General features: G+C 43.8%; 1 protein-coding gene across 4 annotated transcripts; it reads right to left on the reverse strand.

Moving 5' to 3' along the window:
- Positions 1–11,227: 11,227 nt before the first annotated feature.
- On the reverse strand, positions 11,228–90,228 carry NEDD1 (NEDD1 gamma-tubulin ring complex targeting factor). 4 transcript variants are annotated; one of them, XM_068276896.1, is made up of 15 exons: positions 90,085–90,161; positions 78,154–78,350; positions 75,724–75,867; positions 61,788–61,882; positions 58,363–58,479; positions 56,734–56,874; positions 56,393–56,622; positions 49,005–49,203; positions 48,164–48,302; positions 47,627–47,758; positions 41,368–41,570; positions 37,643–37,790; positions 34,514–34,670; positions 25,217–25,283; positions 11,228–12,871 (listed from the first exon to the last, which is right to left on the reverse strand). In XM_068276896.1, exons 3-15 carry the CDS (start codon positions 75,857–75,859, stop codon positions 12,767–12,769), a joined length of 1,869 nt encoding a protein of 622 aa, XP_068132997.1. In that variant the 5' UTR covers positions 75,860–75,867; positions 78,154–78,350; positions 90,085–90,161; the 3' UTR covers positions 11,228–12,766. The 4 variants fall into 4 exon arrangements, with proteins under 4 accessions (XP_068132997.1, XP_068132998.1, XP_068132996.1 ...); XM_068276897.1 differs by having other exon boundaries at positions 78,154–78,353; positions 90,085–90,139; XM_068276895.1 differs by lacking the exon at positions 78,154–78,350 and having other exon boundaries at positions 90,085–90,227.
- Between the last annotated feature and the right edge of the window lie 53,951 nt (positions 90,229–144,179).

Below are 144,179 nucleotides of genomic sequence, written 5' to 3' on the forward strand. Positions count from 1 at the left end.
TTCCGATCGCCGCCGCTCGCCGCCGATCCGCCGCTACCCGCCGTTCCGCGCAGCCCCCCCCCTCCCCAACCCCTTGCGCAGCCTGGCCAATCAGTGCCAGGCAGCGCTGAGGGGTGGATCGGAACTCCCTATGACGTCATGACGTCCATGACGTCGGTGACGTCATCCCGCCCCGTCGCCATGGCGACCAGGGAAGCCCAGCAGGAAATCCCGTTCTGAACGGGATTTCCTGCTTACTCTGATCGCCGAAGGCGATCGGAGTGGGTGGGGGGATGCCGCTGCGCTGCGGCTATCATGTAGCGAGCCCTGGGCTCGCTACATGATTTAAAAAATTAAAAAATAGTGCTGCGCCACCTCTGGGGCGATATAATTGTATCGCCCAGAGGGTTAAAGTTGTTAATTATTTGCCATTTACGTAGAAAGGTTAATGGGACTGTGATCGGGAGATATCTTAACCATTTCAGCCCGCGGGGATTTTTCACCTTATGCATCAGAGCAATTTTCACCTCCCATTCATTCGCTAATAACTTTATCACTACTTATCACAATTTATTGATCTATATATTGTTTTTTCCGCCACTAATTAGGCTTTCTTTGGATGGTACATTTTGCTAAGAATTATTTTTTTATAAATGCATTTTAACAGGAATATTAAGAAAAAATATATCTTTATTTCTCAGTTTTCAGCCATTATAGCTTTAAAACAACACATGCTACCATAATTAAAACCTATGTATTTTATTTGCCCTTTTGTCTCGGTTATTACATAATTTAAATTTTGTCCCTATCACAATGTATGGCGCCAACATTTTATTTGGAAATAAAAGGTGCATTTTTTTTAGTTTTGCGTCCATCACTATTTAAAAGCTTATAATTAAAAAAATGTTCGTAGTATACACCCTGCATATGCATATTTAAAAAGTTCAGACCCTTAGGCAACCATTTTTTTTTTAATTGTCTTTTTTTTTTTTTTTAAATGTTATTTGGGTAATTTTTTGGTGAAATAAACAGTTAATTTTTAATGTTATAATGTGTGTAAATTGGCATGAAAAATGTTTGTAGATGTAGCTTTACTATTTGGCCACAAGATGGCCACGTTGAGTTTTTTTCTCCTTGTGCTTCTCGCTTACTGGAAGCACAAGGACGACAGGGAATTTTTTTTTCTTTTTTTTTTAGAAAAACTGCGGTCTCTGATTAGAAACAGTCGGTTTTTCTGCTGGCAACTTAGATCGGTGAATGGGAACCATGTTCCCGTTCACTGATCCCAGGGCTACCGGGGGACAGCACGGGGACACGGGGGCGCGCCCGCGATCGCGCGCCTCTGCAGCAGAGCAGCCGCAGGGCGGCTGAAATCGTTAACAGATGTAGAAAATGAGATAAGACAAACATTTCTATTTCAGCTGTTCTGCCTATCCAGGAGAATTCTTGTTTCATTAATGTCTGTAGTAAAGGGGAGAGCTTAGTTAGCCATGGGGTGTAGTTAGCTGAGAAGAGTTGAGAGATGAAAGGGGTTAATTCAATTCCTAAATAACGTATAAGGTGGTCATTTCAGGAAAAGGATGATAATGGTTTGCATTTAGTAGCATATAAAGAATCTAGATTGATGGATTCCAGCCAGGTCAACATCTGCAAGGAGTTTGTATGTTCTCCCCATGTCTGTGCGGGTTTTCTCCATGCATTCCGGTTTCCTCCCACATCCCAAAAACATACAGATAAGTTAATTGGCTTCCCATAAAAAAAAAAAAATTGTCCCTAGACTATGATACATACACTACACAATACGAACATAGACATATGACTAAGGTAGGGGACTAGATTGTGAGCTCCTCCGAGGGACAGTTAGTTAAAAGCAATATATATACTCTGTACAACGCTGCAGAAAATGTTGGCGCTATATAAATACTAAACAATAATAATGGGCATAATTACTGGTTTAGACTTATTGAGCTTATAAAAGGATACACGAGAGTAGAGGTGTCAATATTTCCCTAACTCTCGGTAAGGAGTTAGAGGGATTGGTTAAAGTTAAAATAATATCGTCTGCGAAAAGGCAGATTTTGTATTGATACGTCGTCGGTTTTTAACAGTTCCACTATAGTGGGACTAAACAGTCCCGCTTCTCAGTAGTGGTGAGCATCATATTGACACATGGTGCATCAACCAAAAATCTATTCTTGGCTAGACATGCGAGTGAAGAACTGCATGCGAATCAAAGCATCAAAAGCAAAAAAAAGAAATAAAAAAAAAAAAGAAGGATATTGGAACCTGCAGGGCACAAAATAATTTGTTGGTAAGGTTACTTTTTTTTGGTAAGTATATAGGACACTCTTTTGAAGGGACATGATGCTACACACTGTGATGGGCCAAAATTGTTAGCTGAATTTAAAGAGAAACCATGACCAAGAATTAAACTTCATCCCAATCAGTAGCTGATACCCCCTTTCCCATGAGAAATCTATTCCTTTTCTCAACCGGATCATCAGGGGGCCCTGTATGGGTGATATGGTGGTGAAACCCTCCCACAGTGTGATGTCAGGACCATGGTTCTGACATCACACGGTGGGAGTCTTGCTGCTTTGTGGGAAATAACAGCTGTTTCCAACTGCCAAAAAAGCAAGCAGCATCCCCTTCCACTGACATCACCTTCCAGTAGTAATAATGTCACTGTGATAAATGTCAGAATGTAAATCAGGTAGAGGAAAGATTTTACAATGGGCAAACACTAACTAAATCATTTATACATAATTATTGTTAAAAAAAAAAAATTAAGCACTTTTTTATTACATTATTTTCACTGGAGTTCCTCTTTGATGATAAAAATTGAATATACTGAAAGTCTTCCTATGCAGCAGTTACAAAAGCCATTGAACATCACAGGAAACCACTGGTAGCAACAGAAAATTTGATCCATCAGAAGTAGGTTATATACATACACACACAAAAAATATAATAAATACTGTATATATTGTAACACTGGGCAATAGGTCGCAACTGCTTTTGCATACTGGGACATGCAGAGGCTTACATCAGATCTATGCATGTCGAATATGTCATGACGCTCAGTCCCGATCCTCCCTATAGAGGATACCAGAGCCGTGCGGGCAGTATGCAGCGATCGCAGGGCAGAGGCATGATAAGTAAAGCGCCTGGATCGAGGAGTGGGGGGCACCTATACCAGCTCCCCTATTGCTAACTTTTACTGGAGCCCTTACAACTAGCTTACCTATACTGGGGGACACGGTTACCTTTTATAAAACCTCTTGAGCAGCATGCCAGACACTGTGTCAGGCATACCACCTTCAGCAAAAACTTCTTGACTGACACAGTGTCGGACATACGCTCAGGAGGCTAATTAACCTGGCTAACGTCAGATCCATGCATAATTAAGAATGGGAGAAAAACTGTCCGCTTTCATAGCTAATGAGTTGGCTGCAATTTAGGAAGAGTATATAAGAGATACCAGACGAGTTGCTATAGCAACAAAATGTGTATGGCAGAGCTACAGGTGACTGAATCCCTGGCGGTGCATTTCTGTCTGGAATTATGTGTCAAAAGCGGTATATTTTAAGTCATAACTCACCAAAATATGTCAGAATAAAAGCCTGGTAGACATCCTGCATATAAATAAAAGACTAGAACACAAATTTGTTTAATTTATGAATAAACTTTAAAAATTGTAAAACGGTCCTAATAAGGTAGGCAGAAAGTAGTCAAAATCCAGGAAAAGGTCGGTGCAGGCGGCAGGCAGAGAGTAGTCAAAATCCAGGCAGAGGTCGGTGCGGGCGGCAGGCAGAGAGTAGTCAAAATCCAGGCAAAAATCAGTAACAGTAAGGCAGAAGCATCTAGCTTAGCAACAGTATCACAAACACTTGTCATAGACTACAATCAGAGGCAGGCGGTGACAACAGCAGAGGTGGGATGGAACACAACAATCATGCCAACTTGGGTCTACGAAAGTGGAGAGTCTCCCATTTGGGGAGTCACACATGAAGATTATATAAATACCTGCATTGTACATCTTAAAATTTCTCTCTTATTCACCTGGTAGGGAATGGAGGTCACTAAGCTCACTTCATGACCAATGTGTCTCTAAAAGGGTGTACACACCTGTAACTTATGTTGTCCGTCAGGGATTGGGACCCAATATCCTTGGGCAACACTGCTGGGTCGGGGAGAACAGACGTAAAGTCAGCTGTCTAGCCAAGGATGCGTTCTGTTGCTATGCACAGAGGTAGAGGTGGAGGGATGACTGAGCGTCGCATGCGTGACATCCCATGGTGGGCAGGTTGATCTGCTTGGCGGATTGCTTGCGGGGCGGCGGTTAGGGGGCCACTGTACATATACCCGTCTAATGGCTGAGGCGGACATTATTGGCCAACTTCAATCAAGCGTGTATGTGGGGCTTAAAAGGGATACTGTAGGGGGGTTGGAGGAAAATGAGTTGAACATGGCTTCTAATGGTCCCCCACAGACATCCTGTACTCGCACAGCCATTCACCGATGCTCCTGCCCCGCCTCCGGTTCACTTCTGGAATTTCAGACTTTAAAGTCTGAAAACCACTGCTCCTGCGTTGCCGTGTCCTCGATCCCGCTGATGTCACCAGGAGCATACTGCGCAGGCCCAGTATGGTCTGTGTCTGCGCAAACACTCCTGGGGACATCAGCGAGATTGAGGACATGGCAACACAGGCGCAGTGGTTTACAGACTTTAAAGTCTGAAATTCCAGAAGAGAACCGGAGGGGGGGCTGGAGCATCGGTGAGTGGCTGCGGGGGCGCAGGATGTCTGCGGGGGACCATTAGAAGCCCCGGGTAAGTCCAACTCATTTTCCCCCAACCCCCCTACAGTATCCCTTTAAGCTTCAGTAAGGCTTGGTGATTACTGTTGCCCACCATTCTCAGCATATGATTAGTGGCTGCTTAGTTGATACTGTCTTTTCATTGGTTTATTGTGTTTATATGGTCATCTGAGCAAAGCAACTGGCAGGAACTGCGATACTTTATATTTTTAATATATTCAATATATGACTTCTGAACTGGTTCAAAAGGTGGTTTTACCTTAAAGCACTGCATTCAAAAGCCACAATTGAAGAGGTTTTACTCTTATCAGTCCACTTCTTTCCACCAGATTTGAAAAATCTTATAGGTTCCTTATAGGATCATTATGAAGGATCCAAAGCTCACTGCTTTTCCAAAAGGAAAACGGAGAGGTTAGTTACTTGAACATTCATGGTACTTCTAGCCAAGCCCTTCTCTACACTGTTGTGCAAAATGTGGGTGATTGTAGCAATATTCATAATTTATAAAAGAGAAATTATAGCATTACTGTCAATTCCCCATCATTTAAAACAAAAATAATAATAATAGTCCCATGTTGGTGGGATGGCCACTGCATAGGATTTTAGAGAAGTCATTACTTTTCCTCTATTTATACCCATGGTTTCTAGGATTAGACCAACATGCCTTGGAGTTGAATGCATACATTTTTTTCCATGCAGCTGCATTGTTTCGGTATATTCGGTGTACTTTATGATGAGCTATGCAGTTTACTTATTCAGCAAAACTTAGTAATATTTTCTTTAAAGCAAACCTGAACTGAAAATTATAAGTTAAAATAATCAAACGTCATACTTCACTCATGTGTAATGTGCTGATCAATCTCTTTCTCCTTTCCCACTTTCTGTTTGTCCACTGTGATCAATGGAATTCTCCATCCATTTTGAAAAATGATTAAGCCAATTGCTGCTCATTTCATTCTGTAGCCAGCTATGAATTTCCAGTATGAACAGTAAGCCCAAGCTGCATTTATTTTCTAGCCTGAATTATCACAATTATATTCAGCAGTGATGCACTGGGAGACATCTCAGAGCTCACTCCCAACCTGAATTATCACAAATTCTTTCTGTTTTAAGAAAGCAAACCTTTGTTTTTCTAGCCTGAAAACTGTACATTATATTGCACTAGTTTTCAGTACAGACAGTCCAGTTTAGCATTCACTTACTGCAGGAGTAAAAAGTTTCACAGACCAGGAGCAATTGTATAGTTTGCCACATCTTTACTTAGCAAGGATGGCATGGAGGTGCTTCAGCTCATCAGCCTCGCAAACCAGAAATTACATCAATTACTGGTGGAATTAGCTTCCACCTGAGGCAATTCTGAAATGTCCTTCTAACTCTACTATGTACGAGCTGGTGCACTCCTGAAAGGGCTAGCGTAATTACAAACGTTCAGCGTTTTTAGAATTGATTTGTCGAAGTGATTCTAGGCATGAGTCTAGCGATTTTCTAAAAAATAACATTGCTCTGGTGTGATCCATCCCATTCAAATACATTAGACAAGCGCTTTCCAAAGTGTTAGGTGGCCATACACTCGTTAGATTAGCAGCAGATAGATCATCAGTTAGATTTCTTATCTATCTGATGTGTTTTTAGAACATTTTTTACTAGGATAGAATTCCAATAGATTTCAGTATGAAATCTATTGAAAATCGATCTGATAGCATTTTTTTGCCATCAGATTTCCATTAGGTCCAATGCAAAATGATAAGCAATCTGAACAGATCGACCTAGATTTTCCAGCATGTCAGCTAGATTGAAATCGATCGAAATTAGCCGCAAATCGATTGATAAATCGATTTGCGATCGATCGCTGATCGGCTCAGTGTATGGGCCCCTTAAGTATCCTGAAAAGTGCTTGGGAGTGCGCTAGGTGTGCACCAGCCCTAGAAAGCAGTGTCAGGTCCTTCCAGCATGACTCTTGGCCTGAACTGCCACAGTATTCGTCAACCTTAGGGAAGGGTAGAAGCCCTCAAACTCCATAGAACACTGCTACAACCTTTTTTAAATGAAAAAATATTCACCCTTATTAGTTGCATGCAGCTTTATTGACAACTAGATCTGTTGGCCCAGGCAATCTAACTAGTGAACACTGTGAGAGATTGCATACTAAGATAGGAGACAACAATAGTACAGGACTAAAGGTATGTACACTCAACCAATCTTGATTCACCAATTTTATAACTTCCAAGTACAGTAGTATGAGGCCAAAATATTTCGAATGCTTTGAACAGACTGTCTGGTAAGATATCATAGTTCTATGTGATAGTTCCAGTTCCTGGGAGAAGCAAAGTCTCACAGTACCTCTGGTGTACCTGTCCATGAAAGTTACTAGGAAAATATAATTTTTCATAAATCTGAGATATCAGGGGACTCCTCTCTATATGGATAAGGAACTTGGTAAGAATATGTTAGCTTCCATTTAATTTTAAAGTGTTTTTTTCTTTTTTTATCCAGAAGATATAAACTATTGATGGTTATAGAGAACAGGTTTGGAAAACAAAACTAGTTTAGAAATGCATGGACCACTACAAGCTATTTTACTGATAAAACAAAAAAAAGGAAAACAATTATGAATTGTGGAAATAAGCCAGTGGACCTACTTTTATGAAATATTATACTAATAAAATAGCTGCTAACCTACCACTGTCATATGCACTATTATTTTATGGGGTAGTCCAGTAAAACATCTGTATTTCATTACAATAAAACATATTTGTTAACAAAACAATCTCTCCCACACAGAATATAGCATTGTGTGACTATTACTGTGCACAAAACACACGGACCTCCATAACCTGCTCTTCTAAAAGAGTGGAAAATAGACCATAGTAACACAAAGTACTGCGCTTCAAAATGCTCCAAAATCACTGTGATTGAATATAAAAGCAATTTATTAAAATTCAAGGTCATTAAATCATCCAATGATTTAATATCAGTATAAAGGCACTGTGATTCTCTAGGTACACCTTTTAATTTTTGTTATCATGCTTGACTAGACATCAATCAGACTTAGCCACAGTACCATTTCTTCTTTTATTACATAATATTGATGTAGTGCTGAAGAGGATTAAAATGGCATTTATATTTATGATTTAAATAAAATGACTTTCCATATCAGATCTGAAAAAAAGTTTTTTTGGTTAATTGGAACAAACTCCGCAACAAGAAGCAGATTTACTTCGTAAGCATATTTTAGTCACCTGGTCAAAAAAAAAATAAAAAGAGAAAAAAGAAAAAGAAAGAAAAGAAAATAGAAAAGAAAAGAGCAGACAGATATTGACAATACATAATACAAATATTAACCACTTAAGCCCGAAGGGTTGAAATTTTTTTACATCCGAGCAACTTTCACCCCCCATTCATTTGCCAATAACTTTATCACTACTCATCACAATTAATTGATCTATATCTTGTTTTTTCCGCCACCAATTAGGCTTTCTGTGGGTGGTATATTTTGCCAAGAGCCACTTTACTGTAAATGCATTTTAACAGGAAGAATAAGAAAAAAATGGAAAAAATTCATTATTTCTCAGTTTTCAGCCATTATAGTTTTAAAATAATACATGCCTCCATAATTAAAACTCACGTATTGTATTTGCCCATATGCCCCGGGTATTTCACCGTTAAAATTATGTCCCTATCACAATGTATGGCGACAATATTTTATTTGGAAATAAAGGTGCATTTTTTCCGTTTTGCGTCCATCACTGTTTAGAAGCCCATAATTTATTAAATCATATTGATATACTCCTTTGACATGAATATTTAAAAAGTTCAGACCCTTAGGTAACTATTTATGTTTTTTTTTATTATTGTAATTTTTTATTTTTTTTATTTAAACTTGTATGTGGGTATTTTTTGGTGTGGGAGGTAAACAGGGTTTTTTTTAATATATTTATAGGTTTATTCTTCAAAAAAAAATTTTTGGGGTATAATTTGCTATTTGGCCACAAGATGGCCAGATTCAAAAAGTCCTGGGAGCGATCGATCTGGCTCCCAGGCAGAAGAAAGGAGACCAGAGCTCAGAAAAGCCGCAGCGTCTGAAGAGACGCTGTCGGCTTTTCTCCGGGGGGGTCCGATCAGCGAAAGGGATTTATAATCCCTTTCACTGATTGGTGGGCTAGCGGGCAGTAGCGGGGGCGCGCACGGGGGGGGGGGGGCCCGCGGGCGCGCGCGCGACCCGCGGGAGTGCGCGAAGCCCAACTGGACGAGAAATCTCGTCCAGTTGGGCTTAAGTGGTTAAGTTTACAGAATTATTAAGTTACAAAAACAAATCTGTTAAAAATACTCATGATACTCAAACATATGAATAAACACTTTTATTACCTACATATAGACAAATTATTGGTAAAATGTTGCGTTTCCAAAACATTCTTCCAAGAAATTTAAGAGCTCTGGTAATATTCTTAAAAGGGAACCAGAGAGGATGAACTATACATACCTGGGGCTTCCTCCAGCCCCATACGCACGGATCGCTCCCACGCCGCCGTCCCCCGCTGCCTGGATCCGCCGCCACCGAGTCCCGTCATTGCCGCGAGTCGGCAAGTCGGCCGGCGGACGCGGCCAATTCTCCGCATCACAGGGTGCTCTCCCCATACAGATACGCATGTGACTGCTTACTGCGCAGCCGCATGCGTACATGTATGGAGGGAGCCCCTGTGATGCGGACAATTGGCCGCGTCCGCCGGAAGTGACGGGCCCGGTACCGGCGGATCCAGGAAGCTGAGGACGGCGGCGTGGGAGCGATTCAGGCTTTCGGGGCTGGAAGAAGCCACAGGTATGTATAAAATCTTTGCCTTTTTTCACCCCTCGTTCCTCTCTGGTTCCCTTTAAGAATATTAAGGCTAACATCAGTTAAGGGAGAACTACATTTTTAAGCCTTTCTTTACAGTAAGTTTTATAACTAGTCCCTGATCAGCAATGTAGATATATTGTACTTTATTATTATTACTTATTTTACTCCAATAAGGAGATCTGAGAAAAGCACAGAACCAGAGTCATGTTGAGGATGTCGTTTGAAGTTCCACCTGCAGGTTTGATCGTCTTCCTGGGCCAGGTAGTCAAAAAATCCCCCCCCCCCCCTTCCCCTATTGGGACAATAATATGTGCCTGTTTGGGCACCTTCCATACATATGGTTATTTATTTAGTAGGGTGGGAGGTTTGATCCCCGGTTCTGCTGCCCTGTTCATTGTAAAAATAGACAGCCAATGCTGTCAGTCTTTGTAGCTGTCCCTTCTGTTGCTAGGGACGCTAATTTTTTCTTATAGGAGGGCGTGTTTCTACGTGTAGTTGCGTCCCAGCACACGTATGGGTGTTGGGTGTGGTTATGTCTCTTCCAGGGTGACCAGGGGTGGGACTCTATTGGCTAGATTGCCCACATATTTGTGAGAGCGTAGCGCTGGCGGCGCTCGCTCCCCATTGGCTCAGGAGATTGGTGACAACTTCCGGTCCGCGCCTTCCGGCTTGTGGAACACAGTTGGCGTCCCGGAAGTGCAGTCTGCGGCGATGGTGGGTCCTCCTTCCTCCGCTGGTCCATCAGAGAATAAGGTATTAAAGGGGTGATAACTGGGGGGCTCATTTGTCCTGAGGAAGCGCTCGTTAGAGGAGTGCGTAACAGCTGTCGACTTTCTTGTGCATGCTTGTCCCCCTCTCGCTCTCCTAGCAACTGTGGCTGTTGTATTTTTTGTACACAATTTTTAAACTTTTTCCAATAAAGGCTTTTTTATGCTGGATGTGCCCACCGCTTTCAACTTTTAAGTATTTGGCTGAGTGGAATTATCAATTGGTCTGAAGCACTCCGGAGAGGCCCAGTGAAGCAGCCCTGTGCACCTGATCTTCTCTATATATTCAGAGTCAAACTTTATTTATAAGAGAGCTTACCTGTTGTGAGGACAAACAGTTGGGACATTTCTGATATGGAAAATTGGGCTCTTTGATGATCTTAGTAGCACAAACATTAATGTAATATATGTCCATTATAGATCATCTTCTGCTTTCCTACATTCTAAGTACATTTACAAGTACAGTTAACCTTGTACAAAGTGTAAAGAAGATTAAAAAAAACGCTTTTAAAAATATTAAATGATGTTCACCTCGGATATAAAATCAGGCACTTGAATCTAGTAAACCATTTCCACAGCATATCCTGGAGTGATAGCATACTTTGCTTTAAGAAAGAAGTTATTGCTTTACATACAATTTTGGGGTGAAGAACAGGCAATAGAATAGGATATTCATTAAGATCTTGGATAACCAAACAAACAAGTCAACTGTGGAGTGGACAATTTAACAGTTCTCACATACTAAATGATTATCAAGCAACAAAGGTCAAGACTTGTTCCACTGATAAAGTGAGAAAAGAAAGTAGACAACTTGCAGGACCAGCAAAGATTTTCAGATATTAAATATCTTTATTAGTAAAATAAAAATATTAATAGAGTGCTTATCTTCTATAGATGTTAGTATTCCATTTTCAGCTGAGCTTTGTCTCACCATACATCTGCATACTCCACTTGTTTGGTACCGAAGTTCCAACTGACATGACACTCAAGGCAAAGTTTCATCTTTTCTTTTTTCATATATAGAGTAGAGAATGCTTAGAACATTTGTGAACATCTTGCTTTTCTATCATCATTAAAGAGATTTCCTTTTTTTCCTTTCTATACAACATAACAATTTGTTTGAGGAAATCTCAGAGATCGGACCTCAAATTTTATTGCAATAACTAAGTATAGAAAACATGTAAAGAGAGCTCGTGGTGGGCTCAAAAAGTGGAAAAAAGAAGTGGGCTACCTCATCTGTGGGGCTGAGCGGATCAGGTAGCCGCAAAAAACGCCACTCCCATGGGCCGCAATGGCCCACTTTCCCTTTCGTGACCTCTGGGTCACGACGCTGCACTGAGAGACTCTCTCATAGCGTGCAGGGAGGCGTGGGAGCGGCAGGAGGCACGACCAGGGAGAGTACTGCCCAATGGCAGCTAAGGGAACCCTGTAGGAATGCCCCTGGCGGGTGTTTTGAAAGGGAATTCCTCTCCCCTGTGTTTACCTCCGAGTTAACGACAAATCTTGTTGCCAAACTTGGCGGGCTATAGCACGGCAGAGGGGGGGGGGGGCAGCGAGCGGCAGTTGGGAGACACAGAGTTATGTCATTAGGCAGAGGACATGACTATGTCCCATCTGCCCCACGAAGATCCACCTCAGGTTCTCTTTAATCTTTTCTGATAAAAGGTTAGAGGAAACACTTATAATAAGATCACATACAAAGCTTGTAACTAGGGATGATCAATGAGATGCAAATAATTTCTTCTTGCATTAAAATACATACAATTTACATTAAATTTGTATGTAAGGAGAAATTATTTGCATATATCAAAGCATTCATTGATCATTCCTACATGTACCAAAACACTTTCCAAGACCTATAGATAAAGAAAAAACTAAACAACTTAAAGCCCATTGTGTAGATCAATCTAAACAAACAGAATATTTCATTAAAAGGCAACGGGCAGAATCCTGCATCTGCTTTATACAGTTTAGGAACAAACATACTGCAATGATATTGCCATTTCAAGAAACTCATCCACTTTTTTTGAATTGTTCAGGGGCATAAGGTAAGATAAAAATAAAATACTACAGTAGAAGAAAGTTTAAGATGTTATTGTTAAGCAGGAGAGACACCCAAAACTACTATTTTTTTGTGCTCATTATGTAGGGTGCCAATATAGTGTGACTGTTTTTCCAGACTCATTGCATTTGATATTCTTCTTTCGACCAGTCCGTCCAAAAGTCTCCAGTACTACTTGTACAAGTGAACACTACCAGAAACCCATTTTTTCTTGCAGTTTTATCAGTCTTAAGCACAGAAGATAGAAAAACCTAATTTTTGTGTCTTGTAGTTTGCAAAGAAAAAAAAAAAGTCTTTGATGCTGCTTCAAAAGTTAGCTTTTAATCTTTTATTTTCTTCACGTAGCTTTTCTATCTCTGTAACTAAGTTTTCATTTACAGAGTATCGTTCAAGAAGCATTTGCATTTCAACCTAAATGAGAAAAAAAAAAAAAAAAAGATTGGTAAGCAAAAGTTAGGAGATACAATAAAGTAGCAACCATTTAAAACTGGGATAAATAGATTTGGTAGGAAGTGCATCTGTCTGTCCCAATTTTAAGCTGCACACAATTAGTGTGAGCTCTGCATGCAAGCCAGAATTATATCATAGACCCTTCACTACGTGGGACAGCAGACTTCTTAAGTGTGAGGCATTTTGGATATATAAATTAAAGGCATTTCGAATTCCTAGCCACAATAATGGCATTGATTTTGCTCCTCTACTACTAGACCTCATGATGTTGGAGTCCATTTGCCTGTCTGGGGGTGTGCTGTCCGTCGGTCTTCTGCCCTTGGGCCCCTGTCTGGGGAGCATCACCCTATTTGGCCAGTGGTACGGTGTGGGGTGGTAAGTACACACACCCTCAGACTTTGCCCTCCTCTGAGGATGTGGCCGGTTTTCTCCTTCCCAGAATGATCAGGCACCATTATTTCTTCCTGCTTAATTATAGATCCATTCTACTGATATCTTCACATGCTTTTGTTTATTTTTTGATTACAAATAAGATATTCTGTTGCTAATTATGGGAATGTGAAGGTGTTGACCTGGGTCCTCGTGGCCAAGTTCTCCTGGTATAAAATGTATATCTTTAGTATTTATACACACACTTATAAGGATTTTGTGTTGGTTTTTCTTTTTGGTTTTGTATGGACTTATCTAGATTATTGAGCTTCCACACATTCGCCCATTAAGGCCTCTTATGTGGTCGTTACCCGGGATGCTTCTCTCCCCTTCCTCTCCTGTTGACGTGCACGGTCACTTCTCAAGGCCCAATCCTTTTATGTTTGGTTACCACTTGGGTTGGTGTGATTTGACCAGCACCTCTATGGGGGCCCCTGCCATATGGGGTTGATTGTGGCCTGGGCCGACCTTTGACCATGGTTAAAGTTCTGTGTGGGTGGCCAGTATATACCCTTGTGAGGAATACTCTTATTTCACCACTAGACTTTGCTGCAGCGGCGCCCCGTCTCAAGGGTCCAGTTGCCAGGCAACTTTGGAGTGTTTGGACTGACCGCACTTCCAGGTTTCTGTGCGTCACCACACATGGCACTCGGGACATTGTGCTCCGCCCATCCAATATAGCATGAATTCTGCCTTTGGCTAGCGAGGGGGTGCGGCCGCATGTGCACCTGGTACTCCGGGTTGCCTAGCAACTTCCCACCTGCATCCCTCCCCCCCAGCTTCTGTATGCTTACATTTTTAGGCAGGTGTGCAAAGGTCTGGAAGCAATAACTGGTCTGCCCTGAAGATGCTGGTAACCTTACAAACAAAACCAGTTGACATTATGCAGCCTGACCGGACTGGACAGCCTGTACCAGCATAAGAGATCCACTTTGCAGCATGATAATAGCTTATACAGCAGAATGGCAGATGAGTTTATGACAAACACCATTGTCCTGTCATTAGACTATTACATTTTTATGCACCAAACTTTTGATATCAAGAGTTTTCTTATTAAAAGGAAAATGCCTCATATGATACGGTTGATCTGCTCTAGGAGGCTCCACCTGAAGTGGACATATACTTGGTGGACACTGCCCTTTGTTATATATCATATACAAGTTTCCTGACATTGATGTCTTGGGGCTTGATTCAATAAGCTGCGCTGCTAAAGCAGTGCAGATTAATGTGGAGAAGTACGAACTATGCACGTCTTACTAAGCAGCGCTCGCTGCCATGTAAGGAAAGTGCCTTCCCTTAGTTACACGAGTTGCTTCAATAGCAATGCGTGTAACTTTAAATGCGGGCGGTCGTGTAAAGTATCGTTACCGCAATACTTCACTAGTGGCCGCTTCTATGACAATTAACATGTTCATTTACATAGTAGCGGCTGCTATTGACAATTAACATGTTAATTGACATAGTAGCGGCCACTAGTGAAGTACTGCGACAGTGATACATCACAGGACCGCTCGCATTTAAAGTTACGCTCGTTACTATGGAAGGAGCTTGCATAACTAAGGGAAGGCACGCTCCTTACATGGCAGCAAGCACTGCTAAGTAATGCTTGCATAGCGCGCGCTCCTGCACATTAAGCAGCGCAGCTTGATGAATCAAACCCTTGATGCTCAATGGATATTTGTTAGCATGCTCTCCCACAAGAAGGTAAGCAGCTACTCCCCTGGCTGACTATCATCTTCTTGTAACCATTATTAAATGCATAGCGACTTATATTGAAACATGTTCCTTAATATTGGTGCATAATACAATCTGGATTTGTGACCTCATCCATTCTATGGAACTAAATCTAACACTACATGCCTGATAGAAAAATTATCAAAATTATCCTGCAATAAATTTCCACCTGATGCCCATTTTTGCTAGCTCCCTAGGCTAATCTGTTTTTTTTTTTTGGGGGGGGGGGGGGGGGGGAGGAAGAGGATGCCCACAATTATGTCTGGCCAGTCATCTAATAATATGATGTCATTGTATTAAGTTTGCTGTAGCAGTGTTGATCTCTTGGCTGGCTTTTTGTATCCTTGTCCTTTTGATAAACCTTTTAATATTTGTGAGAAGTAAAAATTGACTATTTTAAATAAACGTACAGTTTTTGATTTTTTTTTTTTTAATTTAGAAACTGATTGTTGTGGTTTATTAATTTACCTTTTAACCCAGCTGTATCCCTACCATCGGCCTTCGCTGGCAGGTTACACTTAAAGACTCAAGCCAAGTCTGTTGTAACAATGAAACTACACATATGCATAACACACCCTCCAGTTTTGATTTGCCAATCTTGACACATCCATGTAGTATCAGAGTTAGGCATCATTCACAAAGCTTTTTCACCATTTTTCCTGTTTTCAACTTATCTATCTTACATTTTTTAGGGCTCCCAAAGAGCAAAAATATAATATAATTAAAGGGACTCCGAGGAGTGCCCGAATTTAAAAGAATATCTTTACCTTCGGCTTCTTCCAGCTCACCGTAGACGGGGAGGTCCCGCGGCATCCTCCTGGCGCTCCTCTCCTTCAGCCTCCGCCGGACCCCATTACCAGCGTCACACGGGCCGGGTGTCAGGCCAGCTTTTCCTGGTTAATGACACAATGCGTCATCACGTCGGTCGCTTCATGTCATCACGGTGGCCGGCGTGACAGGTCTGCGCATGCGCGGCTTTTCCGCGCATGTGCAGACCTGTCACGCCGGCCGCTGTGATGACGCCATGCGGCCGGCGTGATGACGCATTGTGTCATTAACCAGGAAGAGCTGGCCCGATACCCGGCCCGTGTGACGCTGGTAACAGAGGCCGGCGGAGGCTGAAGGAGAGGAGCCAGGAGGACGCTGCGGGACCTTGCCGCCTACAGTTAGCTGGAAGAAGCCCCAGGTAAGTGTATTCTTTTAAATTCGGGCACTCCTCGGAGTCCCTTTATGGCAAGAAAACTAATATTGAAATGAAGTTAATCAGGAACATCTTATTTTGCTTGTAAATGTGCTGTAAGGTTATTTTTATCAATTAGGTGATAGTCATTTATGAGAAGTTTTGTGACTAGAGCCCAATCTGTTCATAGTATTCAAATTCTGTAGTGAAAATACTGGCCAATCAAAACGGGATGTGTATAAGCACCCAAAAGACATTTTTCACACTACAAAAAACAGGTACTTATGTGGTTATACCCAACGTTACTTGTATCACACCTATTATGACACTACAATAAACGTACCCCAGAGAGAATAATTTCTGGGCTGTCCTTCAAGCTGATGTTTATTCCATGTTTCTTATTTTAAACGTTTATAGTGCTGACATCTTCCACATATTTTTAAGTTACATAACTAATAGTTGCACAAACTAGAACACACTCACAAACTACCTAACAGTCATAATCTAATGTTTGTACAATGCTCCATTGCTACTTTTGAGGGAAACCAATTAACCTATCTGTATTCCAAGAGGAACCCCATACACATATGACCAGAATAGACACATTTCATGCAGATAGTGTCCTGGCTCAGATTTGAACCTGGAACTTTAATGATACAAAGCAAGTGTGCTGTCCACTCAGGGCTGGATTTCTGGTAAGCCCACAAACAGATGGGCCTTCAGTGACTCTTGTCCAAGGGGACACCTGGACATGGAAGAGAGAGGATGTTACACATGGACAAGGGGGCTGCACAAGGAATTGGAGAGTTGCTGGTAGTGCCTGCTGCACATGGAAAGGGGATCCCCAACATATCTGGCCTAGGGGCAGTAAAAATCCGGCCTTGTATTCACTACATGTGTAGTGGGTAGTCTTATTAAATTTACTCAAACTCAAAGATATCTGAAGGTGAAAAAAAAAATAAAAACGCACAGATCCAGGAGCACCAATATTGGCTTCAAGCTAAGGTGTGCCTCGGTTACACCCCAGTACCAAGGGGCCACAGCAATGAGTATCCTCAGAAACCGGCACCACACGAAGTATTATAGCTCAATCACTTTATTCTGCCATCCAATCGCAACGACAGACTGCTGTTTCGGCCATAACAAGGCCTTTGTCAAGTTGCAGACAAAATACAATAAAACACAGTGCATATGCCAAATATATAGGAAATAGACACACCCCTCACAATCCCATAACCAATCCCAGCAGCACACAAAAACGGACCTGATGGAGAACATATAAAATGTCTAAAACACCAATCAGAATGCAGGATTTTAAATGGCAGCTCACCTATGGGGGCACAGCGCAAAAACCGCCGCTACCATGGCCGCATCACAGGCTCCAGGACGCTCATGTCCCCGCTGACATCCTCCGTGTATCCCGGAAGTGATGTCATAGTCACATGACCCAAAGCAGGCCAATCACCGCTCCCTGTTGCCAACCAATGCGGCCAGAGCGGTATAACAGCGTAGGGACGGTGGGTGGAGCGGCAGAAGAAACGTAGCCATAGCTACCATAACAAATATAAACAATAAAACGCCGCTATCATACTCACACCCATCTCCGTACGCTGCATTCGGAATCCCGCCGCACCACCACAGTGTGAGCTGTCAGATATTGTAAGCTGCCAGGAGCACCTATAAAAACAAAGATAAAACATGATAAGAAAAAAGAAAAGAGCATAAAACTTCAAATACATAGACATGAACAGGCTTATTAAATGACACCACCTAGATACAAAAGCATAGATCATATTCTCTGTTTAAACCTGCCCTCCCCATGGCATCCAGTCTCCTGATCCATCCAGCCTCCCTGCGTAAGAGCTCCTTGACACGATCTCCTCCCCTCCATGTATTGGGAACCCCATCTATTGCCATCACTTTTAACTGAGCAACACTATGGCCACACATAGTAAAATGTTCAGATACTGCCTGCCCAACCGTATGATTTCTTATTGCAGATTTATGTGCAGAAATACGGAGTTTTAAATTCTGTGTGGTCATGCCCACATATATATAACTGCAGGGGCATTTAATGAGGTATACAATGTGAGTTGAGTCACATGTATATCTTTCTTTAATGAAATAAGTAGTACCCATGGTAGGATGTTGGAACCTATTACCCCGCATGATGTTACCACACATGTGGCATGACATGCAGGGAAACATGCCAGATTTGGCCGATGGGGCGCAAGCACCCGATGTGCTCTTAACCCGCAATTTGTCTCTAACCGTTGGAGCCCGCCGGAATGACATTATAGGTGGATAGCGGAACTCCGGAACCCGAGGCAAACCATCTCTCAAAATGTACCAGTGTCTGCGCAGGCTCCTTGCCAACACATCACTACATACATTGTATGTCGATACAAACGGAATGCAGCCAAAAGGTCTCGGTTTCGATCTGTGCACTGTCGTACAGGTATTCAAACATCCAACCGGGTACCCTCGTGACTTGAATTTTTTGGCCAATTCTGATTTACGTTCTTCACAAATCCCAGGTTCACTCACTATCTTCTCTACCCTGGTAAATTGACTTCGTGGAATGCTGGTCTTAGTACCATCAGGGTGAAAACTAAGATAATGCAACGTGGAATTTCTATCTGTATTCTTTACATACAGATCCGTCGAGATTGCATTATCTTTACGACAGACTAGTACATCAAGAAAGGGTATGCGTTCATGGTCCCAATTTACAGTAAGCTTGATCGGTGGGCATTGATGGTGAACTTGTTGGACGAAATCGTCCAAAGTGGAACGTGGCCCCCTCCAAATGCAAAACACATCATCTATGTACCTCCACCAGCACACTGAGTGCCGGCGGAACAAGGGATTAAGGTACACAAAGGTCTCTTCAAATAACCCCATAAGCAGGTTTGCATAGGAGGGGGCCACGTTCGAACCCATCGCTGTGCCACGCTTTTGACCATAGAAACGCCCCTTATATTCAAAATAGTTATGTTTCAAAACTATTTCCAACAATGTGGTCAAAAATTTCCGTTGGTCATTAGTGCAATCGGAACAAATCATCAGGTACCAATCAATAGCCTCCACACCTCCATCATGAGGGATGGAGGTGTAGAGGCTCTCCACATCTAGGGTAGCAAAAGACATCTCATCATCAAGAATTGGTATTGTTCGTAATTTAGTCAAAAACATCCCCGTGTCCTTCAAATATGAATCAACAGACTGTACTATTGGTTGTAATAATTTGTCTAAATATCTGGCCAGGGGAACAAACACAGAACCCACACCAGCCACAATAGGCCGCCCCGGAGGGCTTATTAACGTCTTATGAATTTTTGGCAAAATGTATAAATGTGGCATGGTGGGGTTCTGTTTCAAAAAATTGCACAACTCCTCATCAATTATTCCCCTAGCAATTGCTGACTGTAGGACCCCACAAATAAGTTGTTGTATCTGTGGCAAAGGATCGGATTCCAACAAAGTATAAACTTCACTATCTGCCAATTGTCTCTCTATCTCACCCTCATACTGTGACCGATCTAATACTACAATGGCCCCACCCTTATCCGCTGGAACAACAATGATGTTATTATTGTCTTGTAGATTTTTTAGGGCCTGACTTTCCAATTTGGTGAGATTATGGGAAATTCTAAAGGAACCTGCTTTAAATTCTAATTCCAACTGCTTCAGATCATCATTAACTTTAGCAATATAGGAATCAATCAATGCATGACTTGGAGGTCTAAAAGAACTACTGTTTCTAAGACCAGAGTCCTTCAGATGTAGCTGACCATCACTATCATAATGATGATCACTAGAGGTCCCCATTGGTGGAACATTACAAAAAAAGTTCTTTAACTTAATGTTCCGAAAAAAACGATAGAGGTCCTGCTCCAATTGGAAAAAGTCTGGCAAATTAGTCAAGCTAAAAGACAAACCATAATTCAATACTTGCTCCTCAATTTTGCTCAAAGTGTATGAGGAGATATTTACCACAAGAGATTGTTCCGTTAGTGACCCCTCCTGGGTCGAAGGTTCATCACCCTCACAGGAGGTTTCCCTTTTGGTCCTCCTCCTGCGCCCCCCCCTCCGTTTCCTCCTCCTTGGGGGCAGACCGGAGTTGGTTTCCCAGGGGTACCAGCCTCATCAGAAGAACCTGTCCCAGAGGTCTCTCCCGCTGGGTGTCTCCTAGATGGAAGACGTTTTGGATGACGTTGTGGTTTCTTATGTGTAGGTGAAACAACCTTCTGCCAAGGATACACATAACCTGTTGTATATTCAGTGATGTCACGGTTAAACTTAGATCTTTTTCCCTCTTCAAGGGTTTTAGTAAACTGCTCCATCCTTTTTCCCAAGGCCTCCATGTATGCTTTATAATCTTCCTTGGGGAGATGCTCTTCAATGTGTAGTTTCGCTTCACTGATCTTAGCCTCAGAAACCGGCACCACACGAAGTATTATAGCTCAATCACTTTATTCTGCCAGCAGTCTGTCGTTGCGATTGGATGGCAGAATAAAGTGATTGAGCTATAATACTTCGTGTGGTGCCGGTTTCTGAGGATACTCATTGCTGTGGCCCCTTGGTACTGGGGTGTAACCGAGGCACACCTTAGCTTGAAGCCAATATTGGTGCTCCTGGATCTGTGCGTTTTTACTCTAAGGGTACCAAAACCCAGTGAAGCACAATGGCGGACACTGACGGACAGGTTGAAGACACCTTTTACTATTCTGACACACAAGCTGCATCTATCCTGGCGTCAGTTGGAACTGGGACACCATTCCTTGCTAAACCTGATGTTAAACCTATACAATTTGAGCTGGAATCCTATACCAAGTCTCTAATCAATCTTGACCTGCATGCCAAAACTTTGGCGGATTACTGCAGGGCCAGGAGAATCCCTCGAGGTGTCCGGGCACACGTGGCCCCTCTGATTTTTCCGAAAGATACAGAGTTTTGTGGTACATGGGAAAAGATCTGGAACAAGGCATCATACGACGCCATGTTGTTAACTATCGTCCGTATACAGAAAGAGATACCTGTCTTGGAGGCTAAGATCAGTGAAGCGAAACTACACATTGAAGAGCATCTCCCCAAGGAAGATTATAAAGCATACATGGAGGCCTTGGGAAAAAGGATGGAGCAGTTTACTAAAACCCTTGAAGAGGGAAAAAGATCTAAGTTTAACCGTGACATCACTGATTATACAACAGGTTATGTGTATCCTTGGCAGAAGGTTGTTTCACCTACACATAAGAAACCACAACGTCATCCAAAACGTCTTCCATCTAGGAGACACCCAGCGGGAGAGACCTCTGGGACAGGTTCTTCTGATGAGGCTGGTACCCCTGGGAAACCAACTCCGGTCTGCCCCCAAGGAGAAGGAAACGGAGGGGGGGGCGCAGGAGGAGGACCAAAAGGGAAACCTCCTGTGAGGGTGATGAACCTTCGACCCAGGAGGGGTCACTAACGGAACAATCTCTTGTGGTAAATATCTCCTCATACACTTTGAGCAAAATTGAGGAGCAAGTATTGAATTATGGTTTGTCTTTTAGCTTGACTAATTTGCCAGACTTTTTCCAATTGGAGCAGGACCTCTATCGTTTTTTTCGGAACATTAAGTTAAAGAACTTTTTTTGTAATGTTCCACCAATGGGGACCTCTAGTGATCATCATTATGATAGTGATGGTCAGCTACATCTGAAGGACTCTGGTCTTAGAAACAGTAGTTCTTTTAGACCTCCAAGTCATGCATTGATTGATTCCTATATTGCTAAAGTTAATGATGATCTGAAGCAGTTGGAATTAGAATTTAAAGCAGGTTCCTTTAGAATTTCCCATAATCTCACCAAATTGGAAAGTCAGGCCCTAAAAAATCTACAAGACAATAATAACATCATTGTTGTTCCAGCGGATAAGGGTGGGGCCATTGTAGTATTAGATCGGTCACAGTATGAGGGTGAGATAGAGAGACAATTGGCAGATAGTGAAGTTTATACTTTGTTGGAATCCGATTCTTTGCCACAGATACAACAACTTATTTGTGGGGTCCTACAGTCAGCAATTGCTAGGGGAATAATTGATGAGGAGTTGTGCAATTTTTTGAAACAACAGAACCCCACCACGCCACATTTATACATTTTGCCAAAAATTCATAAGACGTTAATAAGCCCTCCGGGGCGGCCTATTGTGGCTGGTGTGGGTTCTGTGTTTGTTCCCCTGGCCAGATATTTAGACAAATTATTACAACCAATAGTACAGTCTGTTGATTCATATTTGAAGGACACGGGGATGTTTTTGACTAAATTACGAACAATACCAATTCTTGATGATGAGATGTCTTTTGCTACCCTAGATGTGGAGAGCCTCTACACCTCCATCCCTCATGATGGAGGTGTGGAGGCTATTGATTGGTACCTGATGATTTGTTCCGATTGCACTAATGACCAACGGAAATTTTTGACCACATTGTTGGAAATAGTTTTGAAACATAACTATTTTGAATATAAGGGGCGTTTCTATGGTCAAAAGCGTGGCACAGCGATGGGTTCGAACGTGGCCCCCTCCTATGCAAACCTGTTTATGGGGTTATTTGAAGAGACCTTTGTGTACCTTAATCCCTTGTTCCGCCGGCACTCAGTGTGCTGGTGGAGGTACATAGATGATGTGTTTTGCATTTGGAGGGGGCCACGTTCCACTTTGGACGATTTCGTCCAACAAGTTCACCATCAATGCCCACCGATCAAGCTTACTGTAAATTGGGACCATGAACGCATACCCTTTCTTGATGTACTAGTCTGTCGTAAAGATAATGCAATCTCGACGGATCTGTATGTAAAGAATACAGATAGAAATTCCACGTTGCATTATCTTAGTTTTCACCCTGATGGTACTAAGACCAGCATTCCACGAAGTCAATTTACCAGGGTAGAGAAGATAGTGAGTGAACCTGGGATTTGTGAAGAACGTAAATCAGAATTGGCCAAAAAATTCAAGTCACGAGGGTACCCGGTTGGATGTTTGAATACCTGTACGACAGTGCACAGATCGAAACCGAGACCTTTTGGCCGCATTCCGTTTGTATCGACATACAATGTATGTAGTGATGTGTTGGCAAGGAGCCTGCGCAGACACTGGTACATTTTGAGAGATGGTTTGCCTCGGGTTCCGGAGTTCCGCTATCCACCTATAATGTCATTCCGGAGGGCTCCAACGGTTAGAGACAAATTGCGGGTTAAGAGCACATCGGGTGCTTGCGCCCCATCGGCCAAATCTGGCATGTTTCCCTGCATGTCATGCCACATGTGTGGTAACATCATGCGGGGTAATAGGTTCCAACATCCTACCATGGGTACTACTTATTTCATTAAAGAAAGATATACATGTGACTCAACTCACGTTGTATACCTCATTAAATGCCCCTGCAGTTATATATATGTGGGCATGACCACACAGAATTTAAAACTCCGTATTTCTGCACATAAATCTGCAATAAGAAATCATACGGTTGGGCAGGCAGTATCTGAACATTTTACTATGTGTGGCCATAGTGTTGCTCAGTTAAAAGTGATGGCAATAGATGGGGTTCCCAATACATGGAGGGGAGGAGATCGTGTCAAGGAGCTCTTACGCAGGGAGGCTGGATGGATCAGGAGACTGGATGCCATGGGGAGGGCAGGTTTAAACAGAGAATATGATCTATGCTTTTGTATCTAGGTGGTGTCATTTAATAAGCCTGTTCATGTCTATGTATTTGAAGTTTTATGCTCTTTTCTTTTTTCTTATCATGTTTTATCTTTGTTTTTATAGGTGCTCCTGGCAGCTTACAATATCTGACAGCTCACACTGTGGTGGTGCGGCGGGATTCCGAATGCAGCGTACGGAGATGGGTGTGAGTATGATAGCGGCGTTTTATTGTTTATATTTGTTATGGTAGCTATGGCTACGTTTCTTCTGCCGCTCCACCCACCGTCCCTACGCTGTTATACCGCTCTGGCCGCATTGGTTGGCAACAGGGAGCGGTGATTGGCCTGCTTTGGGTCATGTGACTATGACATCACTTCCGGGATACACGGAGGATGTCAGCGGGGACATGAGCGTCCTGGAGCCTGTGATGCGGCCATGGTAGCGGCGGTTTTTGCGCTGTGCCCCCATAGGTGAGCTGCCATTTAAAATCCTGCATTCTGATTGGTGTTTTAGACATTTTATATGTTCTCCATCAGGTCCGTTTTTGTGTGCTGCTGGGATTGGTTATGGGATTGTGAGGGGTGTGTCTATTTCCTATATATTTGGCATATGCACTGTGTTTTATTGTATTTTGTCTGCAACTTGACAAAGGCCTTGTTATGGCCGAAACAGCAGTCTGTCGTTGCGATTGGATGGCAGAATAAAGTGATTGAGCTATAATACTTCGTGTGGTGCCGGTTTCTGAGGTGAAAAAAAAATAAAATAAAATACTTTAAACTCCTAAGGAACTAGCAAAGTATTATTGATGTACTGATCTATACAACACTTCCTACTAACATACAAAAATTCTGTTTATGCAAAGCTTGCATTCTGTGGTTTCCTAGCATGACCTTGTTTCTTTACATGCTGTGAAATGAACCGTTTGTAGCAGCATAAGGCATTAAAAATATTAAGTGAACTGCCTACAAGTTGCCCAGAAAGCAATACTACACCATTTCTTAATAACAGGTTATTTTTTTCTCCCAGCTGCTTATATTAAGCTTTATTACGATAATACTTCTCCTCAACAAGTGCTGAAAAAGCAAATCTTTATACGCTTTAGCATTCACTAGCATATTTAAAGTTGAAATATATTTTGCAATTTCCTAACATAACTAAAGTGATGGTAACGTCTAAATCAAAATAAAGAAAGTTCTGAAATTTTAAATTTAGATTTAGGTGATAAACATTTTATCCAGAACTATTATTTTCTATGAACCACATCTCCTTAAACATACCGACTGCATGTGAAACTGTTTTATCATCTCCACTTGTAAATTGACAATATCCCTGTGGCAGGCTTCCCTAAATAAAACAGAAATAACAGATAAAAAGGTAATTAACAGAGCCATTCTCACTAACCAAGGCATTTAAATCATCAGTAAATGCTGCCTTTCACAGAGCTGTAGGTAAAAGCTTGAACATTTGTAGGAAAACTTAGAAGTCTGTATTATGGTGTCCATACATGGTACATTTTTTTTCATCCAATCTTACCATTTCCATGTAATAGAAGGGGACTGCCTAAATTATCCATTCAGTATATTCACCTAATTTACCCTTATACTACATAGAAATGGTAAGATTGGATGAACAATATTATACCGTGTATGGCCACCATTAGGATGAGTTTGTACATTCAAACAAGACGTAAAATACATCACCCTGCAATAATTATCATCTTGTGTGAGCAATCCATCTAATTGCAACCAGATGCCATTATTTAAACGTCAACATATGTAAAATATTAAGAATCAAATTGTAGTCACTATTAACCACTTCAGCACCACAGGGTTTTTTGCTTAAAAACCAGAGCAATTTTCACATTTCAGCGCTCCTCCCATTCATTCACCAATAACTTTATTGCTACTCATCAGATGTAAATGATCTATATCTTGTTTTTTTTGCCACAAATTATGCTTTGTGAGGGTGATATTTGCTTTTAGTAATTATGTTATTATCTGTGCATTTTAAAGGGAAAATGAGAAAAAAAAGAAAAAATACACTATTTCTCCATTTCCCTCCACTATAGTTTTCAAATAAACAATGTTACCATAGGTAAAACACACACATTCTATTTGCTAATTTGTCCTGGTTATCTCAACATTTAAATAATGTTCCTAGTACAATGTATGGCGAAAATATATTAGTTTCTGGTTTGTTTTTTTGTTTTCTCATTGTACTCTATCAGTAATTAAAAGCCCTTTTCTTCATGATTAACAGTAATACACTCTCATGGCATACATATTTTAAAAGCTAAGTCCCTAGGGTAACTATGTATTCTCTTTTCAATGCTGTCACTTTTGTTGTTTTTACAAGTATTTATTTGGGGGTATAGAGTACATGAAAATAACAGTTTTATTGCTTTTCATTCAGTTTTCCGGTAAAAAAAATCACATGACTTATCCCTCAGTTGTCAAACACCACAAAATCTATTCTCTCACTTGTCACGGTTAAAATGATACCCTATATACATAATCAGATAGCTTATTGGGCATACAGCACACTGTTTACCACAAGTACGCCTATCTACTCCCCTGAGCCCCAGGTAAAGTTCTGTGGGGAGTAGATAAGCGTAGCAAGGGTTTCAAAGTGGTTAAAAATGCTGGAAAAAAAGATTCTATGCAAGATTCTATTTGCATTGCAGGCAGGCGTGGTTACCACTTGTTGCAAAACTGTACCTGTTGGGCAAGTTTTTGCAAGCTCCGCACCAGATATGCATCCTATTGTTATATGGAGCCAGACAAGGCACACACGCGGCCAGGTGGAGCATGCGCAGCAGAACATCACTGGCCCCAACTGAAGAAACAGTTACACTTTAAACTGACAATTCCATCCTACAGTAAGAAAATAGTGTGGGCCTGATTTATCAAGAAAACAGAAATATCAAAATAAGTACAGTTACCTGGAGAATCCAGTCAGAACCTAGCTTAATTTAACAGAAGCAAGTAGATTAGGATGACTTGGACAGATTACCTGACTAGCCCAAGGCAGGTCATTTGGCTGTTTCTTCGATAAAATGAGCACAAAAGCACCTAATTAATTGCAGCTTAAGCAGTGCCCAGTGGGTCATTAGGGCGTCCAATAAATATCGTAATTAGGCGGTATAGATATTAGTGGGGGGTGAATTCAGCAGCGGATATTGTGGGGGACGGTTAGGGCTGATTCCCACTACAAGAGCTTTTTAAACACTAGAGATTTTAAAAGCTCTTGCTAGTGCAATGTTATGGGAGATTTTTGCAAAATCACATCACTCCAGTGAGAACACACACATAGAACAACATTAGCAAGAGTTACCTCGCCGCATCACTTCCGCTTGCATTCAAGTCACTTCCATATCTCCCGATGCGGAAGTGAATTGAGGAGAGGGGACGCGGGTGCGGGCGGATGCGGCTGTGCGAGAATTTGAAGCATGCTGCAGATTCTCAGATCACTCCACATAACCAGCACGCAATGGAAACTGTTCCATTGCCATGCATTGGTTACAGTTCGCCTGCGGTGCGATGCAGCTATGTAGCCACATCGCACCATGTAGTGGAAACAGGCCCTTAGAAAAGTTCTTGCAGTGTGAACAAGCCCTTAGGGTTAGGTTTTGATAAAGGGAGAGTTCAAGCTTAGGGATAGTAAAATACTGGTAAAAATTACTTATATTTTATTATAAGAATTACCACCCACCAGTAGTAAAATACTACTATATTACCCAATGCCCAATAGAACTATATTGATAATTATACCGCTATTCTGCTAACAGCTTATCACGGCACCCACATTACAGTAGCACCCTTTGTAGATGTATGCATCTAGTCCATACATGTACTGCTGCTCTGGTGAAACTAACAAAAAGTCAAAATCAATAATGATTGATGATCACCTTATTGATATTTCAATGTGCAGTCGATAGATTTTTGTTGTTAGACTTGAATTTTATACTGAATTTCTCATCTACTCCATTCAGACAAACACTAATCAAATAAGGTTATTGGAATATAGTCTCTTTTAATCACACTAAATATACAGCAAACAGTCATAGAGTTTGCCAAGTTGTATGTAGGTGAAGAATCTCGTGTCACCAAGAATCTAAAATGAGCTCAACCACAAACAAACAATAATATAATATCAGTTAAAATACTGACAAAATGATTTTACATTGAAAAGTGTGTTTGAGTATGGATCAGGTCTACAGATCTACATGTGGTTCACAGTCTTTTACTTTCAACAGCTGGTTAGAATTCTGTCTGTTCAGAACAGTCCCCCCTGAGCCCCATCAAAGTTCATAACGCTAGAGAGGGTCACAGACTGCCACTGTCAGTTGCATTTCCTCTCAAGAACTTTCAGACATAAGCCCATCTGCTACACTGCCTTTATATACAGAACAACCATGAACGGCTTTCCAAGATGCTGTCAGCAGCATAATACAATAGAATTCGAGACAAAAAGTTGTTTAATAGTTTACAACTAGATATGAGCGTCCAGAAACAGATAAAAAAAAACTAAGGACAATTAATAATTCAATATCAATGCCTTAACTGTATTTCCTCTTCAGGCATACGATAAAGCAAACATCATGTATACATGGCATACACTGGTCGATTTATTACTTTGATCAATTATTATAACCAATAAATAAATCGAATGGATCAAACATGTAGTTGTCATTTTGATGCAGAATAGATTCTTATCGGCCGATATTCGTTCAAATCCTTAAAAGGAATCGATCGAGTATGTCGGGTTAATTCAATGGAACAAGAATTGAGAGCTTTTCATTATGTATTTGAACTACTTTTTTTTACTATTTTGTGATTGAAAATTATTTCTGATTGATTAAGGGTTAAAAAAATAAATTAATTGACCCTAGTGTATGGGTCAAAAAAAAATCGATTCATGTTCGATCAAATCATTTATTTTGAATCAATTCTAAGAACCAATAGGCCAATCGATCGTCAAATCAACCAGTATATGGCCAGCATTACATTCAACATATGCATACACAACGAGGTTGATTCACAAAACTTGCCTAATATCTTCTATATCTTAATATAAATAATCTCTCCTTACTTATTCATACTTAGTCATTTTACCTAGAAATCACATTTTCATAATTTTCCAAGCAACAAAATTAGAAAAAAAATTTTTTGACTTGTTCCTGGTTAATTTAGCGGCTATATTATTTTTCCTGCCTTGCTTTTGGTGTTTAAATACGCTGATGGATGCTTAAAAGGTTTTAAATAGAAGAGATAAAAAACAGATGGGGCCCTTAGCCAATTCACTTTTTCGCCTACACGTCCTCAATAAAATGCCTCTTAAGCCACCAGCAAGCAAAAAAAAAAAAAAATACTCAGAATAATTACCTTTTCACCTACCTGTGGGTATTTTTTTTTTATTGCAGAGTGCTGAGTGCAAAACAAAAGATAAAAAATAATTATCTCCCAATAGAAATCTAAAGGTGGCCCATACACATCAATTTTCTCTTTAAGGTCCTTGCAGATTTAATTCATCTGCTGGGAATAGATGCCCCAAAATGTCAGATTAATCGATTTCATTAAAATTATCGATTTTGAGGAAAAATACATCAAAAGTATCGGATTATACAGCGTATATCAGACAGGATGGAAAATTGGGGCCTGGGCAAGAGTATTGGCAGATCGATGGCGTACATCTTAGCAGCGAACAGTGCATCTCTGCAGTTCAATTGATTTTCAATAGATCCCATGCTGGAATCTATTGGAAATTGATGTGCAGTGTATGATAGGAATCGATTCCTTCTGAATTGATTCATTTCAGAAAGGAATCAATTGTTTTGGAAAATTAGGTGGAAATCTATAAGTGTATGGCCAGCTTTAGGAGAAAAAATGAATTGAATAAGGGCCAAGGAGAAAATTCTTTATTTTTTTTTTCAGCTTTGATTTCTTGCAAATTATTTACTATGAAAAAAAAAAAAATACACAGCAGGTTATAGAACAAAAGATATTGTGTCTCCAGGCTGCCACAGATTACTCACAACTGAGCCAAGCTGCATAATGGTACCAGTTCAGAATTTCTACATTAATTGGAATTAAGGTATAAATTTCCCATCTTCAGCAGCACATTTGCCACATTAGTAGAATTACTAAGCAAAGATTATTTTTATTTTAAATAAATAAAAAAGGTACATCAAATGGTTAATAAGATTTAAGCTTTGTACACACGCTAGACTGAACTCTGCATAGGAAGCCATGAATGTAATTTATCGTGTACGGGTATTGCCTAAGGTCGCTTAAAACTCCAGTAGACCATATCTTTAAAAATCAGAAACAGATGTGCCCTTGGGCCACATTGTTCCCCTCCTTATCCCACACTCCATTGTGCACCTGTACAACGCTAGTTCCACGTAGAGTTGTCCAAGGGATTTACCTAGGTCCTGATAGGTAACACTTATTGAGGGTGTATACACAACTTTCAATAGGCTGTCATCTTAATTACATTTTCTTGTGTGGGGGAAAAAAAGAGGGTCTTTACACTTTGGAAATAAATGAATGTCAAAGACCATCTACAAGCAAAAAATGAAAAATCAATGGATGAATTTTATGTCCAAATACAGTGCTTTTACCTTTAGCTTATTAACTGATACTTTGACACAGACCTTTGATATGTCTGCTAATCCTGGATTTCCAGTTATACACATCTCACAGAGGTGACGTGGTCCAGAATAGAGATGTCAATGAGATATTACTACTTTGAACTCTTCCAAATTATTTGTTAATTTTCTGATATTATACGAAGTCTGGAATCAGCCCATTCAAATGCAGTAGCCAAGAGTTAGTACAACTGTCTTTTCTGAACTGACCCTCAAAACAATCTCCAGCACTTTTTGGGGCAAGAAATATAGCACAGTGTGTACATAGTTTACAACAGGAACTGGAAAGCATTCTGCCATTTTATCATTAAGTCATGTTAAGTGACATTAAGCAACGTTAAGTCACAGATTCTGGGCTTCCAACAATGGGCATGATTCACAAAGCTTTTTCACCTTATCTATGTTAAATTTTTAAGCTCCAAAATATAATATAATTAAGGTAAGAAAAGTAATATTAAAATAAATTATGTTAATCAAGAACAACTTACTTTGAGTGATTAATTTGCTTGAAAATCTGTTGAAAGGTTATTTTTATCAGTTGTGTAATAAGTAATTAATGAGAAGTTTTGTGAATAGAGCCCAAAGTTTCTTAAAGAGAACAAGAGACGAAGCACCCTCATGTATTTTATTACATTTATCAGTGGGAACATGACAGTAAACACCTAGCCTGCTTTTAGTTTCATTCTTATCTGCTTAATTAGTCTATTAGCAGCTGTGATAAGAATCCCTGACTGGCTCAGTCTAGGTTTGACCTGGAATAATCATAGCTGAGTCACTCTTCTGTGGAGTCTTTTCAAGCCCAAGCCTGCCACCTCCTGGCTCAGATTCCCTGCTTTGCATACTGAGAACTGTGATGACATGGGAGGAACTGCTCCTGCTGAGAGAGAATCTCTGAAACAGACAAGTGTGGCTTGCAATATAATCTGTGTGCTCTGTGTGCCTCTGCATAGACACTGATGATGACTGCAGTTTCATTCCTATGAGAGACACTTCCTACAGGCAGCTGCACATCATACCAAAATGAAAGCACACAGATGAAAGGCTGTAGCAGCCTTTCTCATATAGCCTAGATAGCAGCCTAGTCTTATATAGCCTAGACAGCACATCCAGAACAAATCATAACTCGGAAGCAGAAGGGATATGAGCCGGCGGCCATATTTGATTTTTCCTGGAGCAATAATGGATAAAAAAACACTACAAAAAGGCACACCAGAGCGGCGAAATTATCAGGTAGAGCATTTATTCTTTACAAGCTATCGACTGATATGTTTATTTTGTGTGAAACGTTCATCTCTGGTTCCCTTTAACTCTTGTTCCTCAACCTTCAATCAAAAAAAAACAAGTTCTTGAATAGCACTGGATTACTGAGTATTACTTCTTTATTCACCAATCAAAAGTGAACAAACAGGCACTAATGTGTAAGCCCAAAGGCTACAAGGAAATATAGCTCAGGTGTAATTATATAGTTCAATGTAATGATCCGCTCAGCTGCCAGCGCAGGCAGGCAGCTAGCTTTTTGACCACTGTTCAGGTCAGCATTCTGCAGGTCTCTGAAAGAGAGACCTTTTGTCAGTTTTGCAGCTTGCTGCTGCTGCTGGGGAATTTGCATACGTTGGTCATGCAAATTTCCTAGCCACATCCTCTGGAGGTTTGTACTATAAATACCATGTGATATCACAGACCTGGCCTGGTCATAAGGGTTTGTCCTGTGAAACACTCCTGGAGTATCAGCCTTGCTCATTGTTTAAAGATTAGCTTAGAGTAATTCTTGGGACTGCACTAGGCAGGTTCCCTAGTGCAGTTAGGATTGCATACCTGTTTGTCTGTTACGATTGTCCTGTCCCAGCGGTGGTCGACAGGAAATCATTCTGTGTGTCTGGGTGCTAACCGGAACAGCGGTTGTTACTGGTAGCCCCTTCTGATCTGTCTTGCCTGGATCGCACTCGCCTTGCGCTAGTGCTGTGGATCCTTCTGGTCTGCAACTCTCTTGCTGTACTTGGATCGCACTTGCTCTGGCGGAAAGAGCAGTGGATCCAGCTCGCTCTGTTTCTATACTTGGATCGCACTCGCTCTGGCGGAAAGAGCAGTGGATCATATCTCTCACTTATTCCTGTTTTCGTGTATCTGTCTTGTCTGCTACGAACGCTTGCTGGAGGCTCGGTGAGGTAACCGTTAAGCAAGCGCTCCCGTTTTCTGTTTCATGTTTGTCTGTCGGTGGTTAGTTAGGCGTGCTTGTCTCGGTTGTGCTTAACACGCGGAGACCGCGCAGAAAACGCGTTCGCTGTTGCGAATGAGTGCGGTGTTCGCGTTTAGTTAGCGTTTGCTATTTTCCTTATCTTCTCATTGTATTATTTGCTGTGCCTTTGCTACTCTCGTGCTCTGCCTTGCTGTAGCCTTGTGTCACCTCTGGCAATCGCCTCTTTCACGATTGCGTTCCTACTTTATATTTGCTGTTGTGTATGCACCGTCGCGGGTTGGCGACTAGTTTGGTGCACACACATACAATCTGTCCCTTTGCTCAATCTTATTCGCAATCGCTTCTCAGGCGATTGCGTTCTCACTCAGTTTCCTTTGTTGTGTGTCCACCGTCGCAGGTTGGCGACTAGATTGGTGCACACACATACATTCCTCCTCTGTGCTTATTCTGTCTTGTGTCGCTGTTAGCAATCGCCATCTCCTGCGATTGCTTTCTCACCTTATCTTCATGGTTGTGTGTTCATCGTCGCAGGGTGGCGACTAGATTGGTGGACACGCATACCCTCTGTCGCTTTGCTCTCTCTCTTTCAGGGCCATCTTGCCCTGCGTTTCTTCCCTTCTTACAATTCCTGTCTGGCGTCTGTGGCAGGGCAGAGGAGCTGTTCCTCTGCACTCCACAGCTCCACCTGCCGACAGGAATTTCCCTCTACAGGTGCGTTGCACCTTTTGCTGGGTTCCCTCAAATTATACACTTGTGGAGGATTTCCGCAGTGTCGGGGCACGTCTTGTGCGCTGATCACGGAGAGAATTCCACAATCGTTACATTCACGCTATGAAAAATGGATGAGCATTCCTGCAGGACAGATGATCTTGCTACATCACAGCAAGTTAGTATGCAAAGGACTAATGCCTTTTCGACCAGAGAAATGTCTCCTTTTTGAAACTCAATGTCCTTTGCACACTAACTTGCTGTGATGTGATGTAGCAGGTTCATTGGTGTAGCAGGACCTCACATAAATGTTTACAGCTTGAGTTATATAATTACAACCAAGCTATATTTACTTGTAGCCTTCGGGCTTACACATTACTGCCCATTTGTACACTTATGACTGGCGAACAAATACTCACTAGTCCAGTGCTAAACAAGAACTTGTTCTTTCAATTGAAGATTAACCGATTGGTTTCCGATCGATATCCAATAGGCTGGACCGTTGCATGGACAATTCTTGCCAGAGGGAGTGCCATCCACAATCGTACATTACTTGTTCTACAACCTGGATTATACAGCGTATATTGAGATTTACCTCTTACTCATGCAGCATTCAATTCAGGTTTCTCTCAGCCTACAGCAAATATTTTTGCAATACTACAAAATGAAGATCTCGACAAAACCTTCTGCCTTCTTCAAACATATTTTAATTGCATACTTTAAGTTCTTCCAGAAGTAGTTTGTTTATTACAGTTTTTATGGCTTCGTATTGAAATACAGTGGTTCACAACATTTTGTTATAATCCACAGTGTTGAAATAATCAATGCAATTAAAAGTATAAGTATATTTATATAAAAGTAGGCACCCGTCACATAAGATCCATAAAGTGCACCATAGCAAATGTGCTAACACACAGGTATTTATCAAATTTAATAAAATTGCCTCGCATGCATCTTATTTTGATCACACAGTAAGCAAAAATTATTTTACTGCATTTTAAGAAAAAAGTAAAAAAATACCTGAAGTCATCCAGAGTTTCCTCAATCATATTTCTTATAAAATCAATTTGCACAGATGTTAATGGGGCTCCACTTCTGTCACTGGCCAATGTGTCAGCTATTTTCTCTGATAATGAGCAAGCAACATCGGAACTGATTGATGTGGATAACTTTGGGCCTGTAAAATGTAGAGCATATTATTTTTTGCAAAGAAAACGGTGCATTCTCTTATGTGTTCTTGCAGGATTCTCGCTGTTTAAGCTTCTTTCAATGCTGTATTCAGCTACAGGTGCATGTCACAACAAGGGAGTAGTTACTGAAATTTAAGGTGCAGGTATAATACACAGAACGGGCACCCTCCATAAAGGCTTATCTTTACTCTGCTGCTTCCAACTTCAAAGCCCTTCATAGTTAATGTCCATAGAAGCAAGATTTAAAATATGGAATGTATACATCTGTTATTATTAATATGGTTAAACTGGCTTTTGGCTTAAGAAGTTCTAAACCGTAATTTCATCAAGGTTTCTCCAATGTCTCAACTATTATCTGGTGCAAAACTGCAGACTTCTGACATCAATAATTACAGTAATAGCGTAGCGGTTGGATTTACTACAGTGGTGTACATGAAAAGCAGTGGGATGGCTGTTCCTTACCTCAACAACTTCAGAGTTTTAAAGGGAACACAAACTGAGAAGGATATGGCTTTTTCCTTTTAAAATAATACCAGTTGCCTGACTCTCCTGCTGATCCTGTGTCTCTAATGCTACGTACACACATGCGACAACGATCGTTCGTTAAGAACGACGAACGAACTTTTAATTGATGAAAGAACGACCTAAGTAAAGGTAGTTTTAAAATGTGTGTAACGATCTGATCGTTAGAACGAACGTTACATCACAGAAAGCAACTATTGCGCCTGCGCATAAAAATGAGAAGTTCCATGGAGAAATAGTGAAATGCGCATGTCAAGCCTAGTACGAACGATCGTTTCCAACGATGTACTACTTTTGCAAACGATCGTCGTTGGTTAAAATCCGCCGAGACAGAACTTTCTTTTGTAGCGATTTGGCTCGTTCGTCGTTCGCCTTAATAGTCGGTGGTTCGTTTTTTGTAACGATCGTCGTTGGTAAAGATCGGGGAACGATCGTTACAAACGACTATAGTCGCATGTGTGTACGCACCTTAATACTTTTAGCCACAGCCCCTCAACAAGCATGCAGATCAGGTGCTGTGACTGAAGTCAGACTGGATTAGCTACATGCTTGTTTCAGGTGTGTGATTCAGCCACTACTGCAGCAAGAGTTCAGCAGGACTGCTAAGCAGCTGGTACTGTTTAAAAGAAAACATCCATATCCCTCTCAGTTAAGGCTCCCTTCAAATAAAGAATGCTGGGACTGCTCGTGAGAGTTTACTCCATTGCTCAAGTATTGAACAGGTTTGCACTGCCGTGTCCTTGAATGCAGACAAGAGGTGGCGAGCATCACTCAGCACCATCTTTGGAGTGACGGGGCCCTTACAACCGAGATGTTGCAATCGATAAAAGAACTGAATAGCTTGTCCTTACCTGACTAGACTTTGGCTTTAACCCTTTTGCTGCCTAGGGTTTCCGCTATTTTTTAGACTTGCATAACTAAAATTATACACATGAAACTAAACAGAACATCTCAGTCCAAATTCTAACAAGTTAATAAATAGCAACTTTGCTACAGTTAAAAATGGCAAAGTAGCAAACAATTGCAATACTTTAAGTGAGCAGTGTAAGTGTCCAAGTATAAACATACTATAAGAAAAGGGGGCCATCATGATATAGGAGTTGGGTGAAACAGCAAATGTATGTAGGTAGAAAAAAAACAAAGTCTTGTAAAAGTAATACCCTTGAAACAGCAAGAAAATGACAGTGACGTTACTATGATGCAACAATGCAGCCTTGATGTTCACGGAGAAGGAATAGGATGAACTGCTATGATGAGGATAACTACATCAGTAGCAATCAAAGTGTTAAAATCCATCCAAAACAAATCCAACAAATTCTAAAAGCAATTGGGATTATAAGAACATAAACAGTGTATAAAAGCAAAGAGCAGGAAAAAAGATTTGTGTCATGGTTCAAATGTGCTCAGAAGTGCACCACAACATGCCGTCTTCTCTCTCTGGATTTAACCAATGCATGGGTCCAGAAGGTGTGAAGCACAAAATAGGAACAATAGAGGTTAGGTTTAATTTTTCAGCGATCCTGCAGTGCATATGGAACTTTATGTCTTTATAAGGAGGTGGGACTTATAATTCACAGGAAGTAACTAAGACCTCAGTGTGCTAACAACAAAAAAACTGCCAAGCATTAGATGTCTTCACAGATAGGTGCACGGCAGCAGGCAAGCAGAGTTTTTGGATTTCAAAAGTTCAGCTCAACAGGAAAAATAGTTACAGTTTATACTATTCAAAATGAGTGTATTAAAAAATTAGAACAAAGAATAAACTGAGGCACTCACAATAGTATAAAACGCCTAAAATCCATTTTAAAAAGCGAGGCAAGGGTTGGCTAACCTTCAGGTATAGAAACTGATTTTTTTTTCAAGGCTACGTTCACAGTGGGCATGTTAAAGCAGGAACAGGAAAAGTCACACAGCTCCAAGTTCCAGTGCATCTTTTGCGTCGCAGCACACCACCACACTGTGAATGGGGCCTAAGTGTATATCAGGTAGTTTTATTCTGCTAGGATCTTGTTGCCATAATTGAAGATAGTCAATGAGATGCAATTAAAGAGAAACTGAACTAAAAAGCTTGGAACATTGCACCCACAGCATTATAGATATAAAATACAACAGTACTACCTAGCTACTACTCCACCGTTGTGTAATTTTTTTGATAAGTGGATTGCTGCATCACATTCAAGCTGCCACTATCACTAAAAATGCAAAAGCAAAGTGCAAAACACAAAGGCACTTTTTCTGCAACTGCAATTCTGGGAGCTTGTGTAGTAGTGTCAGCATAAAGGTTTCACCATGGTCGTAAAAAGTGTAACAATATACTGTATACAAATACAACGAATTCTTCAGATTTGTAGCATAAAAAACTGAGAAACAAAGCAAAATGTTTTGGTTCAAATGCTCCTTCCAGGCAGCAAAATTACAGATTGCATAACTTACGTACTTGCTGCTTTTGTGCCATTTATAGGCAAGTCCTGTTTGAATTGGGAGAACAGCTGTTTTCCTGCTTTGTCAAGTGCTTCTGGAGTCCTTGAAACTGGCGCAGGTGAAGTACTGAGGTTAATTTGCTCACTGCCTGATGATTTTAACATCTTTGAAAGGCAAAAAAAAGCAATAAAGTTCTGTGAAACAAACTATGAAGTAAATCTGTTTACACAACTATGATAGTGATTGCACACATTACTGTGAAACATACTCTTCTTAACAATGCAAAGAGAGCATGCAGGTAAGAATGTTATACTTTTTTTTAAATACTTTTAGCAGTTTAATAATGGTAATTTAATGAAATGGCATGGTTAAAAGTGTATTGTTTGTGCAAGATGTTTTATGCACACCAGTTCTTGTATTTTTGAGCATAGGAAAGTCAATTGGCCTTGATTTCAAACGTCTGCTTTTCAGTTGCAGGTCCTCCATAAAGACCATCTCTGACCAGTGTTCTATGGACTGTAAATGGATGTACCAGGAACCCACTAGCTTCTGCTATGTCTAAGCTGACTGTGCTACCGGAAACCAAATAATCAAGATAAATAAGCATGATGTGTCTCATCTGCTACACAGAATTCTTGACCAAACACTGTTTTCAGCCCTCAACACTGCCCACTTCTTTGGGCTTCAACAGAAGTGCTTTGACAGTACACCTGAAAAACACATGCCTTTCCTTAAAGTGTGCCCGAGGCGACATGTGACATGATGAGATGAACATGTGTATGTACAATACAAAACATTAAAAGCCAGGCTGTTTTACTTGTCTTATCTTGCTGCCTGAAAGTAAAATTTTAGGCATAGAAGATGCTTCTGTCTTGTCAGTACCTTCACAGGAATATAGTAATCATCACTGATGAGCAAATTACAGCCAAAAGGACTCATTCACAGTGAGTTGCAGTGAGTTTTACAATACTGCATATAGTGTGCGTTTAACATGGTAACATGAAAGTCCATAGGTTTTCATGAGTGAGTTGCTGTGCAGTGTATTTCAACTCGTCAGGAGTGATTAAAACTCATAGAAATGAGTGGAAATGTATGAAAATGCACAACAACTCAAACTAATTCATGCATTGTAATGCATTTCAACTTACTAACTAATGTGAATGAGCCCTTAAAGTTTTCCTGGCAGAATACAACTTCTAAGAGCAGAGGGAGATAGGAAAAAGTCAACAGTTCATGTATTTTCATTTATGAACACTAAATAGGCTGCCACTGAGCAGAGACAACAAAAGATTAATTTTACTTTGTAAAAGTTTCAAACCATGGGATATCTAAAAAAAAAAAGGATAAATAAAATAGTTTCTCTCATCAGTTTATTTTTTTCCTCGGGTTCACTTTAAATATGTGCCTACGACAAAACCTGATTAATCCAGTAAGATCACTTTGTCTCTTGCAGTAAAAGGACACTTGAAATAATTTAAACAATACCAGCCGCCTGGCTATCCTGCTGATCCTCTCTCTGCCTCTAATACTTTTAGCCAAACACCCTGAAACAAACATGAAGAACAGGAGTTTTTTACTGATGTCTGACTGGATTAGCTGCCTGCTTGTTTTAGGTGTGTGATCCAGATACTACTGCAGCCAAAGATATCATCAGGATGCTGGGCAACTAATATTATAGCTGTCTCAATATCCCTCTTAGTTCAGGTGTCCTTTATGGCCGGTGTTTCCACTGTGCATGTTGTTCTCTTACCCTCTACGCAGGTAATGATATATTAAAACATGTAAATGTGGAGCAGTAGATGAATGAGTTGGGAAGATATTCGGGCCTGGGACTCACAGGGAATCACTGCTGCGCTTGCAATTGCTGAAGTGCTTTGTGCAGCAATCCCTATGGCCATTTGGGAAGCGTTTGGAAGTGCTGTACAATAACTGTACAGCCCTTCCGATTTGCTTTTTTAGGTTTTTTTTAGCCTGTTTAAATAAAGTTTAATATATTTACGGGGTGCCCTGATGTCCGCCCCACCCTCTAGCACAAGAGGCCATAGGCCCTTAGCTATATCCAATTAGAGAATGGTAGATTACCTTTTCTGCTAGGTGGCGAGGCTAGGCGACGGAAATCAGGAATTTCATTGGCAGGTCACTTTTTGAAATCGCTGGCAATTGTCAGTGATCTAAAAGTGCTGCTAAAAACGCTTACAGTGGATCCGAGATGAACTTTTACTCATTGCATATTTGTGTTCCTTTCCTATTGTTTATAGGGCATTCCTCAAGCCAAATACTTTTTTGCTTTTGTTTTAATACTCTAATTCCCTATAAACTAAACAAGCCACGCCCACAGGTTTTCAGAGAGCCAAGGCACTTTCAGACAGTAGCAAGGGCTCATGGGAGCTCAGTCTGGGCAGGTGGAGGGGGAGATATTACTGGCCAGAGATTTCAGAGGCAGAGGGGAGGAGGGAGGAGGAGGGGATTAGGTTTTTTTGCTCAAGATGCAGATAAGCCTGCCTCTGTGTAATGTTTACAAACAACATGGCTGCTGTCATTGTATCACAGGAAGAAATAATCATATTATTTTAAAGCTGTTTGCAGTTAGATTTGCTGTGTAAACTATCTAAACTTAAGATAAGATGTATAGTCAAGTTACTTGTTATAGTTAGTTTTTCATCTCGGATGCGCTTTAAGTGTGTTCCAGGCCTTACTGATCCTACAATGTGGATTAACCTACCTGGTGTTCAGTTTCTGCTGGATATCTGTGCAAAAGGTGATCCAATTTATTAATGTTCACAGCATGATTTGTATTGACGTGTATAACTGTCAATACCGATAGGGAGGTTTAACCAGTTCACCCCCAAGGGTTTTTACCCTAACGGACCAGAGCAATTTTCATCTGTCAGTGCTCCTGCCATTTATTCCCTAATAACTTTATTACTACTTATCACAACAAAAATGATCTATAACTAGTTTTTTTTCGCCACCAATTAGGCTTTCTGTGGGAAGTACATTTTGCTAAGAATTTTTTTATTCTAAATGTGTTTTAACTAGAAAAATAAGAAAATAATGGAAAAAATCATTTTTTCTCAGTTTTCGGCCATTATAGTTTTAAAACAAAACGTTATCCTGTGGATAAAACGGATACTTTATTTGCCCAGTCGTCCCGATTATTAAACCGTTTAAATTATGTCCCTATCACAATCTATGGTGACAAAATATAGGTGTTATTTTTCTGTTTTAGGTCTTTTTTTTTTTTTTTTTTGGTCCATTCCATAATTACATTATGTAGTAAAGTAAAAGTAATTTCCCCTCATAAAATATAGATTAAGAAAGCTGAGTCCCTAAGGCAACTATTTTTTTTATGGATTTTGTTTGGGGGGGGGGTCATGTTCACATGTTCATCCATTCCAGGCATTGCGATTGGGTAGAGGACCCGAAGTAAACGGCGGCAGGAGCGAGCGACTTATTAAAATGTCCTGTTGCCGTTAACAGGCTCAAACAGGACGTTTTAATACGTCAGATTGTGGTTAACTGGTTAAAGACAAAAAGGTAGTCACACAAAATACTGAATGGAGTTAGATTTCTTTATTCAGTGCACTTTATAGACTGCTCTTTGAGAATTAAAAGGCCTGAATCACGGAATTATCCAGCATTTTATTTTATACATGCCTAAAACTTTTGTACAGTATTTTACAAACACTACTTATCAACCAGTTTTAGCAGTAAACCATAATTTCAAAATAAATAAAATACCCATTTAGTGCTCTCTGTTACATCTGGCTTCATAGTATGAGGCTTCTTTGCTTTAAGGTCTGTCTCTTGTGGTTCATTTTCTTCTTTAATTGGACTCCCAATAATTAAGTGCAAAGGTGAAGAGTGCATTCCTTGTGAACTGGCACCAACAGGATTTCGCCTTGTTGGCGGTACGGAAGTAAGCTGAGTCGGGTAATCAAAATCTAAGAGCAAAACAATAAACCAACATGCCAAACTAATGATAAATATTACCTGCATTGTAACATCTACCTTTAGTGATCACAACTCAAAAACGCAGCAGAGCAACATGCAATATACAGGTAAAAGAAATACTTGAAAGTGTCTAGGTTTCCAGATTCTCTGAATGTTTTCTTAAGGTGCTCTCACACTTTTAAACACAGTATGGAAAACTACTGTAACATCCTTGCTCAGAGATCTAGCAGTACACCAACTGGCACTACTGCAGTTTATCCTAAATGCAGCTGCTCAAAACAACCATCTTTCATCTCAGTCCCTGAATGTTTCCACTTTTCTAGCTCCTCCACTGATTACCGATCACCCAAGGGATACAATTCAGGCTTCTAACTCTATACTAGAGCTATGGATTCAGACAGAGAAATTTTGGGTACCTGGAGTCAGTGGTTTCATAAAGTGAGGAGTCAGAGTTGGAGTCAGATGATTTTTGTATCGACTCCACAGCCCTACTCTATACACAAACATTTGCCAGCCTGGTATCAGCATACATTACTGCAGTGAATGTCAGACACCATTATAAACATCCTATACTATGCTAAAAATGTTGATCTTTCATTCCCTCTAGATATGCCTTTCTTGACCACAAAGGAATTTTCTCCTATTCTCTGGACCTTCCTTTCACAATTTGTTTACCAATTGCCCACTCTTAACCACTTCCGGATTCCGGGTGGTTTGGCTGATCTGTGCTGCGGGGGCTCTTCAGCCCGCAGCACAGATCAGAAATCAGGCAGGGCGATCAGACCTCCCCCCTTTTTTCCCCACTAGGGGGATGTCCTGCTGGGGGGGTCTGATCGCCGCCGCGCTGCTGTGCCTAGCGGGGGGGGCTCCTCAAAGCCCCCCTCCGCAGCACTAGTCCTCCCTCTGCCTCCTTCCCTCCCTCTCCCGTCCCCTGTGTGCGGCGCAGGACGGAAAGCCGTCCTGCGCCGGATAGGATAGGCTTTAGCCTATCAGATGCCCGCGATCCCCGGCCAATCAGAGGCCGGGGATCGCCGATCTCCTCTACGGCGCTGCTGCTGCGCAGTGCCGTATATATGTAAACACCGGGGAAGATCTTCCCCGCGTGTTTACATTTACCCTGCGAGCTGCGATCGGCGGCTCGCAGGGTGTTCACGGAGACACCCTCCGTGAACTGACATGGAACGGCCGCTCATACGAGCGGCCGTTTCCATGGAAACCACTTCAGGATTCAGGGGCGTAGTTAAGCGTACGCAGAATCCTGAAGTGGTTAAAAACGTCAAGAGCAACCTAAAGAAAATACTAATAGTTAAATAGCTAAAACAATAAAAACAAAATTTTGTTTAAAAAAAACCTTCTAATTTGCTAAGGTATTCCAAAAAGAGGTCAGCGCTCACAGCTAACTCAAACCCCCATCACCCGTTCGCCTCCTCTAAATTTTGTAAATTTTGCCACAAGAGGTAGCGCTCACGGTGTTCAGTTATCTCACCAAGCAAAACATATTAAAACATATTCAGCCAATTAAATAAAATAACCACACAATGTGATAAAAACATTTGAGCAAGAAACACCATTAAAATCAAATGCAGATGACCTAGTGCAAATAACCAAGGTTAATGATTATAGGACCCACTGTATGCATTGAGCATCCAGTAATAGTTCTTTACAAGACTGGATTCTAGTCCATAAACATAGATGACTTAGGTTAACCTATTCAGTTGAAAGTCCAGGTTCAAGAGACCTAAAAACTACTTTACATAAAATACATGTCAAAACCTGACTAATGGCAAAATATAAAACATGAAAACAATTTCTTCATATATGGTTTTTCTCAAAGGCAGCATCTATCCACTTCTGTCGATTTAAGACAGGTCACTTCCACCAGCACCCTTTGTGTGCCACTCACCCCTGTCCTAGACCAACCAATGGTCTATATGAGCCTTGGGACCGTTCATATAGACCATTGGTTGGTCTAGGACAGGGGTGAGTGGCACACAAAGGGTGCTGGTGGAGGTGACCTGTCTTAAATCGACAGAAGTGGATAGATGCTGCCTTTGAGAAAAAACATATATGAAAAAATTGTTTTCATGTTTTATATTTTGCCATTAGTCAGGTTTTGACATGTATTTTATGTAAAGTAGTTTTTCGGTCTCTTGAACCTGGACTTTCAACTGAATAGGTTAACCTAAGTCATCTATGTTTATGGACTAGAATCCAGTCTTGTAAAGAACTATTACTGGATGCTCAATGCATACAGTGGGTCCTATAATCATTAACCTTGGTTATTTGCACTAGGTCATCTGCATTTGATTTTAATGGTGTTTCTTGCTCAAATGTTTTTATCACATTGTGTGGTTATTTTATTTAATTGGCTGAATATGTTTTAATATGTTTTGCTTGGTGAGATAACTGAACACCGTGAGCGCTACCTCTTGTGGCTAATTTGCTAAGGCATAGACTTCACAAGACCTATCTGCAGAACAATAGCAACAGATCCTTTAAAGGATAGATTCCAAATATGTACAAAAAAAAAAAAAAAAAGTGAATTTACATAACATTATGAGTGGAAAATCTGAATAGCCCAGAGGCTTTTAAGATCCTCTTACAGCCCACCATTCTAGCCTAGGGTCCATTTAAATTTAACAAGAGCTTTTGTTTCTTGTGGCCATGTTCCTGCTAAGGACAAGCGCATCCGAATAAGGCATGCGCGAGTACTAGGTATAATCAATTATACGCAAATATTTCTGAGTTTATGCTAATGTATGCAGCTTGAAAATGGACCAATCAAGTCCCAGCCAGGTTTAAATTAATTGGTCCAATTTCATGCTGCATATATTTGTATTAAAATGTACATACATTTGCATACACTCAGAAGTATTTGTACATCAATGATCATCCCTAGTGAGTACAGTCCACGCATGCACTGTACGATGAAGTGCACAAGCAGCTTTGCTATACTTGGCATGCGTGAACCTTATTCGCACATGCTCAAGGATGCCTTCATCAACGGCTGAGAGCGTGTCCAGAAGATAAGGAAGGTCTTGTCCAAAAAAAAAAGGTGGTCTCGAAAAAAATCCTGGAAGCCTCTGGATCATCTGAAGGCTTCCAACTACTGAGAAAACTTACAAATTTTACTCCTGATTCACATCAAGATAAAGCATATATAAATTAGACTTGCTTTCAAGCACATCCCAAAGATGCTCAATCAGACGGAGATCTAGGCCCTAGGTTCTCAACGTGTGGTACGCGTACCCCAGGGGGTACTTCTGTTGGTTCCAGGGGGTACTCAGCCTTGATATACTTCACCAAGAATAACAAATTTAAAGTTTTAGACAACTATAAATCTTATTTAAACAACACCAAATCTGTGTTTTAGCTAATTAAAATAAATAGTAAATGCTTGGAAATTGTTTAGAAGCAATTATGTACTAAAATTAAATATATATTTGTCAAGGGGTAACTGTGATAATGTTTGCCATGCTAGGGGGTACTTGGTGAGTACAATGTTTTAAAAGGGGTACATGCCAATAAAATGTTGAGAAACACTGATCTAGGCAATTCAGTGGTGAAAGAAAACATGGTTCACCAGACAAGGCCATCCTTTCAATTGCTCCACAGTTCAGTTCTGATGATCAGGTGCCCACTGAAGGTGGTTTTGGCAGTCGACAGAGGTCACTGATAGGTCAGTGGCCTCACAGCAAGCGGATATGCACTTGCATGTTTTGACAGCCTTCCGTGGTTGGTATTAAAGCAGAATAAAGTGGGAAAACTTAGGAGAGAAGTAAACTGAATAAGAGTCCTAGTGCTTCCTGGTATTGCTGAGTAAAACACGCTATCTTCTTATCCATTTACAAAGCTATGCTGAAAAACTGACGGTTGATAACTAATTGTACATTATTATTCTCCAAGTCTCTGTGTGGGTTTCCTCTGGGCACTGCCCATAAGTTAATTGGCTTCCCTCTAAATTGGCCTGGACTATGATAAACACACTACACAATACATACATACAGTGGAGGAAATAATTATTTGACCCCCTCACTGATTTTGTAAGTTTGTCCAATGACAAAGAAATGAAAAGTCTCAGAACAGTATCATTTCAATGGTAGGTTTATTTTAACAGTGGCAGATAGCACATCAAAAGGAAAATCGAAAAAATAACCTTAAATAAAAGATAGCAACTGATTTGCATTTCATTGAGTGAAATAAGTTTTTGAACCCCTACCAACCATTAAGAATTCTGGCTCCCACAGAGTGGTTAGACACTTCTACTCAATTAGTCACCCTCATTAAGGGCACCTGTCTTAACTAGTCACCTGTATAAAAAACACCTGTCTACAGAATCAATCAATCAAGCAGACTCCAAACTCTCCAACATGGGAAAGACCAAAGAGCTGTCCAAGGATGTCAGAGACAAAAATGTAGACCTGCACAAGGCTGGAATGGGCTACAAAACCATTAGCAAGAAGCTGGGAGAGAAGGTGACAACTGTTGGTGCGATTGTTCGAAAATGGAAGGAGCACAAAATGACCATCAATCGACCTCGCTCTGGGGCTCCACGCAAGATCTCACCTCGTGGGGTGTCAATGGTTCTGAGAAAGGTGAAAAAGCATCCTAGAACTACACGGGAGGAGTTAGTGAATGACCTCAAATTAGAAGGGACCACAGTCACCAAGAAAACCATTGGAAACACATTACACCACAATGGATTAAAAGCCTGCAGGGCTCACAAGGTCCCCCTGCTCAAGAAGGCACATGTGCAGGCCCGTCTGAAGTTTGCCAATGAACACCTGAATGATTCTGTGAGTGACTGGGAGAAGGTGCTGTGGTCTGATGAGACCAAAATAGAGCTCTTTGGCATTAACTCAACTCGCTGTGTTTGGAGAAAGAAAAATGTTGCCTATGACCCCCAAAACACCGTCCCCACCGTCAAGCATGGGGGTGGAAACATTTTGCTTTGGGGGTGTTTTTATGCTAAGGGCACAGGACAACTTAATCGCATTAACGGGAAAATGGACGGAGCCACGTATCGTGAAATCCTGAACGACAACCTCCTTCCCTCTGCCAGGAAACTGAAAATGGGTCGTGGATGGGTGTTCCAGCACGACAATGACCCAAAACATACAGCAAAGGCAACAAAGGAGTGGCTCAAGAAGAAGCACATTAAGGTCATGGAGTGGCCTAGTCAGTCTCCGGACCTTAATCCAATAGAAAACCTATGGAGGGAGCTCAAGCTCAGAGTTGCACAGAGACAGCCTCGAAACATTAGGGATTTAGAGATGATCTGCAAAGAGGAGTGGACCAACATTCCTCCTAAAATGTGTGCAAACTTGGTCATCAATTACAAGAACTGTTTGACCTCTGTGCTTGCAAACAAGGGTTTTTCCACTAAGTATTAAGTCTTTTATTGTTAGAGGGTTCAAAAACTTATTTCACTCAATGAAATGCAAATCAGTTGATATCTTTTATTTAAGGTTATTTTTTCGATTTTCCTTTTGATGTGCTATCTGCCACTGTTAAAATAAACCTACCATTGAAATGATACTGTTCTAAGACTTTTCATTTCTTTGTCATTGGACAAACTTACAAAATCAGTGAGGGGTCAAATAATTATTTCCTCCACTGTAGATATAGGACTACGGTGGGGAGTAGATTGTGAGCCTCTCTGAGGGATAGTTAAGTGACAAGACAATATACTCTGTACAGCGCTACAGAAGAGGTCAGCGCTATGTAATGACTATGTAATAATAATTATTTCCTGCATTTTTGTTTGGCCATGTAAACTGCAGAATTGTATATTGTTCATCAGCTCAGTTATGCAGCACAGTCCAAACTGTGATAAGGTGGACACATACCATTTCCTTTAAAGGTTATCCCATCTATCCCTTTAAAGAGTGATGCATCTGCATCTAAACTTAGATTAATAAAATAATTTAACAAAAGAAGAAAAATGGCTATTTACTAAGCAAGGCCAGAACAGCACATACATTTATTTAAAATACATGGTTCAATGGCATTAGAGGAATTAAGTCACTAGCCAAAAGGAACTCACCTTCACGTACAGGAGAAAAAATTTCACCTAAACTGCTTCTTCCAAATGAGTCTATAGACTTCAAATCTGAAGCCCTGGCAAGATCTGTTTCTTTTGAGGGTATCACATCAAGACTTGTGCTCCGTGTCATACCTTCAAGACAGAAGAGAGAAAACAAGGCCAAACATTAATAATACAAGTTGGAAGGATTGCCCCTAAATATAAAGTATCAGTTCAATATTGCATAAAAATGTATCTTTATAATAGATTTAAGTAGCATTGATCACGGACATCGGAACATGTACCCAACATATACATAATCTGAAGTTATCAGTTCTTGAAAATGGTGTAGAAGCTTGAACAGAGGCGCCAAAATAGGCACATACATGGAAAATGTTCTAAATGAGCGCAGGTGACAACCAAGTAGCTACGGTGCTACCAAAAAATGTCAACACATTACCATTTACCTCACAAAACAATACGATACACATTTCAACAACAACAACAAATTTTGATATGATTATCATAATAAAAAGAAAGCATTATTCTGAAACCTACTGTCTATTGTCATTGTTGGTTGAGAACTGGCCATTGTGACTGCAGCCGACTGTGGATCTTTACTTGAATTTGTTCCTCCAGCAACAGCCATAACTTTCTTGCTGATATTAGTTGATATAGATTTACTTGTAGCCTTAGCCTGAAAACACACACACAAAAAAAAAATTATAAATGTTCAATTCTCGTCTTCTTCTATATATGGCAAATAGGGATGGTCAATAGGATGAAAATAATTCAAAGTTGATGCAGGGTTATGCAAATTCTGCATACCAATTGACGCAGCTTGAAAATGGACCGACTGAACCCTTCCGAGGTGGAATTTGACTAGTTCATGTTCAAGCTGCATACGTTTTCATACAGAATTTCCATGATCCTTCATTATTTCGGAGTGATTTGCATCTCATTGACCATCCATAGAGGAAAGGTTATTCAGAACACTGTTACGTCTTTATTCCATTCCTAGAATATGGCAGCAGGAACATATTGATATTTTCACATCAAAAACACATCTGATGGCAAAACTTAAGTGGACAGAGTCATTGCTCTCGGTAACAATGAAAACTGGTCTTTGTGTGTAATCAAGTTTTGTACCCTTGCAGGCTCTTTGCTTAATAATATATATATTACAAAGTGCAGCCTTGACACTTGTTTTATATCATATAAACTGAAATTTACCCTCATTTCAGAAGCAAATCAGCTGGATTCTCAACTAAACCTATTAGTGTTACAACACTAAACCTATAATTTTTTTTTCACTCTGTAATTGTGATAATTTGTATACAGGGTGTTAAAAATCGGGGTCAAATTACAGTCTACACAGGTTGCTATATTTATAACTTACCTTGTGAGTACCACTGTGCTGAAACTGAATGCACTGCACAGATGTCTTGTGAGCACCAACTGTTTTAATTGGCGAGCTGAACATTCTTAAGTCATAAAGGTAAATTTTCCCTCGAGAAGAGCCGACTGCCAGAGTTGCTCCATCTGGCATAAAATCTACAGCAGTCAAAGGTGATTCAGCTACCACTGTTTGAAGAACACTAGGCATAGAATCAGAAAATGAATACATACACAAACAAGTATTACTTTACATATTTAGATGACATTATGGCCATACACAATGTGCTTTGATTTTCTCAAGTGGTGGAAATGTGTTTGTTTTATTTTTTTCTAACTGCATTTAAAATGGAACCTGAAGTGAGAGGTATATGGAGGCTGTCATATTTATTACCTTAACAGTTGCCTAGCAGTCCTGATGATCTCTTTTTGGCTGCAGTAATGTCTGCATCACACACAGGAAACAAGCATACAGCTAATCTAGTCAGATATTTTTTGCCAGAAACATGTGAGGACTGCCAGGCATTGGTATTGTTTAATATTAAATAAATATGTCAGCCTCCATATCTCTTACTTCAGGTTCCCTTTAAAGAGATTGTGTACTTATGCACATGTGTGAACTACAAACTGGAGAGCACCCTTTAACTCATTGGAATATCAACTGAACTGCCGAAAACCTGCATACACGCAGTACCGTGTAGAGGCTGTTCATGCATTTGTTTTTGTAGTATAAACCTCAGAGAGAAGCTTGTAATTTGGAACCATAAAAAAACCCAGTAATTCAAGCACATCACTGTTGAGCAGAGCTTCATTTCAGATTGTTTCAAGCACACTTGTGCATAGGCTACAAACTGGAGAAAAAGAAGTATGTCCTCTGACCAGGTTCACCTGACTATATTTGCTGCCTTGGGATCACAAGGAGGCCTATATGCGGCATTCCCATTGAGATGCAAAGTGTTTTGCGTGGGCAAACTCCTGCAGAGAAAAGCAGTGAGTTCGTTTTAGACCCTGTATATTCTGGCAGGCAGATGCTTTCTGCAAATCCTATGTAATTTTAATTGTTAACAGACAATCAGACAGCCAGTATATAGTCAGGTTAACCTGGCCAGAGCACATACTTTTTCTCCAGTTTGTATCTAAGGCCCCGTTCACACTGCACGCGTTTCCAGCCGCGTTTTGGAAACGCGTGCAGGTGGCCGACACGCACGACATCAGACATTGCATAGAGTGCAATGTCTGATGTTCACACTGCATGCATTCCGGACCTGTGCGGTCCGGGAACGCATGCTGCACGCATTTTTTGTGAAAACGCGTGGCTGTCCCATTCACTTTTCAGTGATGGGATCAGCCACGCAACGCACACAAACGCGGAAGGCGTGCGTTCGTACGCGTTGCGTTCCGCACGCATGGCAATCCGCGTTTGTGATGTGAACAGGGCCTTATGCACAAGTGTATTTGAAACAATCTAAGATGAAGCTCTGCTCAACTGTGATGTGCTTGAATTACTATGTTTCATTGTTTCAAATTACAAGCTTCTCTCTGATGAGACTTGTACTACAAAAAAAGAATGCATGAACAGCCTCTACACGGTACTGAGTGTATGCAGGTTTTCAGCAATTCAGTTGATATGTCAATGAGTTAAGAGCGTTAATACAACCCTGCAAAGGTAGTGGGGACCACTTCAAACATTTAATCAAAGCAGAGCTCTGCACAAACTGCCGCTTACTTATCAGTATAAAAACATAAAAGCTTATACTATACATAGTGAGGTTTACATACCTGTGTTTGAAATAACCTAAACCAATTTAAACCATCTATCTATTTAAACCATAATTTAACCAATCTATCCACCCTTAACACTATATATATATATATATATATATATATATATATATATATATATATATAGATAGATAGATAGATAGATAGATAGATAGATAGATAGATAGAGAGAGAGAGAGTGTGTGTGTGTCTGACAAGTTCTGCTGCAAAAGGGTTTCTATGGAAAGCTGAGGGCTGTGATCTTAGCCATGCACCTTCCCTTCCACTTCAATGTACTCTGGTCTCTGCATTGGAGTAAAGGCATGCTTACATTAAAGTGGATAGGAGAGTAAGGGGTATGGCTATGTTCTGCCACTCACATGGTTATAAAACAGCCTATGCATCAAATGGGATATAAGAAATTGTAGCTATGGTAGCTGAGGTTGGACTTCGCAATGTATATGCCAAGTAAAACAAACTGTAAGAACTCTTGGCAGCCACCTTCTCTGGGAACTCCTTCAAGACTGTTGGAAGACCATTTCAGGTGACTACAAGAGAATGCCAATAGTATGCAAAGCAGTAATTAAAGCAAAAGGTGGCTACTTTGAAGAACCTAGAACATGACATATTTTCAGTTGTTAAACACTTTTTGGTTATGTACTATACTTCCACATGTGTTAATTCATAGTTTGGATGCCTTCAGTGTGAGTCTACAATGTTCATAGTCATGAAAATAAAGACAACTCACACACACAGTACTGAGCAGTGTATAGATAGGAAGTCAGCTAGATATATGTAGAGGTAGGGCAATATGATTATATATTTCCCTACATATATCTATCTGACTTCCTATCTATACAATGCTCACTGTGTGACATGACAGCAGTGACTCACCATGTAACTTATCAGTGTTTAGGGGAGATGATGAGTGTAATAGCTGTGTAATTGCTAGATGTCCAGCTAGCAACTGCAGCAAAGTGACGTTTTCAGTGTCAGTCACTGTCACCCCCCAGCCTGCAGCACACACGGGACAGGCAGAGAGGGGACCGCAGTTATAGTAGTTGTTGCAGACTGTCCCCTGCCAGGTAGAGAGCTACAGAAGTGTTAGTTAATTGCTGCGTTAATGGCTCTCCCGGGCAGCGCGTCTCCGGCTCTTTTCATCTTCCGGGGGTAGGGGCGGGACCAGCTGTACTTCCCGTATCTGCCCCATTCACCAGCCCGACTGTGTCACCCGGAGAGGGAGGGGGCATGTTCCGATTTGTGAACCCCTCACTGGCCTCCTCTCCAGCAGCTACTGGGGAAAGTCTCGTATTATTTACATAGGCAGAGCAGAGCATGTACCAGTGGCAGAGAAAACCGCAGCAAAACCGAAGCTCTGACGATCTCAAGATCGTCTTAACCTTGATCACAATTTTCGGTTTAAAACCCGAAAATCGTTCAGCCCTATTTAAAACCCCGTAGTGTGTGTGTGACCGTAGCAGTTCTTTTTATGTGTTCAAATCTTAGCTTTAAGCTTTGTTCACATTATAAATCGCCAGCTCTATCGTAATCGCTGAACGATTTATGCTGTGACTTTTTACAGCGCTTTTCTCTTAGAAAAAAAGCGCTTTTGTTCAGAGCAATGATTTTTTTTTCACTTTTTGATATCAGTCAGGAAGTAAACGCTTTAATCCGGAAATTAATAAATACAATGTCATATTCAAATTCAGCCAAGCGCTTCCATAAACAAACTGTATAGCCGTTTTCTGTTATTATGGCAGTCCACTACACCTCCACCAGGGATCCCTGTGTGATCCGAACTCACCAACTCAGATGGGCCATGTATCACAGTGGCCTAACACGCATCTGGGGCATTAACAGGCTCCCCATGCCCTCAAGCTCTTTTCTTCTCAGATGGTCACCAGCCCAAGAGAGAAGCTTTTCTTCAATAGGTAGCAGAATTGGTACACAGTAACAGAGGGCACCAGAGAAATTAGGAGGGCACCAGTTTAAAATTTTAGTTTGGGCTAAGGTATCCTTTAAAACAGAGTCTTAAAGAGAAATGAGAAAGTAGCACCACATACCGGAACTTATTCTACAGGGTCTGGAGTAAGGCCTTAAAGAGACTCTGAAGCGAGAATAAATCTCGCTTCAAAGCTCATACTTAGCAGGGGCATGTGTGCCCCTGCTAAAACGCCGCTATCCCGCGGCTTAACGGGTGTCCCTTCACCCCCAAACCCACCCCCGCAATAGTTGGTCGCAAGTTGGTCGTGAAATTTCTTCTTCCTGGAGGCAGGGCTAACGGCTGCAGCCCTGCCTCCAGTCGCGTCTATCAGACGCGCATCGCCGCCTCTCCCCCGCCTCTCTCAGTGAAGGAAGACAGAGGGGCAGGGGAGAGGCAGAGATACGCGCTGACAGACGCGCGTGGGGCAGGGCTGCGGCGGTTAGCCCTGCCCCAACCAGGAAGCGCTCCCCCACTGCACTGAGGGGATTTGGGGGATCAGGGACCCCCGTTAAGCCGCGGGATAGCGGCATTTTAGCAGGGGCACACATGCCCCCGCTATCTATGAGGTCTGAAGCGAGATTTATTCTCGCTTCAGACTCTCTTCAAAGAATTCCAAGTCCCTTAAAGAGAACCTGAGATGGCGAATAAAAAAAAAAAAAATTCATACATACCTGGCACTTCCTCTAGACCCCTTTAGCCTGATCCATCCCTTGTCGCCGTCTTCCACCTCCTGCATCCTCTGTTATGGCTCCCGTCTGGCCGAAGTTAAAATAACGGAGGATGCGGGAGGCGGAAGAGGATGGCGAGGGAGCATTCAGGCTGAAGGGGGCTGGAGTAAGCCACAGGTATGTATGATTTTTTTTTTAATTAGTCATCTCAGGTACACTTTAAGCAGCAGTTCATCTAAAAATTTCAGAGCACTACTTAATAGTATAATATATATAATACATATTGGCAGCTTTATGCCTCCTAGACAGCCGAACAATTAATGCAGGGCAGTTTCTAGGTTCAATTTCACCCATTTCGAGAGTCAAAAAATATGCCCCCCCCCCCTTACTTCCCCAAAATCAGAGCTGCTAAGTGAAATCATGTCAAAAGGCTTCTTGAAACCAACTCACCATTTTTTTTTTATTTGCTGGGCTGCATGCTGGGGGCTGTGCAGGGTGCTATGCTGGGGCTGTGCAGGGTGCTATGCTGGGCTGCATGCTGGGGGCTGTGCAGGGTGCTATGCTGGGCTGGGTGCTGGGGCTCTGCATGGATCTATGCTGGGCTGGGTGCTGGGCCTCTGCAGGGTGCTATGCTGGGGCTCTGCAGGGTGCTATGCTGGGCTGCATGCTGGGGGATGTGCAGGGTGCTGTGCTGGGCTGCATGCTGGGGGCTGTGCAGGGTGCTATGCTGCGCTGCATGCTGGGGGCTGTGCAGGGTGCTTTGCTAGGCTGCATGCTGGGGGCTGTGCAGGGTGCTTTGCTAGGCTGCATGCTGGGGGCTGTGCAGGGTGCTATGCTGGGCTGCATGCTGGGGGCTGTGCAGGGTGCTATGCTGGGCTGGGTGCTGGGGCTCTGCATGGATCTATGCTGGGCTGGGTGCTGGGCCTCTGCAGGGTGCTATGCTGGGGCTCTGCAGGGTGCTATGCTGGGCTGCATGCTGGGGGATGTGCAGGGTGCTGTGCTGGGCTGCATGCTGGGGGCTGTGCAGGGTGCTATGCTGCGCTGCATGCTGGGGGCTGTGCAGGGTGCTTTGCTAGGCTGCATGCTGGGGGCTGTGCAGGGTGCTTTGCTAGGCTGCATGCTGGGGGCTGTGCAGGGTGCTATGCTGGGCTGCATGCTGGGGGCTGTGCAGGGTGCTATGCTGGGATGCATGCTGGGGGCTGTGCAGGGTGCTATGCTGGGCTGCATGCTGGGGGCTGTGCAGGGTGCTATGCTGGGCGCTGTGCAGGGTGCTTTGCTGGGCTGAGTGCTCTGCAGGGTGCTATGTTGGGCTGCATGCTGGGGGCTGTGCAGGGTGCTATGCTGGGTGCTCTGCAGGGTGCTATGTTGGGCTGCATGCTGGAGGCTGTGCAGGGTGCTTTGCTGGGCTGCATGCTGGGGGCTGTGCAGGGTGCTTTGCTGGGCTGCATGCTGGGGGCTGTGCAGGGTGCTTTGCTGGGCTGGGTGCTCTGCAGGGTGCTATGTTGGGCTGCATGCTGGGGGCTGTGCAGGGTGCTTTGGTGGGCTGGATGCTGGGGGCTGTGCAGGGTGCTTTGCTGGGCTGGGGGCTCTGCGGGGTGCTATGTTGGGCTGCATGCTGGGGGCTGTGCAGGGTGCTTTGCTGGGCTGGATGCTGGGGGCTCTGCAGGGTGCTTTGCTGGGCTGGGTGCTGTGCAGGGTGCTTTGCTGGGCTGGGTGCTGTGCAGGGTGCTTTGCTGGGCTGGGGGCTCTGCAGGGTGCTATGCTGGGCTGGATGCTGGGGGCTGTGCAGGGTGCTTTGCTGGGCTGGGTGCTCTGCAGGGTGCTATGCAGGGCTTACACAGACCTTAGAGCTGGCGCCGACCCCACCCAACTGGAGCACGGCACAGAACTCAGAGCTGGCGGCGACCCGACCAGAGAACGGCAGAGCAGAGCGCACACTACCGCCAGCATCACTTCATGGCATCCAGGAAGTGGTCATGGTCAATGACATCACTTCCGAATGTGCATTGTCTGCGGTAGTGTGCGCTCTGCTCTGACGCTGCTCTGAGGTCTGCAAGAGAGGCAGGCAGCAACGGGAGGCACACTGGGGGGCGGGGAGGGGGGGGGGGGGGGAGGACGCGAACTGAAGCCGGTGATCGCGCTGGTGCGCACGGCTCCTCCTGCCTCTCACTGCACCGCATCCGTGCGTCACCGGCTCCTAGCAGTCACATCCTTCTGCCTGGCGCGCCCCCCCCCCCCCCCCCCCCCCCAATTTGTCTCTCATCGGCGCCCCGTTCAGCAGAACCGGCTGAACGGGGCAAGAAACGGCCCTGAATTAATGGACGGGTTATAGTAATTGCAACCCAAAAAAATCTGATCTACACAATAATATGCATTTTCCACATAAACCAAACCAGACCACAATGCACCATCGGAACCAACACTGTAATGTCTGCTTCGGTTGCCCATTGGTGATCTGGCTTGATGTAAACTGAGCCTTGGAAGGCAATAGATCCAGCAAGTTCCACTATAGAAGTGCATATTGCGATATCACAAGAAGATGTAGACATCTCACAGTGGAGGATTACCTTTATCAGTTTGCTAAGTGTAAAAGATGCCTTGCTGACAGTTTTCTCTTTCAAAATGTTAACAAAACTAAACCTACTGAATTGGCTTGCCATCTATAAATATGTGAAGCATTCAGAAAGTTCAAAAGAACCGTCACAAGTGGAACATTCTCATAAAAACAATAAGCATGTATGAAAAAAAAATAAAAATCAAATTTCCTTATTTCAACGCGAGCTTGAAAATCTAATAGCTTTAATCCTATTTAGCTAAAAACACAAAAACATTGCTGGTGTTCTGTTGCAAAAAATTATTAACAAACTTTAGAAGACGACTGTTGAAGCAGCAACAAAAGGTAGCACGAAATAATAGGATATTAGGTAACCAGTCAAGCATAAGTGTGTATTCTTTACCTATGACATAAACTGAACTTACATTTTACTGGACACATCATAGCAGATAATTCTTTTATCTAGTCCAATGGTCACAAGCAAGAGGTCATTAAGTGGAGAGAAGCAGATTCCTGATGCAGGAGCCTTATGAGCACCCTCAAACATATGGAATGGATTCTGACTATGCGTATCCCACATGGTCACACTCCCACTGTCAGACACAGCGCCAAGCAAAAACTTCTTCACATAGGAGTACTTTAGATGACGAATTGGCTTAAAATAGATTCAGAGAATTATTCACAGAACGAAGATTACAAAAAAACAAAACTGTTGATATTGCATAAGCAATAAAGCTACACAAATGACAGGCAATATATTGGATACCTGGCTGCTTCCATGACCAAAAGGAGTACTAGATAAGTTGGTAGTTACATTATGAAGTATGATTTCTCCACTCATAGAACCTGAGGCAATGTAGCTGTCATTATTGTTAAAAGTAACACAAGTTACTTCATCCTTGTGATCCTGTAAAGCAAACAAATAAAACAAAGTCAATGATGAATACTTATAATGAATAAAAATAGCTAAATCTATAAGTGTCTGTTCAAACATTACAGTGCAGAAAAGTGCACATAACTCTGCACGTACTTATCACAACTGCTGCTATGAATGTGCCTTAAAGAGACTCTGAAGCGAGAATAAATCTCGCTTCAGAGCTCATAGTTAGCAGGGGCATGTGTGCCCCTGCTAAACCGCCGCTATCCCGCGGCTAAACGGGGGTCCCTTCACCCCCAAACCCCCCCTGCAAAATCAACGACCAACTTGGTCGTAAATTTTGCTCTTCCTGGAGGCAAAGCTAACGGCTGCAGCCCCACCTCAGCGCGTCTATCAGACGCGCATCGTCGCCTCTCCCCGCCCCTCTCAGTAAAGGAAGACAGAGGGGGGCGGGGGAGAGGCGGAGGTACGCATCTGATAGACGCGCGGGAGGCAGGGCTGCGGCGGTTAGCCCTGCCCCAATGCGGAAGCGCTCCCCCGCTGTACGGAGGGGATTTGGGGGATCAGGGACCCCCATTAAGCCGCGGGATAGCGACGTTTTAGCAGGGGCACACATGCCCCTGCTATCTATGAGGTCTGAAGCGAGATTTATTCTCGTTTCAGACTCTCTTTAAAGGGAACCTAAACTGAGAAGGATATGGATTTTTCCTTGTAAGTAATACCAGTTGCCTGGCTCTCCTGCTGTTCTTGTGCCTCTAATACTTTTAGCCACAGCCCCTGAAAAGCATGCAGCTAATCCAGTCTGACTTCAGTCAGAGCACCTGATCTGCATGCTTGTTGAGGGGCTGTAGCTAAAAGTATTAGAGACACAGGAGAGCAGGAGAGTCAAGCAACTGGTTTTATTTAAAAGGAAAAATCCATATCCTTCTCAGTTTAGGTTCCCTTTAAGATAGTGGCTGTGACCACCAATCATGCTGCCTTCCATTCACATCACCTCATTCTGGCCCTACAACATGTAAAATAGCAAAAAATAGCTATGGGGAGGACTTTGTATACTAGTAGGAGCTCTAAAAGAGGCTTCTAGCTGCCAAACGGGTATTTTTACATTTTACTAGACACATCATAGCAGATAATTATTGTATCTAGTCCAATGGTCACAAGTGGCTGTACAGTGTACTGGTTAAAAAGAGAAGGTCCGAGGAAGAAAAAAAAATGTACTTACCTGGGGCTTCCTCCAGCCCTTTATAGTAAATACGAAGGAGGTACTCAATCGGCTTTTAAACTTGCGTTTTATCAAATCCCAGTGATACACAACATGTTTCGGGGCATATCCCCTTCCTCAGGTGTACCCTCCTCATTGCTACTGCCTATAAAGCGCGACCTAGTGGCTGCAGCTCTGGCACTTTGAGTCCACCAGGAGAAAAGCACAATAGGAATGTTATTTATCTTGTCTAATCTGCTTTGATCATGTTTTGGATTCAGATTTCAGATTAGTTTCAGGAAAATAAATTTATTTACCTTTAAGGAGCGATGAAGCCTTTTTGATTTTAAATCCCAGATATTTACTGTGTTATCAAGACCTCCACTGACCACATAATGGAGTCCGGAGTGTAGATTTACACACGTCTGCTTTTTCTTCATAAATAAGAAAAGTTAGTCATTAGTATGGACAAACACAAAAAATAAAGGCATCTGAAATAAATAAAACAGAGGTTTTGTGCCACACATTGTTTGAATACTGATCATCTCCTGACTCATCATTCACATGTTGCTACAATAAGGATTAGATAATCATTGTTTGAAAACTAAGGTAGGCCTGCTTTCCTCCTTAAGGGCTGGTTCACACGGATGACAGGCAGCGTTGAGGTGGCTGGGAAGCAGCGTCGTCCAGTGACGTCTCGTTCGGGGGCGGCAGTATGGCAATCGTCGGCTTCCCGTCGCAATCGGCGAAGCCGCGACGGCTAGCCGGCCCTGGACGCCGCATGCTGCTTCTAGGGCCAGCCGAAGCGACGCGTTAAATCAGGATCGGAACACCACATTTGCGCAATCGACGGTAATCGCGCAATGCAAAACGCTCCCATTCACTTGAATGGGAGCAGTTACCCAACGAGTCCCGAACGCTTCGCGGTAAATGCTGCTAAGCGTCCGTGACCCAGCCCTAAAGTGGATCCGAGATTAACTTTTATTCATTACATACAGTGGTTTGCAAAAGTATTCGGCCCCCTTGAAGTTTTCCACATTTTGTCAGATCACTGCCACAAACATGAATCAATTTTATTGGAATTCCACGTGAAAGACCAATACAAAGTGGTGTACATGTGAGAAGTGGAACGAAAATCATACATGATTCCAAAATTATTATTTTTTTTTTTACAAAAAAATGCAAAGTGGGGTGTGCGTAATTATTCAGCCCCCTGAATCAATACTTTGTAGAACCACCTTTTGCTGCAATTACAGCTGTCAGTCTTTTAGGGTATGTCTCTACCAGCTTTGCACATCTAGAGACTGAAATCCTTGCCCATTCTTCTTTGCAAAACAGCTCCAGCTCAGTCAGATTAGATGGACAGAGTTTGTGAACAGCAGTTTTCAGATCTTTCCAAAGATTCTCGATTGGATTTAGATCTGGACTTTGACTGGGCCATTCTAACACAAGGATATGTTTTGTTTTAACCCATTCCATTGTTGCCCTGTCTTTATGCTTAAGGTCGTTGTCCTGCTGGAAGGTCAACTTCCACCCCAGTCTCAAGTCTTTTGCAGACTCCAAGAGGTTTTCTTCCAAGATTGTATTTGAATCCATCCATCTTCCCATCAACTCTGACCAGCTTCCCTGACCCTACTGAAGAGAAGCACCCCCAGAGCATGATGCTGCCACCTCCATATTTGACAGTGGGGATGGTGTGTTCAAAGTGATGGGTAGTGTTAGTTTTCGGCCACACATAGCGTTTTGCATTTTGGCCAAAAAGTTCCATTTTGGTCTCATCTGACCAGAGCACCTTCTTCCACAGGTTTGCTGTGTCTCCCACATGGCTTGTGGCGAACTGCAAACGGGACTTCTTATGCTTTTCTGTTAACAATAGCTTTCTTCATGCTACTCTTCCATAAAGGCCAACTTTGTGCATTGCACGACTAATAGTTGTCCCATGGACAGATTCCCCCACCTGAGCTGTAGATCTCTGCAGCTCGTCCAGAGTCACCATAGGCCTCTTGACTGCATTTCTGATCAGCGCTCTCCTTGTTCGGCCTGTGAGTTTAGGTGGACAGCCTTGTCTTGGTAGGTTTACAGTTGTGCCATACTCCTTCCATTTCTGAATGACCGCTTGAACAGTGCTCCATGGGATGTTCAAGGCTTTGGAAATCTTTTTGTAGCCTAAGCCTGCTTTAAATTTCTCAATAACTTTATCCCTGACCTGTCTGGTGTGTTCTTTGGACTTCATGGTGTTGTTGCTCACAATATTCTCTTAGACAACCTCTGAGGCCGTCACAGAGCAGCTGTATTTGTACTGACAGATTACACACAGGTGCACTCTATTTAGTCATTAGCACTCATCAGGCAATGTCTATGGGCAACTGACTGCGCTCAGACCAAAGGGGGCTGAATAATTACGCACATCCCACTTTGCAGTTATTTGTAAAAAAAAAATTGGAATCATGTATGATTTTCGTTCCACTTCTCACGTGTACACCACTTTGTATTGTTCTTTCACGTGGAATTCCAATAAAATTGATTCATGTTTGTGGCAGTAATATTACAAAATGTGGAAAACTTCAAGGGGGCCGAATACTTTTGCAAACCACTGTAATTGTGTTCCTTCCATATAGTTTATAGGGCATTCCTCAAGCCAAATACTTTTTTTTTTTTTAATACGCTAATTCCCTATAAACTAAACAAGCCTCGCCCACAGCTTCTCCAAAACGCCAAGGCACTCAGACCCATGTACCAAGGGCTTATGGGAGCTCAGTCTGGGCAGGAGGTGGTTACTAGCCAGAGATTTCAGAGGCAGAAGGGAGTGAATTTTGCACAGGCTGAAGGGTGGAGATGCAGTTGCAGATTACCTGTGTAATGATGACAAACAGAACATGGCCGCTCTCACTGTATCACAGGATTAAATCATCATAAACTGTTAAAGCTGTATGCAGCTATATTTGCTGTGTAAATTATCGAAACTTTAGATATATAGACAAGTTACTTGTTATAGTTAGTTTTTCATCTCAGATCCGCGTTAAAGATTACCATTCCTACTCTGAAAAAGCTTTGAAAATTCAGCTCCACAGGATCTTTGGTGGTAGTTCTAAAGCTACACCTGTTTCCACTAAAGCGAATACTGTACAAGAACAGCACAAACTCATGCACATTCCCCTGTTCAACACTAGTCATGGCACTGCTCAGATGGCACTGCTCAGTGGGTGGGGCACTCGCAGTGCTCATGAAATGTGCAGTGGTCATACAGTGTGATGGCCGGCGATACCATTCTTGACAGCTTGTCCACACCTTGTCAAAAATTGGACTTCTATCATTTTAAAATGTATCTTTCCTAATAAAATATAGGTGTCACCCCCCCCCCCCAGAAAAAAAACCACACACTTATTAACCCTTTATACACTATATATATATATATATATATATATATATATATATATATATATATATATATATATATATATATATATATATATATATATATATATATTTTCAGAACCTTTGAGCACTCATTCTAAGCAATACCAGCCCACGTGGTCCATAAAATGAGGGGTTCTAGCTTGAAAGCCACCACAATATTAGAAATTGAAGTAATTCATCCGTAAATTACTAAATAAAAGACCATTTCTGAAATACATTCCACCTACGCTCCAAAAAATAATCGCCCGTTTTATGGCAGCAATATGAGAAATTCCAATACTTTATCTGAAATATGTATACATACACATTACAAAGGATTACTTACCCCCTCTCCCAACTCTAAAAGTGGAACAAGTTTAGCCTTGCAGCTTGAAAATACAATTTTATCACCACTACCAGAAGCACTGACCAAATACTGATCTGAATTTAATGTTAGGGAAGTTGACATATAATATATGGAAATAAAAAAGCTGTCAGAATCAGAATCAAATTTATTTCGCCAAGTGTGGTGGTAGCCACACTCGGAATTGTTTGTGGTACACATCGGCATTGTGCATAGTGCAAGATCGTCAAAACACATAGTCATGCAATACACATACATACATTGACATAGGCATTGAAACAACGTAGTGCAGGTGCATGTGCAATGAAGAACAGACATAGAGAAGGTGCGTAGCAGCTGAGCCAGCTAGATAGTTAATTAGTCCTAGGAGCGAATGTATACAGAATGAAGAACAGCCACAGAGTCGGTGAATGCAGGCTGACTAGTCCAGGGTGACTGGCCTGCTGTGTGCAGGGCTCGAGTTCAGAAGGTGCACTGCTTGGGGGGAGGAGGAGTTCCTGTGCCTGGAGGTTTTGGTGGAAATAGCTCTGTAGCGGTGGACTGAGCGCATGCGGTTGAAGAAGCGGCTGCCAGGATGGTGGGGGTATTGCGTGATTCATCGGTTAGTGTATATATATATATATATATATATATATATATATATATATATATATAGATAGATAGATAGATAGATAGATAGATAGATAGATAGAGAGAGAGAGAGAGAGAGAGAGAGAGAGAATCGGAAACAGAACACACCCTTGCGGGGCGCCAGCGTTTGTGGTCCTCACTTGAGAGAGGCAGCTGCCAAGTTTGACTTGTTGCGTCCGGTTCGTGAGGAAGTCCTTGAGCCAGGCGCAGAGAGTTTGATCGAGCCAGAGTTGTCCTAAGTTGTAATGCAGTATGTCTGGGCAGATTGTATTAAAAGCAGAGCTGAAGTCTAGGAAGAGGATCCTAGCGTAGGTGTTAGGTTTGTCTAGATGTTCCATGATGAATGCTAGACTGATGTTGATGGCATCCTCAATGGACCTGTTTGCTCTGTAAGCGAATTGAAGTGGATCTAGGTGGGCATCAGTGGAGTCTTTCAGATGACTGAGGACCAGTTTTTCAAAGATCTTCATTACATTTGGGGTGAGGGCAACGGGTCTGTAGTTGTTGAGGTCCGTGACGCCTGTTTTTTTGGGTACCTGGATGATGGTGGACCTCTTGAGGCAGGGAGGTACTTTGCCACTCGTCAGGGATTTCTGAAATATGGCCAACAGAACAGGGGTTAGCTGGATAGTGCATGTTCTCAGGCACACAGATGACACGCCATCTGGGCCAGGAGCTTTCCTGGGATTAAGTTTCTGGAGGTGCCTGAGAACGTTGGTCGCTTGGACTTCTACCGGTGCTGGGGGGACCTGGTCTGAGCTGGGAGGAGTGGTTGAGGGGGGTGCCCTGGGGGTGGCCCCGTGGTCTACTGTGTGGAGGTGTTGGTTTTCCAACCTGCAGTAGAATTTGTTGAGTTTTTCTGCTAGTGTGAGGCTCGGAGGAGCATGTTGAGGGGGGGGGGGGTGAGGTTGGTGGCTGCTCTAAGACCTTGCCAGACTTCCCGAGCGTTTTTGGATCGAAGACCATGGCCCAGCTTGTTGGCGTAGTTCTTTTTAGCAGCGCCAAGCTCACGTTTAAGGAAGTACCTGGCTGCCTTGAACTCCTCTGGTGTGCCAGACTTGTGCGCTGCCTCCTTGATTTTCCGGAGCCGGCGTAGCCTGCCGTTAAACCAAGGCTTATTGTTGGGGTAGACCCTGAAAGTCTTAGTGGGGATGCACAGCTCCTCACAGAACCTGATGTATGAAATGACGTTCTCTGTCCATTCCTCCAGGCAGGGGGCCTCCCAGTCGGTGCAATCAAAGCAGGCCTGTAGCTTCAGCTTAGCTTCCTCCGTCCACTTATTTACAGTCCTGAGGACTGGTTTGGATGATTCAAGGTGTCTTCTGTAGGTGGGAATTAGGTGGATTAGACAGTGGTCAGAGTTGCCTAGGGGCGCTCGACAAGTGGGTTTGTACAGTTGTAAAGTTACAGTAACAAAGATCTGTTTTAAAGAGGTACTCTAGTGAACATTTTTACTGTTGGCAGGTGATGTAGCTGCTGCATGGTTTTTTGGCAGTTGGAAACAGCTGTAAACAGCTATTGTCCACAATGCAGCAAGGTTCACAGGTAGGAAACTGCCAAGAGTACATACTTTTCTTGTTTCTTGTGGGAGGGGTTTCACCACAATATCAGTCATACAGCACCCCCTGATGGTCCGTTTGTGAAAAGGAATAGATTTCTCATGTAAAAGGGGGTATCAGCTACTGATTGGGATAAAGTTCAATTCTTGGTCGGAGTTTCTCTTTAAGTTTAAGTGCAAATAAAGCTAATGTCAGTCTACAAAATCTGTAAAGTCTGTGAAATTCAAGTGGTATGAAAGATAATTTACTAATATAGCTTTGGTACTTATCTCAAAATGTCACTTTTCAGTGAGCACAATACCGTATTGGAGCAGATCGGTCTCTTTAAAACATGCACACAAGGTCATTGAAAAAAAAAATCGTATGAACCAGTCAACAATGCCTCACAACAGAAAACAAAACAAAACATCAAGTACAGTATTGTGGGGAAACATTTGTCAATTTTATTTATTTGTACACATGGTTGACATTAAAAGCTGTTATATTTTAGCTTACTGAAGCTAAATTTGGATTTTGAAGTTTTTGTGGGGGAAGGGGGGGGGGGGGGGGGGGGGACAACAGATATTTTCATTTCAATATTAGGAAAAAATACTGAAATAAGATAAGTGAGAGGAAAATTGAAAGTTTGTAAGATGAAATAAAACTCTTCTTCACAAAAGGAATTTTATTTACAAATTATCTTTTAATAAAGTAGTCAGATATGATTTTCCAGACAAGTTAAACTGAAAACATGCTTAACTCCATACATGTCAGTAATACACCATTTAGTGAAAGGCATAAATTCCTGTTACACACACGCTGTAATCTCTTTATCTGCAGACATATCCAATAGAGATAAACAAGGGTTGCCCAATAGGTCGATCATGATCTACCGGTAGATCGCGACCGCCTGCAGAGCAGCCGTGGCTGTCAGATTCTGCTGCCATGGCAGCATCAGTGAGGAGAAGGGAGAGGCGTGAATGATGGGAGGCGTGGCTGAAGGGGAGAGGAGCCAATGAGGCTTCCTCTATCTGGGTCACATGACTATGAGGTTTCAGGAAGTGACATGCTGTAGCAGCCTGGTTCAGCTGTCGGAGATGGCGGCTCTAAGGAGCTCGGTGTTGTTGGGTTTTCCTGCTCATCGTAACGGCCAGTGGTTTAGTCGCCCGGGTGGAGAACGCAGAGCCTTCTCTATGGCAGACCCCGCTGTCCCCGAATGGTACACAGTCCAATTTGGGGGAGATTATTTTTTGGGATTCCATCATTTACATAAAGTTTGAAGGTAACCATAAAACTTGCATCATCTATAATATAAACTATAACACTTTCCTTGTACTTGCGCCACCGCAACTGTTACAATGAACTTACTAGTAACGGGGTGATTGTTTAAGGAGCAAATGAGGAGACAGCTTCGCCTCCCACTATGGGGGCAGAAGAAATCTGTGACTACCCAACTATGCTAGCATATGGGGGGGGGGGGGGTGTGAGACACTGTGTGTGTATGTGGGGGGGGGGAGGAGGGGTAGATCTCCTCGGCTCCTCAATTTTTAGAGTAGCCTGCAAACCGAAAAAGTGTGGGCACCCCTGAGATAAAAAATGCAATGCCAATGCATAGCATGCAACTCAGCTACTGCTACATTTGTTTGGCAGATCTAAGTTGCTTGCAAACCTGGAATAACAGCTACACATTTTTGATCATCTCTGTAGGTTCGAAGTGGAGCGGGGCAGGGTAATGGGCGCATTGTAATGTAATGCACTAAAGCAATGCGATGTTCACTGTGCGGCTGCTTCAGTGCATTACCTTGAAATGCATGTGTTAACATTAAAACATACTTTTCACAGACTGTATGTAACGCACGGATAACGTGCGGCGCCATTTTCCAGATCATTTGCACTCCTTCCAGTTCCAAAAAGCAGTTTTGGCTAACTACACAACAGGAAGGCGTTAGGCATACATTTAATATGGTCGCAGGTCATAAGCGGAAATAGCCGATCCCAGTCGGATCCGCTCTACTGCACAGACGCAAGTCTCCTGTGCCTGCGCAGTAGAGTGGACCCGACAGAGCGGTAACAGAATCCCCACTAGAACAAGGAAAGGTAAATATTGCACATCCTGACAAACTGTCGGCTGTGCATTCAGTGGACTGCAGCAAGACCGAGGGACAGAGGAGGACAGGGGAAGACTCGATAGAATCCAGAGGCTTCCCCCTCTAGAGGTGAGTACCCCCCAGGGGAACTTTATTTTATTAGAGACTCTTTAAAAAAAAACCATGCCTGCACATGTTTAGTATGTCAGGTCAGTGCTTTGTGACTGCGCTCCAAGCTTGTGAACATAGAAGATGCAGAGTGGGAAGCGCGGTCACAAGGCACTGAACTGACATACTGCGCATGCACAGCGATGTATGTCTGGGTCTTAGGGTGCCAACCGAGCCAGCTTGCAAAACCTGAACTGAGCCTTTTAAAGAGAAATGGAGGGGGCTGGCACACGGAAGGTACGGTAAGAGTCTGCGCACCTCCCCACACCAATATAGCGTCCAGGTTTCTTTCACCCTTCAATTCAGGTATCCTTTAAAGTAGCCACTCACACACACACGCACAACCACATGATTCAGTATTTAGGAATATTTGATAAAATGATTGGATAGAAAAATCAAATACTTTTGATTCAGGCAAGCAATCTCAATGTTTTAGAAACATGTTATACAATGGTGGAGGGTGGTGTTCTGTAAACCACATATTTTAAAAGAAATACAAATCTCTATTTATGACCTGAAAATGCTGTGATACAATCACTATACAAAAAAAAAAAAAAAAAAAAATACAAAAAAAAAAAAAACACAGCTAAGGCTCTGCCCAGGAGGGTACTCTTTTCGCTCCAGTATTCTAGATGGCTGTCTCCTTCCATACTATTTATTGACTTTTTAGACCTCTATTCATTACAGTAATACTGCACATAAAAGTTTTTATCTGCTGTGCATTTATCGACAGGTTATCCCTTGTGACTTGTCCAATGACAAGAGTATTCTCTTGGATCAGGCAGCACAGAACCATACGTGGATAAGGTGGCTTGTGAGCTGGAATTGCAAAAGTTAATTAAAACTATATCTAACAACAATAGACTAATTTGCTTTAACAGCTGTACTGTCCTGTTTCTGTGACTTACATTTCACTTGAAGTGCAAAAATGTCCTGTTCTTAGCAAATGATATTAACCCCTTAAGGACTGCAGTCATAAAACCCCTTAAAGAGACACTGAAGCGAAGAAAATATATGATATAGTGAAATGGTTGTGTACTATGAATAATTACTAGAAGATTAGCAGCAAAGAAAATATTCTCATACTTTTATTTTCAGGTATATAGTGTTTTTAATAACATTGCATCATTCTATAATATGTGCAGATTACACAACACTCAGCATTCAAAATGAGTCTTTCAGAGCAGTCTGAAGTAATGACCTCTCCTCCAGCAGAGGAAAAGTAAATAGTCCAGGAACAGTTGAGATAAAAGTCAGATAACAGCCCTCTCCACAACTAACTTAGTTGGAGAGCTTAACCTCCTTGCCGGTTATCCCGAGCTCAGCTCGGGGTAACCTGCGCAGGAGGATATCTCAGGCCCCGCTGGGCCGATTTGCATAATTTTTTTTTTGTTACAAGCAGCTAGCACTTTGCTAGCTGCTTGTAACTTCCGATCGCCGCCGCTCGCCGCCGATCCACCGCAATCCGCCGCGCCGAGTCGCTCCCCCCCGCCACAGAGCCCTGCGCTGCCTGGCCAATCAGTGCCAGGCAGCGTTGAGGGGCGGATCGGGATTCCCCATGACGTCATCCCGCCCCGTCGCCATGGCGACCGGGGAAGCCCTGCAGGAAATCCTGTTCTCAACGGGATTTCCTGCATACTCTGATCGCCGAGGTGGGGGGATGCCGCCGCTTAGCGGCTATCATGTAGCGAGCCCTTGGCTCGCTACATGATTTAAAAAAAAAAAAAAAAAAAAATGTGCGGCGCTGCCTCCTTGCCGGATTTTTTAGACCGGCAAGGAGGTTAAAGTGGAACTGTCCTTAAAATTTGACACTGTAAAAATATCTGATGTGTTGCTTAATACTGCTTTAATTAATAAAAATGTATGTTTGCTGTAATATACCTGTCAGATGTCCTTATTTCTGTTACTGCTTTCTAGTGCAGTGTGTGCAGCCATATGTTGGTTGGCAAGTTTACACTGCCATCCAGTTGATTTCTACTTCCTCCAGCCCCTCCTTCCTCAAGCAGCTCCTTTCTCCAATCAGTATGCAAGTTAGCCTGTGATAGTGTACAGTTACAGTGATGTCATCTGGCTGTGCCTGTGTATGTAATGTCTGCTGTGTATTCCAGCCTGTCATTTTTCTGCTCTGTATTATTGTCTATCCTCTGTCAGCTTTATGCTGGATGGATACACACGTTGCGTTTCCGCGTCGATGCATCGTTCGATTCGCATCGATTCGATTATTTCCGACATGTCCGATTCGCGGGTCGATGGATCGTTAGGTCGATTTGCCATACTTTACATGGCATTCGACCTAAAAATAATCTAAATGCGCTCGGAAATAATCGAATCGACGCGAATCGAACGCCGCATCGAACGCGGAAACGCAACGTGTGTATCCAGCATTATACTCTGCTTTTGTGTGTGCTCTGCTGCCAGTGTGATTTTTACACTGTAATCTGCCCTTGGCAGTGCGAGGTTTCATTGTCCATTGAGATCTGTTACATGCCCATACACCACAGGCCAATTCCTGACCAGATTTCAGTACAAAATCTTAGGAAAACATGTTCAATCGTGTCGGCAGATTTGACCAGCAAAGACGTTCAATCGTGTCGGCAGATTTGACCAGCAAAGACATTCAATCGTGTTGGCAGATTTGACCAGCAAAGACATTCAATCGTGTCGGCAGATTTGACCAGCAAATGTGTTCAATAGTGTTGGCAGATTTGACCAGCAAAGACATTAAATCATGTCGGCAGATTTGACCAGCAAAGACATTCTATCGTGTCGGCAGATTTGACCAGCAAAGACATTCAATCATGTCGGCAGATTTGATCAGCAAAGACATTCAATCGTGTCGGCAGATTTGACCAGCAAAGACATTCAATCGTGTCGGCAGATTTGACCAGCAAAGACATTCAATCGTGTCGGCAGATTTGACCAGCAAAGACATTCAATCGTGTCGGCAGATTTGACCAGCAAAGACATTCAATCGTGTCGGCAGATTTGACCAGCAAAGACATTTAATCGTGTCGGCAGATTTGACCAGCAAAGACATTCAATCGTGTCGGCAGATTTGACCAGCAAATGTGTTCAATCGTGTCAGCAGATTTGACCAGCAAAGACGTTCAATCGTGTCAGCAGATTTGACCAGCAAAGACGTTCAATCGTGTCAGCAGATTTGACCAGCAAAGACGTTCAATCGTGTCAGCAGATTTGACCAGCAAAGACGTTCAATCGTGTCATACACACATGCTCTGTACACATGCATACATACACACATGCTCTATGTACATACATACACACATGCTCTGTACACATACATACATACACACACGCTCTATGTAGTACATACACACACACACACACACACACACACACACACACACGCTCTATGTACATACATACACACACACACACACACGCTCTATGTACATACATACATACATACATACACACACACACGCTCTATGTACATACATATACACACACACACACACACACACACACGCTCTATGTACATACATACACACACGCTCTATGTACATACATACACACACGCTCTATGTACATACATACACACATGCTCTATGTACATACATACACATGCTCTGTACACATACATACATACATACATACATACTCTGTACACATACATACATACATGCTCTGTATACATACATACATGCTCTGTACACATACATACATACATACATACATGCTCTGTACACATACATACATACATACATGCTCTGTACACATACATACATACATACATACATGCTCTGTACACATACATACATACACACACACACACACGCTCTATGTACATACATACACACACACGCTCTATGTACATACATACACACACACGCTCTATGTACATACATATACACACACACGCTCTATGTACATACATACACACACACGCTCTATGTACATACATACACACACGCTCTATGTACATACATACAGACACACTCTATGTACACATACATACATACATACATACATGCTCTGTACACATACATACATACATGCTCTGTACACATACATACATACATGCTCTGTACACATACATACATGCTCTGTACACATACATACATGCTCTGTACACATACATACATACATACATGCTCTGTACACATACATACATACATACATGCTCTGTACACATACATACATGCTCTGTACACATACATACATACATGCTCTGTACACATACATACACACACACACACACACATGCCCTGTACACATACATACATATGCTCTGTACACATACATACACATTATACATAAATACACACATGCTCTATATCACATACATACATGCACACATACATATACACACTGCATCCACACACAGCACCTCTCTCTCCTATAGCAGCAGTCAGCAGCAGTTCCTGTCATCCACCTCTCTCCAGCGTCTTCAGTCAGTGTCTCGGAGGAAGGGGGGCGGAGACTGACATTCCTCTCCACACTGAGTGCATCAGCGTGTAATCAGCTCCGGGGAAGCAGAGAGCTCAGAGAGGAGGGAGGGGAGAACAGGCTGTAAACAGCCCAAAACAAAGTATCCCAGTGTACTGTGCTTCAGTGCCGCGGCAATGAACGTCATAGAGGGGAGGGGGGAATTCATGTATGTTATATTATAGAGTTTATTGAAATATTGGTTGCCATAGATACTAATGTTTTTGCCTACAGTTTTAAACAAGGTTTGCAATGGTTTAATTTGATATTTAGAGGTCAGGTCCACTTTAATGGCTTGTTTGCATAGAGATAACAACTGGAGTTTCTCAACTCTTCCTGTACTGGAAACAATTACACTGATGTATCTGATCTTAATGTTTTATTTCTTAGCTGTGCTACACATACAAATCATAATATCATCATTTTTTTCCATTCAGACCACTGCAGCTTTAACGGTTTATTGCTCAGTCATACAACCTACCACCTAAAATTAATTTTACCTCATTTTCTTGTCACTAATACAGCTTTCGTTTGGTGCTATTTGATTGCTGCTGTGATTTTTAGTTTTTATTATATTCATCAAAATAAAGACAAATTTTGTCATAAAAATTATTTTTTTTTACTTTCTGTGCTGACATTTTTCAAATAAAGTAACATTTCTAAAATTTCTATATACATTTTTGTCCACATTTATTGTGCTACGTCTTTCATAAAAAAAAATCCAATAAGTGTGTATTTATTGGTTTGGGTAAAAGTTATAGCGTTTACAAACTATGGTGCAAAAAGTCAATTTTCCCATTTTGGAGCATCTGACTTTTCTGTGCACCTGTCATGTTTCATGAGGTGCTAGAATTCCAGGATGGTATAAATACCCACCCCCCCAAATGACCCCATTGTGGAAAGAAGACATCCCAAAGTATTCACTAAGAGGCATGGTGAGTTCATTGAAGATTTTATTTTTGTCACAAGTTAGCGGAAAATAAATAAAAAAAAGTTTCCATTTCTGCTAACTTGTGACAAAAAAAATGAAATCTGCCACGGACTCACCATGCCCCTCTCTGAATACTTTGGGGTGTCTACTTTCCAAATGGGGTCATTTGTGGGGTGTGTTTACTGTCCTGGTATTTTGGGGGGGTGCTTAATTGTAAGCACCCCTGTAAAGCCTGAAGGAGCTCATAGGACTTTGGGCCCCTTAGCGCACCTAGGCTGCAAAAAAGTGTCACACGTGGTATCACCGTACTCAGGAGAAATAGTATAATGTGTTTTGGGGTGTATTTTTACACATACCCATGCTGGGTGGGAGAAATATCTCTGTAAATTAGATTTTTTTTTTAATTTCTTTTACACAGAATTGTCCATTGTGCACTGGGGAGGTGATCGGGGGGGGGGGGGGGGGGGTCTGAGGGCAATCTGAGGCTGTGGGCGGGTGTTTGGGTGCCCGCAAGGGGCAGATTAGGGTCTGATCTGATGGGTACCAGTTACAGGTGGTGACAGGGGGTGATTGATAGGTGATCAGGGTGTGATTAGAGGGGGGGGGACATATGTAAATAATGCGCTGGGAGGTGCTCAGGGGGGTCTGAGGGCGATCTGAGGGTGTGGGCAGGTGATTGGGTGCCCGCAAAGGGCAGATGAGGAACTGATCTGATGGGTAGCAGTGACAGGGTGATTGATAGGAGATCAGTAGGTGATAACAGGGGAGAATATATGCAAGCAATGCACTGGCGAGTTGATCAGAGGGGGTCTGGGGGGCTATTTGAGGGTGTGGGAAGGTGATTGGGTGCCCAAGGGGCACATTAGGGTCTGATCTGATGGGTAGCAGTGACAAGTGGTGACAGAGGGTGATTGATGGGTGATCAGTGGGTGATTAGAGGGAAGAACAGATTTAAACAATGCACTTGGGAGGTGATATGAGGGCGGGTCTGCGGGCGATCTGAGGGTGTGGGCGGGTGATCAGGAGCCCGCAAGTGGCAGGTTAAGGTCTGATCTGATGGGTGGCAGTGACAGGTGGTGACGGGGTGATTGACAGGTCATCAGTGGGTGATTACAAGGGAGAATAGATGTATACAGTACAGGGGGGGTCTGGGGAGGATCTGAGGGGGGTGGTCAGGAGCCCCAAGGGGGCAGTTTAGGACCTAATCTAAATTTTAGCATGGACAGATAGTGGCAGGGGGTGAATGATGGGTGATTAGGGGGGGTGACTGGGTGCAAACAGTGGTCTGAGATGGTGGTGAGGGGGGTCTGAGTGGTGCTGTGGGCGATCAGGGGGCAGGATCAGTGTGCTGCTGTGTTTATATGAACTGCTGCAACCTCCCCTGGTGGTCCCTCGTTCACCACCAGGGCAGGAGGCAGCCTGTATAATACGCTTTGTATACATCACAAAGCGTATTATACGCTTTGAACGCGGCAGATCGGGGGTTAACAACCTGCCGGCGCTGCTAATTGGCCGGCGGGTTGACATCGCGAGTGGGCGGAGCCTAATGCCTGCAGATGCGCTCGCATCACTGCGCGTGATTCCCAGCTATTCAGTCCCCCAGGAGCCGCCACCGATCGGCGTTAAGCGGTCCTGGGGGTGCCACTTTGCCGATGCCTATAGGTAGTGGGAGGTCGGAAAGTGGTTAAATACTGTCTGCTAGCTGTATCTGCTAGATCTAAAACCTTGTAGTACAACTTAAATAGGCAGCACAATATTGACAAGCTCATATGCTTTCATAATGCCACATCACACATTACATATAGTAACAGCAATAGATACAGAAACGGTTGTTGATCTTTTTCACACGAGAGGAATGCTATTTGCCATTTCCTTTACAGCAAACCTGAGCATGTAGTAATCGCAGTGAAAGACAATAAAATAAATCAACCATCACCCTGCCAAATACACCAATTACTTCTCCTATCTTGATGGACTGGCCAATGCTGCTTTTCAATGTTTATTGCACAGTGTGAATAAACCATCAGATACTGATTTGTAATTGTTTTGTTAGGCTGCACTAGAGACAAACTGAAAGGAAACAAATGTGTTCGCTGAGCAGAAATGGTCCATTGCACTAATATAAATTGACTCAGTTTCCATCAATGACTCATTAATGCAGGTATCACACAGCACACAGAGAAAGTTGTATCCATTTAACAACCTGCCATTCTTTAGTTAATAGTTTCAAACTATAGAGGTCTAGCCTGAGCATTCTAAACACAATCAGCTGTGCTTTGGCTCATGTTAAAGTTCTTCGGTCTCAGCATTTTTCAAGTTAGAGCTTGGCGGAAAGGATCAATATGTCAAAGACACACCGGCTAACAACAAGACAACAATAAAGCAGCACATACAAAATATAGTGCTATTAAAACATTTACAAAGATACTAACCAACCATTTTTTGCAGATATACATAAAAATGCAATCAAGCTAAAGCTAAAGACCGGGATCAGAACATCAGATTGCTAATGACAGTAAGTACACAAGTTTACTAAAAAAAAAAAAAAAAAAAAAATGATGTACTGCTTTTACAAGATTTTGTGCTTTGAGACTAATGGCAGCCATACACCTGTAGATGGCCCCCACATCAACAATCAGATAGGTCCCTCTTTGATTGAATCTGATCAGAGTGGGATCTATTGGCTGCCCACATACTATACGCAGATTGTCAACATATTTCAACATGAAATCAATTGGAAGTTTGTGTAGCCACCCCCACCACCTGCCTGGCCGATCAGGTCTCCCCAGAACTCTCACTTTTATTGCCAGCACGCATCTTCCCGTGTCCAATGTTTTTACTTCATGCCGCAAGGCTCATCCTTCCTGTGCCTTCCACTGGATTTTTTTTAGCTGCAGTAACTTTTTTTTTTTTTTTTTTTTGCAAGGTATTCATATTACTATGTAATTGAATGTGCCTGGTTTTCATCTATGCGCGGAGCTGCATTACAATGTGGTGTTGCATGCATATCTGTGCGTTGAGCTGTAAAGTGCACATCAATGCAAGTGAATGGGTGTGTTTTTTAGCACATAGAAGCGCATGCATTTTTTACCCCTAATTAAAAAAACATTTTTGAAATTAAAACAAATTTTTATTGACAACTGCTACATTAAGCAAAACATGCTGAGAAAAAAAAAGTGTAAGCACATGAGTCTGCTTTAAAAAAGCAGATCCCATATGCAGGGTAGTCACCCCCACCTCACCCATATTAAATCATGAATGTAAGAAAAACCCAAATTAATTTTTCCTTTGTTTGGAATGACATTGTCTGTCTCTCAACCTGTTGAAAAAGTAAACCCCATCATTCACTGTGGGTGTGACTACTACATAACTGTAAAATATCACTATGTGTTATATATAAAACACCTTGTAGTGAAAACAGAAAGTGGATCTTCTAAAAAATACTCAATTCTAGAATTTTACCTACTCCTCATTAGGGAAGGTGAGATGCAAAGAATATTGAGTTGATGTAGAGTTATGGCAATCTATACAGTAAAATAACGGACCAATTGAATTACACAGGGGTGTAATTCGCGTGGTCTGTTTTCAGTCTGTACATGGGTATAATGCTTAAAGTGAACCTAAAGTCAAAAGAAAAAAACGAGATTTACTCACCTGGGGCTTCCCTCAGCCCCCTGCAGCCGATCGGTGCCCTCGCAGCCCCGCTCAGATGCTCCTGCACCTGCCAACGAACACTTCCGATCTGGCCGTAACCGGCCGACAGGCATGGGAACGCGAGTAATTCTGCTCCTATTGCGGCCGCAAACCAGAAGTGTTCACTGGCGGGTGCAGGAGCTTCTGAGCGGGGCTGCGAGGGCACCAATCGGCTGCAGGGGGCTGAGAGAAGCCCCAGGTGAGTAAATCTCGTTTTTTTCATTTGACTTTAGGTTCACTTTAAGTTTAAAAAGAAAAAAAAAAAAACACCACATTACTACATTCATTTTAAAGTACTCTGAGGAGGTATTTTTCTTTTGTATAATTACATAACATTAGGCATGCCTATATGTGCAATTTGTACATAATCAAATAAGCCTCTGGAAAAAAAACAGTATCTGCATACATCTGTCAAAGGATACTGTTTCTGCTCCAACACAAAGATGATACAGGATGTGATGTGCTGTGGGGATTGAACTGCTCCACCACAGTCATGGATGAAGAGTCCCATATTTTAATATCATCACCAGCTGAAGCAAATCTGAAGCTGTCCTGCATGGCAATTCCTACAAATAAAAGCAGAAAAGTGTTAGAGCTATTTAGTGCAAGTGAAAAACGTTAATAATAATAATAATAAATATATATATATATATATATATATATATATATATATATATATATATATATATATATATATATATATATATATATATATATATATATATATATACACATATACATATACATACACACACACACATATATGTATACACAAAAGTATTCAGCCCCCTTGGAGAAGTTTTCCACATTTTGTCACATTACTGCAACAAACATTAATCAATTTTATTGAAATTTCATGTGAAAGACCAATACAAAGTGGTATTGAAATATGATAACAGCGGCGCCAAGCAGAATAAAATTAGTTAAAATTGTTAAAAAGGGGGAAGTGGGTGGACTCACCTCCCTTCTGAAAAAAATGGCCGGACAATGGACAGGTTACTTACAGTCTAAAGCAGGCTTTCTCAACCAGGGTTCCCTGGAACCCCAGGGTTCCTTGAGGACTCTGCAGGGGTTCCTTGGCATTTTACCCCATCGTGGGGAAAGTATAATAGAGCACACTATAATAGGTGGTACTGTAACAAGAAGCACTAAATTGGGGGGTCAGGAGACAGTATAATGAGTGGCAGTGTAATAGGAGGTAGTGAAATTAGCAGCCTAACCTATTTAAAGACCATGCCTCCTGAAAAATAAATGTAGGGGTTCCTCCAGACCAAAAAATTGTTTGCAGGGGTTCCTTGAGATCCAAAAGTTATTTACAGGGTTCCTCCATGGTAAAAAGGTTGAGAAAGGCTGGTCTAAAGTAACATTTATTAGTAACTCCAAGTTGGAGTTACTAATAAATGTTACTTTAGACTGTAAGTAACCTGTCCATTGTCCGGCCATTTTTTTCAGAAGGGAGGTGAGTCCACCCACTTCCCCCTTTTTAACAATTTTAACTAATTTTATTCTGCTTGGCGCCTCTGTTATCATATTTCAATATCATCTAGTCCACCCTTGGTGGAGGGGTGTATCCCCATTTTCTCCTATCTACAGAGAGCGACTTTTTAACCTGAGCGGGGTCAGGTTACAATTCTCCCCGCCGGCCTTTCCAGTGGTTGCCTTTGTGGCGACCCACCCTTGTGAGTATAATCATCTCATTTATTCACAACAGACCTCTCCATATTAACATACTGCACCATATTGGGCTCTCAGTTTCTCCCCCATTTTCAATACAAAGTGGTGCACACGTGAGAAGTAGAAGCAAAATCATACATGGATTCCCAAAAATTTTTACAAACCAATAACTGCAAAGTGGGGTGTGCGTAATTATTCAGCCCCCTTTGGTCTGAGTCAAGTCAGTTGCCCATAGACATTGCCTGATGAGTGCTAATGACTAAATAGCATGCACCTGTGTGTAATCTAATGTCAGTACAAATACAGCTGCTCTGTGACGGCCTCAGAGGTTGACTAAGAGAATCTTGGGAGCAACAACACCATGAAGTCCAAAGAACACACCAGACAGGTCAGGGATAAAGGCTTCAATTCACTAAGCTTTATCAAACACTTTATCAAACGTTTGATAATTTACCTCATGGGTAAAATCTAATTTTGAATTCACTAAGGTGTTATATATTTATCAAATGTTTTATCGATAAAACGTTCAATAAATCTATAACACGTTAGTGAATTGAGGCCAAAGTTATTAGGAAATTTAAAGCAGGCTTAGGCTACAAAAAGATTTCCAAAGCCTTGAACATCCCACGGAGCACTGTTCAAGCGATCATTCAGAAATGGAAAGAGTATGGCACAACTATAAACCTATCAAGACAAGGCCGTCCACCTAAACTCACAGGCCGAACAAGGAGAGCGCTGGTCAGAAATGCAGTCAAGAGGCCCATGGTGACTCTGGACAAGCTGCAGAGATTTACAGCTCAGGTGGGGGAATCTGTCCATAGGACAACTATTAGTCGTGCACTGCACAAAGGTGGGCCTTTATGGATGAGTGGAATGAAGAAAGCCATTGTCAACAGAAAAGCATAAGAAGTCCAGTTTGCAGTTTGCCACAAGCCATGTGGGAGACACAGCAAACATGTGGAAGAAGGTGCTCTTGTCAGAGCAGACCAAAATGGAACTTTTTAGCCAAGATGCAAAACACTATGTGTGGCGGAAAATTAACACTGCACATCACTCTGAACACACCATCCCCACTGTCAAATATGGTGGTGGCAGCATCATTCTCTGGGGGTGCTTCTCTTAAAGGGAAGGTTCAGGGACGATCAAAAAAAAAAAAAAAAAAATCCACATCCACTTACCTGGGGCTTCCTCCAGTCTGTGGCAGGCAGGAGGTGCCCTCGGCGCCGCTCCGTTGGCTCCCGGTGGTCTCCTGTGGCGCGCCCGACCTGGCTAGGCCGGCGGCCAGGTCGGGCCTGTTCTGCGCTCCAATCTGCGTCTCACTGGTGCGCACTGACGTCATCGGACATCCTCCGGGCTGTACTGCGCAGGTTCAGAACTACTGAGTAAGAAAGACTGCATAAGAAAGACTTACGCCGCCTACAATTAGTACAGAATGCCGCCGCAAGGCTGTTAACGAGCCAACCCCGCCATTGCCACATAACACCAACCCTGTGCTCACTCCACTGGCTACCGATAAAATGGAGAATCCTGTTTAAGATTGGCTTACTGACATTCAAATCCTTGCACAATCTGGGCCCTGGATACCTGAAGGACTTGTTGCAACTGCATCACACCCCCCGCAATCTCAGATCAAAAGGATGTAACACCTTGGTCACCCCAGAGTTCACCTCAAAACCTTTGGAGACAGAGCCTTTTGTCATGCTGCCTCTACACTTTGGAACTCCCTGCCACACCCAATCAGGACAGCTCCATCTCTGGAAGCATTTAAGTCTAAACTGAAAACCAACCTCTGCAGTCTGGCATTCATGAATATCTGAAGGGCAAGTATCCAGAGGCTTACTCCTCCGAGGTGTAAACCCCAGGGGCACTTTTTTCACTATGATAATGATGTTATCCATTCAGTCATATCAGACTCTTGGCGATTCTATGGGTTAGCTCTCTCCATGCTGTCCGATTTTATACCATTTCTGACAGATGCCTTAAGCGCAATCCTGTGTCAGCTTTGATGGTGTCAAGACAATGCGTTCTCTGGCGGCCTTGTCGCCTTTTGCCACTGATCAGTCCTAGCATTAGGTCTTTCTCTAAGGAATTTAATCGCATCACATGGCAGAAATATACGAGTCTGAGTCTGGTGATCTTGCCTTCCAGTGACATGACTGGCCTTATACGTTCCAATACTTCTTTGTTCGTCATCCTTGCTGTCTATATAATGTGAAGCAACCGTCGCCAGAACCACAACGATGCAGTACAGTCCTGCTGGCGTCAGCGCTACCATGTGACCCGCGTGGTGGAGCGCAGAAGAAGCCGACCTGGTCGCCGGCGTCAGGAGGTAGTGCGCAGGCGCATATGTCCAGGAGCATTCTGCGCATGCACACGAAGGTATGGTGACTTGCCTTTTAAAGGAGATCTTCAATTTTTTTTTTCACTTACTGAGGGCTTCTAACGGCCCCTGCAGACGTCCTGTTCCATGCTTGTCCTTAAAGATGCTCTGGTTTTCCACCAAGGCTCATTTTCATTACTTGCAAGTCGACAGCAACTGCGCTGTCCTTGTTCAAAGAAACCTTGTACTGCACCTGCGCAGAACGCTCCTAGGGACGTGAGCGGGTGTGAGGACACAAGCGACCACAGCCCCGCAGGTGCAGTTGCTGTCGACTTGTAAGACAACCGAAGTAAAGGTGAGCCGTGGCATGGGCCCGGAGGATCCTTGAGGACCGACGTGGCACAGGACATCTGCAGATGGCTGGTAGTAGCCCCAGGTAAGTGAAAGGTTTTTTTTGCATAAAAAAAACAAAAAAAAAGCATTGAAGATCTCAATAGTCAGTTGTACCTTATAATTACATAAGGTACACAAATTGATTATTTAGCACATTGGACATGCTAAATATAGTATATATGGCAAATTCATTATGCATTTAACGATCCTTAGGCCTAGTTCACATTACAAATCGCCAGCACAATCACTGAGCGCTTTTGTAAGCTGAATAGTGTAATGATAAAGGCAATCTGGGTTCGAATCTTAGCTCTGCCTGTTCAGTAAGCCGGCACCTATTCAGTAGGAGACCTTAGGTAAGTCTCCCTAACACTGCTACTGCCTATAGAGAGCGACCTAGTGGCTGCATATCTGGCGCTTTGAGTCCGCCAGGAGAAAAAGCGTGATATAAATGTTCTGTGTTTGTTGGGTTTGTTTGTATTCCCTGCACTTTTCAGAGCGATTTGCGCATTTCAAAAGAACTTTGGCAAATTTTTCTTCTTCCTGACGACAATCAGAAAGTGAATTCTTGGACCTGGAACTTAAAGAGGAACTGTAACGGTAAAAAGTCCCCTGGGGGGTACTCACCTCGGGTGGGGGAAGCCTCAGGATCCTAATGAGGCTTCCCACGCCGTCCTGCGTCCCTCGGGGGTCTCGCTGTAGCCCTCCGTACAGCCGTGACGCAATATTTACCTTCCTGGCTCCTGCGCAGGCGCTCTGATGGCTGTCGGCTCCGAAGTAGGCGGAAATACCCGATCGCCGTCGGGTCCGCTCTACTGCGCAGGCGCAAGTCTCCGGCGCCTGCGCAGTAGAGCGGACCCGACGGAGATCGGGTATTTCCGTCTATTTCCGAGCCGAATGCAGCCACAGCGCCCCCGCTGGAGCCAGCAAAGGTAAATATTGAAATTACAGTCGGGCCTGTCGCCGGCTGTTCAGAGGGCTGCAGCGAGACCCCCGTGGGACGCAGGACGGCGTGGGAAGCCTCATTAGGATCCGGAGGCTTCCCCCACCCGAGGTGAGTACCCCCCAGGGGATCTTTTTCAAGTTACAGAGTCTCTTTAAAGAGACTAACAAAATGTTCATCCTTATTTCTTCTATCCTATAAGTTCCTATGCCTGTTCTAATGTGGTCTGGCTTACTGCAGCCTTTCCTACTTGCACAGTGGCTGTATTATCTCTGTTATATGATCTAATCATCTCTCCTCTGTCGGGCTGAGGCACTCAGACTGGAATGTGCAGGGCTGCTTGTGATTGGCTAGAAGCTATACACACCCTCTCCAGGCCCCCTGCAGGCTCTGTATGACTCTCACACTCTGCTTATGTGAGCCTATCACAAGCTGATTAGTTTGTTTGTAAACACTGCCTAAAAATGGCAATTACAAGCCAGGTTTGCAGCAGAGAGTGGCAGAAACAGCACAGAGGGGCCCAGGAGAACATAAGGAATATAATGGTATGCTTTTTGTTGTAAGAATTTTAGAGTACAGATTCTCTTTAATACAATGTATTTATTTAAACATGCACTCGCCAAATCGATTTCCCTATACTTTGTATTGAATCGCAAACGCGGCTCCTGCACCATTTCCTGAGCGTTTGCGATTCAATACAAAGTATAGGGAAATCGCAAAGCACTTTGAAAATCGATTTGGCGAGTGCATTTTGAAATGGGAAAGAAAGCTCATCGCTCAAGTGAGAATACTCACATTGCAAAACATTGCTCAAGCACTTTTAAAAATCGCCAGTGCTTTTCAAAAACAAAATGCGCTCATAGTGTAAACAAGTCCTTAAAGGACAATGCAGTGGATACTGGGATCCTGGAACTGCAGCAAGGGGCATAGATTTTTCCTCATAGTACATCAATTGGTCTAAAAATGTAGCTAAATAACATGAAACAACAACAAGTGAAAGATATCACATATTCTGGACGAACTAACTGGTGGATCAATTCTGACAACTATAGAGTAGATATTTTGCAGTCGGACGGTGCTGGGGTGGATTTACCATAAGGCACGTGCCTACAGGCGCCTGATGATGGAATGGTGGCTCACACACCTATCCGAGTGCCTCTCTCCCTATGCAGAGTCCTGATGAGAGTGTAACCCTGATCTCTGCATTCCACTGACAACATCTTCCTTCAGTCAGGGGCATAGAGCTCCCTAATGCTGAGCTTCTTCTAGCTACCTAATACTAAGTTGCACCTGTAGCAACCTATGATGGTCAAGGGATGTAAGTGAGAAGCGACAGCTGGGACAGCCAGCACATTTGCGGTGCAGTAGAGCAGAGGTTTGTGGAGGGCGAAGTGTAAGGTACCCGGACATCTGTGCCTATAGGCTCCTGTGATGTAAATCCAGGCCTGGGCCGGTGTGTACAATGTAGTTCAAACAATATTATTCCAGAGCATGCATGCACATCATGCTCTTACGCTTGCACGCGCAGTCTAACAATATAAGTGCTTGGAATATCAGTGAGTGTGGACAACGTCGTTTAAACGACTGGTTTCTTTATGCTGAGCGATGTCACGCATTTGTGTGTACTGCCTTTAGGCAGGGAACACACTTGTATTTAGTTTTCTACGCACGTTTTTCTGCATACTTTTTTTTTTCTGCGCATCAAGTGTGTTTCTAATCAGGAAAACGTGTACGTTTTTTCACAGCAACTGATGTAATTGATAAGAGAAAACTGACAAATGTGCAGAGTCATCATGCAGAATGTCAGTTTTTTTTCTGCGCACAACACATTAAGTGTGAACTAGCCCATTAATACGAGTTCTCAGTTTTTCTGTGCAGAAAACGCACACGAAAACAGTCAAGTGTGTTCCCTGCCTCAATCAGCATGTTTTATCGTGTGTACGGACCACAAGCAAAATTTTGAGCAGGGATAATTAGATTTAAAACCTAAATATTAGCTGCCATTTATTACCGTCCCAAACCTGATGCACACACAACACAATCAAGAGATGTAACGCGCCATTCGAGGCCCAGCTCTGACTTGGGCTGATTGTGGATTGTGGACTGTGGGTGTCCATGGTGAGGGGGTGATTTATTATTTTTCATGCATTTATGTGCTTTTTCCTGACGAAGCTCAAATGACTGAGTGAAACTAGCACTAGTTGAATTTTGCAGGGCTGTGGAGTCGGTCCAAAAATCCACCGACTCCGACTCCTCAGTTTAGGATTCCACCGACTCCGACTCCTCGACTCTAATTTGCATATTACAATTTTGTTGATTAAAAGTATGTAACATGAAATTCGTCTCTTAACCTGCTGAGCGGTCTGGACGAGCTCAGCCCGTCCAGTACCGCCGGAGCCTGCCGTTTAGGCCCTGCTGGGCCGATTTGGCTCAAATAAAAAGCAGCACACGCAGCCGGCACTTTGCCAGCCGCGTGTGCTGCCTGATCGCCGCTGCAGTGCGGCGATCCGCCGCATGCAGCGGCGAAAGAGGGTCCCCCCAGCCGCCTGAGCCCAGCGTAGCCGGAACAAAAAGTTCCGGCCAGCGCTAAGGGCTGGATCGGAGGCGGCTGACGTCAGGACGTCGGCTGACGCCCATGACGTCACTCCGCTCGTCGCCATGGCGACGAGGTAAGCGAAACAAGGAAGGCTCATTGCGGCCTTCCTTGTGACTTTTGATCGCCGGAGGCGATCGAAAGTGCGCATCCGGAGCGCCCTCTAGTGGGCTTTCATGCAGCCAACTTTCAGTTGGCTGCATGAAATAGTTTTTTTTTTATTTAAAAAAAACCCTCCCGCAGCCACCCTGGCGATTTTATCAGAACGCCAGGGTGGTTAACTGCCAACGCTTAGGAATTTTACAAGACAACTGAAGTGAGAAGGATATGTAGACTACTATATTTATTCCCTTTAGACTAAAACTAGTCCTTGGTAAGAGTACTTGTAAAAAGGTACAAACCGGAACAAAGAACATCTATCAGGCCCTAGGCAATGTAAGTGTGGGTACATGTAAGAATGATGTGCAGGTACTCTGCAGGGGAATGAGGAGATTGTAAACAGACAACACCACTGTGTTCAATGTGCAGAACATTCTCAGTGGATTCCCTGCAGCTCTGTGGAGAGTGCATATGTAGAGTATAGTACTACTGTGTAACAAAGTAAACCTGAGACAGATGAAATTAAAGTTTTATACATATTCAGGATAATCAGTCCCTCGTTGTCCTCCTCCACCACCTGGATCTTCTGCTATGAGTCCAGGTACTTGAGCCAGTCTGGTGTAGTACGCATGCACACACTCCGCCGCCAGGAGCATACTACACCTGTGCAGCACTATTGCGCAGGTGCAGAATGTTCCTGGCTGTGGGAGCGGAATGCGGCCGGACAGCGCTGACTGGCTGAATTACCAGGACTCATAGCAGAAGATCCAGGTGGTGGAGGACAGCGAGGGACTGATTAGCCTGAAGGGGGCTGGAGGAAGCCCCAGGTATGTATAAAACTTTACTTTTCATCCATCTCAGTTACCCTTTAATTTGTAGTCACTAAACCAAATTTTAACAACATATCAAATTATTTGATTTCATCAGCAAAGGGAGTGCATACATTTGCATTAATCAGCATCAATGCAGAATTATTTCCATCTCATTGACCATCTCTATTAGTGACACAGCTACACATCAGGCTTTATTCTTACAGCATAGATGTTATTTAGTATATATAAGAGATTCCTGTGTACACATCATATATACAGTCACAATCAGATATGTATATCTGACTTTAAAAATACGGGGACTGCTTTATTGAAGCAGCACAAGTAACTAATTTTGATTGGTTTATTTCATTTTTGTGGACTAAGCACAGCTATTACTGTATATATACTGTATATATACATTATTTTTAATGACTATTATTTGATAAATAGAACATTTAATCATATTTTCTATTTTTATTACAGTTACAAATTCATTAGGAGTCGGAGCATTTTTTCCCGACTCTGACTCCAGGAACCCAAAATTGCCCGACTCCACAGCCCTGGAATTTTGCACTATCACTGTATATATCTGAGCACCCTTTGTAATATCCAGGGCTGTGGAGTCGGAGTCGTGGAGTCCGAGTCGAGGCAATTTTGGGTGCCTGGAGTCGGGAAAAAATTAACCGACTCCGACTCCTAATGAATTTAAACTGTAATTAAAATAGAAAACATGATAAAATGTTCTATTTCTCAGATAATAGTCATCATAAATAATTTATACATACAGTAATAGCTGTGCTTAGTCCACAAAAATGGAATAAACAAATCAAAATTAGTTACTTGTGCTGCTTCAATAAAGCAGTCCCCGTATTTTTAAAGTCAGATATACATATCTGATTGTGACTGTATATATGATGTGTACACAGGAATCTCTTATATATACGAAATAACATCTATGCAGTAAGTATAAAGCCTGATGTGTAGCCGTGTCACTAATAGAGATGGTCAATGAGATGGAAATAATTCTGCGTTGATTCTGATTTATGCAAATGTACTCTTTGCTCATGAAATCAAATAATTTGATATGTTGTTAAAATTTGGTTTGGCGACTACGAATTAAATGGTACCTGAGAAGGATGAAAAGAAAAGTGTTATACATACCTGGGGCTTCTTCCAGCCCCCTTCAGGCTAATCAGTCCCTCGCTGTCCTCCTCTGCCACCTGGATCTTCTGCTGAGTCCTGGTAATTCAGCTAGTCAGCGCAGTCCGGCCGCATACCGCTTCCACAGTCAGGAGCGTTCTGCACCTGCACAACAGTGCTGCGCAGGTGTAGTACGCTCCCGGCGGCGGAGTGTGTGCATGCGCACTACGCCAGACTGGCTCAAGTACCTGGGCTCATAGCAGAAGATCCAGGTGGCGGAGGAGGACAGCGAGGGACTGATTAGCCTGAAGGGGGCTGGAGGAAGCCCCAGGTATGTATAAAACTTGAATTACATCTGTCTCAGGTTTACTTTGTTACACAGTAGTACTATACTCTACATATGCGCTCTCCACAGAACTGCAGTGAATCCACTGAGAATGTTGTGCACATTGAACACAGAGGTGTTGTCTATCACCCATAAACCTGGTTCAGATTGTGCATGAAGAATGTGTAATAGAGGAAGAATCTCCTTATTCCCCTGCAGAGTACCTGCACATCACTCTTAGGGCTCGTTTCCACTATCGCGAATCCGCATGCGTTCAACGCATGCAGATTCGCACGTGGTATGTAAGTGAATGGGCCTGTTTCCACTGTTGCCTTGGTGATGTGCGTTTTTTTGAGCGGTGAAAAAATGCACAAAAGAGCCAACGAATTTGCCTGAGAGTGGAATGCATGCGAATCGCATGCAATGTATTTAATAGGGAAATCGCATGCGTTTTCCCCATGCGTTTTTTGCCGCGAATTTGCATGCGAATTCGCATAGGTACCGATGTAAATTCACACAGGCAGTGACATGGTTAAAATCGCATATATCCTCACCTATGCGAATTCGCGGCAAAAACCGCATGGGGAATCGCATCCGCATGCGATTTCGTCAGCGGTGGCATCCAGGCGATTCCGCACCGCAATAGTGGAAACGAGCCCTCACATGTACCCACAGTTACATTGCCTAGTGCCTGATAGATGTTCTTTGTTCCGGCCTGTACCTTTTACAAGTACTCTTACCAAGGACTAGTTTTAGTCTATGACTAAAGGGAATAAATATGACTGTCTCCATATCCTTCTCACTTCAGTTGTCTTTTAAAATTCCTAAGCGTTGGCAGTTAATAGACGAATTTCATGTTACATACTTTCAATCAACAAGATTGTAATATGCAAATTAGAGGAGTCGGCGGAATCCTAAACTGTGGAGTCGGAGTCGGTGGATTTTTGTACCGACTCCACAGCCCTGGTAATATCTACAGCAATTTACCTTCTATGAAGGTTTGTTGGCAGGACTATATAGTTTATTATGTCATTGTAGCTGAATTATAGGGGTAGCTATATATGGGCATATACTGTCCTTACTGTGCCAACATGTCATATTTATGACTGATATGTCTGTCTGATGGTTATTGCTACACCTTAGATCTGGGATCTTATCTGGTCCAGAGCATAGGGGGGATAAGCAAAGACCTCCTATCCACAGTGCATATATAATGCAGAGTTATGCTGGATACACACTTCGCATACCCGCACTCGATTCGCGTCGACTCGATTATTTCCTAGCGCATTTCGTTGATTGTTAGGTCGATTTACATGTAAACAGGGCTGTGGAGTCGGTCCAAAAATCCTCCGACTCCGACTCCTCAGTTTAGGATTCCACCGACTCCGACTCCTCTAATTTGCATATTACAATTTTGTTGATTAAAAGTATGTAACATGAAATTCGTCTCTTAACTGCCAACGCTTAGGAATTTTACAAGACAACTGAAGTGAGAAGGATATGTAGACTACTATATTTATTCCCTTTAGACTAAAACTAGTCCTTGGTAAGAGTACTTGTAAAAGGTACAAACCGGAACAAAGAACATCTATCAGGCCCTAGGCAATGTAAGTGTGGGTACATGTAAGAATGATGTGCAGGTACTCTGCAGGGGAATGAGGAGATTGTAAACAGACAACACCTGTGTTCAATGTGCACAGCATTCTCAGTGGATTCCCTGTAGCTCTGTGGGGAGTGCATATGTAGAGTATAGTACTACTGTGTAACAAAGTAAACCTGAGACAGATGAAATTAAAGTTTTATACATACCTGGGGCTTCCTCCAGCCGCCTTCAGGATAATCAGTCCCTCGTTGTCCTCCTCCATCACCTGGATCTTCTGCTATGAGTCCAGGTACTTGAGCCAGTCAGGCGTAGTGCGCATGCACACACTCCGCCGCCAGGAGCATACTACACCTGTGCAGCACTATTGCGCAGGTGCAGAATGTTCCTGGCTGTGGGAGCGGCATGCGGCCGTACAGCGCTGACTGGCTGAATTACCAGGACTCATAGCAGAAGATCTGGGTGGTGGAGGAGAGCGAGGCACTGATTAGCCTGAAGGGGGCTGGAGGAAGCCCCAGGTATGTATAAAACTTTACTTTTCATCCGTCTCAGTTACCCTTTAATTTGTAGTCACCAAACCAAATTTTAACAACATATCAAATTATTTGATTTCATCAGCAAAGGGAGTGCATACATTTGCATAAATCAGCATCAATGCAGAATTATTTCCATCTCGTTGACCATCTCTATTAGTGACACAGCTACACATCAGGCTTTATTCTTACAGCATAGATGTTATTTAGTATATATGTTACGGCCAGAACCCGAAGTTTGGCCACTTCTAGTTCTGGCCGGCCACTTCGGGTTCTGGCCGGCCAATGCGCGAAGTGGCCGCTGCGCTGCGGCCAATGTTAAAAATGGAATGATTCCTCTGAGGTTAATGTATCTTCTGGCCGCAGCGCAGCGGCCAAACGTATAACAACTTAGTGAATTTATTGCAATTCAGCCGGCGGCAATGTAACAATTCAAGCCGCCGGCTTTTGTTTTCTGCCTCTCTCTCTCCTCTTATGGGCAGCCGGCGGGGACATGCGTGTCCCCGGGAGTCGTTCGTGGCGCCAGGGCAGCAGAGCGGGGAGGCTGCAGACATTGCTTCTGCCAGCACCCGCTCTGCAAGAACAGCAGGATCCCCCTGCCGCGACGAACGACTCCGGGGGGACACGCGTGTCCCCGCCGGCGGCTCATAGGAGAGCGAGAGAGGCGGGGGGGGGGGGGGGGGAGGAGAGAGAGGCAGAGAAAAAGCCGGCGGCTTGAATTGTTACATTGCCGCCGGCTGAATTGCAATAAATTCACTACATTGTTATACGTTTGCCCGCTGCGCTGCGGCTAGAAGATACACTAACCTCAGAGGAATCATTCCATTTCTAACATTGGCCGCAGCGCAGCGGCCACTTCGCGCATTGGCCGGCCAGAACCCGAAGTGGCCGGCCAGAACTAGAAGTGGCTAAACTTCGGGTTCTGGCCGTAACATATATAAGAGATTCCTGTGTACACATCATATATACAGTCACAATCAGATATGTATATCTGACCTTAAAAATACGGGGACTGCTTTATTGAAGCAGCACAAGTAACTAATTTTGATTGGTTTATTTCATTTTTGTGGACTAAGCATAGCTATTACTGTATATATACATTATTTTTAATGACTATTATCTGAGAAATAGAACATTTTATCATATTTTCTATTTTAATTACAGTTACAAATTCATTAGGAGTCGGAGTCGGTGCATTTTTTCCCGACTCCGACTCCAGGCACCCAAAATTGTCCGACTCCACGACTCCGACTCCACAGCCCTGCATGTAAAGTATGCCAAATCGACCTAACGGTCCATCGAAACGCGAATCTGACATGTCAGAAATAATCGAGTCGTCGCAAATCGACGGGCGCATCGAGTGCGGAAACGCACCGTGTGTATCCAGCATTACAAGTCTGCCATTTGAACAGACCAGATACTTTATGGTGACCTGCATTATTTTATTTTACAATTTTAATCGCACCACCAGTCCACCTGTGTCAATACACTGCAGACTAGGGGGGCTGATAGAGACTGTCAGTACGCTTAGGGTCAAGTCCTAACGGACAATTTGTTTTGTAATTTTTTTCCCGCACCATACTCAGTCAGTGTGTGTTGATAAAGTATTTATTACCGTCCCAAACCTGATTAGGACTGTGCAAAAATCGGGTTCCATTAATGCTAATGACTGCAGAGTAAGGGCTGGTTCAGACAGACGTCTGCGTAGTGTCACGTCTGGGGGCGTTGCGGCGGCTGCGCGGTCAGGCTTTCAGTAGCCTTCGGTCTTGTTCTGATGTGGTCGCGTTTTTTTTTTCCCCTAGGGGAACATTAGCCGTCGCGGTTGGCCGCTCCCTGAAAGCTACATGTTGCTTCCAGGGGCAGCCCGAACGCTTGCAAAAATCGGGACCCGAACGCCGCGTTGGGGTAAAAGCATGCAAAAGCTTGGTGTAAACGCTCCCATTCACTTGAATGGGAGCGTTTACCGCGACGTTCCGAACGCTTGCGGTAAACGCTCCACAAGCGTCCGTCTGAACCAGCCCTAAAAAAAACCACAATCGAATTTTCGATTACTAGTCAAGCATTTATTAATCCTCTGACAGAAAAGCATACCTGTAGCTTTCAAGAGAGCTACAAGCAGCTGATAGAAGCAGCAGCAATACTGGCATAGCATGCAACAAGTAGCCACCGCACAGCCCCTATGGCCGCGCACACAACACAGTCAAGAGAAGTAACGTGCTAGCAAAACTATTTGAATATGGCGCCGTGCGAGTCCCTCACTGCAGCCGTCAGTACAACTACAGCGAGAGGCAGTGAGGGCAGGCGGGATACACCGGACCTGTTGCCTAGTAACCCGGGACCCCGTATTTCCTCACCTTTCAGCCGCTCTCTTCCCCCGCCTCCCCAGCTGCTATCTCGGGCCTGGGGGAGCGCCGTGACGTCACTCATCACCGTCCAACTGTCTCGCGCGCTAGACACAGAATACGTGCGCGAGCTAGTTGACTGACAGGCGAGCGCGATTGTGATGAAGTCTCAAAGTACTAGTTTGTGGACGGAGGGTCGAAAGGTACAAAACTTTACACGCGTTGCTACAAAAGAAAGTTTCGGTTTTCCTAAATGAAATAGTGAGTTGGTTACTTTCCTCGTTTTGTTAAACATCACGGAAAGGGCTAACAACAGTTGGTTACTTTCCTATTATACCCGATTGCACTCTTCTGCGTGATCATTACCTATTTTAGGTACTTTGTGCAACAAATGATTCTATTTAGCTCTGCTGTGCAAATATGTGGAATTATTGAGGGCAAATGTTATGTCCATATAGATACACTTTAGAAGCAAATGCACTATTTTTACGTATTAAAAACATTTGTATGAAATTTTGTAAATTAATATTTGCCTACTAGTTTAACGTTGTTAAGCAGAAAAAAGAACCATAAAATATGTGCTTTATATTGTTATGGTAAAGAAAGTGTCCTATTTATGTTGTGCATTACTTGTTTGAGTGGCATCTCCAACAGGTTATTCTGTGCTTGAAGGGATACTGTAGGGGGGTCAGGGGAAAATGAGTTGAACTTACCCGGGGCGGTTCTTATCCGTTAGCCGGGCGCATATGGCAGGTGGCGACAAAACTCCACCAGAGTTACATCTTTCCCTACTGTCCATGGCGGCCTGGAGGGGGAATATTAATTAGCGCCACCTGCCGGATGCGCCCGGCTAACGGATAAGTACCCCCGGGGCTTCTAACGGTCCCCCGCAGACATCCTGTGTTGGCGCAGCCACTCATCGATGCTCCAGCCCCGCCTCCGGTTCACTTCTGGAATTTCAGACTTTAAAGTCTGAAAACCACTGCGCCTGCGTTGCCGTGTCCTTGATCCCGCTGATGTCATCAAGAGCGCACAGCGCAGGCCCAGTATGGTCTGTGTCTGCGCAGTACACTCCTGGTGACATCAGCGGGAGCGAGGACACGGGTGTGCAGGCGCAGTGGTTTTCTGACTTTAAAGTCAGAAATTCCAGAAGTGAACTGGAGGGGGGCTGGAGCATCGGTGAGTGGCTGCGCCAACACAGGATGTCTGCGGGGGACCATTAGAAGCCCCGGGTAAGTTCAGCTCATTTTCCCCTGACCCCCCTACAGTATCCCTTTAAAGAGACACTGAAGCGAAAAAAATATATATGATATAATGAATTGGTTGTGTACTATGAATAATTACTAGAAGATTAGCAGCAAAGAAAATATTCTCATCTTTTTATTTTCAGGTATATAGTGTTTTTTCTAACATTGCATCATTCGATAATATGTGCAGATTACACAACATTCAGCATTCAAAATGATTCTTTCAGAGCAGTCTGAACTAATGACCTCTTCTCTGGCAGAGAAAAAGAAAACACTTGAGATAATAAAAGTCAGAAGACAGCCCTCTCCACGACTTTGAAAGTCGCAGAGATTAATGGCTTTTTTGCATAGAGATAACAACTGGAGTTTCTTAACTCTTCCTGTACTGGAAACAATTAGACTGATGTATCTGATCTTAATGTTTTATTTCTTATCTGTACTACACATACAAATCATAATATCATAATTTTTTTTCGCTTCAGTGTCTCTTTAATTCTGTCGCATGAACAGTTAAACACACCATTTAGCCTCTTATTAAAGCACAACTGAGCTGACAGATATGGAGGATGTTGTATGTATTAACTTTTAAACAATTCAGATTGCTTGGCTGTCCTGCTGAGCCTCTGATTCTAATACACTTAGCCAAAGACCATGAACAAGCATGCAGAACAGGTGCTCTGACAGAAGTCTGACTGTATTAGTCGCATGCATGTTTCAGGTGTGTGATTCAGACACTACTGCTGCAAAAGAGATCAGCAGGATGCCAGGCAACTGGTATTCTTTAAAAGGTATTAAATATGGCAGCCTCCATATCCTCTCGGTTCAGGTGTCTGTCCTTAAAGCGCCTTACAGTTGCAAAATAATGCAACCAAATGGGAGCATTTATAACCATGAGCATATCAGCGGTTGACTCGCAGTGCGACTACTGCCTGTTAAAAAAAGCTGCACGTTGTGTCCAGAGCCAGCTGCTGCCCACTCGGATGCGCACTTCCGGCTTGCAGGAGGAAGTGCGCCGTGGTGAAGCTTGCAACGCGACCAATAGGACGCTTGCAAGCTGTTTTGAATGCAGGGCGGACAGCGAAATCGTGGGCAACTAACCCAGGCATGGGCAAACTTGGCCCTCCAGCTGTTAAGGAACTACAAGTCCCACAATGCATTGCAGGTGTCTTACAGCCACAGTCATGATTCATAAAGGCAAATGCATTGTGGGACTTGTAGTTCCTTAACAGCTGGAGGGCCAAGTTTGCCCATGCCTGAACTAACCCCTTGTAATCCAGCCGCTCAGCTGCAGCAATTAAGGCTCATTTGAATCACTAGTAAGCACTTGTGATTACTCGTGAGCCGATCGCTGCTGGTAAGTTCTAAAACCAGGCAAGCGGACCATTGCCTGATTTAACCGTACATTGCATCCGGTAGGGTTGGCTTCTGTTGACATCTGGGAGCCTCCTTTAGTAAGAAAGCCCCAGATGCCAGTCCTTTAAATAGGGAGACATTTGTGACCCTTTACCTATTCAGTATAAAATAATAAAAAAAAAAAAAAACCGTTATAAATGTTATCTTCTGTATTTTTTTTTTTTAATCTGTTCTTTTTTTTGACTTCTTTCTTCTCCAATCTTAATTGAAGTGTTGCCTCCCGGCCACTGCCCCCCACCATACTACTGCTGCACCTCATTGCTACCCGCCGTTCCTTTGCAGGTCCCATTGGTTCCCCACAGCAGCGCTCCTCAGGGGCGTTCCTAGGGTCCTTGGAGATCGGTGGCACCTGGGGGCACTAGGTGGGGGCTATGTGCGGCGCGCCACGGTAAAAATGGGCATGGTCATGCAGTGAGTGGGCGAGGACATGGGTGGGGCCAATCGTACATTAGATTAGGACAGTGGTGGCGAACTTTTTGGAGGCCCAAACTGCAACCCACAAGTCACTTATCTATCGCAAAGTGGCAACAGCAAGTTAAACTAAATACTATACAAACGTTTAAGCACATACAGGAACATTATGGAAAATCTAAGTTGAAAACCTGAAAAGATAAACAATTTCATCCATCCTACTCCTGAAAAAATATATTCATTTTTTTAGAACCTCCCAGTTATATTTTCTGTTTTAAAAATCTAAAAAAGTAGGTTTAATGCTATTGTCTCATATGATGATGATTCAGCTTTTCCCATAGTCTCGCAGTTAGCAATCATGTGACCCCCAACAAGACAAATTCAGCAATCATAAGGCCCCCAACAAGACAAATTCAGCAATCATGAGGCCCCCAACATGACAAAGTCAGCAAGCGTGAGGCCCCCAACAAGACAAATTCAGCAATCATGAGGCCCCCAACAAATCATGAGGCACCCAACAAGACAAATTCAGCAATCTGCAGGCCCTCAACAAGACAAATTCAGCAATCACGAGGTCCCCCAACAAGACAAATTCAGCAGTCATGAGCCACATAAATAGACAGCATTTCACATAAATAGGCAGAATGCCCCCTTAATATGGTAGACACCTCTCACCTGGCTTCTGAATTCTCCTCTACTGGCTGCTGTACCTGGCAATACTGTTTTTGGCTGGATTGGAGATGATGTGTGAGCTGAAAGGCCTGGCAGTGATGCTGTGGCCGATGTTGTGACTGGGTTGGCTGGCAGTGATGCTGGGCTGTGCTTGGCTGGTTGAAGTAAATGCTGGCCTGACTGGTGGTGATGCTGTGGCCTTTTTGATAGTGATTCTGGGCTGGTTGGCTGGTGGTGATGCTGGGCTGGCTGGCCTGGATAGTTTAGGTAGCGACAGGTGCCCCCTAGTTAAGGTAGCGCCAGGAGTATCCCAGTTTAGGTAGTGACAGGAGCCCCCAGTTTAGGTAGTGACAGGCACCCCCCAGCTAGGTAGTGACAGGCACCCCCCAGTTAGGTAGTGACAGGCACCCCCCAGTTAGGTAGTGACAGGCACCCCCCAGTTAGGTAGTGACAGGCACCCCCCAGTTAGGTAGTGAGTAACAGGGACCCCCAGTTGGGTAGTGAGTGACAGCAGGGACCCCCAGTTGGGTAGTGAGTTACAGCAGGGACCCCCAGTTAGATAGTGAGTGACAGCAGGGACCCCTGTTAAGTAGTGAGTGACAGCAGGACTGCTGCACAGGCGGAAAGCAGCAGAGTACCGCGGTCAGGCGCTCACCTGAACTCCCTGCATTACAGCATTTGCAAGCTTGTAAATGCTGCAACAGTTTAGCCTGCTGAATTGGTGCCCTTGCTCCTGTGGTTCCCTAAGCCATGGGGACCCCAGTTAGGTAGTGAGTGACAGCAGGGACCCCCGTTAGGTAGTGAGTGACAGCAGGGACCCCCGTTAGGTAGTGAGTGACAGCAGGGACCCCCGTTAGATAGTGAGTGACAGCAGGGACCCCCGTTAGGTAGTGAGTGACAGCAGGGACCCCCGGTAAGTAGTGAGTGACAGCAGGGACCCCCGTTAGGTAGTGAGTGACAGCAGGGACACCCGTTGGGTAGTGAGTGACAGCAGGGACCCCCGTTAGTTAGTGAGTGACAGCAGGGACCCCCGTTAGGTAGTGAGTGACAGCAGGGACCCCCGTTAGTTAGTGAGTGACAGCAGGGACCCCTGTTAGGTAGTGAGTGACAGCAGGGACCCCTGTTAGGTAGTGAGTGACAGCAGGGGCCCCCGTTAGGTAGTGAGTGACAGCAGGGACCCCCGTTAGGTAGTGAGTAACAGCAGGGACCACCGTTAAGTAGTGAGTGACAGCAGGGGCCCCCGTTAGGTAGTGAGTGACAGCAGGGGCCCCCGTTAGGTAGTGAGTGACAGCAGGGACCCCCGTTAGGTAGTGAGTGACAGGCGCACTCCCCACCCCACCTACCTTGCCGCGTCAGACCTCAGGATCAGCGGGCGACCCGACTAGATAGAGCAGGCGCCGGGCACAAATATGCGGAAGTGATTTCACTTCCGCATATCAGCGGTGTCCGCTAGGTCCTAGCGCCCGCTCTATCTGGTCGCCCGGCGCTGATCGCGGTCTGAATGGCAGCTGGGACAGCGGAGCAGGGCAGAGCGTGCAGCGGCGGCCGGGAGATCCGTGGCACTCCAGGACAGATTGGGGGCACGGGCCCCCCCAAAATAGGGCTAGCGACGCCCCTGGCGCTCCTCATCGCAACTCTGCCGAACATCACTGCTAACCATCCTCTTAGATCTGTCACAGTCGCGACCACTGCTGCTCCCCAATGAAAGTATTTTTAAATCTTGTGCCAGGGCTCCCCATTAGTTTACTGTCTTGAATTAATGATAATCCTCCCTGAGGAGTATTCCCATAGGTCACTTTAGTGGAATTCCCCAGTGGGAGGTTTAAAAATGCTTTTGGAAAGTGTATACTATTTAAATGGATGCAGCAGCATGCCCCCTACATCAAAATATTCCATTGTACAAAATAACATACCAAGTTCAGGGCCAGCCTGTACAATTTGACAAAGTATGGATCACTCAGATCCATAACAGTATTAATAATAATGTCTTCATTCTCATACATATTGTTGTTAGTGCAAATTATTTCACACCTGATGCCTAGATTAAAGGTACCTTAGTGCTAAAAATATGCCAAAAATGAAGCCAACTGTGTGTGTGGGGAGGATTGCAGAGGCTTACCACACCTCCCTTGCCCCAGTGTCAGCCTCTGTTTTCCTGCAAAGCAGCACGTTCCGAAGTCCTGGTTGGCAGGGTCGGTACCCTTTGACCCGAACACATTACGCTGCACATGCACAATATGTCCATTTGGAGCACCTTGTGCCTCCCCGCTGACATCAACTCCAGTGTGCTCTGGGTATGTCTTCCCGCGGGAATGCATGCGTACTACCGCTGACATTCTGCGCATGCGCCGACCCTGTCAACCAGGACTTCAGAAAGGGCCACTTTACAGGAAAATGGAGGCTGACGCCAGGGCAAGGGGGGTGTGGTAAGCCTCTGCACTACTCCCTACAAACACACAGTAGGCGTCATTTTTGCCATATTTTTAACACTAAGGTATCCTTTAAAGAGGAGCTGTCAGCCATACTATGGCCTGGTGCACACCAGAAATCATGAGGCCCCCAACAAGACAAATTCAGCAATCATGAGGCCCCCAACATGACAAAGTCAGCAAGCGTGAGGCCCCCAACAAGACAAATTCAGCAATCATGAGGCCCCCAACAAATCATGAGGCACCCAACAAGACAAATTCAGCAATCTTGAGGCCCTCAACAAGACAAATTCAGCAATCACGAGGCCCCCAACAAGACAAATTCAGCAGTCATGAGGCACATAAATAGACAGCATTTCACATAAATAGGCAGAATGCCCCCTTAATATGGTAGACACCTCTCACCTGGCTTCTGAATTCTCCTCTACTGGCTGCTGTACCTGGCAATACTGTTTTTGGCTGGATTGGGGATGATGTGTGAGCTGAAAGGCCTGGCAGTGATGCTGTGGCCGATGTTGTGGCTGGGTTGGCTGGCAGTGATGCTGGGCTGTGCTTGGCTGGTTGAAGTAAATGCTGGCCTGACTGGTGGTGATGCTGTGGCCTTTTTGATAGTGATTCTGGGCTGGTTGGCTGGTGGTGATGCTGGGCTGGCTGGCCTGGATAGTTTAGGTAGCGACAGGTGCCCCCTAGTTAAGGTAGGGCCAGGAGTATCCCAGTTTAGGTAGTGACAGGAGCCCCCAGTTTAGGTAGTGACAGGCACCCCCCCAGTTAGGTAGTGACAGGCACCCCCCAGTTAGGTAGTGACAGGCACCCCCCAGTTAGGTAGTGACAGGCACCCCCCAGTTAGGTAGTGACAGGCACCCCCCAGTTAGGTAGTGACAGGCACCCCCCAGTTAGGTAGTGACAGGCACCCCCCAGTTAAGTAGTGACAGGCACCCCCCAGTTAGGTAGTGACAGGCACCCCCCAGTTAGGTAGTGACAGGCACCCCCCAGTTAGGTAGTGACAGGCACCCCCCAGTTAGGTAGTGACAGGCACCCCCCAGTTAGGTAGTGACAGGCACCCCCCAGTTAGGTAGTGACAGGCACCCCCCAGTTAGGTAGTGACAGGCACCCCCCAGTTAGGTAGTGACAGGCACCCCCCAGTTAGGTAGTGACAGGCACCCCCCAGTTAGGTAGTGACAGGCACCCCCCAGTTAGGTAGTGACAGGCACCCCCCAGTTAGGTAGTGACAGGCACCCCCCAGTTAGGTAGTGACAGGCACCCCCCAGTTAGGTAGTGACAGGCACCCCCCAGTTAGGTAGTGACAGGCACCCCCCAGTTAGGTAGTGACAGGCACCCCCCAGTTAGGTAGTGACAGGCACCCCCCAGTTAGGTAGTAACAGGCACCCCCCAGTTAGGTAGTGAGTGACAGCAGGGACCCCCAGTTGGATAGTGAGTGACAGCAGGGACCCCCAGTTGGGTAGTGAGTGACAGCAGGGACCCCCAGTTGGGTAGTGAGTGACAGCAGGGACCCCCAGTTAGATAGTGAGTGACAGCAGGGACCCCCAGTTAGATAGTGAGTGACAGCAGGGACCCCTGTTAAGTAGTGAGCGACAGCAGGACTGCTGCACAGGCTGAAAGCAGCAGAGTACCGCGGTCAGGCGCTCACCTGAACTCCATGCATTACAGCTTTTGCAAGCTTGTAAATGCTGCAACAGTTTAGCCTGCTGAATTGGTGCCCTTGCTCCTGTGGTTCCCTAAGCCATGGGGACCCCCGTTAGGTAGTGAGTGGCAGCAGGGACCCCCGTTAGGTAGTGAGTGACAGCAGGGACCCCCGTTAAGTAGTGAGTGACAGCAGGGACCCCCGTTAAGTAGTGAGTGACAGCAGGGACCCCCGTTAGGTAGTGAGTGACAGCAGGGACCCCCGGTAAGTAGTGAGTGACAGCAGGGACCCCCGTTAGGTAGTGAGTGACAGAAGGGACACCCGTTGGGTAGTGAGTGACAGCAGGGACCCCCGTTAGTTAGTGAGTGACAGCAGGGACCCCCGTTAGGTAGTGAGTGACAGCAGGGACCCCCGTTAAGTAGTGAGTGACAGCAGGGACCCCCGTTAGGTAGTAAGTGACAGTAGGGACCCCCATTAGGTAGTGAGTGACAGCAGGGACCCCCGTTAGGTAGTGAGTGACAGCAGGGACCCCCGTTGGGTAGTGAGTGACAGCAGGGACACCTGTTGGGTAGTGAGTGACAGCAGGGACCCCTTTTAGTTAGTGAGTGACAGCAGGGACCCCCGTTAGGTAGTGAGTGACAGCAGGGACCCCCGTTAAGTAGTGAGTGACAGCAGGGACCCCCGTTAGGTAGTGAGTGACAGCAGGGACACCCGTTGGGTAGTGAGTGACAGCAGGGACCCCTTTTAGTTAGTGAGTGACAGCAGGGACCCCCGTTAGGTAGTGAGTGACAGCAGGGACCCCCGTTAAGTAGTGAGTGACAGCAGGGACCCCCGTTAGGTAGTGAGTGACAGTAGGGACCCCCGTTAGGTAGTGAGTGACAGCAGGGACCCCCGTTAGGTAGTGAGTGACAGCAGGGACCCCCGTTAGGTAGTGAGTTACAGCAGGGACCCCCGTTAGGTAGTGAGTGACAGCAGGGACCCCCTGTTAAGTAGTGAGTGACAGCAGGGACCCCCGTTAGGTAGTGAGTGACAGCAGGGACCCCCGTTAGGTAGTGAGTGACAGCAGGGACCCCCATTAGGTAGTGAGTGACAGGCGCACTCCCCACCCCACCTACCTTGCCGCGTCAGACCTCAGGATCAGCGGGCGACCCGACCAGATAGAGCAGGCGCCGGGCACAAATATGCGGAAGTGATTACACTTCCGCATATCAGCGGTGTCCGCTAGGTCCTAGCGCCCGCTCTATCTGGTCGCCCGGCGCTGATCGAGGTCTGAATGGCAGCTGGGACAGTGGAGCAGGGCAGAGCGGGGCAGCGGCGGCCAGGAGATCCGTGGCACCCCAGGACAGATTGGAGGCACAGGCCCCCCCAAAATAGGGCTAGCGACGCCCCTGGCGCTCCTCATCGCAACTCTGCCGAACATCACTGCTAACCATCCTCTTAGATCTGTCACAGTCGCGACCACTGCTGCTCCCCAATGAAAGTATTTTTAAATCTTGTGCCAGGGCTCCCCATTAGTTTACTGTCTTGAATTAATGATAATCCTCCCTGAGGAGTATTCCCATAGGTCACTTTAGTGGAATTCCCCAGTGGGAGGTTTAAAAATGCTTTTGGAAAGTGTATACTATTTAAATGAATGCAGCAGCATCAAAATATTCCATTGTACAAAATAACATACCAAGTTCAGGGCCATCCTGTACAATTTGACAACGTATGGATCACTCGGATCCATAACAGTATTAATAATAATGTCTTCATTCTCATACATATTGTTGTTAGTGCAAATTATTTCACACCTGATGCCTAGATTAAAGGTACCTTAGTGCTAAAAATATGCCAAAAATGATGCCAACTGTGTGTGTGGGGAGGATTGCAGAGGCTTACCACACCTCCCTTGCCCCAGTGTCAGCCTCTGTTTTCCTGCAAAGCAGCACGTTCCAAAGTCCTGGTTTGCAGGGTCGGTACCCTTTGACCCGAACACATTACGCTGCACATGCACAATATGTCCATTAGGAGCACCTTTTGCCTCCCTGCTGACATCAACTCCAGTGTGCTCCGGGTATGTCTTCCCGCGGGAATGCATGCGTACTACCGCTGACATTCTGCGCATGCGCCGACCCTGTCAACCAGGACTTCAGAAAGGGCCACTTTACAGGAAAATGGAGGCTGACGCCAGGGCAAGGGGGGTGTGGTAAGCCTCTGCACTACTCCCTACAAACACACAGTAGGCGTCATTTTTGCCATATTTTTAACACTAAGGTATCCTTTAAAGAGGAGCTGTCAGCCATACTATGGCCTGGTGCACACCAAAAACCGCTAGCAGATTTTGAAACGCTTTTTCTTATTTTTATGTAGCGTTTCACCTAGCATTTTGCGGTTTTGGTGTAGTAGATTTCATGTATTGTTACAGTAAAGCTGTTACTGAACAGCTACTGTAACAAAAACGCCTGGCAAACCGCTCTGAAGTGCTGTTTTTCAGAGCGGTTTGCGTTTTTCCTATACTTAACATTGAGGCAGAAACGCATCCGCAATCCAAAATCTGCAGCAGCCCGGGAGTATGCGTTTCTGCAAAACGCCTCCCGCTCTGGTGTGCACCAGCCTATTGAAATACATTACCCAAGCGGATCCGCACCCGCAAGCGGATCGCAAACCGCAGCCGAAACGCTCTGGTGTGCACTAGGCCATACTCAGGAAAAAAAAAACAAATATATAAGTAGATAAATACTTGCTTTACTTACATAACATAAATATTGCACTGTCCACGTTATGATTCCTATGAATTTTATAAAGGAAAAGTAGAGAATCCTATTCTAGACAGTTTCCATATTTACTGTGGCTATTTTGAAGCCAGTTGTGATGTAATATCCGCCCTTAGTCTCCTCTGCCTGATTTCCCTGCCCTTTACTATAGAAAGTGCATTGTTTCAGCCTGAGAAATTTTGGCCAATCAGAGGAACAGAGGTGTGGGAGGGGAAACAGGAGGGAAAGAGGCTCCAGCCAATCAGGCTGCATTGTTTAAGGCTGGATTCACAGTGGGACGTTACAGGCGCACGTTAGAGCAGCCTGTAACGCACCCCAACGCACAGCAATGAAAAATCAATGGGCTGTTCACAGTGCCCACGTTGCGTTACATTGTAACGCAGCACGTCCTGATAACGTACTGCATGCAGTACTTTACACGCGGCGAAGCCGCGTTAGACTGTTTGCACATGCTCTGTACGGGTGGGTTTTTTATTTTGGGGCAGGGAGAGGCCGCTACGTAGCCAGGCACATGGCTACTTAATATTCACTGCACTTGCAGTGTTTTCTTCTTGGAGCGGCCGCTGATTGGCTGGCGGGACCACGTGATGCGGAGAGCTCCGCTCACGTGGTCTCCGCAGTGCCTCCGACAGAGCAGGCGCACAGAGAGCTGCTTGTAACGCGGCTCTTGGTAGCGGCCTGCTCCAAAACCACCAGGCGTTGCGTTAGGGGCACGTTATGCGACCTTAACGTCTCCTAAAACGCAACGTCCTGGTGTGAAACCAGCCTAAGTCTGAGGGGAAGTAGAGAAGCAAAAAAAGACAACCCAGCATGCCCTGCAACTTCTCTTTTGTGTAACAAATTTTCTGTGTACCAAATAAGTCATGTAAACTGGGGAATGATAATTTATCAACAAGAAAAGTAAGTGATTTTAACTTTTGTATTGCCTGATTAGCACCCTTATTACTTGTTTACCAGATAAAAATAAAGAATTGATTTTTGATTTTATGCCCGACAGTTACTCTTTAAGTGCCCCTGTGGGTATTGTAATTGATTGGGTGGTGGGTGGCAAGATGGGTTTTGACTGTTTATACTTTATATCAGGGCTGAGGAGTCGGAGCAATTTTGGGTACCTGGAGTGGGAGTCGTTGGTTTCAATAAAGTGAGGAGTCGAATGATTTTTGAACCAAATCCATAGCTTTTGTAAAAATTAGACTAAGGAGTCGGAGTCGAAGTCGGAGCAATTTTGGGTACTCGGAGTTGGTGGTTTCATAAACTGAGGAGTCGGGGATGACTAACCCCATGCATATGACCCTTTAATAAGAGGACCCCCAGATGTCAGTCTCCTTCCAAGTATAGAGGATCTCTTTTCACCCCTTTCCTATTTATTACAAAGTAAAAAGAAAAAGCTTTTATTAATGCCTGTGAATAAAAAAAAAAAAATTCATATGTAATCTTCTTTTGTACATTTTTTTCTGTTATCTGCTTTTGTATGCTTCTTTCTTCTGACAATCAACAGATTCTGTGCAGGTCACCTTTAAAATGCCAAATGGAGACCAGGCCGCATGGGCACTTGATCATATAAACTATGAGAGCAAACACTGGTGCAGCAGCTGAGGAACCAACTTCACCCCGTCCTACCAAGAAGACCTGCACACAGACCACCAAGATCACAGTCCAAAAGAGAATCAGATTCTGAAATGGCAGGAGCTGTGGCCAGCCTTTTGGGCATTGTATGACGTTAATGCTGGGTACACACTGTTACATTTTCTGGCAGATTTACTGTCAGATCGATTATTTCTAACATGTCCGATCTGATTTCCGATCGATTTCCTATAATTTTCCGTTTATATTGGTTTCCGTTCACCTCTATCAGAAATCAATCATAAATTGATCAGAAATCAGATTGGACATGTTGGAAATATTCAATCTGACAGTAAATCTACCAGAAAATGTAATAGTGTGTACCTAGCATTAGATGAATTTGTAAACAGATGACTACAGGGTGGAGAAAATGCATCTGCTGTACAGCACTATCAGCAACAAATGTATAAAAACAGCTGGATATAATAAACACATAGCACCAACAACAAATCAGGCATTTGTAGGATCACCTCCAACAGCAAAGTTTTCAACATTGGCAGAAATAGACCACCTCATGCAGCACCAAAGCAGCCTACACTTATTACTCTGTTATGTCACTGCTGCCTTTTCTAGACCAAGTACCACAACACTGAATGACTTATTGCCAGTTAATCCTGTTGTAGGCAGTTAATATGCATATGGCGTTTGCTCCCCGTCCACTTAGTCAACAGCCAGCACCTGATAGGCAAATAATTGTTCAAGGACTACCAATTCAAACATCACTACCTAACATCAAGTACCGAGGGACATACACTACTTCTTGCATGCAACTAGCATTCAGTGGTAATGTACAAACATACTGTACATCCCTAATCCCTTGTATACCTGATGATATTACTCATTTTTTCTCTCTTCTAGACTCTGATCCCCTGCTGGACAGAAAGTACATCACCGTGATTCCCATCGGTCCACGCATGCACTCTACATCGCACCGCGCTCCGCCATTTACACATTGCAAGTCGCCATTGACTTGCATTACTGCATAATCCATGCAATAGGCACAAATTATGTGGTAATGCATGGATGACTTTGCAACGGGATTATGGCAATTTGACTACTTCCTGCACAGCCGACGCATCGCATGAGTATAAAAGTCTCCATAGACTTTCATTGCCCTTGCGACAGGGGAATGCACCACATGACAAAGTAACATGGGATATATAAAAGGGCCCTAAAATTCTAGATAATTTAGCTGTGGTCCTCCCATAGTCCAATGCCTTTACAACCTGCAACAGTGCATGTCCTGGACGTAAAACAACAAGAACCCAAGATATAGGGGTTACCTTTTATTATAGCTCTTGGCCACAGCATGTGTTGTTACCAGGACACATTCAGAAGGTACTGTCATAAAGAATGTTGAAAAAATCCACAGATATTGTTCATTTTTTTTTCTTATTACTAGTTCAGTAACTAGGGCTGTGACTTCAGAACCTTTCTTCCAGGACCCATAAAATGCATATCCTAGTCCTAGAACAACAAGAACCCTAGCTGCAGGGTAGGTTTTTTATTTTGGTAGTTCTTGGCCATGGAATGTGTTGTTACCTGTAGAGATGGCCCATACTTGTTTGTGCGAATCTCAGGGATTCGCGTTCGCCACAAAACACAATTTTTTTTCAAAAAAGTTTGTGTTCGCATTTTTTTCATAGACTTCAATGGCGCCGACTTTAAAGAGAATCTGTATTGTTAAAATCGCACAAAAGTAAACATACCAGTGCGTTAGGGGACATCTCCTATTACCCTCTGTCACAATTTCGCCGCTCCTCGCCACATTAAAAGTGGTTAAAAACAGTTTTAAAAAGTTTGTTTATAAACAAACAAAATGGCCACCAAAACAGGAAGTAGGTTGATGTACAGTATGTCCACACATAGAAAATACATTCATACACAAGCAGGCTGTATACACCCTTCCTTTTGAATCTCAAGAGATCATTTGTGTGTTTCTTTCCCCCTGCAGCTATCTTCCACTGAAGTGTCAGGCTGTTTCTTCCTGCAGAGTGCAGACAGCTGTGCCTGTATGTAATTCCTCAGTATGTGAAAGCCCAGCCAGCTCAGAGGAGGATTTATCCAGCTTGTAAAAGATAATAGAGCAGAGAGAAGCTGCCCTACTCTAAATAATACACAGGCAGTGTGCAGAGAGGGGCCTGGAGGGGGGAGATGCATCACAGAACCACAACACTGAAGAACTTGGCAGCCTTCCAGACACAGGCTGACAAGTGAGAGATAAGTTGATTTATTACAGAGATGGTGATAGTAGAACGTGCTGCAGTAAGCCAGAACACATTAGAATAGCTTTTGGAAGATGTAGGATGATAAAAAACAGGATGCAATTTTTGTTACGGAGTCTCTTTAACGGTTAATAGCTAAGTCCCATTACATGCTATAAACACCAAATTTGCAGGGTATGTAAATAGGGACAGTGGGTATAAGAGGGAACTTTTTTTCAAAAAGACCTTATAGTTTTTGAGAAAATGGATTTGAAAATTCTCCTTCTGACCATGGGAAAATTAAACGCCCGCCGAATTTAGCGGTTAATAGCAAAGTCCCCTTACATAGTAGAAACCCCAAATTTGCAGGGTATGTAGAGGGGGGCAGTGACTACAAGAGGAAAACATTTTTCAAAAAGACCTTATACTTTTTGAGAAAATGGAAAAAAAAATACATTTAAATGTGTAAATTACAGTTCTTAGGGAAACAATTCCCGCCGACTTTAGCAGTTAATAGCAAAGGCCCCCTACATCCTAGCAACACCAAAATTGCAGGATATGTTAAAAAGATAGTGGGAAACAATATTTAAAAAAAAAATATTTTATTATTTTTTTTATTTATTTTTGTTTATGTTCAGAGTGTAGGAAATTTCTCCCAAAAAATGACGTGTTACCCCTTGTCCCCCATGCAGGCTGGGCTAGCCAGAATGCGTAGCCCTGGCCCCGTGGGGCTTTGCACCCTGAGGTATACCAGCGCGCATGGTCCATGGTATGGGGGGCCTCCGGGGGAGAGGGGCGGCCAAACCTTCCCCTCTCTCCCCGAGCCCTTGTCCAATCCGTGGACAAGGGGCTCTTCCCCACCTCCGGTGCCCCAGGAGGAGGTGGGGGCGACTACCCCCTGGGGGGTTCATGGTGGCATCTGGGAGTCCCCTTTAAGATGGGGACCCCAGATGCCCACCCCCCTCCCAGGAGAAATGAGTATAGGGGTACAAAGTACCCCTTAACCATTTCCACAAAGGGTTAAATGAAATAAAAACAACGACGAAAAAAGTCCTTTAATGTTCTTAACTACTTGCCGACTGCTCCACGCCAAATGGCGTGAGCAGTGCGGCAGCCCCAGGACCGCTCCACGCCGATTGACATGAATGGCCGTCTATGGTGCTAGCAGGAAATTGCGCGCACGCTGCTTAGGGGGCAGAGCTCCGCCCTGCCCTCAGTCTCCGAGTGGCGATCGCCGCTCGGGAGACCTAGACGGTGAAAAATAGTGTGACACGGCTGTCCCCCTGGGTGACACAGAAGCGATCGGCAGTGATAGGCTGAAGCCTATGACAGCCGATCGCAGTGATTGGCTGACTGGGGGACGGAGGGATGGAGGGAGGGAAAACATTTGAAGAAATATGTTTTTTATTTAAAAAATAATAAAAATATTTACATAAAAAAGAATAAACATAGGGGGAGCGATCAGACCCCACCAACAGAGAGCTCTGTTGGTGGGGGGAAAAGAGGGGGAATCACTTGTGTGCTGTGTTGCGCAGCCCTGCAGCTTTGCCTTAAAGCTGCAGTGGCCCAATTAAGTAAAAATGGCCTGGTCACTAGGGGGGTTTAAAGGATACCCGAACTGACATGTGACATGATGAGATAAACATGTGTATGTACAGTGCCTAGCACACAAATAACTATGCTGTGTTCCTTTTTTTTCTTTCTCTGCCTGAAAGAGTTAAATATCAGGTATGTAAGTGGCTATCTCATCATGTCACATGTCATGTTTAAACACAGTGTTTCACTTACCTGGGGCTTCTGCAAGCCTCCAGCAGCCGCCCTGTCCCGCGCCGGTCCTGCCCGAGCCTCCGTTCTCCTGCCGCCGTTCCGTTCTGTTCCTAGACTTCTAAGTCGATGCCAGCGCAGCTCTGGCCAAGCGTATCTTTTCTTCGCGTTCCCCTCTGATATAGCAGGGGACGCAAAGAGAGGATACGCGTGGCCAGAGCCGCGCAGTCGCAGTGGCCCGGCGGTGAAACAGAAAAAAGCTAGCAACGGGAGAACGGAGGCTCGGGCAGGACCGGCGCGGGACAGGACGGCTGCTGGGGGCTTGCAAAAGCCCCAGGTAAGTGAAACACTGTTGAAAACTATTTTCAGTTCCGCTTGAACACCGCAGTCCTCAAGTGGTTAATTAACCAGAAATACCTGTACCTTTAAAAAAAAGTTCCCACGCCAATATCCTCTCATCTTGCGATCTTCAATTAAGTTGATTGAAGAAGATCTCCCACGAGCTATACTAATTAGTATAGCAGAGAATGCGTCCGCATAGGACGCATAGCATCGGCTCCCGCTGTCCTTCCCGCCTCCTCACCTGTCACCCTCACCTAGCCTGGCACCAGGTGCTAGGCTAGGTGAGGGTGACAGGTGAAGGCAGGTGGGGAGAGACAGCGAGAGTCATCAGCTATGCGTCCTCACAGGACGCATTCTCAACTATACTAGCCGGTTCATCATGATCCGGTTCTTTTTAATGACTTGAATCAAATGAATTGGTTCAGAGCCTTTCTACTATGTAAGGGGCCTTTTTTTATTAACCGCTAAAGCCGGCAGGCATTTAATTTTCCCACAGTCAGAAGGAGAATTTTACAAACGATTTTCTCAAAAACTATAAGGTCTTTTTGAAAAAAAAAATGTTCCTCTTGTAGTCACTGACCCCCTTCCAGGTGTTAGGCCCCTTAAAACATCTTTTCCATCACTTTTGTGGCCAGAAACAGTGTTTGTATTTTTCAAAGTTCACCTGTCCATTAAAGTCTATTGAATTCGAGGTTCGCGAACCCAAAATCGGAGGTTTGAGCCATCTCTAGTCACCTGGTCCTGGAGTACAGGCTCAGAAAGCACTGTCCTAGAGGATGTAGGAAAAAAGTTATTTTACAAACTTTATATAGCATGATCTGGTCTTGGTTCTGTTCTGGTTTCTTACTCCAAAGCCCAATAAATGTGCTGCTATGAGCAATAAAGCTATTTCATAGTATCGGTGTGTTTTGTGCTTTTGCAATTTCTGTTTTTTGCTGATGCTAACTGTAGTAGATGTCTGGAAATACATGAGAAAATGTCTTTTGCACATAAATATAAATATTTGATGGTCTGTCTGGTTTTTGTCTATCAAAAATGATGAAATGTGTAACAGGAGTACAGCAACAGCATGCATGCTGCGTAAAAATACTGACATTAAATATATTACTTTTCCCATCTCAAAATATTTAGATTTGTTTTCAGTTTATTTTAATGCAGCTTCTATGAAAACCATTGGCCCTATTCATTTTTTTATAAAATTGCTCCATAATAGGTGCCCTAGTGTCTTATTCTGACAGTAACTGCTCTGCTAAAAATACATAGCAATTGTGTATTTAAAAGACCACTATTGTGAAAAAAGTAGGCACTTAAAATCTGACAGACCTGACAGGTCTTGGGCCAGTCCATCTCCTCATGGGGGATTCTCAGGGTTTTCTTTGTTTTCAACAGCATTTCCTGAACAGCAGTTAAACTGCCAAAATAGTAAGATACCAGCCAGCCTCCCTACTCCTTTGCACAGTATTTTGTCAGTTAGACTTTGCAACTGCTGTTAAGGAAATGCTGTTGAAAACAAAGAAAACCTGAGAATCCCCTATGGACTGAATGAAGATGGACTGGCCCAAAACCTGTCGGTTCTGTCAGATTTGAACTGCCTACTTTTTTCGCAATAGTGGTCCTTTAAGATCAGTTACTTTTTCCAGTTCATAAGGCATACCAAAGATATGACAGTGCACATCCTACATCCAAATCTTCCCCTAGCACTCAGATGTACGTTTGTCCCGGAGTCAATGCACTATACATGTTTTACTTCCCATGTAGCTGTCACTCACAGTATGCATTATAATCTACCAACTCTGAACTTCTTACTGATAGGTTTTGGACTATTCCATCTCCTCATAGGGCATTCCCAAAATTTTCAGAAGCATTCCTTTAATTAATGGCAATGTCACAGTCCAGCTCCTAGAATAGTGGTATGTGAGGAGGCAGACTGGCTGGCATCTTTGTATAAGTCCTTTTGAGGGAGTGTTTTGGAAACAATTCAAATAATTTCAGAGAATCCTGCATAAGGAGATGGACTTATTCAAATCTGTCTGTAAGAGGTTCAGAACAATCAAGTTATAATACCAAGTGTAAGTGACAGCTACATAGGAAGTAAAAAAAATACAGTATATTTGCTCTGAGACAAGTGTATGTATGTGTACATATCTATCTTATATTTTACAGGGATTTTTTTTTTTTTGCCATAGTGCCCCTTCAAAACAAATTTGAAGTAAAAATAAATAAATAAGTTGGTAGAGAGAAGCCTCCTGATGTCCGATCCATTTCGACAACTCCGCTGCCAGCCAGACCCTCTTCCGCGTGGAGACTGTGCCCCTACATGTACAAGGGTGGTCACATTGTGCTTGTGTGCATTGGCGGCTCCAGCTTCAAATTTAGAAGGGGGAGGGGCACTATGGCTGGATGGTGGGGCTCATTTTAATGATCAAAATCTATGTTTATATGGCGAGCTTTAGATATTTTTTGCCTACCTCAGGTGATAAAATTAAGGCTAACGAGTTCAGCAATGATAGGAGTCAAATGTAAACACCACAAACAGAACGTTACCTACAGATGTACTTGACTAGTTTTCTAGCATTCTTTAAACCTTACTTGCGCTCAGCGGATCTGTAAAAACCAGCCTTATCAGCCTGCCGACAGACTGTACACACAGGGAAACTGTCGCTAGAACGGCTGCCCCACGGGCGGGTCTGACGACCCGTCGTTTGCAAGAATCCGGAGTGTGTACACGCCTTTACATTGTGTGTATAATTCCTTATTTTGGTAGTTAACCATTGCTGGAGATTAGAGCTTGTATTTTACAGACAGGAAGTTTTGAGTCAGGATAATTATCCTGACTCAAAAGGTCCTGTCTGTAAAATACAAGCTCTAGTTTATTGGCTAATTGAAAAGAAAAAAAAAGTAAGCTTTCTGCTAGTAAAACTTCTTCGGACTCTATTCCCGTTGGCTTACAATGTTAGAACATACAATCAGAAGGTGGTAGAGGTTTATTTGCAAACATACAGTAAGTGTCAACCAGATACACTAATTACAAGGGATCTTGCAAAGATTGTGAGGTTTTTATGGCAAAAAGATAAGACCCTTGGTTTACCTAACGCCTACATAGACTCTGGCTTTTAAAGAGAGTTTTTTTTACACACCCTATCCTTTCCAGTGTATGCTGCTGGAGCCTGGAAACAGGTAACTGTATGTTATTGAGCAGAGGGGGCACAGTGATTCCCAAAGGGGGGGCAGTGCCCCAGTGTAGCCATGCATGAGTGACTACTGCACAAATGTGCCCAAGTCATGCACAGGCGCAGTGTGGCTGTACTAGTACATGGAGAGGAGCGTTGCCACAAGAGGCATATGTGACATATTGTTGAATATGTTTAGAGTAGCCCAACACTGGAACAAAGGGGTGTAAAAAGATTTTGGAAGCCTTACACATCCAAAGGCTTCCCTCTACTGAGGTAAGTATTTCGATTTTTTTTTTTTAATATGACTTCAGGTATGCTTTAAGATGCACACACACAATTGTTCTTGCCCAAGGGGATCATGACTTTGTTGCTCAGGTCAAGTTTTGGGGCCGAGTGCTGTACAAACACCTTGCTCTGCCATAGCAGAGTGACACATACTGTTTAAAGGAAGGATGGACAATACCATGCCTATAATGCAGGGCCTTCCAACATGAGGGGTGAAAAGGGGAACAATGACCTTGAGATTACTGTTGTTTATAGAGGCAGCATTCCAGATCTTTAAACAAGTTCAGGGGACACCTGTACACGCACTCAGTTCTTGGGCAAATTAAGCATAGTCCAATGACAATCTGTTGCTTGAAATATGTGACTTCTTTCAAAAATTTAGACTCAGTTAAGCCAGGCTACCCGTGAAATATTTAGTCACATATTCATTTTTTATCTTACAAATGAGAGAAAACTAAAACTTCTGGCAAAAGATCAAGAAGGAAAAATCATATTGGGAAGCATCTGAATATGAACAGGATGAGTATGGCCCCTGAATTCAGCTTGATTTGCCTTGTGGGAAATATGTTTTTCAAGATATTACATTTCGCATTTTCAGTGTAGCTTTCCAATCACATTGCACTTGTGTGAAATAGATGTAGTTGCTTCCCTCTGAGTGGAAGGAGACTGGCTTGAAAAGCAATCATATCCAGCAAGGCACAAGTTCCTTCAGTTACTTCAACAATTTTAATAAAAATGCATTTTAAAGGAAATATTCATATGTTTTAGATGTACACTGTACCTAAAATATGGAGCCTGAACAGACTGTTGTAATAAATAAGTCACCATTAAAGTACTCACATAGCTTCGGTACGGATTTGTACACAGTGGCTGTGGCAGGGTGTCAGGACATACTTTTGGTATAAACCAATGGAAAAATATATTTTCTGATTGGATGATCATAGGCATGCCCCACATTCATACACTTATTCCTCTCAGGTCAAAAGTTGCCAAATATTCAGGCTATAATCTTGTGGTTTTCTGTGGGCTCAGTACTACAGAACAAGGTGAACCTAACCTATAAAATCAAGTACCTTCCCAGGCAGTTACATCTTTACTAGAGCAGACTGTGAGAAACGATAAATAGCACTGGCAAGTATTGTAGCAGACATTATGCTTGTACGACTCTGATATGCTGTACAGCTTTTCATGAGACTAATAAAGTGGTGTCGGAAAGCAGACTATGCATGACTATGTAAACAAGTGCTGAACACAAATACAAACATAAATGATCAGTGTTTAGTGGTATTAAGGTAGCCACACACTAGAAAACTGCCAATCACTGTGGCAAAAAGATAGGTCCTTCTCTGCTCTGAATCTGATAAGAGAGGACTCTACTCTTTACAAACACTGCACACAAATTTACAACAGATTTCATCATTCACAAACATTACTAAGAAGTAAACGCTAATTTGGCAAGTACTTAAAGTGCCCACATGTCAGCAGATGGTCAGAAGATTAGACCATCAGATAGATCACTCTCTAATCATAGAGGGAACTATTGCTGCCAATGTAGTTGGGACCCTCCCCAATGTAATGTGTACCCCCTGGGCCTTTTGATAAGTGTAGAAGCAGTGTTTAAGCTCAACTGGCCACTGGTGCACCTTCTTCAGTGTCCCGTGTCTACTCAACATCACCACCAGGGGTGCCTGTATCCTGTGACACAACAGCAGGTATGCAAGGGGCCAGGGGGTGCACATTACACATGAGGGAATATGGGATGGGGTTATGTAGGTTGCCTGGAAATCTAATACCACTACCATCACGCCCCCGACTGAACCCTTTCAAATGAGATCTTTCCAGAATGCTGGATAATTTGTTTTGCTCAATTTCAGCTGGAAATTGAATTTATGATTGGGCTGCCAGGTTGTGTCATCGATCTCTGGCAGATTCAATCATTATTATTGAATCTGCCAGATATCAATTGTAAACTGAGTAATGTTAGGCACCCTAAGAACCCGCTTTGGGAGTGCTTTCCCTTATGTCCAATCTTGACAATGAGTGAGTGAATCATATCTTCACAGAAAGAGACGGCATCTAAACAATAATTTGTTTTGAAGAGTGGGGTAGAGCTTGAACTTCTGCAAAGTTTTTGTAGCTGTCCCCCATTTGCTTTCTTTGAGATCATCTTAAAGGCAGGGAGGAGAAGGATTCATGTAGCTCAAGCAGTGGCAGTTCAGCCCTATTAATTTTGTAACCTAGTGATAGCCCTCCTATTCCCTCCTCCATAACATAGCCATAACTCTTCCCCACCATATTTTCACAAGCAGTCCAGACTTCAAATACACTTAAAATTCTATTCCCAACCTCCTAAACTTGCTATTCCCCACTCAGAAGTTCTTTTGTTCCTCTACAATAACCGCTCCAAGAAAAAATACTATCTCCTAAAGCAATTAGTCCTAACTTACTTCCACCCTTTAAATTTAAATAAACCACACAAGACTTCTAAAATACTCACCTAGTCTAGCACTGAAATCTGCCAAGCCAAAATCATCAAGAGATAAAAGCAACAGGGCCAGGATTACACTGACTTTTTTTTAACATTTATGAACTTTGTTGTTTGGCAGTGTGGTAGGCATAGCGCTGTTGTATTGTAGTGCCAAAGTAGTTTTGTGTTGGTGACTTATGGAGTTTCATTTAGAATAGCCGTTTAGAATCAAACACCACAATGCCTTGTGTAAAACATCTAAATCATGACACCAAAGAATTACAGTACAAAAAATGGAGAAGTTGTAGCTTCCCCTTGTAACGAATGTGGAATCGTCTCCGTGGTCAGCGCACCAGACGTGCGCTGACACAGCGGATTTCCTCCACAAGCGTATAAATTTGCAGGAACCCAGCAGTAGGTGCAATGCACCTGCAGAGGGAAATTCCTGACGGCAGGTGGAGCTGTGGAGTGCAGAGGAACAGCTCCTCTGCTCTACCACACACGCCAGACAGGAATTGTACGAAGGGAAGAACCGAAATCGCAAGAGAAGCGATTAAGAGTGAGCACATAGACAGATTGTGTGTGTGTGCATAAATCTAGTCGCCAACCCGCGACTGTGCACACACCATAGCAGATACGAAGCAGGAACGCGATCGCGAGAGGTGCGATCGCCAGACGTGACACAAGGCTACAGCAAGGCGGAGCACGAGAGTAGCAAAGGCACAGCAAATCATACCATGAGGAGATACGGAAAATAACAAACGCTAGCTAACCGCAAACACCGCACTCATTCGCAACAGTGCGCGCGGTTATGTGCGGTCTCCACGTGATAAGCACAATAGAGACAAGCACGCCTAACTAACCATCGACAGACAAACATGAAACAGAGGACGCGAACGCTTGCTTAACGGTTACCTCACCGAGCCTCCAGCAAGCGGTCGTAGCAGACAAGACAGACACACGAAAACAGGGACAAGCGAGAGATAGGATCCACAGCACTAGCGAAAGTGGCTAGCGCGATCCAGGTACAGAGTAGCAGAACAGAAGGATCCATAGCATTAGCGGAAAGTGGCTAGCGCAATCCCAGGAGACAGAACAGAAGGATCCACAGCGCTAGCGAAAAGTGGCTAGCGCGATCCCAGCAGACAGAACAGAAGGATCCACAGCGCTAGTGAAAAGTGGCTAGCGCGATCCCAGGAGACAGAACAGAAGGATCCACAGCGCTAGCAAAAAGTGGGTAGCGCGATCCCAGGAGACAGAACAGAAGGATCCACAGCGCTAACGAAAAAAGTGGCTAGCGCGATCCAAGGAGACAGAACAGAAGAGATAGCTGGTAGCAATCGCTGCCCCAGCTATACTCCAAGAACAGAGATCCAAACCATTTCCTGTCGACCACCTCTGGGACAGGACAATAGCAACAGAACAAACAAACAGATAAGCAATCCTAACTGCACTAAGGAAACCTGCCTAGTGCAGTTTTCCAGGAATTACTCTAAGCTGATCTTCAAACAAAGAGCATGGCTGACACTCTCCAGAGTGTTTCACAGGAAGACTCCTTATGACCAGCCAAGCATTGTGGGAAAGACATAGTACTTATAGTACACGCCTCCAATGAATGTGGCCAGGCAATTTGCATGACAACGTATGCAAATTCCTCTGCAAGCACAAGCTGCAAAACTGACAGAAGCTCTTCTTTCCAGAGTCTTGCAGCATGCAAACCTACACAATGGTCAAAAAGCTGCCTGCCAGCTGAGCAAATCATCACACCCCTTGTTTGCATTCTAAGGTTATGTTCAAATGAATGGGGAGGCCAGCATTGATCCAGTCCTAAAAAAAATCCATTGATAGATACCAATTTGCCAAAGAGATCCCAGAAATAAGGGCTAAGGATGTTCTTTCCAATGGGAATACATGCAACAGTAACAATCCAAAAGGGAGACGAAGCTACAGCTAAAATTATTTGTTAAGAGTTGAGCTTTAAAGAGAGTCTGAAGCGAAATTCGTTTTTAAAATAAAACACATTTCTGTACCGTACTTAATTTTTGGGTGTTACTTGCCCCATTACCGCCGCTCTGAGCCCTGTACTTTTTATTTTATAAGCCTATATAAAAACCAGTACTTCCTGGTTAAAATGGCCGCAACCCCTCTTCCTTTTTCCAGGTCACGGCTCTAGCCTGGATAATTTATTTATTTTTTCCTACTAATATATCTGGCATAATGAATTCACAAGACATCATAAAAATGTAGCTGGTATACATTTCTCCAGCCTTTTCACTCTCCTGTGTACTTATCTACTTTACACAGGAGAGTCCAGCACAGCATATCCCTTATACATATAAATAATGTAAATTACACCAGAGAGAAAATGTGTGCATCAACCAAGTGAACCTGACAAATCTGGCTTTGCAAATTTGGCCTATTGGCTAATCACGAGACATTGCTCAAGCAAATATGCATTTGCTTTCGCATGCCAAAATATGCAGGGTCAAAAACCAACACCGCACCCCTGGATAGTGCTAATGTAGCATGAACTAATTCCCGCAGGGCGATTGCTTTGCGGTGTTGGTTTATGACCCTGCATATTTTGGCATGCGAAAGCAAATGCATATTTGCATGAGCAATGTCTCGTGATTAGCCAATAGGTCAAATTTGCAAAGCCAGATTTGTCAGGTTCACTTGGTTGATGCACACATTTTCTCTCTGGTGTAATTAACATATAAATAATGTACCTAATATAACTTTATCCTGCCTTTTCACTCCCCTGTGTACTTCTTACCTTGCGGTTGTGTACACAGGAGTAAAGATGGCTCGAACCTCCGTTTTTCAGTTCGCGAACCTCCGAAAAAAGTTCAGTTCACGAACCGCAATAGACTTCAATGGGGAGGCGAACTTCGAAAATTAGAAACATTTATGCTGGCCTACAAAAGTGATGGAAAATATGTTTCAAGGGGTCTAGCATAACATCTGAGTTTTTACATGAGGGAGTGGGATACACGCCAAAAGTCCCATCTTGCATGTGTATACATCAATCAGGGAGTGTAATTAGTGTACTGCTTCACACTGACACACCAAACTCACTGTGTAACGCACCGCAAACAGCTGTTTGTGTAGTGACGGCCGTGCTGGACTATTGCGAACCATGGCGAGATTGCTCTTCCTCACTTAGTGATGTCAGGTAATGTCTGACTGCCTTATCAACTTTCGATGGTTCTTTCTCTACCATTGTTAAAGCTTACATCTATTTTTTTAAATACTTGTTCTGCTTGCTGTTCAGTACCTTTAACGAGAATCTGTTATGGAGGGCAAGTCTGCCATTCATTCAACTGTGTGACTGATAAACAAGTTTCCATATTACTTTCTAAGTACCATGGTGACCATGGGTAATGGAAATCAGGGTTCGATTCTGGTCCGGAGTGGGAGTCTGAGAAACGGCTACCACCACCACACATCCAAGGAAGGCTGTGGGCAAAGGAGCAGGAACGGCTACCACCACAAATCCCAGGGAGGCAGCAGGCACGGCATGCAAGTCCTGACTCAGGGAGGAATTGAGGAAAAATAACAATACAGGAGGACTTTCAAGGCCCTGCTGTATATGAGACGAATCAACTTTAAATCCTTTAACGAGAATCTGTTATGGAGGGCAAGTCTGCCATACATTCAAGTGAAAGGTATGCACTGACTGCCAGGTATAATACAATATGCAGTCACAGATGCAGTGAAAGGTATGCAGTGACTGAAAACAGCTGTTTGTGTAGTGACGGCCGTGCTGGACTGGTGCGCACCATGACGAGAGTGCAGGTGATGGCGGCTTTCCAACCCATATGGTCGCCGAGTTGAGGTAGCTCAATGACAGAACAGTGACTGTCCAGCTGATCGAATTTTGTCTGTCCACAATGAAGCAACAACTTTATTATCTTGGGTGTGCCCCCCCCCCCCCCTCCGAGACACTCATATAGCCATCGGTCATTGCTTCATTGTGATACACAAGCCCCTTCAACGCGGCAAGGTAACGATCACGAAGGGGAATTGACACATGTACATGCCTTTTATTTTGTTTTTGCAGCTGCTGTAAAGCCAGAACATTTAGGCAGGCATGTACACGCACCAGAAAAATTATTATAGCGGCCGCTGCTAGCATTCAGGAATCCACCTGGAGTCCTGGACCCTGTTTTTGGTGACGGAGAAGGCAGACAAGCGGCCTGCAGGCAGAGATGCTGTGTGGGGAGTGACTTTGCTTGGGGCAGGAAGTCACACCGAGTGCAGGCAGAGATGCTGTGTGTGAGGACTGACTTAGTCTTCGGGCAGGCCTGACCGTGCTTTGCAGACCACGTGGTCAGATGGACCCTTGACCCAACGCTGTGTGCCAGAGATGACACCACTTGCCTTTCAACATCACGGTACGGTTTAGGTATCACCTTTTTTGAGAAATAATTGCTGCTTGATATCTTCCACTGCAGTGTGTGGCTTTGCTTTTGTGTGCTGCTTTTCCTCAGGCGGTCATCCCATTGCAGTTTGTGCTTTGTAATCATGTGCCTTCGTAAGGATGTTAACCCTACGCGGGTCTTAGTCTTTCCACAGCTCAATTTTTGGTGGAAGAGAGTACAGATGGCATTGCTCTCATCTGAGGCAGACACAAAAAAAAATGTCCACACCGCTGAGCCCTGGGGTGATGGCACTTTGATGGTGGCTGCCGACTGAGTGTTAAGTGGGGTGCCAGAATCACAGCAGGAAGAGGAAGATATGTCACGGTTCCGTGCGGAAGCTGAGGAAGATGAGGTGTTCTGTGTTAAATAGTCAACTACGTCCTGACAATCTTGGGGGGTGATGGAACGCGCCTTCTGAACACTGTACCTTGGTCCAGGGCCACACGAAATCATGACAGCATGACCTGGAACAGACCTGCCGGGTGGCCTGCCTCTGCCCGTTTTGCCCATATTGGGGGGGATGAAGTGAAAGGTATGCACTGACTTGACTAATACAATATGCAGTCACACAGGTGCAGTGAACAGGTATGCAGTGACTGGTATCAATACAATTTGCAGCTGTCACACACACAGGTACCGTGAACAGGTGCAGCGAATGACTGGTATATAACACTGCATGCGCTCACGTAGGTAGGTAGGTGCACTGAACAGGTGGGTATGCAGTGATTGGTATTACAAATGTGCATCTGTCACACACACAGGTACTGTCACTAGGTGCAGCGACTGGTGGTATATAAAACTGCGTGCACTCACATAGGTAGGTAGGTGCACTGAACAGATGAGTATGCAGTGATTGGTATTACAAATGTGCAGCTGTCACACACACAGGTACCGTGAACAGGTGCAGTGACACTGCATGCGCTTACATAGGTAGATAGGTGCTTTGAACAGGTGTGTATGCAGTGATTGGTATTACAAATGTGCAGCTGTCACACACACAGGTAGTCACTGAATATGCTGGGCCTAGCAGTGGCACAGTAGGAATTACCAAGGGGCCAAGGTCCCACCAGCAGCTGTGACTGACTGAAAGGGCTGTATATGCAGCACAAGCATCTGTGGGACACACACACACAAAAAATAGATCACAAGAACAAGATTAGCTCTCAAAAGAGCTGTTGAGGATGAGGAGTGCTTTTTAGCAATAAGATCAGCAAGAGGGAGCAACCTAACAGGCCTAACTAAGCTTTTCCTATGTCAGCAGGTTCTCTCCCTGCTGAATGGAGCTGCTGACTTTGAGAAAAAGTCGCCCTGTGTAATACAATATAACTATGGAAAGATGGATATCATTTTAAAGCTCTCTTTCTGACGACACATAAATGGTCGCCCTACGCCTTTTAGTTTTCTCTAATTTCGCGACCGCGGCAGCGGCAATTCCAATCGCGAGAATAGCGAAAACTAAAAGGCGTAGGGCGGCGGTTTATATATCATTGGAAAGAGGAGAAAGAGAGCTTTAAAATGATATGCATCTTTCCATAGTTTCTGCACTGCTTGGAGTCCCTTTAAATAAAAACTGAATTCTCATTTTTTCCCCGTTTTTTCTCATGGCTCACCTTTGTCTTCATGAGCCAAGCATAATTGCCTCATTCCTGGTAAAAAACGAGTGGTTTATCCCCCTGAAATAGGCAGGCAAAATCCCACGACTTTCCTGGTCGCAGATTTTGCTGCCCTGCAGTGACAGGAGAAGGCAGAGCTGTTTGAACAAGTGGCAAAAATAGCAAAAACTAAAAGGCGTAGGGGTTTATATATCATTGGAAAGAGGAGAAAGAGAGCTTTAAAATGATATGCATCTTTCCATAGTTTCTGCACTGCTCGGAGTCACTTTAAGTGTATTTGTGTTTCAGGTATATATTTATCCAATTTCCTTGTGCTCTTGTGCACCTCTTTATAGCTAAAGCCTAAATGTATCCATGTATTCCAATTCAATGTAAATAAACTTTTTCCTAGGCTGATACTGCACTAGTGATGGTTTAGTACTTTAGCGAGTCCTGGATTCCAGTTGTTCAATAAAACCATCAATGCCCTGCTTTACATGGAAGCAAACGAATTGTATAGAATAACCTGTCATTAATTAATTAGATTACCTGTATTGATTTCTTTCTGGAAAATTATATATATAGACAATGGAAAAACTGTGTATAGCAATTACTGAATGCACTGTTACATGCAATGAAGACACCACATGTGATTGTTGGTGGTGAAATAGCAAGCCTTAAAGGGTAAAATACAGAATTGTGACCTGAATATGACACTTTATGGTAACCCTGAAGTTTTATTTAAATATATTCATTAGTGACAGGTGCAATTTAAGTCTAACAGCTACTCAGGCATATGACCTTTTTCAGAAATGATGCACAGCACAAGTGGGTAAAATTCAGATCAAAATAACACGCAGTATTCACTTATGGGTAGCAAATGCAGATGACTAAAATCCAAACCTATTTGGCTTACATCAAAAATGAAAATCAATCAATCAATTAAAAAAAGCATTTCGAGAACATAAGTTACTACGTTATCACTTGAGTTACAAAAACTGAAAATAAAAGCTGTAAATGGGAAATTAATTTATCAGACATTCACATTGGGAGAATTGCTTTTGAATATAACAAAAAAAATAACTCAATGTAAAAGAAAAAGTTAAAAATTGAATAGTAACAAAAGGCTGTTTATCAAGTATACATCTCTAAATACTAAACATTCATGTGAGAGTTATAGAAAGGAAACATAAAAGCTGTAAGGAAGTCACGTTGGCAAAACTTCAAGAGAGAATAATTGCTGAAGATGATAATAAAACAATATATTTACAGCAAAAAAACCCCAAGGTTTGAAAATTTAAAAACATTAAAAGCATTCTACGATAATCACTGGGGACAGGGAGATTAGAAAATGTATAAAATGCATTCTTTCGCTCTTTGTACAATATGGAAAGGGGTGACATGGATATTAACTTTGGGACCAATGCATTATACGCCTTTAACTCCATTTCATATTATCTCATAATTCATTAAAATACACTGGAAATGAGAAGAATATGAAGGCTGTCTGCTCTAATACTTTAAACCACAAGCCTTGAACAAGCATGCAGACCAGTTGCTCTGTCCCATGTCTGACCCGATTAGCTGCATGCTTGTTTAGGGCGTGTGATCCAGAGAGTACTGCAGCCAAAGAGATCAGCAATACCAGCCATTCAGCTGGTATTGTTTTAAAGGACACCCGAGGTGAAAATAAACAAAGGAAATAAACAATTTTGTCTATCTTCCTTCTCCTAAAAATGACTTTTTAAGATATCCCACAGGTTTTATTTTATGCTTAAATCTACTTTTTAAGTTTTAACTGTTTTATTGTTTTTGCTCAATGACACATTCATTGAAGTATGCTAGAGCTAAAATCTATGAACTATTGACTTTTTTATCTCTTCCCTGCTCTCAGAAGCCATTTTCTGCAAGGAAAGTGTTTTATAGTTGGATTTTCTTATCAGGGAGGGTCACACTGTAGTCACTTCCTGTCTGCCACTTACATACCTGATATTTAACTTTTTCAGGTAGAGAAAGAAAAAAAATAACACAGCATAGTTATTTGTGTGCTAGGCACTGTACATACCCATGTCTATCTCATCATGTCACCTTGGGTATCCTTTAAAGGAAATAAATATGGAAGAAATAAATATGCTGCTCACTTCAGGTTCCCGTTAGCTGCTAAGCATCTTGTGTCTGGATAAGAGCAGTTTTCACATTTCAGCTGTGTCTTCATTGATTCAGCAATAACTTTGTCATTGCTTTTGACACCTAAGTAAATACTGTATATGTCATTTTTTAAAGAAGAGAAGAAGGTTGGACAGCTGAGAATAACTGAGAGAAGGTAGGAGGCGCCTGTAGATGTATGACTGTATTTATATAGTTTACGGATAAGCTGAAAATAGAGTAAGGTACTGATGTTCCTACCTTAAAGAGAAACTCCGACCAAGAATTGAACATTATCCCAATCAGTAGCTGATACCCCCTTTTACATGAGAAATCTATTCCTTTTCATAAACAGACCATCAGGGGGCACTGTATGACTGATATTGTGGTGAAACCCCTCCCACAAGAAACTCAGTACGTACTCCTGGCAGTTTCCTGTCTGTGAACCTTGATGCATTGTGGGAAATAGCTGTTTACAGCTGTTTCCAACTGCCAAAAAGCATGCAGCAGCTACATCTCCTGCCAGCAGTAAAAATGTCACCATGTAATAAATGTCAGAATGTAAATCAGGGATTTAAAAGATTTTACAATGGGCAAACACTGACTAAATCATTTATATATAATTATTGTAAAAATTAAGCACTTTTTTTATTACATTATTTTCACTGGAGTTCCTCTTTAAAGGAGTCAGACTAACATGCAAGGTAGCGGTAAAAGCTTCTCAAGTTTTATTAAGGCACAATTGACAACACATTTCACGGCTACAGCCACTTCCTCGGGTCTATGGGGGTGCCCTTAAAAGTAAATGGCGATACTCAGACAGCTGAGAATGTCTTTGGGCAGTATTTTGTTCCAATAATTATTCTACTTTCTATCCTTCTAGTTGCTTGCTTAAAGCTGAATTATCCCAAATATCTTCTGTATTAAGAAGGCAAAATTATATTTAGCTTTGTTTTTTTTAAAGATTGTGTTTTTCTGTCTTTTTTAGGACCTATTCACACTGAAAGCTGGCAAACGGATGCATTGTAACTGACTAGTTGTTCCAAATTAGTGCATTGCAAAAAAGCTTTCAGTTAAAACGCATCAAATGTGAACTGAGCCATAGGGAAACATGGAAATTACTTTGCTAATCAGTTATCCATTCAATTATAATTGACAGCAACTGATTCAGTGTCAATGGACCCTTAGCTCTTTATACCTTCTAGGTGGTTCTAGGTCACCATGAGCTGTCTACGAATTCCTTAGCACTGGTCCAAGCCCTATCCCATAAAGCCAAGCATATTAATGAAACATTACTGGCTAAGCTAATTCACATAAGAGAAAAAAATGTAAAGGATTGAAGAGGCTTTGTCAAGAACTGGAAATAGAGCATATAAACACAGTGCTAGAGGTTGTGGCACAACTTCAGTGAATCATAGAGAACATAAAATATAGTCATGTGGCATCATATGGTGTGCAGCTTATCTAATTCACACAGCATGATGATTAATGCCCTGGAGATGAGTCTTGAAGCAGAACTGACATTAGGGTTTGTAAAGACCAGATTTTACTGACATTACTGCAGGAAGGAGCTCAATTACCATTCTGTGGCATTGTTTACTAGGTAAAAAAAAAACTTGGGTTCCTCTAAAATATTGTATTATATATTTTTTTCTTCTTAATTTTAACATTATTTAAAAAAAAATCTTTCCCATTCAAATTGTAGCCAGGTTTGGTTTTCTCAATTTTCAGAAAGTCTGAGTTTCAATTATTGACAATCATGTACACAGCTTTAGGTACAAGATTGATTTTTTTTGTTTTGATTTGATTAAAGCAGACCTGAACTCAGAACTTCCTCTATGCTCTAAAAGAAAAAAAACAACAGCATAATAATAAGCTTTAAAGAAATTTTTTTCTTTGTTACAGCTGATATAATAAATCTGTGGTCTGTCTACTTCCTGCTTTCATTGAAACATATTGTTAAAGTAAACCAGATAGGGAGGTCCGCGCATGCGCAGAAGGCAACTACTGATGCGACTGAGCCTTTTACCAGAACTGATCGTGCTGAACGGCAGACCGTGGGAGGACGGCGAGGGACTCACGTTCCTCCCAGGGCTGGAGGAAGCTCCGGGTAAGTATCGATTCGTTCAAGGCTGTGGTCTCTTGTACACTTTAACGCCCTGTGTTTACCAATTACCTCTCTGACGTGGCAGACAGCTGACAGAGCTGAGGGATCAAATTACAACTTGTGCTTAGTCATAGGTGAGGGGGAATTAGACAGGCTAAACTCTCTAAATACATACAAGGTGCATTTCTCTAGGTTTTTCTTCTGCCCTGTGCAAGCGTTCAAGATTAATTTTCTGCACCTAAAATAAATTAAATTCTTAGAATCTCTTGTCACAATATGTTTTCATTTTTTTCTACACACATGGGTTTTGCTGAAATCATCATAATAAACTGACACTTCTATACAGCATTTTCTTGCAGTGTATAAACTAACCTGGAGAGGATTTCATTTCTCTCAATTAAAGCAGGGCTTCACTGTCATAGCACAGAAGCAAAGAACTGGGACATCTGTCACTTTAACACAAGTTAAACTAACAAACTGCACTTGTAATTTAGTGCTTCTACTTGTCAGTGACCTTAGTGACTGCTAAACTTTGCCAGATACTAACCATTTCTCACCTATTTGCAAATATATATGTAACGATTGGTGTCAGCAACACAGATTTTTCTGATTATTGGTGATCTGCAGAATCACCAATAATACAGATGCTATACCTGATTATGTGGTGATTTGCAGAATCACCAATAATACTAGTATAGCTAGACACAGGACACCTAATGTGGTATTGTGTTTGCTGCAACAGTAATTAGAGAAGTTATCTCCAGAGGAGCGGGAGATACAGACAATATTGCAGCCAAGGATCCCCTGAGGGGCAGGGGATTCAGACTGCACTGCAGCCAGTGGATGCCTGAGAAGCAGGGACCACTGACGGTGTTAGAGAGTATGATCACCTGAAGGGCAGGTGATCAAGACTAAGTTATAGCCTAGGATCCCCTGAGGAGCAGGGAATACAGACTGTACTGCAGCCAAGAATTCCCTGAGGAGCAGGGAATTCAGACTGTACTGCAGCCAAGAATTCCCTGAGGAGCAGGGAATTCAGATAGTACTGCAGCCAGTGGACACCTGAGGAGCAGGGACCACTGACTGTGCTGCAAGGGTGGTCACAGGTGGAATGAGTGATTATGACTGTACTACAGCCAAGGATTCCCTGAGGAGCAGGGAATCGGAGTGTACTGCAGCCAGTGGACCCCTGAGGAGCAGGGACCACTGACTGTGCTGTAAGAAGATCTCCTGAGGAGCAGGTGATCAACAGACACTGCTTGCAGCTAACAGACACCTGAGGAACAAGTGTCACAGACAGTACAGCAAGGCTGATCACCTAAGGGTTAGGTGACAGCCCTTAAGATTTCCCTCACTAGTGACAAGACCCACTAGTGAGGACAGAAAGGTCAGACAAGCAAGGTCAGCAACAAACGGACAGATACAGTACAGAGGCAGAAGACTGATTCGGTATCAAGGTACAGGCAGTGTCGGCAACAGTTATCAGATAGGCAGAAGTACCGAAACAGTAAGCAAGAGAGTAGTCAGGAAAGCGAGAGATCATAACAGATAAACAGTAGTAATATAGCAATATCCTAGTCTAGGTGTGAAGTCCTTGGTTTCAACACCTGGGAACTAGACTAACAGATGTACAGTAGCAATATAGCAATATCCTAGTCTAGGTGTGAAGTCCTTGGTTTCAACACCTGGGAACTAGACTAAAGAATGGTACACAAGTCTTACAATACAATAGTACTTAAAGCTATCAACGGAATCTGACTAAGTGTGAATTCCCAGCTCCGGCTGGTTCTAACACACTGTAAGATCTGACTAGGGTCTGAGTGCTCACACGTAAGCATTCGCAACAGCAGACAACTTGCAACTGACAGGCAAGTCCTATAAATACCCTGAGCACTCCACAGCGCCGCCCCAGTCACTCAGCCAATCTGGAGCATAGCTGGAGTCAGCTGACCGGCTTGATCAGCTGACTCCCCTTTTACTTGCATAATGGTCCTGTCGACTGGCACGCGCACGTAGCTCTTAATCTGTGTGCACTAGAAGGACCAGGCGAACCAGAAGCATGTAGCTGCGCGGCAGAAGCCGCCAGCTAGAATGCGGAGATGGCCGCCATGCCGCTTGCCCATGCGGTGGCATCTCCGCTATTCTTTACAGTACCCCCCCCCCCCCCTGAGGAGTGGACCCCGGACACTTCCTTCCAGGTTTCTCAGGGTGTAAGTCATGAAACTCTTTCTTTAATTCCTCAGCATGCATGTGACAATCCGGCACCCAAGTTCTTTCCTCTAGACTATACCCCTTCCAGTGGACCAGATACTGTACAGAATTTTGCACTAATTGAGAATCCAATATCTTCTCGATCTCAAACTCAGGTTGGTCGTCAACCATCACGGGGGGGGGGTAGAGGAATCTACGTGCACCGCAGGCTTTAACACAGAAACATGGGATGATCTCACACCTCTCATGCTAGCTGGGAGATCAATTGCATAAGTGACATCATTAATCTTTCTGGACACCGGGTATGGGCCTACAAATCTGGGTCCTAACTTAGGTGACGGTTGTTTTAATGCTAAATGTCAAGTAGATACCCACACCATGTCCCCTGGGGAAAACTTCCACTCTACAGACCGTCTCTTATCCGCCTGTTTCTTCTGAGTCTGGAAGGCTTTTCCCAAATTCCTCTTAACCATTCCCCAAATTTCCTTCAATGCCCTTTGCCAATCCTCCAGGGCCGGAAATGGGGTAGATGCCACAGGTAATGGAGCAAACTTGGGAGATTTTCCCGAAACTACCTGAAAAGGGGAAAATCCTGAACAGGAACTCTTCAGATTGTTATGTGCGAATTCCGCGAACGGTAAAAACTTTACCCAATCGGACTGTGCATCTGCCACATAACATCTGAGAAACTGTTCAAGAGACTGGTTAACTCTTTCGGTCTGACCATTGTTCTGTGGGGTGGTAGCCTGATGAAAATGAAAGGTCCATTCCTAACTGATGGCAAAAGGCTTTCCAAAATTTTGACACAAACTGGACTCCCCGATCTGACACCACATTCTCCGGAATGCCATGCAGCCGGAAAACGTGCTGAATGAAGAGATCAGCTAACTTCTGGGCCGAGGGGAGTCCTTTCAGAGGGACAAAATGAGCCATCTTACTGAACCTATCAACTACCACCCAAATGACCGTCTTACCCTCAGACCTGGGGAGTTCTCCTACAAAGTCCATTGACAAATGAGTCCAGGGTTCATTTGGCACTGGTAGGGGTTGTAATGTACCCACTGGTGTCTGGCGAGAGGGCTTACTTCTAGCACAAACTGAGCACTCTCTTACAAACTCCTTACAATCTAGTGCCAGTGTAGGCCACCAAGCGCATCTGGCCAACAAATCCTGGGTTCGGGCAGCCCCAGGATGCCCCGCATTCTTATGGGAATTGAACAATTGTAAGAGTTGCAGTCGGAAAGGAAGTGGTACGAACATAACCCCCTCAGGCTTCCCTTCTGGAATATCCTGTTGGTAAGGGCCCAGAGTAGCCGTCCAGTCCTCCCAGGTCTCAGTAGCTGCCAAGACTACTTTCTGGGGTAGGATGGTCTTAGGGGTTGAAGGTTGCACTGTCTCAGTCTCAAAACACCTAGATAGAGCGTCCGCTTTGACGTTCTTACTACCCGGTGTATACGTTATGACAAATCTGAATCTTGAAAAGAATAAGGACCAACGGGCCTGTCGAGGACTAAGTCTTTTGGCCCCTTCTATGTATTCCAAGTTCTTATGATCCGTATAGACTGTAATAGTATGCTCTGCCCCTTCTAGCCAATGTCGCCATTCTTCAAAGGCTAATTTACAGGCCAAAAGCTCTCGGTTGCCAATATCGTAGTTCTTCTCAGCAGGAGAGAACCTACGGGAAAAGAAGTCACATGGGTGAAGTTTGCCATGCAAACCGGAGCGTTGAGACAATACAGCCCCAACCCCAAACTCTTACGCATCGACCTCAACTATGAAGGGGAAGGTGACATCCACATGTCTCAAAATGGGAGCAGAACAGAACAGTTTTTTTCAGTGTGGAAAAGGCAGAATGTGCCTCTGCTGACCAGTGGTAGGTATCAGCCCCTTTCTTGGTAAGACTGGTGAGGGGTGATACTACCGAGGAGAACCCCTTGATGAATCTTCTGTAGTAATTGGCAAAACCCAAAAATCTTTGGAGTGCCTTTAATCCCACAGGTTGTGGCCACTCCAAAACAGCAGAGACTTTTTCTCGATCCATGGAGAGACCAGACGTAGAGATAATATATCCCCAAAAAGTAACTGAAGTGACCTCGAAGAGGCACTTTTCTAATTTGGCGTACAGTGAGTTCTGTCTTAATTTCTTTAAAACAAACTTGACGTGTTTACGATGTTCCGTTAGATTAGGAGAGAAAATCAGTATGTCGTCTAGATACACTAGGACGAATTTCCCCAGTACCTCCATGAAAACCTCATTGATCAACTCCTGGAAGACGGCAGGGGCATTACACAACCCGAAGGGCATAACCAAATACTCGTAGTGCCCGTCGGGCGTGTTGAACGCTGTCTTCCATTCGTCACCATCTCTAATCCGTACCAGGTTGTATGCACCTTGTAAGTCCAACTTGGAGAAAATACTGGCATTGGTCACCTGAGTGAACAAATCGTCAATCAATGGCAATGGGTAACGATTTTTTACTGTAATTTTATTTAACCCTCGGTAGTCAATGCAGGGTCGGAGGCCACCGTCTTTTTTCTGTACGAAAAAGAAACCTGCCCCAGCTGGTGACCGGGAAGGGCGGATGAAGCCCTTGGCCAAGTTCTCCTTAATGTACTCCTGCATTGCCACTTTCTCAGGTCCTGACAGATTATAAAGGTGACCCCTAGGAGGCATATAACCAGATCTTAAATCAATGGGACAATCAAAGCTACGGTGAGGCGGGGGTTTATCTGCGGATTTGGGACAGAACACATCAGCGAATTCCGCATACTGTACTGGCACTCCTTTAACCAGAATCTTGGTAGCACAAACAGTAACTTTCTCCAAACAATGATGATGACAATGGGCCGACCAGCTCTTTAGCTGACCTGAAGCCCAGTCAATCTGAGGGGAGTGAAGTTGCAACCAAGGAATACCAAGAATAATGGTGGAGGTTGCCATTTGCAGGACCAGGAATTGTAAACTCTCTTTATGTAACACCCCTACATTACACACCAACAAGGGGGTTTGAGAAAGAGGTTGTCTACTCTGTAACGGAGAGTCATCTACTGCAGTGACCAGTATCTGCCGGTCTAACAGGAGTAAGGGAATCCCCAATTTTTTTTACAAAATCATAATCTATGAAGTTGGCTGCAGAGCCAGAGTCTGCAAAGGCTTCTGTGGAAACATTCTGACTTTCCCATGTAATGGAGCAGGGAAGGAGCAGACGATTATTGTTTAGAGGTAAAGACTGCTCGCCTAGGGTATTACCTCTGACTACACCTAGGCGGCAGCGTTTCCCGACTTCTTAGGACAATTCTGAACCTTGTGACCCTCCTCAGAACAGTATAAACAGAGTCTTTTTGATTCCCTGTGATTCTTATCCACCTGCGTCAATTTAGAGTGTCCGATTTGCATCGGCTCAGGCGGAGGTGACAAGGGTGGAGAGGAGGCATAGGAGACATATCTTACAGAATTTCTACCCTGGGTCTGTCTTTGATAGTGTAAGCGGCAATCTACCCGTACTGCTAAAGAAATTGCCTCGTCTATGGACTTGGGCTCAGGATGTCCTAACATCAAATCAGAAACTGCATCAGATAAACCTGACAGAAAACAGTCTAACAGTGCATATGTTCCCCATCTAGCTGATACAGCCCACTTCCTGAACTCTGCCGCGTAAACCTCTACCGGATCCCGACCCTGCCGCAGGGTCTTTCGCTTCCGTTCAGCGGTGGAAGCAATATCCGGATCATCATATATAATGGCCTTAAAAAATTCCTGAACTGATGATAACGCCTCATGTCCTGCATGAAGACTATATGCCCATGTTTGTGAATCTCCTGATAAAAGGGTCTTTATGAATGTAACTCTCTGAGGCTCAGTTCCTGACAGGGTAGGCCTCAACTCAAAATATGATAGCACTCGATTTCTGAAGTTCTGAAAGTCAGATCTATGTCCAGAAAACTTAAAGAATGGTACACAAGTGTTACAATACAATAGTACTTAAAGCTATCAACGGAATCTGACTAAGGGTTGATTCACAAAGCGGTGCTAACCTACTTAGCACGTCTAAAGTCTTTAGACGCGCTAACCAGGGTGCTAAGTAGGTTAGCACCGGATTTCTAAATCAGATCGCGCGCTAACTTTGCGCGCGCAAAGTTTTATTCGTGCAAAGTTTTTACGCGCGCTAAGTCCCATAGGCTTTAATGGGCACTTCGCGCGGTGCGCCCTGCGCTCTGTGCAGTACGCGCGTAAAGCTTTACGCGCATAAAGTTTTGCGCGCGTAAAGTTTTATGCGCGAAAAGCTTGTTTAGACGTGCTAAGGGGGTTTTCACAGGCGTGCTAACAGTTAGCACCGCTTTGTGAATCAAGCCTTAAGTGTGAATTCCCAGCTCCGGCTGGTTCTAACACACTGTAAGATCTGACTAGGGTCTGAGTGCTCACACGTAAGCATTCGCAACAGCAGACAACTTGCAACTGACAGGCAAGTCCTATAAATACCCAGAGCACTCCACAGCGCCGCCCCAGTCACTCAGCCAATCCGGAGCATAGCTGGAGTCAGCTGACCAGCTTGATCATCTGACTCCCCTTTTACTTGCATAAAGGTCCTGTCGCCTGGGGCGCGCGCGTAGCTCTTAATCTGTGTGCAATAGAAGGACCAGGCGAACCAGCAGCATGTAGCTGCGCGGCAGAAGCCGCCGGCTGAAATGCGGAGATGGCCGCCATGCCGCTTGCCCATGCGGCGGCATCTCCGCTATTCTTTACAATATACAACTAAGATTTCTGTTCACAGGTACAATTAATGATAGATGCAATAGGTATGACTTGCACCATTCGAGTGAGCTAAGAAACCTTTCTAATCATATCTGTATGGCAGCACTAATAAGTCAGTTTCACCCTTTCAACCTTTCTGTAACGATCGGTGTAACACAGAGAGGATCTGATTACCGGTGATCTGCAGTATCACCGAGAATGCAGATATATACCCGATTATTGATGATCTGCAGTATCACCGATAATCAGATATATCTCTAACCTCTGGACACCGGAGGGATGAGAGTGTTTTGGTGCAACAGTAATACTTTGAGGACCGCACCTGGATATCAGGTGCTAGAGCAATATGGAGTATTGCTCTGTGTGAGGAAACGCGGAAAAGCCGCCGCAAGTGCTCAGAGTGAGGTGGCTGTTTCCGCGTCTAACATGGCGGCACAACGCGAAGAAACCGCCGCATGCCGCATGGGCAGAGCGGTGGAGTCCGCGTTGGATGCAGCGGATTGTGCGCATAGCAATACTACGGACATTGGGGTTGGACGCTGGGAAGCCGCCGCTTGCTTGGAGAGCGGGGCGGCGGCCCCCGCGCCCGAGTCGGCGGATACATTGCAAGACATGTCTGGTGTGGCTGGAACTGCTAGTCCACACAGGTTCAGAATAGGCCTGAACGATTTATCGTTTTTGTATCGAAATCGCGATCACGGAAGTGACGATTCCGTGATCGCCAAAGTGTCGATTTTTGCCGATATTTGCTGTACTGCGCCCTCTTGCTGTACAGTAGCAGCAGCGCGGCATGTACAAATGTCTGTGTACAAAAAGCGGCGGCTCTCACTCCCCGCGGCAGCTCAGTCAGTATCTCTATACTTCTTCCTAGTTAGTGCCACCTTCTCCTACTCCTCCCCGTCATCAGCAGACCCAGCGGCAGGCTCTTGCTCTCTGTCACTCCTCCTAGCTTCATCGTCAGCTGCACGGGCGGCAGACTCCGCCCACAGTCTCTCGCTCCTTCTTCTGTGAAGCTGATAGGCACTAAAACTAATAGCCACTCATTTGCTCCACTGATTGTTTAAAGGTGTGCAGACCACAGCGAGACAAAAGCTATTGTCTGGTCTGACTTTTCCTCCGCAATACAAAGCAGCTCAGCGTGTGGCAGAGAAGGAATTCCCTCCCTCCTCCCCCCCTTCCAGAAGTTGTCAGGAAGCACAGGAGAGAGCACGTGGATCTATCTGCACAGCATGGGGGAGATGGAGCTGTAGGCAAGACTGAAGTGCTTGACTGTTTGTGTCTTTCAGTCAGTGTGTGTGGATAAGTATGTGTGTGTGCATTTCAATGTGTGCTGCAGGATGTGTGTGTATCAGTGAGTGGATAAGTGTGTGTGTGTACTGCAGGATGTGTGTAACTATCAGTGAGTGCTGCAAGATGACGTGTGTGTATTAGTGAGTGTGGATAACTGTGTATCAGTGAGAACTGCAAGATAAAGTGTGTGTGCATCAGTGAGTGCTCTGAGATGGAGAATGAAGTGTGTGCGTGTGTATCAGCTTAACACCCATCCCACCCCCACTGCTTACCTTTACCATACCTACCCCATTCCTAATATTAATTGTCCCCACCGCCTCTGTGACATGACTCATACCCCCCCATAATAAGTGCCGCAAGGGGAAACAAGGGATAGGCGACATGATAATCTCCCCGCCGCCCCTCGTTGACTCTCGCCTTGGTCTGGTTGGTCTAAAGCTTGATTTGAATAAAATCGTGAATCGAATCGAAATCGCAATTTCTGACAGAAATCGTGCAATTCAATCTTTTCCTAAAATCGTTCAGGCCTAGTTCAGAAGGACGCGCGCGCGCTGAGAGGCAGAGCTTATATGACAGCCAGAGAAGAGTCAGCTGACCAAGCGGGTCAGCTGACAATTTCACCACCTTCCATTGGTCCAGCACTTAGGGGTGGCGCTGGTGAGCGCTATAGTATATATACTGGGTGCTGGTCATTTCTCTGGTGTCTGGCGTTGCGATCACTACGTGGTAGCACTCAGACTTTGTCTGTATCTGTGTTCTAGCATAGTTTCCAAAGGTGTTGATGATCAAGGAACTCACACCTTAGCATTAGGAATATTGAACTGTATTATTTGTTATGACCTTCGGCCTGCCTGACTATTCCTCTGAACTCTGATTCTGTACCTTGCTATTTCTGATATCCTGTTGCCAAACTCTGCTCGTTCCTGGACTCTGTATTTGCCTCCTGAATCTGTACCTTGCTATTCTGATACTCCGTTGCCGAACCCTGCCTGTTTATTGGATTCCGTATCTGTCTCCTGAATCTGTACCTTATCTGCCTGTGTGTTAACGACCTGGCTTGCCTGACCTCGAGAACTGGCCTTACTGTTAGAGGCGGTTCCCAGACCTGTTAATGACACCCTCTCACTGGTGTCACTCACGCTCTGTCCTTCCTACTCTCAGCCTAGCTCCTCCCCTGGGAGAGTCTAGGCCATCGGAAGGAACATACTTCTGTGCAGTACTCAAAGTATACTGTTGCATCTAACACTCACTTGTCATCTCAGGTGTCCAGAGGTTAGTAGATATCTTATTATCGGTGATACTGCAGATCACCAATAATCGGGTATATTCTGTATTCTCAGTGATACTGCAGTTCACCGGTAATCAGACCCTCTCTGTGTTACACCGATCGTTACACTCTGCAGCAAGTTCCTTCTGTTGGTCTGAACTCCCCGGAGGGAGGAGTCAGGCCGAGTGTGGGAAGGACAGAACGTGAGTGACACCAAAGAGGGAGTGTCACTGACAGATCTGTGAACTATCTCTCAACAGGTGAGATAGTTCTCGAGGTCGGGCAAGCCAGGTCGTCAACACACGGACAGATAAAGTACAGAAACAGGAGACAGATACAGAATCTTGAGACTAGCCGAGTTCAGCAACAGAGTATCAGAATGACAAAGGTACAAAATCAGAGATCAGAAGAATGGTCTGGGAAGCAGAAGGTCATAACAAATAATCAACAATTCCTAGACTAAGGTGAGAGTTCCTTGATCATCAACACCTTAGAAACTGGTCTAAAGTAACACAGATACTGACAGGGTCTGAGTGCTACCACGTAGTGATCGCAACACCTTGGAAACTGGTCTAGATAATAACACATATAATACAGAATTCCTAGACTAAGGTGTGAGCTCCTTGATCATCAACACCTTAGAAACTGGTCTAAAGTAACACAGATACTGACAGGGTCTGAGTGCTACCACGTAGTGATCGCAACGCCAGACACCAGAGGAATGACCAGCACCCAGTATATATACACCAGCGCTGTCCTGCGCCTCCCCTAAGTGCTGGACCAATGAGAACTGGAAGAATTGTCAGCCGACCGGCCTGGTCAGCTGACACCCCTCTGGCTGTTATAAATGCTCTGCCTCTCCGCGCGCGCACGCGTCCTTCTGAACCAGTGTGGACTATCAGTCCCAGCCACACCAGACATGTGTTGTAATGCCTCTGCTGTTTTGGATGCGGAATCCGCCGCACCGCTGTCCGAGCGTGCGGCGTTTTCTCCGCATTCAGCAGTACTGAGAGAGGTAGGCCTATGCGTGCAAACCGCCGTGTCAGACGCGGAATCCACCGCCCTGTTCTCTGGGCATGCGGCGGTTTCTCCGCGTTCCGTCAGGCCAGTGAATGCAGGTCCCTGCGCGCAAGCTGCCATGTTGAACGCGGAATCAGCCGCCTTACTCTAAGTACTTGCGGCGGCTTTTCCGCGTTTTCTCACAGTACCCCCCCCCCCCCCCTGAGGAGTGGACTCCGGACAACTCCTACCCGGTTTCTCAGGATATCGAGCATGGAATTCCCTTCTTAATTTGTCCGCATGCATGCGACACTCAGGTACCCATGTTCTCTCCTCAATACCATACCCCTTCCAGTGCACTAGATACTGTACTGAGTTCTGCACTACCCGTGAGTCTAAAATCTTTTCTACTTCGTACTCAGGTTGGTCGTCTACCATAACAGGAGGAGGAGGAGTGGCACCCACATGGACTGCTGGTTTAAGCAGGGACACATGAAAAGATCTTACACCACGCATGCTGGCAGGAAGATCAATGGCATAAGTAACATTGTTGATCTTCCTGGTTACAGAAAAAGGGCCCACAAACCTGGGACCTAACTTGGGCGAGGGTTGTTTCAGGGTCAAATGACGTGTGGAGACCCAGACCAGGTCTCCTGGTCGGAACTTCCACTCCACGGATCGTTTCTTGTCAGCTTGACCCTTCTGACTTTGAAAAGCCTTCTCCAAATTATTTTTCACAATTCCCCAAGTGGCTTTAAATAATTTTTGCCAAGCCTCCAGAGCTGGAAATGGAGTGGAAGCTACTGGCAATGGGGAGAACTTGGGCAACTTTCTGGTTACCACCTGAAACAGAAAAAATCCAGAGGAAGAGCTTTTCAAATTATTGTGCGCAAATTCTGCATATGGCAAGAACTTGACCCAATCATTTTGCGCATCCGCAACATAACACCTTAAAAACTGTTCCAAAGACTGATTAACCCTCTCCGTCTGACCATTTGTCTGTGGGTGGTAGCCCGACGAAAATGACAGTTCCATTTGATGACAAAATGCCCTCCAAAATCTAGAAACAAATTGGACTCCCCGATCTGACACTATGTTTTCCGGAATGCCATGCAGTCGGAAAACGTGGATGATGAAAAGATCGGCCAACTCCTGGGCAGAGGGGAGTCCTTTCAAGGGCACAAAATGGGTTATTTTACTGAAACGGTCGACTACCACCCAAATGACCGACATGCCTTCAGACCTGGGAAGCTCACCCACAAAATTCATGGACAAATGGGTCCACGGTTCACTCGGGGTGGGCAAAAGCTGCAACGTTCCCACAGGTGCCAGACGGGAGGGTTTGCTTTTAGCACACACTGCACACTCTCTAACATACTCCTTGCAGTCTGTTGCCAGAGAAGGCCACCAAGCACACCTAGCAACCAAGTCTTGTGTTCTGGAAGCCCCCGGATGCCCAGCATTCTTGTGCGAGTGGAACAATTGCAAAATCTGGAGGCGAAATGGCAGTGGTATAAACATAACCCCTTCAGGCTTACCCTCAGGGACATCCTGCTGGAATGGACTTAAAGTCTCCGTCCAGTCTTTCCAGGTTTCTGTGACTCCCAGCACTACTCTCTGTGGGACAATGGTCTCTGGGTCTGAGGGCTGTGCTGTCTCCGGCTCAAAACATCTGGAAAAGGCATCCGCCTTGATGTTTTTACTCCCTGGAGTATAAGTAATTACAAATCTAAATCTCGAGAAAAACAGTGACCACCGAGCCTGTCGGGGACTCAATCTCTTAGCCCCCTCAATGTATTCCAAATTTTTGTGATCAGTGTAAACTGTAATCGTATGTTCTGCTCCTTCTAGCCAATGACGCCATTCCTCAAAGGCCAATTTAATGGCCAGGAGCTCCCTGTTGCCTATATCGTAGTTTTTCTCTGCCGGTGAAAACCTCCTAGAAAAATAGGCACACGGGTGTAACCTTCCCTGCAGCCCAGAGCGTTGAGACAGCACAGCCCCTACCCCGACTTCAGAGGCGTCAACCTCTACAATAAATGGATAGGAGGTGTCTACGTGTCTCAAAATGTTTGCAGAGCAAAACAGTTCTTTCAAAGTGGAGAAAGCAGCCATGGCTTCGGGGGACCAGTGGTTGGTATCTGCCCCTTTCTTTGTGAGACTGGTGAGGGGTGCTACAACTGTGAAGTACCCCTTTATGAACCTTCTGTAGTAATTAGCAAATCCTAAAAATCTCTGGAGGGATTTTAGTCCTACTGGCTGAGGCCATTCCAGGACAGCAGAGACTTTGGCGGGATCCATAGAAAGGCCCGAGGTGGAAATTATATATCCCAGAAAAGCAACAGATGTCACCTCAAAAATGCATTTCTCCAGTTTGGCATAGTCTGTTTTGTCTAAGCCTGTGCAGCACGAATTTGACATGAGACCTGTGCTCAGAGAGGTTGTCTGAAAAGATTAGTATATCATCATGGTATATTAAAACAAATCTACCCAACACCTCCCTGAAAACTTCATTGATGAGTTCCTGAAAGACGGCCGGGGCGTTACACAACCCGAAGGGCATCACCAGGTACTCGTAATGCCCGTCGGGTGTGTTGAAGGCTGTCTTCCATTCATCGCCCTCTCTGATCCGCACCAGGTTGTATGCACCCCTCAAATCCAATTTTGAAAAAACCCTAGCATTGGTGACTTGGGTGAATAAATCGTCTATCAAAGGTAACGGGTAACGATTTTTGACTGTGATCTTATTCAGTCCCCGGTAATCAATGCATGGCCGAAGGCCTCCGTCTTTCTCTTTTACAAAAAAGAAACCTGCTCCGGCAGGCGACCGGGAAGGGCGAATTAATCCCTTAGCTAAGTTTTCACAGATGTATTCTTGCATGGCCACCTTTTCTGGCCCAGACAAATTGTAAAGATGACCTCTAGGGGGCATACAACCCGATCGGAGATCAATGGGGCAATCGAAAGGGCGATGTGGAGGCAGTTTATCGGCAGCTTTGGGACAAAACACGTCCGAAAACTCAGCATATTGTTCCAGAACTCCCTCCACATGAATCCTGGGCTGGCCTAAGGTCACCTTCACTAAACAATGACGAAAACAGTGGGTCGACCAGCTCGTTAGCTGACCAGTGGCCCAATTTATCTGAGGGGAGTGAAGGTGTAACCACGGCATGCCAAGGATGACTGTGGAGGTTGTCATGCGCAACACAAAAAACTGCAATTTCTCTCTATGCAGCACCCCTATAGTGACTTCCACCTCTGGTGTCTGGGACAGAGGATGGTTACGCTGCAGTGGTGAATCATCCACTGCCGTAACCTGGAGGGGTGGTTTTACCGGGGTGAGCGGAATACCCAATTTTTTTGCAAATTCGTAATCCATAAAATTAGCCGCTGAGCCTGAATCAATGAAGGCCCCAGAGACTTCAGATTTATCCTCCCATGCAATCATACAAGGAAGAAGTAACCGCTTATCCTCTAGGGGTAAAAATTGCATGCCTAGGGTACTACCCCCAATCTGCATTGGCTCAGGGGGAGGTGAAACGGGAGGAGATGGAGTCACAGGAGGCGCAGCGTAGGACACCATTTTAACACTGTTCCTACCCCGGGTCTGCCTTTGATAGCGTAATCTGCGATCAATCCTGATGGCCGAGGAAATGGCCTCATCGACGGTTTTGGGTTCAGGCTGACTTAACATAAGGTCTGAGACCTCATCTGACAATCCTGATAAGAAACAGTCTAAAAGGGCATAGGTGTCCCACCTGGCTGAAACTGACCACCTCCTAAATTCGGCAGCATACTCCTCGACCGGACTCTTGCCTTGACGCAACAACTTGAGCTTCCGCTCAGAAGTCGAGGCAATGTCTGGATCGTCGTAAATTACTGCCATAGCCTTAAAAAATTCATCTACGGAGGTTAAAGCTAAATCTCCGGTGGGCAGGTCTGAGAATCGCCTGACAGCAAAGTTTTAATAAATGTGACCCTTTGGGTCATGGTTCCTGAAGATCTAGGTCTCAACTCAAAGTATGACAACACTCTACTCCTAAAATTTCGAAAGTCAGATCTGTGACCAGAAAATTTTTCAGGTACAGGCATACGTATGTCTGTGCTAGGAGGGGATCGCACTTCATCTACAGCTGTCTGGAGGGTTCGTACGGATTCAGACAATGCGTCTATTAAAGTCTGATGGCCACCCAGTACTTGGTTGATGTTATCCACCGAAGTGGCAAGTGTGCCCAGATGGCTGTGTGTGTCCATTTGTTTTTTGGTCTAGCGTTCTGTAATGATCGGTGTAACACAGAGAGGATCTGATTACCGGTGATCTGCAGTATCACCGAGAATGCAGATATATACCCGATTATTGATGATCTGCAGTATCACCGATAATCAGATATATCTCTAACCTCTGGACACCGGAGGGATGAGAGTGTTTTGGTGCAACAGTAATACTTTGAGGACCGCACCTGGATATCAGGTGCTAGAGCAATATGGAGTATTGCTCTGCAGCAAGTTCCTTCCGTTGGTCTGAACTCCCCGGAGGGAGGAGTCAGGCCGAGTGTGGGAAGGACAGAACGTGAGTGACACCAAAGAGGGAGTGTCACTGACAGATCTGTGAACTATCTCTCAACAGGTGAGATAGTTCTCGAGGTCGGGCAAGCCAGGTCGTCAACACACGGACAGATAAAGTACAGAAACAGGAGACAGATACAGAATCTTGAGACTAGCCGAGTTCAGCAACAGAGTATCAGAATGACAAAGGTACAAAATCAGAGATCAGAAGAATGGTCTGGGAAGCAGAAGGTCATAACAAATAATCAACAATTCCTAGACTAAGGTGTGAGTTCCTTGATCATCAACACCTTGGAAACTGGTCTAGATAATAACACAAATAATACAGAATTCCTAGACTAAGGTGTGAGCTCCTTGATCATCAACACCTAAGAAACTGGTCTAAAGTAACACAGATACTGACAGGGTCTGAGTGCTACCACGTAGTGATCGCAACGCCAGACACCAGAGGAATGACCAGCACCCAGTATATATACACCAGCGCTCTCCTGCGCCTCCCCTAAGTGCTGGACCAATGAGAACTGGAAGAATTGTCAGCTGACCGGCCTGGTCAGCTGACACCCCTCTGGCTGTCATAAATGCTCTGCCTTTCCGCGCGCGCACGCGTCCTTCTGAACCAGTGTGGACTATCAGTCCCAGCCACATCAGACATGTGTTGTAATGCCTCTGCTGTTTTGGATGCGGAATCCGCCGCACCGCTGTCCGAGCGTGCGGCGTTTTCTCCGCATTCAGCAGTACTGAGAGAGGTAGGCCTACACGTGCAAACCGCCGCGTCGGACGCGGAATCCACCGCCCTGTTCTCTGGGCATACAGCGGTTTCTCCGCGTTCCGTCAGGCCAGTGAATGCAGGTCCCTGCGCGCAAGCTGCCATGTTGAACGCGGAATCAGCCGCCTTACTCTTAGTACTTGCGGCAGCTTTTCCGCGTTTTCTCACACTTCCTGATTTCTTTATTTAAACATACTATGCCCCACGTACAGTGTTTTGGTCTCTCCTCACGCAGCTAGTACATTTGTACTGGGTGACTTTTTACTTTTCTGAGCGCTTAGCGGGTGGATCGTACAACCATCTGACCAAAATCAGTCTCCCCTGGAGGAAATAAAATGTGCTCTTATCTGGTGTAAGTCTCCATATTTGTGCTTTTGGGAAGCTTTAGCTATTGGGCCTACTAAAGACTTGATTTTACTTGGGGGTTGATACCTTTCTCTGTAGCTTTGCAGAGTTCCATGAGAATTGATCACTGACAAATGGAAGAAGTTGGACCCCAAAAAAATACTAAGCAATAGGTTATCTAAATTGTGCCCTCTAGAAGAGTCAGATACTGGGTCAGTAGTAGATCCGTAAATAATGTAATGAGCCAGACACGTCACATTCCTTTCAAAGACTCCTGGACAAAAAATTGGATACAAATCTCATATAAGTTTATCTTGCACATAGTACCTGTAACATATGATTGTGCTAACTTTAAAAGCCAAAGCTATCAAAACTTGAGCAGATAACATCCCATTAGCTGTATTAGAAGATACTATTTTTTGTGCACTACAATCATTAAGAGTAGCTACATGTTTCATAGGAGAATCAGCAACTAATATGGTATGATCCCGCCATACTGTCTTAAATAGTTTCTAAAAGGTCACACATGGTTTGATACTGCAGATAAGATACTGTTTAGACAAAGGCCTTTTTTTAACAAAAAATCATTTCTGGAAAGAAAAAAAAATAAGCAAAAGAATGTAAAGCAGGCAAAGAATAATGTAAGGTTTGACAGGTCATGTCCCCAATCAGTCTCTTTGCCCCAATCTTTTACCGTGTCTCTGAGCCCGGCCCATGTCTTCACCTGTAGACAAGCCCCCGCATGAACAGGACACGTTATTTGTCTCTTGACTACGGACTTAACGTGCAAGGCATACGGACTGAAGTAGAGAGGACAATAACCTGCTATACCCTTAATGAGGCTAGTAACACAGTTCAATAGTTCATTAGTATCACACAGGGTTATTACCTTGATTCAGAAGTATGAGGCCCTCGGCGATGATTTTCAGTAATGACAGATGTATCAGAAACAGGCAGTAAAGGTTCCATGTTTTAGGAGAGAGTTCTTGCAAAGTCACTTGCAAGGTTATTCAACGGGCAATGGCTAATCCAGGTAATGTAAGAGTTCATGCAAGATCCACATGCAAGGTTATCCAACAACTGGCAAGGATTAGTTCAAGTATACTTAGCGTACAGTCCAGATAGCATGCAAGAATATCCAGCAAACAGGCAGTGGTCGATCCAGGCGGCAGACAAGGGTATCCAATAACAGGCAGAGGTCGGTCCAGGCAGCAGGCAAGAGTATCCAGTAAACAGGCAGAGGTCGGTCCAGGCAGCAGGCAAGGGTTTCCAGGAATCAAAGTAAAGGTTAATATCAGCAGAAAAGAATAGTCAAATACAAGCCAGGGGTCAAGATCCAGTACTCTAAAAAGTGAGTGTGCACCCAGCAACTAGCCACAACTATGCTTATCACGGGTGATGACTGAGAGGACTCTGCAGGTTTAAATACAGCTTTCATCCAATCAGTGGCCAGCCACACTCCGCACATCCAATCACACCTACCTAGGTGTCAGCTGTAACGTCAGCTGACACCGCACTATCAGCTGACCGGAGTCATCTGACTATTGTTTACATCTGCGGAGGGCGTACTGGAAACGCGCCCTCCGCCTATCAGAATGTGCAGCCTGTGTTTGCGCCGCAGAGTCACCAACGGGGAACAAGCGTTGAGACTCGGAAGTCACGGATTCTGCCCGGGTCTTGGCGGAAACATTACTGACAGGCAGGTTCCTTATAAATAAAACAGGTAATTGGAGGCAGCACAGTCTACCCTCTTCAAACTTAGTAAGACCATGTAAGTTGTACTCAATATCCTTGCAAGTCCTTCTGATGGTGTATCTGTCCAAACTATAAAGTAGGAGCCTTACTGTCCTTTTTTAAGCAGGTTATATTCAAGTTCCTTGGGTTCTGATGACCACAAGAAGAGGTCACAGATGGACCCTCATCAACCAATCTATGGACAGATTCATTTTTACTGAAATCCTGTCCTCCAAGGAAAAAAGTTGGCACTAGTATGCAATTATGCCAGCAGGAAAAATGTCAGGGTTTCTATTCTCACCTATTTTTTTAGGAAGAAGACCAGAGATGTGTGACCTGTGTCAGGACTAAAAGCCTTTGGCAGCATTCACACTTATTCCTGCAAATTCCCCCCGCAACTTTCCCTATGTTCAGTGTGCATTTGCAACTTTTCAGCTTGGTACTTTGAATTTTTCATGTGTGATTTTATGTTTTTTAGCACTTTTTGGCGATTTTTCTGTGTGTACATAATAAGTTAATTTACATGAGAATATATGTAATTAACTTCAATCAGAAGTACTGTTCGTGTAACAAATGCATATTCCACAAGGAAAAAAGCATCACTTCCACAAGATTTCAAAATGCTGAAAAAATCACAAATTGGTTGGAAAACAAAAGAGAAAACAAAAAACGTGTCAAATGCAATGCCAATGAAATTCAGTAGATGTGTGATGGTTAAGAAAATGCAAACCCTTAGGACGCACACAAATTCTAATGTGTGTACGGCCCCTTAAATATTTACATAATGACTGAACTCTAGAATGGAGATACTATTCTCCATAAACTTAGAAGTCAATCAAGAAGACTGGATGCTGTCATTGGCCCTTAAAGGTGTGTACTGCATATTTGCACACTCCAGTTCTTTTGCCTACCCTTTGAAATATAATTAGTCCCCAGAACATTCACAAAAGCCTTGGTCTTAGTCATAAAACATCTCAGAGTTCAGGGGCCCAGAACCCACCACTATGTCAATGACTTCCCATACATAGCCCACCTCTTCAGACCACCATATAAATCAAATCTCTAGTTCTACACACACAGCTAATCGGTTTGATTGACTTATCATGCAGAAATCATTAAGAAAAGTTTACATCTGCGGAAGGCGTTCTGGAAACGCGCCCTCCGCCTATCAGAATGTGCAGCCTGTGTTTGCGCCGCGGGGTCACCAACAGGGAACAAGCGTGGAGACTCGGAAGACACGGATTCTGCCCGGGTCTTGGCGGAAACATTACTGACAGGCAGGTTCCTTATAAATAAAACAGGTAATTGGAGGCAGCACAGTCTACCCTCTTCAAACTTAGTAAGACCATGTAAGTTGTACTCAATATCCTTGCAAGTCCTTCTGATGGTGTATCTGTCCAAACTATAAAGTAGGAGCCTTACTGTCCTTTTTTAAGCAGGTTATATTCAAGTTCCTTGGGTTCTGATGACCACAAGAAGAGGTCACAGATGGACCCTCATCAACCAATCTATGGACAGATTCATTTTTACTGAAATCCTGTCCTCCAAGGAAAAAAGTTGGCACTAGTATGCAATTATGCCAGCAAGAAAAATGTCAGGGTTTCTATTCTCACCTATTTTTTTAGGAAGAAGACCAGAGATGTGTGACCTGTGTCAGGACTAAAAGCCTTTGGCAGCATTTACACTTATTCCTGCAAATTCCCCCCGCAACTTTCCCTATTTTCAGCCTGCATTTGCAACTTTTCGGCTTGGTACTTTGAATTTTTCATGTGTGATTTTATGTTTTTTAGCACTTTTTGGCAATTTTTCTGTGTGTACATAATAAGTTCATTTACATGAGAATATATGTAATTAACTTCAATCAGAAGCACTGTTCGTGTAACAAATGCATATTCCACAAGGAAAAAAGCATCACTTCCACAAGATTTCAAAATGCTGAAAAAATCACAAATTGGTTGGAAAACAAAAGAGAAAACAAAAAACGTGTCAAATGCAATGCCGATGAAATTCAGTAGATGTGTGATGGTTAAGAAAATGCAAACCCTTAGGACGCACACAAATTCTAATGTGTGTACGCCGCCCTTAAATATTTACATAATGACTGAACTCTAGAATGGAGATACTATTCTCCATAAACTTAGAAGTCAATCAAGAAGACTGGATGCTGTCATTGGCCCTTAAAGGTGTGTACTGCATATTTGCACACTCCAGTTCTTTTGCCTACCCTTTGAAATATAATTAGTCCCCAGAACATTCACAAAAGCCTTGGTCTTAGTCATAAAACATCTCAGAGTTCAGGGGCCCAGAACCCACCACTATGTCAATGACTTCCCATACATAGCCCACCTCTTCAGACCACCATATAAATCAAATCTCTAGTTCTACACACACAGCTAATCAGTTTGATTGACTTATCATGCAGAAATCATTAAGAAAAGTTAACACCAATACAGTCGATATCATTGTGCACCATTTCCATATGTGTCTCCCAATCGACAGAATCCAATCTAAGGTCAAAGAAATAATTTAATGCAGTAAATTGACACCAGATACTTGCTTGACAATCTGATCCAAAATGAACCAATACCTGAAGTTACAGAGTACACTAACACTGATAATACCATTAGACCACTGGATGCAGTTGTATATTACACTATCTTCAACAGATCTGCATCACAGCTTAGATGAAGGAAAGTCTATGTTGGTGCCTGAATGTAAAATTTTTTCAGATGTTACCAATAGGCCCTAGATAAAAGAAACTCTATCAGCGCCAATGGGGTCTCTAAAATTGATCGCAGCTGAGGATAGACAATGTGCAAAGTCCCAAGAATTATAGTACAAATCAGTGCAGATCTTCAAATACAGTGTAATACAATAGTATTGCTGGGCATACAGCTCGATTTTGCCGCTCGATTCTCCTGCCCGATCGATTCCCCTATCTTCCGCTCGTTTTTATTATTTTTATCCATTGTCCTCTAAGCAGAATCGAGCTCAGAAACTATCGGGCGGGAGATCAGACATGTCTGAAAATATCCATCGAGCCATCTAAATGGCTCAGAATCAAGCCGTGTATTCCCAGTATAAGACTTCACCACGGTGGTATACAGGCCTCCTATATTGTTGTAGTCACAACTTACCAACTCCAAACAACCCACATTATAAGGTTGTATATATCGCTTTCAATGGTAGAAGGCATGGGCCACGGTCCACCAGGGATCTACACGGCCTTCAGTCCCTCAATCCAAGCGGGTATAGTATCCAGAAGGTTAACGTGAAAAACAACAAACAAATGGCAACTGTAAGTGTAAATTTTGATCCCTACTGATGCCAGTCTACATGTGTGGGGAGCCCACTGCAACAGCTAGGCAGCACAAGGAATGTGGACTTTTCTTCCAGAAAAATTCCCCTGAACAGGTTAGAGATGAGAGCTTCTCTATGACTCTATATTTCACCAAATTCAGGACAGACCAGTCATACTAA

Source organism: Hyperolius riggenbachi, chromosome 3 (assembly GCF_040937935.1).
Source record: "Hyperolius riggenbachi isolate aHypRig1 chromosome 3, aHypRig1.pri, whole genome shotgun sequence".
Lineage (NCBI taxonomy): Eukaryota > Metazoa > Chordata > Amphibia > Anura > Hyperoliidae > Hyperolius > Hyperolius riggenbachi.

Bases quoted from the DNA above. Each gene is read 5' to 3' on its own strand.
- NEDD1 (XM_068276895.1), bottom strand. From the start codon at position 90,157: ATGAGTGACGTCACGGCGCTCCCCCAGGCCCGAGATAGCAGCTGGGGA. The intron at 49,204-56,392 runs GTAAGTTCAGTT...TTCTATGCCTAG, and splicing joins TATGATGTGTCCAGTAAAAT to TGTTCTTCAAACAGTGGTAG. The intron at 48,303-49,004 runs GTAAGTTATAAA...GTGTGTTTTCAG, and splicing joins AGCACAGTGGTACTCACAAG to GCTAAGGCTACAAGTAAATC.